This window comes from Micromys minutus (genome assembly GCF_963924665.1).
Source record: "Micromys minutus genome assembly, chromosome: 26".
NCBI lineage: Eukaryota > Metazoa > Chordata > Mammalia > Rodentia > Muridae > Micromys > Micromys minutus.
In genome coordinates, this window is record NC_137961.1 from 33,142,323 (window position 1) to 33,286,501 (window position 144,179).

The window sequence follows — 144,179 nt, forward strand, 5'->3', positions numbered from 1 at the left end:
GGTGGGGGGAGGGGGGCAGGCGGTGTAGAAACTGAAGTGGCTACTTCCTCTAGCCAGGTACAGCTTCCAGAAAGGAGAAGGGGCAACATTAATCCTCTCACAGAACCTTCAATCCAAGATTTCTGTTGCCCACAGAGGTGCAGAGATGACGACAGAGCGGAAACTGAGAAAACAGTCAACCTGTGACTGCCCCATGTGAGAAAACCAACCCCTGGACCTATTTTTGATACTCTACTAAAATTCCAGATAGGACCCAGCGTAACTGTCTTCTGAGAGACTTCATCCAGCAGTGGATGGAGGCAGATGCAGGGACCCACAGCCAAACAGCAGGGGGCGCTGAAGGAGTCTTGTAAAAAAGTGAGGATAGCACTGAGCAAGCTGGAAAGATCAAAGGCCCCCAAAGAAGACCTCCTGGGCTCCTGGGAGCTCTCAGAGACTGGGACACAACCTAAGGAACATGCAGGAACTGCACCGAGGTCCACTGCACATGTGTTACAAATATGGAGCTTAGACTTCCTGTGGGACCGCTAACAAGTTGAGTAGATGTCTCAGGGTGAGGTGGTTCCCAAGGAGGGGATTTGCATTTCTCTGAGAAGTAGGAGAGGGAGCAATGTGGGGGGAGGGATTTGTAAGAGTAGGATGGGGAGGAGGGAAGGGAGAGGGCTGTAGCTAGGATATAAAGTAAATAAAAAATTAGTCTAAAAAAATCATTAGGATAGGCACCGGACTAAGTCAGTGACAAGGCCCGACTCAGCAAGGTGTTGCTGTGATGTGAATTTAGTGTTTGTACTGGGTCTGACATCAGAATCTTAAAACAAACAAAAGCACACACAACAACAAAAACACCTTTCTTGTTCGGAGGGTTTTCTCAGCATCCTAGTCCCATCACGACACTTTCTCTGCATCCTCCCTGCGAAGACCAGGATTATCCTGCTAATTATTGGCACCTGTGGAAGTCTGATGTCGAAGAGACGTGGAGGAAAGGCTTTCTTTCAGACTTATTCCTGTAATGATGCGGATGAACTGCAGAGACAGACACACACTACAGAGCGAACACTGGCAGCTTTCCAAAAGGTAGCATCCCACACCCACAGCAGTGAACTGTAGCCCATACAAATTGCTGTGACAAATAGTCCCCACTGGCCCATCCAGGACTGTAATTAGGATTGTCGGGCCTTGCTGGCTAAATATTTGCTATTCCCACTCCACTATCCAGCCCTTTCCTCTCTCTCCTTGGGCTCCTCTTTTTCCTCTCTGCCCCACCACTGTAATATGAGAATAGGACCAACTGTCTGTCAGTCACAAAGAGCCTGTGCTAGAGATGACAATTGAGAGTTCTACTTCTCTCAGCATACAGTTCACGTCCCTTCTCTTCATGATATTTTTACTGGAGGGATCAGGTGGGGAGTGGAAGGATGTAGGGAGAGAGTACTTGGAGAGATGACTGGGCTAGGGGACTTTGGGGACTTATGATTTTTAGTGCAGTAAAAACTCCTTGAAGCTATAAGAGTGACCCTAGTAAAGTCTCCTAATACCGAGGCATACAGAGGCTCCAAGCAATGGAGCTGAGACATAAACCCAACTGCAAAACCTTCAGTCTTCCCTGCCTGCAAGACGTGCTTAGGTAATGATTGTGCAGAGCTTTTGGGAGTGACTGATCAATGACTGGTCGAACTTGAGGTCCATGCCATCCCATAACAGGGAGCCCACCCCTGACACTGCCTGGATAGGCAAGAACCAGAGTCGGAACAGCCCAGAGACCCAGGATAGAACCAAACACGACTGGCAAAAAATAATTCAATAAAAATTAAAATGTCAATAAAATTGTTTCTAATGCTATTCTTTTATGCTCTTAGTCTCGTTCAATTTTCAGCAGAGAGGATTTATCCAGCAACTGATGGGGACAGATGCATAAACCCACACAGGCAAACATGACATGGAGCCAGAGAAGCCCCTCAGAAGAGGGGCATAAAGGATTAGAGAGGGGTCAAGGATGATGAGAGCACAGCCCACAGAAATCAACTAAGCAGGGCTCATAGGGACTCAAGCTGAAGAAACAAATAGAGACCCTGCATGGGTCTGAGTTAGGTCCTTTGCACATAGGCTACAACTGCACAGTTTGCTGTTCTTGTGGGACTTCAAACAATGTCAATAGAGGGTGTCTCTGATGCCTTTGCCTATACTTTTCCTCCCTTGACGTTATCTTGCCCAGTCTTGATACAAGGGTTTGTGCCTAGCTTTATGGCTTGGTTGATTTCCCTAGGAGGTCTGCTTTGTAGTTGTTTGTTTGTTCATTTTTTTAGAAGAGAAATGGGGAAGGAGTGGATCTTGGGGAGAGGGCAGCATGGATGGGGACAACTGGGAGGAATGGACAGGAGGGAAAATGCAATTGGGATGTAATGTATTAGACAAGAATATTTTTAAAAGTCTATGATTTTTTTATTATGTGCCTAGAAATTCAGAGTACAACTCAGTTCTGTGCAACATGCATTTAATCATTTAATTAATTATACATCTTTTTTTTAACCTGTCTGCAGATATTTCAGTTATCACTTGGTACATACATTATGCTTGAAATCCTTGAAGCCAGGGTTACTTACTAGGTTTGTGTTGTAAATCTCACCACCCTCTTCTCTGTCTTTGGGTACATAACCAACTATCACACTGTGAATTATTGTCATCCTTGCTAACAAACCTAGCCAGTTTGGTCTGTTATCTGTGAATAATCCTAGCTGACAAATGGATCAGTTGTAGTTTTCAAAAGGTTTATACTACCATTTTTTGTTTAAAATGATTTTGGTTCAAATTCCAACAGGAAGAGTTGAGGGAAACGATGTTCAGATTTAGTTAATCCTGAATCTCTGGAAGCCCCAAGACTACAGCAGTGAGTGTGTAATTTGATTCTCTGTTCTATCTCTAAGACGGAGGAGTCAATATTTCTTATATCACGGTGATGGAGCACCTGCTGAAAAGGGCAGGGGTAATGCTAACGAGGACTAAGGAGATGCTGAGAAGCACATAGCAAAATGCCAAATGTTCATCAAAAGGGTACATCTTAGCAAAAGGGAAGACAACAACTAGTCATTTCTCATAATTTATATACTAGCACATCAGTGAGAGAAAGGAAATGAAAATCCCAAAGCAGAGCTTATTAATGAACACATTTTGTTGAAGAGGTGAAAAAAAAAAAAAAGAAAGAAAAGCGTCTAGAGCATAAATGATGTGTAAGCCTTATATTCTCAAGAAAACATTTTAGTTCCTCAAAATTAGATGTTGGCTATAGGGCTTAATTTATCAAAAAGAACTTTGGCTTTTGACCGCTGGGACTTTGTCCTCTTGAAAAATAAGACCTAATGTATCTTCCATAATCTTACATACTCCCTATACCCAGTTACCTAGATCATACTCTATTCACTTTCTGCAGCATGTTTAAATGGAGGCCAGTTAGTTTCCCTCTTTCTGTGATTGGTGATTAGATGACAAATGTTGTGCTATTAGACTGACGATACCTCCTCGCCTCAAGGCTGAGTTGTAAACAGCAGAGCAAGGCCATTTTATGTACCACTCATTTTAGACAGATAACTAACATGCAAAATGGCAACATCAAAATATCAGAAGCTTCAAAAATCAAGATTTCTGATAACACACACACACTAAAAAAAGAAGCTAACATCGAAACACTTACCTAAGCCATGCACCAATAATCAGGGGGAACATCACTTCAAACGGCTCATTTTCCCATGACCACAACTTACTTCATTGACTGTGACCCTCATACTAAGCTTAGTTTCGCTGGCAGTTAGTGCTGGACATTGAGACATGTTCCCCTGTATGTAATGAGCTTCACAATTACTCTCCATGCCCAAAGGCATTTTGGGTAGCAGCTCCTATGAACAATTATAGCTCAGTTTGTATTGAAAGACTGTTTTTGTCATTGGTCTATAAATATCAAGTGGAAAAGGCCAAAGAAGTCTAGTCTGTTCTCCATTTTATGCCACCATTTTCTCCTTATTTGAACACAGTACGTGCTAAAATGCATGCTAGATAAACAAATGATTTTTAGTACAACAGATAATGTGCTCATATTGATTTATTTGTGATCCTATTCCTGACCACGGTTACTAATAATATAAAATACTATCAATATAGTCTCTTTATCAGGCAATATACTAGAATTGCATTTTTTCCTGTTCCCTCATAACTATGCTGAAGTATTAATTTCCGTAAATGGGAATTTGACCTTATTTGGAGATAAAGTCTTTATAGGAAATCATTAAAGTGAGTGACTAGGCATGGGTCTAGAATGACTAACACCCTTATAAACAAAAGAATGGATTTAGAAACACACACATGAGCAGAGCACTAGGAGAACAAAGATGGGGAGATCAGAGTGATACTTCTATATGCCAAGAATATCTAAGATATCCATCAGATGTCAGGGCAGGGACAAGGAACAGTGTCTTCCTCACAGTCCTCAAGAAGATTCTTCCCACAGATCTGCTTCTATGCCTGATAGTGCAGACTCACAAATCAGTGAGTAAGCCTCCTATTAAGAAGACCTTGTCATTGTGACTTATTCCACTCTACTCCGAGGTCTGGTACACCTCAGCACTAAGAAATCCCTGAGTTGTGAACAAAGAAGTTTGTGTTCAATGTTCATGTGAACCACAAAACAAGCCTGGTTCTGAGCAGTATATCTACCGATTAAAACACACCATGCATACTACAGGGCTAAGGAGACTAGGCAATTTCAATTAAATCTTTCAAAAATTGTATTCAGAAGCTTTTCTTAAATAATTATTAATTTTTCTGGCCCTTAATGTCTAGATTAATTTTGGTCATTTATACCTCCTTGGGTTCTTTGGCAATAATTTAGAACTATTAGTATGTGGCCTTTGTCAATAAATAAAATGTTTGATGGCAAATAGGTTAAAAAATAAATATTTCTAACCATTAATTAAATAATATTTTTGAATACTAAGCTAATTTCCTTCCCACTATCAATTTTATCAATTTGAAGACTGATTAAAATTTATTTTTCAGCTGATTATTACTCCTGAAATTACTTAACTATGCTTCAATAGGTCTCTAAAATCTCAACAACTACCATCAAACATCCTTCAGTTACAGATATCCGACAAGGCTGAAGACGTGATTAATGTTTACGTGTAAAGGCAGCATCGAGATTATAAGTATCATTTTAGCATCAGGGTGTGAACAAATGCTGAACCATAATTACCAGGATCATTTTCATTAATCACAGGTATTACTTTACCACTCACCCCAAGTATAACAACTCAAGGCTGAAAAGTGCTTTTTGCGACTTCAACTAATTACTGTACAAAGGTCAAGCATGGCTCAGTGGTTTCTCACAGACAATGAAAATGATAAAGTTCTTTGTGTTTTGTCTTCACTCAAGGAAAACAAATATCAGCTGAATTTTCAAGTTACTAAGTGATGATTAGAAACAGTTCTGTTTTATGGGTTTTTTTCTTTTTCTTTTTTTTGCTTCTATAATTTGGCAGACTAAAAATCTGCATTGGCACCCACAGTATAAATGGACACTGTAGTCAATTTCAAACCACCAGTTTTTCCAATCAGGTTAAATGGTTCTATGTGAAACCTAAGTGTTAGTTTCCTTGAATTTGACAAGTCTAGTATAACAAAAAGAAACTAAAAATCGGTGTAAAATTCTGTGCCTCTTAGTTAAGTGAATGACATGAAAATTATAACTAAGCCCTGGATATCATGATTCTATTATTATATCGTCAAAATCTCAGGCATAGCCTTGCAGTCCTGCAAGCAGGTTAAAAGATTCAGTGAGCTAAAGACAAAGTGATCATCATCTTGAGGTGAGTGCTGGATGCTTCCCTGGGAAATGAGCAACGTAGAGCCTCAGTAGCAATGATTAACAGGCTTGTGAGAGAGGATCTTGGAAGACAAAGATGATCCCACTAGCTGCTGTCCTCTTCATCTTGAGAAGGCCATACTGCATTCACATTAAGGCAGACACATGGACAAAGTGATGACCTAGGTCACCAAAAATGTGCCGACATCTTCAAGCAAGCATGGGTGCTGCCCCTAACATAAGAACCCTTTGAAGATCATGTTTTAAAATGCGGCTTCAACGTTCTGAAAGTCGTGATAATGGAATGGTTGCTATGGTCTATGCTATCCAAGGCTGTCAAGGGTCATCGGAGTATCCGCACTAGCAAATGAGCTCTCGTATCACACTCGCTTTGAAAGGAACTTCCATCTATGTGGGGGAAATAACACACAGCAGCATTTTCAGAATGAGCAAAGGTGGAAAAATAAAAAAAAGTTCAGATAAAATGCTTAAACCATTGTGGGAATAGGCCCCCTTTAATACGCTTTTCAATTCTGAACACATTGCCAGTGCTCAAAACACATTCCAGAAGCAATAACATGATAATGGAGTTGGGAATCCTGTAAAGGTTATAGAATTCAATTTATAAATCAAAACACCTAAAAATCAAAGTTGGACCAACTGGTTATAGGTACTGGGTTTTTCACTGCATTGAATAAGACGAGGACCCCATGGTAATGAAGATAAACAGTGGCCAATGTGCCCTGGGCATACTTTTAAACTACTTAGAATCTCTTACTTATTTTCTCTATTTTTCCCAAAGTTCTTATTAAACTTTGAACTCAGAGGCTGGAAAATCTATACGTTTGATAAAAGTTGATAACTTTAATGTGATCATTGAGAAAGGTGATGCTCTGGAGAAGTTCAAAGACAATCACCAAATTCCATGTTCCCTTGTAATTGTCAGTAATGGAATTAACCAAAATAAATAGTAAATCAGTGGACTATCTCATAGTCCACATATGTTGATTTAGTTTAAATCTTTTAAATATTATTTTTGTACAAAACTAGTATTGCCTTTAACAATGCTGTTTCTAGGAGTTGCTGGGAACCAACTCTGGATACTGGAGATGCTTGACAAAGGAAATGGTCTATGAAGAAGATTTTAAATAACACATTTCATTTCTTCCTATGAGAAAAATGGTATCATATATCTACAAAGAATGGAGAAAATATATAATAAATAATGAAACAGAAAATACAAAAAAAAAACAAAGCAAAAAAGCAAGATGATGTCATAAAAGTAACATCTCCATATTTTAGTAAAATTACTCTCAAGCATTTTTAAATATACACAAGAATATGTAAGAAGCTTATCTTAAAGTCTGTGTGTTTTTTTAATCAATATGTCAAAAAAAAGCTTTATTGTCAATTGAGTCAGATATACAATATCTCTTTCAGAAAAATACTGGATTGTTAAAATTAACACAATATTTGTGCATATTTGTGGGGTATATTGTGCTAGTTTGATACTTCTTATATAAAGTTTAATTATGAAATCTGTATAATTACCATATAAAGAATTTGAAATATAAAATATTCAATATAAATTTAAATCAGACATTAAAAATACCATACCTTGTAAAAGACACTGAACTTTAGTTGGACAGGACAAAAATTGTTTTATTGGTAAATGAATCATCTTTTCCCAATTTCAATTAATGGTTATAAAGACAAGAAATAAGGTCAAAAAGAAAAAAAAAAGGACAAGATTTCAGAAAAAAGTCAGATCTTCAACCTTACCTAAGGTGTTCTAGTCGCCCAGGAGATTGTGTGAGTGCATGTGTGTGTGTGTGTGTGTGTGGTGTATGAGTGTGTGTGTGTACATGTGTTTGCATGTTTGTGTGCGTGTGTGTGTGTGTGTGTGTGTGTGTGTGTGTGTGTGTGTGTATCCCAAATAAAGATTTGCCAATAGTGGGTTCTGAGTGCTTGGTCATGACAGAAAATTTTCCCTAGATATTTCTAAATGTATGAAATTGAAAAATTTTGAAAAATTTTCAAATTTTTATGTGATTATTGTATAATACACATAATTTTGCTGTTTCGTTTCCTTTCTGTTTCCTTGACAAATGCCATGACTGAAAGCAGGTCAAAGGAAGTTTGTATGACTCATCCAGCTTTTCATCTATTTCTGAGGTAAGTCAGGGCAGGAAATTGAAAACAAAGCCAACGAAAATACTGCTTGCTCGCACACACACCGGCTTATATTTAGCTAGCCCTTCTAACCACCTGCCCAGGGAACGCTTCTGCCCACGACAGACTGAGCCCTACCATACCAAGCAACAATCAAGACAGTTCCCTAAAGACATGCCCATACATCTCTGCTGTAGGAAACTCCGTAGCTGAAATTCCTTTCTCGTGTGACTCTAGGCTGTGCTAAGTTAACAACTAAAGCTAACTAGAACACTGGTGTGACTCATAATTGGAATAAACAAAATGCTAAATTACAATACACAACTATCTGCCAATTCTCGTTGTCTTTCTGTGTTCCTTGCTTGTTGGTAATTGCATTGTCTCCTAGGATGAAAGGTGTAACTGGTCATACACCTGTTGAGAAACAGTGAATGTATCTGGAATGTGAGCGCTGGCTTTCCAGCATCCTCCACACTATGATCTTGCTTTCGATGACTCATTAACTTTACTGGCAGGATGACCATGTTTATTGTCATCCCACTGTCCACACTAGGAAACAAAGATGAGAAACAGACACAAGAAAAACATAGCCATTCAAGTTACAATTTCCAAAATGTGAGAATGATTTATTTTCCTCACTAAACTTGAAAACTAGAGTAGTTTTATTTGGTAATAAGACATAATTGACAAGTTATGATTAAAAATCAGTTTAGTTTAGAAACATTGAGCAAACAAACTTCCCTGTATTTAATATCTTTTTTTTTTTCTGTTCGACAGTTTTGCATACTTATCTGAAAAGAGAACTTTAACATTCTAAATTACCTTAACTCCTGACTTTTCTCTCATCCTATTGGCTCACCTCATTCTTAATGAATATACAGTATCTTACCGAATATACAGTATCTTACCGTTAAAGAAATAACCTCTAGAATGTGTTTCTTACAAATCAGGCTAAAAACTCCCAGGTGTTACAATAAGTCAAGTTTTAAAATACATCTAATACCCAACAGTGCTCAGAAGATAAATTTCATGCATATAGGATGCTAATAAGATACAGCGCCAAGTCCATGGGAAGTGGTGAATCAAGACATTATGAAAGTGAAATGCAAGGGAGTAGACTGTACTGGAGACCCAGATTATATCTGGCACGGTGATCTGTACATTTGAATCATTTAAATATTTATTGTCCTAAATGTATGTTCGAGCAAAGGAGAATGAGAACTGAGTTCCCCTTTCTAGATAAGAAAAGTACACATGAAAGTCATTCTGAAACTGCTCCTCCTACCAAAGCAACGTGATTACATTCAGAGGGCACCATCCAAAAATCACAACATGACAACCAGAAAAGCCTTGCTCTCCTGCGAGCCAGGCTCAGATGTTTTAGAAAGACATAGTAGAATGCTGTTCCAGACCTTCATCGGAGAAACATTCTTCTGATGGCAATGAACACAGAGACCAACTGACTAGCCTAACTATGGGAAACTGTAAATTGAGGTCACAAACCTGCTAGTGCCGGGAGGCAACTTTATTTTCTGAATGATATGCAATAATGTATTTACAAGCCTGACCCTAAAACTAAACTGCTAGTTCTGTAGAAAGCTCTTTCTACCGAGCTAGGCTACCTTACTCTTGAGTTCCTCCAAACCCGAGTGCTCCTAGAATTGTTTCCCCTGTCTCCTGATAGCTGCCTCTCTGCTGTTACTGCAAAAAGAGATCCTCTCAGGGGACAACTATATCAGGCTCCTGTAAGCATTCACTTCTGGGCATCAGCAATATTGTTTGGGTTTGGTGGCTGAATATGGGCTGGATCCCCAAGTGGGGCAGTCTCTGGATTGCCTTCCCTTCAGTTTCTAGTTCAAGATTGTCTCTATAGTTTCTCCTGAGAATATTTTTGTTCCCCCTTCTAAGAAAGACTGGAGCATCTGCACTGTGTTTGTCCTTCTTCTTGAGCTTCATGTGGTCTGTGAACTGGATCTTGGGTAATCATACTTTTGGGCTAATATTTACTTATCAGTGGCTGTATACCATGCATGTTTTTTTTCTAATTGGGTAACTTCACTCAGTATGATATTTTCTATGTCCATCCATTTGTCTAAGAATTTTATGAAGTCATTGTTTTTAATAGCTGAGTAAATGAGTAAATTTACTCCATCGTGTAAATGTACCACATTTTCTGTATCCATTCCTCTGTTGAAGGACATCTGGGTTCTTTTCAGCTTCTAGCTATTATAAACAAGGCTGCTATGAACATGATGGAACATGTGTCCTTATTATATGTTGGAATGTCTTTTGGGTATATACCCAGAGTAATATAGCTGGGTCCTCAAGTAGCACTATGTTCAGTTTTCTGAAAAACTGTCAGACTGATTTCTAGAGTGTTTGTACCAACTTGTAATCCCACCAACAATGGAGGAGTGTTCCTTTTTCTCCACATCCTCACCAGCATCTGCTGCCACCTGAGTTTTTTATCTTAGCCATTCTCACTGGTGTGAGGTGGAATCTCAGGGTTGTTTGATATGCATTTCCCTGATTACTAGGGATGTTGAGCATTTCTTTAAGTGCTTCTCAACCATTCAGTATTCCTCAGTTGAGAATTCTTTGTTTAGCTCTGTAGTTTATTTTTAATAGAGTTATTTGATTTTCTGGAGTATAACTTTTTGAATTCTTTGTATATATTGGATATTAGCCCACTACTTTATGGAAGATTAGTAAGGATCTTTTCCTAATATGTTGAATAAGCACATTTTAAATAAGTATCTAGTATATAAGATAACTCCAGTGTCTTAGTTTGGGTTTTACTGCTATGAAGAGGCACCATGACCAAGACAACCCTTGTAAAGAGAACATTTATTTGGGACTGGCTTACATGTTCAGAGGATCAGTTCATTATCATCAAGGTGGAAGTATGGCAGCATCCAGACATGGTGCAGGCAGAGCTGAGAGACCTATATCTTTATTTGAAGGCTGCAAGTGGAAGATTGTCTTCCAGGCAGCCAAGATGAGGATCTTAAAGCCCACACCCACTCCAACAAGGCCACCTGTCCAAATAGTTCCACTCCCAGGGCCAAGCATATTCAAACCATAACATCCAGTATCTCAATAACATAAGCCCAGTGACATAAATGCTTTCATACACTTCTGCAACTACAGCAATACTAACAAGGATTCAGGGTCCAGAGATTTTTAAATAGAAGTTGTTGCTGAAGTTTGAAAGACAGTAAAATTTAAACCAAGAAATGTATAGCAGAGAGAGGGGACTTGTGTGGCATCTGAAAGGTAGACATACCTGCTATTGATGACTTGTTATATGTGGAAAAATTGGGGACGAAAACGAATTTAGAATCTGCTGTAAATTTCTACCTTGAAAAGTTTACTAAAAATTCCATCACTGTCAATAGAAGAGAGGAAAGTGAGTCATAAAACAGCAAACCAGGTTTATGAAGATAGAAATTCTCTATTACTCCAGTCAGAAAGCAAAGAACAACAAACGCTAGAGAGAATGCGAGGAAAAGGGAATCCTGTGCTGAGGGATAGGAATGTATTCTCTTATTGTGAAACTCAGCTTGGAGGTGCCTTACAACACTAATAAGAGATCTGCCACATGACCCAGCTATGCCACTTCTGTGTATATATGTAAATTACTCTAAGTCAACACTCTACAGAGATATCTGATTATCTGTGTTTATTGCTGCTCTATCCAGTAGCCAAGTTCAAGAAATCAGCCTGGGTGTCCCACAGCACATGAACCTGAGGAAAGTCATTTACTAAAAAAATGGAATCAACTAAAAACTATATCCAAGGAAATGAACCAGACTCAGAAAGACAAATATGATGTGTTTGACCTGTTGATGAACTCTAAATGATACACACAGACACACAGACATGCAGACATACACACAGAGACACAAATAGATACACACACACACACACACACACACACACACACACACACACACTATACATGAAAGCAAAAGAGAGACCTAGGGAAGAAAGGGGAAGGGGAAAAAACAAGTCAAGACTATACTATATAAAAGAAGAAATTTCTCTTGAAGAACAACATAATGAGTATACTCCAATAAAAATTTGTCATGAATACATATGGGCTCAGATTAAAAGTGACCAGCAAATAAATGATGCACAAAACAACCAATATATTATGTAGATGTGACAAGCTATGGCCAGCGTGCCAGTACCTAAAGTTGGCTCCTCTTTCATCTTCAAGTAAAACAGAATGCAGAACCATTCATTTAAGTGAATTGTGGGGCCAGCCTAGCAATGTGACAGCAATCAACGCCTACAAAAGAAAAGAAACAAAATAACAGTACATAGCTCTTTCTGAAAGAAAAAAAGCTCAAACACAAACTATTAAATGCAAATTTCTTTGCCTTTTCTCTTTTGTCCTAACATTTACTCACAAAGTACTTTGTAGGGAGTTAACAAAAATAAAAATAAGTGGTAGGTTTTCTTTTCTTATATCTTTCACATTAATAATTTACTCTAAATGGCCTAAGACCCCCAAATCATCATAATTTAAAACACTTCATTATAACCTGCCAACAAACTTAAGAGTAAGAATCTAAAATGTAAAAATGAAAATGGGAACAACTTAACCCTGGGCAGGAATAAAATGGATGGATGCTAAATTCTATTTAATTCTTTCGTAAAATTAAAGGATGACTATGACCGAGAACAGGAGGAGGGTGGGAGCAAGCATAAGAAAAGCAATATTATGTGGGGAAACCCCCAGAAATCTTCTCCTGCCTAACAGTGCAGGGCCACCATTTGTTTCCTATCCCCAGGATTCATTACCGAATGAAATGGAGATGCCCTAAGGACATGATGAGATTCTGCAATAGAAATTAAACAGAGAAAATGACAGTATGGATTACACATTTGCCTTCTTGATACTTGGGAGCTCCCAGACAGAGCAGACGAGCTTCCCTGTGTGCATGAAAACTGCCTTGAGAAAGCCATATTAAGAATGATTTTGGATTATGCTTTTTAATTCTTATCTGCTACCAGAAATAATGAAATCTTAAGTATGTCTAGTGGATTTTCACAAAACTATGACTCAGTTGGTTAGATAGGAAAAAAAAATGAATTCAAACTAGTTGATTTTTTTTTCCTGTGTATTACAGCTTAGAAGAATGTGGGTTCTCTAAACAGTAGCTGGTCTGCAGCTGGTCTCATTCGTGTCTAAGTCAGCCTCAAGAGAGAGAAATTGAGGTCAAATAAGTACAAATACCTAAGGGCTGTCCACCCAAGACATAGCCCATAGTCTGCTAAGACCATTGGCTGGTAAGTCACAATGCTCCTGTTCTTTATAGATGACACAGAAAAAAAAAAAATCACAAACAAGATGGATTAAAACAATGGTAACATATTCTCATAGTTCAAAATGTATTAGGGTGTTATTGGAGGTCCTTCACTTAGAGGCTCTAGGGAGGACTCACAATTTCAGCTTCTCTCCGAGTTAGAAGTTTCTTGGCTCATAGACATAGCCCCAAATCTTTACATCACCTTCTCCATGTCTCCATGGTTAGTTTTATATCTCTTCAAGGGAACTATTCATTAGATTTAGGAATTCTTTAAAACCATATGATTTTATTTTAATTCCTATCATAATCAATCCTCGAGCAACCCTATGTGTGATGTTCTAATAAATACGCATGTCTTCATTAGAGTTTATATTGCTATGATAAACACCATGACCAAAAGCAGCTTGGAGAGTGCTTTAGTGATGGTTTCATTGCGGGGAAGAGACACCATGACCAAGGAATTCTTATAAGGACAACATTTAATTTAACTCGGACTGGATTACAGATTCACAGTCCATTATCATCAATGTGGAGGCAGGCAGCATCCAGGCAGGCATGGTCCAGGAGGAGTTGAGAGTTCTGTCTTTTGTTCCGAAGGTGAACAGGAGAAGACTGAATCTCTCAGGTAGCTAGGAGGAGGATCTCTAATGCTACCCCCATAGTGACACACCTCCTCCCACAAGGCCATGCCTACTTGAAAAGGTCACACCTCCTAATAGTGCTACCCCTAGACCCAGCACATTCAAACCACCACAGAGATGGAAAAGTTTATCTGGCTCCCAATTTCAGACAAAAGCCTTTCACTGAATGAAGTCAGAACAGGAACTCAAGGAGAAAACTGGAGGCAGGAAGAGATGCAGAAGCCATGAGGGTGTACTGCTCTCTTTGCACCTCATGGCTTTCTCAGAACACATTTTGATAGCACTTATGGGTAGGCCCGCCATCAATGCATTTGTTTTTCTCATATCAATCACTAATTAGGAAAGTGACCTTCGAATTTGCCTACAGGCAGTTCTTACAGAGGCTTCTTTCATAATTGAGGCTCCTTTCTCTCAGATGACTCTAGCTTGTGTCTTGTGTCCAGTTACTATAAAAACGACCCAGAACAACTCAGGTTGGAGGAGCACAATTCAGTCTTGTATAGAGGCTCACTGTGTTAGTTTGGTTTGATTTTGCTGTGAAGACACACCATGACCTATACAACTCTTGTAAAAAACAACATTTAATTGTCAATGGCTTACAGTTTCAAAGTTTCGGTCCATTGCCATCATGGCAGGAAGCATGGCATCATGCAGATAGACTTGGTGCTAGAGGACCCAAGAGTTGTACATCTTGATCTAAATGTAGCCAGGAGGAGATTATCTTTCATACTGGGCAGAGCCTGAGCGTAGGAGGCTTCAAAGCCTGCCAACACAGTGACACAATTCCTCTATTACTGACATATATCCCCCAATAAGGCCACACCTCCTAACAGTGTCACTTTCTATAACCAAGCATACAAACACATCAATCTATAAGGGACAAACCTATTCAAACCACCACACTTGCCATAAGAAAAAAAAAAAAAAAAAAAAAAAGCAAAAGCAAAATCTGAAGAGCCAGCCAATAATGACTTTATGATAGTTAAAATTTTAGTTTTAGCCAATTACCATTACCAAGACAGGAAAACCCTTGTTCTTGTTCCACTCCATCCCCTCTAAAAACAGAAGTAGAAATAAAAGAAACAGAAGTAGGGCTGAGGGTGTGGTTTAACTGGTAGAATGCTTGCCAAAAAGCCTGAAGACATAGTACAATTAACAAACACAGTCAGTGCTACAAAGGTCTGTAAACCCACTTACTGCTGGGGAGGTAAAGAAGAGTGCCCTAGCCTAGCCTGATCAGCAAGCTCCAAGTTAGGTGAAAGGTGCTATCTCACAATATAAGGCAGAAAGTGATTCAGGAAGCACTGTGATATGGAACTCTGACACATGTACCCATACACATGTACACACATATGCAAACACACATACACAGAGAGAGAGAGAGAGAGAGAGAGAGAGAGAGAGAGAGAGAGAGAGAGAGAGATTCACACATGTATAAAAAGGAAAAAGTAGAACATGTCTTTATCAATTAGATCATGTGACCTGGAAGTGATATAATGTAGAAACATGAGAGGCTAGAATAAATTCTGTCATGGCAAGTTCAGGTGGAATAAACACATTTTACTTAAGAAGAAGAGACATTTCCTCAATTAGCTTGGTGAAATTTGTAACTAGTTCTCAAGATGTAGCTCAGGTTAGTTTACAATTCATGCTTCTCCTGTGTCTATCACAGGAATACTAGGGTTATAGGAATAAGTCACCATACCCAAAAACATTGCTCAGTTTCTACATACTGATAATAAATTGGTTACTTTGAAAGTATAGCTAAACATTTTATTTATCAAATGTCCATATGCCATTTCCTAGTAATTTTTCTACCTTTCTACATTTTTGTATATCCAAACCACTTTGTTTAGTATATTTGGGGGGGCTATAAATTTTAGTAGGGACAAATTGAAATACATAAACAAAAATGAGAAAGAAAACTTCCCAGGTCAAAGGAAAATTTTTCAAACTTTTCATCGTGTTAAAATGCCAATTTTCTGCATTTATCTTAAGACTTCTACCCTCTTGAAAATGTAATGAGTCATAGCCTTAGTGTCCTCACAGAGATTCATTCAATCATTCAATTAGCGTTTGTTGAATACTTGTATTTTATGACACTAAGTTTTCAGAACTTGAATATAGCAATGAGCAATGAAAATCAGTCACCCAAACTAAATATATATATATATATATATATATATTCACTGTGCAAAGAAAATAAGCATGTAAATTATGAGTCAATTATTTAAAGAGTGAAAAAATGCTATATAAGAATGTATTAGAAAGAGATGGAAAATATTTGGGGTTCTTATTGTGATCTGGAGAAACACAGCATTCATACTGAAAGTGGAAGTTTAGGTTCCTCAAATGGGAGACCACTGGAAAGCTTTGAATCCAATTGCCACAGAGAAAGTTAAAGATTGACCATCTGCCACTAGTTCAAGGAGAGCAGTGTAAACAAATGAGAAAGATGAACCAGCTTAATGGACAAATGCTGGCATCATAGACTCCAAAAATGAGCAAGTACAGTGGCCCCAGGCTCCCCAGGATAGACAGAGTGAAAACACCAGACATGCCACCACATCTGGATGGGAGGGTCCAGAAATGTTAGCTAATTCTTAGCTAAGATGTAGACATCTAAGTCTGAGAAGGAATAGGTCAAGCTAGATATGAGTACAGAAGAGAGCATTTCAAGGTGGGGAGAAGTTCTGCCATACTGAAAGACACCTATCATCCTGAGTGAGAGGTGACTTCAGATATCATCGCATCCTGGAAAAAGAAAAAAAAAAAAGAAAAATGGAAAGCAGCCAGTTGCTTTTTAAAGGAAAAATAAAATATAGAAATAAGACAAACTCTTGCTCCCTTCTCTTTCAAAAAAGTAGTTATATGATCATTTCTAAGACCAAAAGGTCAGGAAATGTGTTTTGTTCTTGATGAGTAACCTTTTACTGAGTTCATTGAATATTGTACAAATCAGAAAGTTTTGACACATTTGTTTGTGAAAATCTGTAGGACAGACCTAGTTACAACTGGAGGCTGAAATATAGGTCAGAGATTCTGAAGCACTGGCAAGCCAAAGACAAATGTCCAGGGGATGAAGATGGTGAGAACAGTGGATGGAAGAGAAAGTAGTGACCACTGAGCAACCACATGGTGCATCCTGGAATCACTACAGGAGAGTCAGTGCTGAGTCAGAAGCAGGGCTTTCCCAGCTCAACATCAAGTGCATCTCCTTGCTTCCTGTAGCCTCAAACATCAACTACCCCGTCCTCTCTGCAGATATAATTAGTCCCTGGCCATAAGTGGCTCATTTTTATTGGTTTAATATTAGAATGTTGAATAAGTGAAAACTTGTCTCTAGCTATTTTTTATGGAAAGTCATGAGCGAGAAAGTAATTGAACGTATCAATACAGTATAGTAGATCCAACTGTACCCATATTTTCCCATGAAAACTTTTTGATTGATATAATTCTCATTCTTTTTAACTTTATGCTTATAAGTTATTATGGTTAGTTTCCTGTATTGCTTCAATTAAATAAAATACTCTCTGACCATTTATTGCATTAAATTTTGATGGATGTGTTGGGTTCGCTGACATATGATCCTCCCTCCATGGTGCTCTTAAACCTCAGAAGAAGAATCCATGATTTCAAAATCTTACATCCTTCCTGACTGCAGAGCCAGTTCTATATGGATAATACTGCCAAATTTGGTTATCAATTTGAAATAAATTCTCTCCCTTCTATAACACAGTACTATTTACTTTGATATATTGAAACAACTGCTTTCTAGGAGCAAACAACCCTTTGGGCTGTTTTTACAAGTTAGATCATTTGCTGGCTTCGGTGTTGTCATAAAAGCACTTTTTCTACCTACCCAGGGTAGAGCCAGAGTTCCTACTGATGGAGTTAATCTCCTCAATAATTATTTGATTTTTGTTTTTTAAACAGTACTTTACTGTAACACCAAGTTGTTAGTGATATTTTCCTCTCCAAGATGCATTTCTTTTCATTTCTTTATAACAAAGAAATTGCTCCTTTTTTATTATAGACTTGCACAAGAATAATAAGCAATAATCATCCAAAAGTCACTGAAAGGGTGTCTTGGAATTTGCCATGCCAACGCACGCCTATTACTGTTTAATTTAGCCTCAGGCAGTTTCTTAAGCCATAGACAGATTCTTCACCAAAACGTCACATGAATGGACTTTAGCCCAGTTACAGATAAGAATCTTTGTCCCCTCTCCTCCAACCTGAAACTTCATGATCTGTACCTCCACTGTCCACATTACTGTCTTTTAAGATCCTACCAGAACGACATACCAAGCTCTGTTTAGAGTATTCAGGGACTTTTCTGTTTCAGACTCCAGAATATTCCACATTCCTCCAAAGAACAACATGGTTTGCTTTTTTCACTAAAATAGCCCATGTTTCTGGTACCTATTTCTGTAATAGTTACTTTCCTGTCATTATGATAAAATATTATGACCCACAGTAACATAAGGAAGAGTATATTTCACCTTAGAAATCCAAAAACAGAATCTATTATGTCAGGGAATGCATTGCATGGCATCAAGAATAGGAAGCTGGCTAATGATATTTTCTGTCCACACAAGGAGAGCAGTAAGAGTGGGCAAGAAATGGGTCATGGCCAGGAACTCTCAAAGACCTCCATTAGTGAAATACTTCCTTCAGCAAGGCTCTGTCTCCTTAAAGCTCTAGTGTTCAAACATATGAACCCTTGAGGAATATTGTTTATGCAACCCACCACAGAAAGCAACAATAAAAAGGCTGGCATGTAGAGGAATTTTAAATCAGCAACATGGCCACTTTGGCAAGGAATCACATCCAAAGGACTTCCAGATCTATGTGATCTGGCTGGAATATAGGCACACCCTTAGTACATGCCTATGATCCCAAACAATAAAAGTATGGTTAGTTGATAGAAGGAAGCAGCCATATTTGAAGGTGATATGTGATTGAGGGTCAGACAAAGTGACAAACCAGAGGAAGATTTGACAGAATGGGTGAAAGATAGGATATGCCCAACTATCACAAGAGAAACATCTACTTAAGAGAGCAGTGCAGATAAAGGAGTTAAGAGGTACTTTATACTAGAATAGTTTTTCAAGCAATTTGCAGAGAGAACAAGCTAAATACAGATAAAGACAGAAGGAACCAAAGGATAAGAAGAAGTCAGACAATTAGAGTTAGTTTGAGGCCAAGCAGAGCAATTTTGTCAGAAATTGAGAGAACCCAGTTTGAATCAATTAGTTTGGAAAGTAGTTTGAGCCAGAAGAACAAGCAGGCAGAATTCAGGAAGAGCTAAAAAGGATGATCTTATTGAGTAGTGAATCTTTGAGACACATTACATCAGGTGAATAAAAGTTACTTTTGTACAGGTAGTATCTTCTCTACATGATAGAATGTATTTATATTCTAATTCCGTGTGTGTGTGTGTGTGTGTGTGTGTGTTCAAGCACACATATAGAGGTTAAAGGATAGCCTTGAATTTTATTCTTCAGACACTGCTCACCCACTTTTTATTTTTATATAAAACTCACCATGTTGATAATCTTCCCATAAGGTTGCCACCCTTTTCAGCTCCTTATGTCCTTTCTTTAGCAACTTCATTGGGATCCCTGAGTTCAAATCAATGGTTAACTACAAGCACACTCAGCTGTATCTATATGACTCTAGCATAGTCCCTGAGTGGGCTTCTCTACCTGGTTCCTGACAGTACTTTTTAGGATCAGCTATAGTGCTTGAATTTGGTGACTGCATATGTGGTAGATCTCCAGGTGAGGCAGCTTCTGAGTAGTCTTTTCTTCGATCTCTGTTCCTCTATTTGACCTTGCATTTCCTCCCATGAATGTTTTGTTCTCTTTCCTAAGAAGGACTGAGGCATCCCCATTTTGGCCTTCCTTCCTTTTGAGCTTTATTATGTCTCTGAATTGTTTCTTGGATATTGGGTATTCTGAGCATTCTGGGGCTAGTATCTGCTATCAATGAGTACCTACCATGTGTGTTCTTTTGTAACTGGGTTACCTCATTCAGGATGATAGTCTCTAGTTTCATCCATTTGCCTAAGAATTTCATGAAGTCATTGTTTCTAATAGCTGAGTAGTTCTCCATTGTGTAGATGTAGCATACCTTTTATATCCATTCAGCTTTTGATGGATATTTGGATTCTTTCCAGCTTCTGGCTATTATAAATAAGGCTGCTATAAAAATGGTGGAGCATGTATTCTTGTCATATGTTAGAGCATCTTTAGGGTATATGACTAGGAGTAGAATAGATGGGTCTTCAGGTAGTACTATGTCCAATTTTCTGAGGAACTACCAGACTGATTTTCAGAGTGGTTGTATCAGTTTACAACCTCATCAACAGTAGAGAAGTGTTCCTTTTTCTCCACATCCTTACCAACGTCTGCTGTCACTTAAGGTCTTTTTTTTTCAATCTTAGCCATTCTAACTGGTATGAGGTGGAATTTCAGGGTTATTTTGATTTGCATTTCTCTGATGACTAAGGATGTTAAGCATTTCTTTAGGTGATTCTCAGCAATTCGATATTTCCAGCTGAGAATTTTTTGTTTAACTCTGTACCTCATTTTTAATAGGATTATTTGATTCCCTATAGTCTAGACTCCTGAGTGCTTTGTATATACTGGATACAAGCCCTCTATTAGATGTAGAATTGGGAAAGATCCTTTCCCAACCTGTTGGGTGTCCTAGCCTTACAGAAGCATTGCAAATTTTTGAAGTCCCACGTGTTGATCATTAATCTTAGAGCATAAGCCGTTGGTGTTCTGTTCAGGAATTTTTTCCCTGTGACTATGTATTCTAAGCTCTTTCCCACTTTCTCTTCTAATAGTTTCAGTGTATCTAGTTTTATGTGAAGATCAAGATCTTGGAATTGAGCTTTGTACAAGAAAATAGAAAAGGATCAATTTGCATTCTTCTGCATGCTGACTGCTAGTTGAACCAAGACCATTTGTTGAAGAGGCTGTCCTCTTCCCAAATAAAGTTTTTAGCCCATTTGTCAAAGATCAAGTGGCCATAGATGTGTGGGTTCATTTCTGGGTCCTCAATTCTGTTCCACTGAGATACCTGATAAATCTCTGTACCAATATCATGCAGTTTTTATCACAATTGCTTTGTAATATAGCTTGAGATCAGGGATGATGATTCCCTCAGAAGTGTTTTTATTCTTGAAAATAGATTTCACTATTCCAGGTTTTTTGTTATTCCAGATAAATTCGCAAATTGCTTTTTCCCTATGAAGAATTGACTTGGTATTTTGGTGGGAATTACATTGAATCTGTAGATTGCTTTTGGCAAGAAGGTCATTTTTACAGTGTTGATCCTTCTAATCCATGTGCATGGGAGATTTTTGCATCTTCTGAGATTTTTTTCAATTTTCTTCTTTCGAGTCTTGAAGTTCTTGCCATACAGATTCTTCACTTGCTTGGTTATAATCATCCCAAGGTATTTTGTAACTTTTCTGAAGGGTGTAAATTCCCTAATTTCTTTCTCAGCTTGTTTATTCATTGAGTAGAGGAAGGCAGTTGATTTATTTTAGTTAATTTTATAGCCAGCCACTTTGCTGAAGTTGTTTATTAGTTGTAAAAGTTCTTTGTTGGAATTTTTGGGGTAACTTAAGTATACTATCATATCTTCTGCAAATAATGATGTTTTAACGTCTTCCTTTCCAAAGTGAATCCTTTTAATTTTGTTGTTGTTGTTGTTGTTATCTAATGTCTCTGGCCAGGACTTCCAGCCCTATATTGAATAGGTAGGGAGACAGGTGGCAGCCTTGTCTAGGCCCCGATTTTAATGGGATTGCTTTCAAGTTTCTCTCCATTTAGTTTGTTGTTGGCTGATGGTTTGTTGTATATTGCTCTTACTATGTTAAGTTACGGGCATTGCATTCCTGATTTTTCCAAGATTTTTATCATGAAGGGGTGTTGAATTTTGTCGAATGCTTTCTCAGCATCTAGTGAGAGGATCATGTGGGTTTTTTCTTTAAGTTTGTTTATATGGTGGATTACGTTGATTGATTTCTGCATGTTGATCCATATCTGCATCCCTGACATAAAGCCTAGTTGGTCACGTTGGATGATTGTTTTGATGTGTTCTTGGATTCAGTTTGCATGAATTTTATTGAGTATTTTTGCATCGATGTTCATGAGAGAAATTGGTCTGAAGTTCTCTTTCTTTGCAGTGTCTTTGTATAGTTTAGGTATGAGCATAATTGTGGCTTCAAAGAACAAGTTGGGTAGTGTCCCTTTTGTCTCTATTTTGTGGAATAGTTTGAAGAGTATAGGTATTCGGTCTTCTATAAAAGTCTGGTAGAGGTCTCCACTAAACCCATCTGGTCTTGGGCTATCTTTTTGATTGGAAAACTATTGATGACTGCTTCTATTTCTTTGGGTGTTATGGGACTGTTTAGATGCTTTATATGATCCTCATTTAACTTTGGTGTCTGTCTGGAAATTTATCCATTTTTCTCAAGATTTTCTAGTTTTGTTGAGTATACACTTTTGTAGTATAATCTGATGATTTTTTTTAATTTCCTCAGTTTCTGTTGTTATGTCTCCCCTTTCATTTCTGATTTTGTTAATTTGGATATTCTCTCTGTGCCCTCTAGTCAGTCTGCCTAAGGATTTATCGAGCATGTTGGTTTTCTCAAAATAAATAAATAAATAAATAAATAAATAACAACCAAACAAACAAACAGCTCTTTCTTTTGTTGATTCTTTGTATTGTTCTTTTTGTCTCTATTTGGTTGATTTCTGCTCTGAGTTTGATTATTTCTTGCTGTCTACTCCTCTTAGGTGTATCTGCTTCTTTTTGTTCTAGGGCTTTAAGCTGTGCTATTAAGCTGCTGCTGTATGCTCTCTCCAGTTTCTTTTTGGAGGTACCCAGAGTTATGAGTTTTTTTCTCAGTACTGCTTTCAATGCATGCCATAAGTTTGTGTATATAGTTGTCTCATTTTCATTAAATTCTAATAAATTCTTGATTTCTGTCTTTATGTCTTTCTTGCCCATGTTATCATTGAGCAGAGAATTATTGTTCAGCTTCCATGTATATGTGGGCTTTGTGCTGTTTTTGTTGTTATTAAAGACAAGTCTTAGTCCATGGTGATCTGATAGAATGCATGGGAGTATTTAGATTTTCTTGTACTTGTTTAGGCCAATTTTGTGACCGATTATATGGTCAGTTTTAGAGAAGGTACCATAATGTGCTGAGAAGAAAGTGTATTCTTTTGTTTTTGGAAGAAATTTCTTGTAGATGTCTGTTAATTTCAGTTGGTTCATGACCTCTGCTAATTTCTCTGTGTCTCTGGTCAGTTTCTGTCTTCATAATCTGTCTATTGATGATAGTGGAGTGCTGAAGTCTCCCACTATTAATGTGTGTGGTATAATATATGTTTTGAACTTTAGTAGGATTTGTTTTATAAATGTGGGTGACCTTGTATTTGAAGCATAGATGTTCATGATTGAGAGTTCATCTTGATAGATTTTTCCTGTGATGAGTAAAAAGGTGTTCTTCCTTATCTTTTTGGATAATTTTTGGTTAAAAAATCTATTTTATTTGATATTAGAATAGCTACTTCAGCTTTTTTCCTGTGCCCATTTGCTTGGAAGGGTTTTTCTCTGCCTTTTACTCTGAGTCAGTGTCTGTCTTTGTCTCTGAGATGAGTTTCCTTTATGCAGCAAAATACTGGATCCTGTTTACATATCCAGTCTGATGGTCTATGTCTTTTTATTGGGGAATTGAGTTCATTGGTGTTAAGAGAAATTATAGAACAGTGATTGTTTTTTCCTGTTATTCTTGTTGTTAGAGGTAGACTTATGTTTGTGTGCTTTTCTTCTTTTTGTTTCTTTGCATGATTTTTTTTTTTTTTTTTTTTTTTTTTTTTTTTTTTTTTTTTTTGCTTTTCCTTGGGTGTAGTTTTCTTGCTTGTGTTGGATTTTTTTATCTATCATTGTTTGTAGGTCTAGATTTGTGGACAGCTATTGTGTAAATTTGCTTTTGTCCTGAAATATATTGTTTTCTCCATCTATGGTGATTGAGAGTTTTGCTGGATATAGTAGCCTGGGTTCACACTTATGTTCTCTTAGGGTCTGTATGACGTCTGTCCAGGATCTTCTAGCTTTCATAGTCTCTGTTGAGAAGTCTTGTGTAATTCTGATTGGTCTGTCTTTATATGTTACTTGTCTTTTTCCCTTACAGATTTTAGAATTCTTTCTTTATTTCGAATACTCGGTGTTTTGACTATTATATATCAGGAGGAGTTTCTTTTCTGGTCCAATTTATTTGGAGTTCTGTGGACTTCTTTTATGCTCATGGTCATCTTGTTCTTAAGAACGGGAAAGTTTTCTTCTATGATTTTGTTGAAGATATTTACTGTGCCTTTAATTAATATTCTTCAGCCTCTTCTACACCTAATATCCTTAGATTTGGTATTCTCATTGTGTCCTGGATCTCCTGACATTTTGGATAAGGAGCTTTTTGGTTTTTGCAACTTATCTAACTATTTTGTTTATGTTTCCTACATTGTCTTCAGCCCCTGAGATCCTCTTTTCCATCTCTTGTACTCCGTTGGTGATACTTGAATCTGTAACTTTTTGTGTTTTCTTTATTGTTTCTATTTCCACTTTTAATTCCTTTATCTGTTTGGTTGTGTTTTCCTGTAGTTCTTTGAGTGATTTTTTCCTGGTTCTCCTGTAATTGTTTAAGGGAGTTATTTATTTGCTTCTCCAAGATCTCCATCATCATCATGAAGTATGATTTCAAGTCTGAGTCTTGTTTTTCTGGTGTGTTTGGCAATCCACTACTTGCTGTGGTGGGATAGCTGGGTTCTGATGTTGCCAAGTTGTCTTGGTTTCCATTGCTTAGGTTCTTTTGCTTTCCTCTTGCCATCTTGTTGTCTGTGATTATAGATGCTCTTGTCTCTGACTGGAGCCTGTCTCTTGTGTGGATCTGAGGCCCATAGGCTCAGGAAGGAAATTGCTTCTGGATGTTTGTCTCTTTGTGGGCAGGAAGTGAGTTCTGATTGCAGTGACTCCATTCTGTCTCTGTGGGCTCAGGTGGTAGAGCTCTTGCAAGACTTCTCTGGGGATTCAGCCGTGTGCAGGTGGGTAATGAGTCTTGATGGCGATTTCCCTGCTTTTTCGCTGGGCCTGAAAGAACCGGACCCCATAGTGCACCACCCTAGCTGGCCTCCAGGGGCTCCAGGCTAACCTTCTGGGACAGCCTTGAAGGGTGTGTGGCAAGCTCCCTGTTAGCTCAGGTGAAAGAACACTTGCAAAGCTATTCTAAAATCTCAACTGTCTGTGGGCAGATCCCAAGTCGTGATGGCAGTCACCTGGCTCTCTCGCTGGGCCAGAGAGGATCAAATCCCATAGTTCACCTCCTTATCTGCTCAGGAGATCACCAGGTGTTCCCTCCCCAGACAGCCCGGTGAGGGTATGTGGCAGGCTTGGGGCTTACTGTGGGCTCAGGTAGAAGAGCGCTTGCAAGGCTTCTCTGGGGGCTCAGCAGTGTGCAGGCAGGTCCTGGGTCTTGACAATGGTCACCCAGCCCTCTTGGGCCAGAAAGGATGTCTTTGTTTTGAATAGCTGAATAGTATTACATTTTCTTTCCCCATTCTTCAGTTGAGGAACATTGAGGTTGTTTACATTTCCAATAGCTTTACTATATGAATACAGCTGTGCTTTGAACATAGTCATGCACGTGTCTTTGTGAGGTGGTAGAGCATCTTTTGGTATATGCCCAGGAGTGTTATAGCTGGTCTTAAGATAGAATTATTCTTAGTTTTTTGAGAAGCTGCCAAATTTATTTCCAAAGTGGTTGTATACATATGTGCTCCCACCATCAATGAAGAAGTATAACCCTTAAAGAAATGTGATAGTAAAATTTTAACCATTAATGTGACACAGCCAAGAATCACCTGGGAAAGGACAGTCAGTGTGGGATTGTCTAGATCAGGTTGGCAGTGGCATATCTGTGAAAGACTGTTTTCATTATGTTAATTGATATAGGGAGGCCCATCCTCAAAATGGGAGGTTTCATCCTCTGAGTCTGGCTACTGAAATTTTTAAGCACAGTGAAAGTAAGCTAAAATAAGATTTTTAAATGCACATGCAGTTATTTCTGTCTGCTCTTGACTATGGGCATATGACTTGCTATTTCCAACTGCAGCCATGGTTTCCCTGCTATGATGGTCTGATACTGGGAACTAAAATAAATCCTTTCTTTTTCCTACAATCGTTTGATTTTGAATTGATATTACACAGCAACAAAAACAAAACTAGGACATATTTTCAGCATTTCCAGATATTGAATCCTTTCCAGGCCCTGAAGTTTATTGAATTGAAACTCACAAATAATTCAGTAAATCCAAATAATCTCCAGAATTGGGACTGAGAACTCATTCACAAAGGTTGGCTCATGTTGTTTTTGAGATCATACCTCTGGATTCTATTTTTCTAAATATTCTGTTGTCACTGATGATAACCCCATGTAAAATGGGGAATATGTATCTCCAACCATCTCAGAAGATGGCTAACACTAACAGGCATTATCTGAATATCTTCTTTCATTTCCCATATTGAGAATAAGCACACCTTACTCTATTTTCTCTTGTCAGTCCATAGCCATTTGTAATTTTCTCTTTCTTTTTTAATGTTGGCCTAGAAGTTTCTGCATCTGTTTCTCTATTTGTTTGAGTATACAAACCACATGCTATTTTAAAATTGCCATCCCCAGATTTATCACTGCACAGTGGAAAGTAAATCCTTTCAATTATAAGTAATAAATCATCAGTTTCTCTGGACCTTGGCTCTGTTGGAACAGCCTTCCTGTTGGAAATACTATACTCAAAACAAATGTGCTTCCAACATCATCCAAAGGCCATTAAAAGCAGTAGTTGGTCATGAGCTAGCAATTTATTCCAACCCAACAGGCTAGAAAAACACAACACATTAAAAAAAATTGACCGTGAAATGAAATATTCCATTTAATTCCATTGTATCTTGCTCTTTCTTTTCATCTCTGAGTGTATTGCTCACTGACACTGTGAACTTTTTTCAGCTCTCTCCTTACAAATGTGTAACATATCCATCACGCTGGAACACTTGAGTTACAGGCAGTTTACTCACATTAGATCCCATTAGCAATTACACCAGTGTTCAAAATACATTACCTCGTTTGTCTCATGGCCCATATAGGATTTTTAACATAATGAATTAGATCAATTAGTCTCACATGACAGAAGGAAATCTCAAATAGTACCATCCTTATTTTAAGGCAAGCTCAACAGATGAAAACACTATGAAATTAATTTCCTTTGTAGGATAACAAAAAAAAAAGAGTTAAATAACAAAATTTTGCTTTAAATATCTGTGATGTGGGTTGAAAGTCAGAGAAAAAAAAGTCAATAGAGGGTAGGATAATGGTTCGCTCTGTTTTGGTTTTTGAAAGACATAACTTCATTATTTGCATAGCTAAAAGCCATGTTTAAATGTCCAAACCAACTTGTTTATAGACTTTTCAATTGAAGCCATTATTGTCCTTTGGGGAAAACCATGCTGATTGTAATCAGCTAAGAAATTTACAACTATTGCACTGATCGATAGCTAGAGATTTTTGTTAGTACAAAGCCAGCTCTCTCTCTCTCTCTCTCTCTCCATGTGTTTATTTTGCCAGGACAGAGCTGTTTCTTAACACCCCTGGTTTCCATTCAAGTGATTCTTTCCAATATCAAATCCAGTGTTCTAAGAAGTATTGGTGTCTGTTCCTTCCAACTTCAGTCATTATAAAGCACCTGAGATTGACAGAAAGAATCCAAACTGTGGGTAATTTTATCTAAAGGCTCCTAGTACTCACTCTGTAGACACATAACCTTTAAAGCATCCTGTGCCCTCATGGTCATCAGGAAGGCAATTGTCCATCATCTTTGCAGATCATAGTTTATTTTGTCATTGTTCCATCAAAGACTATGAGTGCCATAAACTGGCTGTTGGCGGATAACTGTCTCACAGAGCCCAGTTGTCCATTTATGGCTATACTAAATTGTGTCACCTAAGGAGTCAATAGAAGATACAAATCTGTGCTCATTCTTCTCTGAAACTGTTCAAAAACCTTGAGGTGAAATTTGACCCAATTGTCCCTCTTTAATCAGAGTGACTCTCAATGTGTCTGTTTTAATACCATGGTAGTGAAAGATAATTTAACACTGAAGGGGATGGGAAGTGAGGACCAGGTGTCAGCAGAGAATGGGGTTTTTCAAAGAAGATACATGTTATAAAAATGGCTTTTCCTCATTTTCTAAACCAAGCATCTCTTCCTAAGGAGATGTACAGAAAAGGAGGCGTACCACTAAGACAGCTGTTCACATACCGTGATTAGACAGACCAACTTCCTCTTTCACCATCTCATTCTTCTTTTACAAAAATAGCTCACATAACATTATCTGACTTCATTAAAGCACATGGCTTATGTTCAAATGGGATCTTTTAAATTGAAATCTTTGAAACAATTTTTAATACTTACCACTGACCATTTGGAAAATGACTGGCTCCAGTGTGTGCTATTTAGATGAACTCAAGAGTCTAGAACATTTATATTTTTACTTTATTTTGCTTCCATGGATCCACATATGATATCATTATGCCTAGTGAGCTACTTAGGGACTCATGTCTACTAGGTTAGAATAAATCAGAAATGTAAATTCTTAATTACATCCTTGAAAGAGTTGCAAAATTACATGAGAAACTCAGTTCTAACCCAGTTTCACTATATGTAAAAAGCAGAGTGCCCTCTACCACAGTGACTGGAAACCCATTTTATTTACTGATTTTTAGTAAACCAAACTGTTTAACTTTGGCTCCTTATTTGGAGAGTTCTGGAATTGTAATGAAAGGAGCTCCTTCCCTCAAACCCCTCCCCCAACACACAGACACATAGACTTTTGGCAGCCTACATTGAGAACAAGTTCACCCAAACAAAACAGAATGAATCATTGTTTCAGAAACTCCGACTTATGGTGTGAGGACTGACGGTAGTAGGGAGAGAAAAGACCAAACAGAAACAAAGAAGACAGGAAAGATGGCACTGAGCATCCTTAAGGCTGGAAAGCCTTTGATATTTGGATATGGTTCAGAAAGTCCATATGCTCTCTCGAAGGAATTTTTAACTCTGCCTAATTGATCTCCAAGTAGAACTCAGTCTTTCTTGTGTCTAAAAGCCTCCCTGGCACAAAGGGGCCTATGGCTCCCATCTGCTTTTAATAAATGACTCCCACTATGTGGTCTGAAACCTCAGAATGGAGCTATCTTCAGGCAGTAGGCAAGGGCTTCCTCTTAGGGCAAGATCCAATGACCATTTTAATGAAGGTCTGAACTGTTCTCTCAAACATATCCCAAACTTTACCCCACGACAGTCTTTTTGTTTAACTTACAAAGTCATGTTGTTTGCTCTGCTTGCCTTTATCATGATAAAAACCAAAGCAAGGTGAACAAAAGCTCGCACACATGGCTCCCTTGAATAGTGGCTTAGTGTCTTGGGGACTGGGGAAAGAAAGGACAGAGGGTTTGCTTCAGTGTTTGCTCAGGTATTAAGATGCTAAGATGATGGCAGGGCAAGTTCTGACTCCTGTCCTTCACACAGCCCTGCGCATTTGCAGAAATAGAGCTAGATCTCTGTCTTTTGAGCTTCATTCTCCTCATACCGTGCCCTTCGCAAAGACACCTTCTTCAATCATTTCTAGACTCTAATCCTTCCTTATTCTGTCTAGTCCCAGGTGTATCCCGTACCCAGAGGCTGGATTCCTGACCTAGACAGGAATAAGTGCAAAAGCAATAATGGACATCAATCGCCTATGAATTACATACCAATCTTGTACCTGCGGTTCATGTATAGCATTGCAAAAAAGATGCCCTATCTCTATCACACAGACAGAAATGAAGACTCCGGATGTAAATGACTTCCTCAAGCCCACTTAAAGGTGATCCTGATGCATTTCTTATTTGGGACCTCACTTCAGGATGCAAACAAGCACTTCTTGACTATTCTCTCCCTGAAGAGTGCCTGCTCATTTCTAGTTTGTAGGAGAGCCTACCTCTTGAGTCTTCGGTATCCTCCACTTCCACCTAGGACAAGGAGATAAGACATTTCTACATTTCAAAACAGAAATAAAGTTATATGCACTCAAGCAGCTTTAGTGAAAACCATCTGGAATAAAGCAATACTGGGAAATTCATGCTCTCTAGGATGAGTGCTTCCCTGGGGAAGCACCACTCTGAGGAAGGGAAAACATGCCCTTTTGGAGAACACTTAGTCACGTTTGTTGTATTTCTCTATTGTGCATTATAATAGCAAGGTCTAATTCCAAATGCCCCCTCCTCCCTCTAATATGCCTTAGCCTGGCGTACATGAGTGTAGCAAAAGGCAGGCTTTGTTTTTACATAAATCAAATGCCTGCATTCTTTACATGACTCTATGATTTGTCTTCTGTGGTGGGCACAGAAGAAAATTCTTCAGGAGATGGCTTCTGTGGCCAGTGAAAGCAGAGAAACATGACAGTGTGGTGGTTTTATGGCAAGACTAAGAAACAGTGTTCTTCCCTGCTTCTGCTTTTGTTTTTCTGGCATGTGCATGGCATTAACATGCCACAAATACTTAACTCTCAATAGAACAAGAGGTTATGTGGAAGGTACTAAATCTAACGTCAAGCCAGAACCCAATTCAGATTACTACAGCCAAACCCGAGAGTCCTTCTAGTCCGCTGTCTGTGGCTATAATAAACACCACGAGCAAGAATAAGTCAGGGAGGTAAGGGCTCATCTAACCCTATAGAATAATAGTTCTTCACAATAGGAAGTCAAGGCAGGAACTCAAATCAGGAAGATGGAGACAGGAAGCAGGGACCATGATGGAATGTTCCTTACTGGCTTACCCTATTTGCCTGCCAGGAGTTGACAGTCCCCACAGTTGGGTGGGCCCTCTCAGATAAATTGTACTCAAGATAATTGGTTATCTATAACACCCCTACAGATTTACTCATACGTCAACCTGATCGAAAATTCTTATTGAGGTGTCCTCTTCCAAGATGACTGAGACTTGTATCAAATTTGAAGAGAACTTATCTAAAACAGCATCCAAATCCTAGTTGTAAAGATTTTACTTTATAAGCCATTGAGAGTGGCAGCCTTGCTTGTTACACAGCATCACACTTTTCCAGCAAAAGTGGAGAAATGCAATAAGCTTCTGGATTATATGCAATGAGCTAGCATTCTAAGAACGAATCTTGTTGCCCTATGGCTGACCTACAGTTTATTTGTCTGAGAAAGAAGAGCTTTCTATTGTTGTGCCTATGAACACTTCATTCTCTTTACAAATTCCAGAAAAAAAAATTTACTGCCATTGATGATTACAAAAGTGTAAGTCATACACACACACATACACACACACACACACACACACACACACACACACACACACACACTCCCCCCAAAATTAGGGAGAAGGAACAACACCCATCGCAAAGCATCCATCTTAGTCTAAGGCAGCCATGCTGCAGGCAGGGAAGAATATGGCACAGGGAAGCTACTCAGTATCTCAGTTTGGTTTAAAGGCAAGTCTCCAAAGACAATGTTTGACTTCCTGTCCCACAGAAACATTTCCCCATACAGAAGAATTAGCTCTCCAGTTGAATGTCTGCAAATTGCTCTGATGCACATGATAATAAACATGCTCTTATCTCTGGAGAAGACACATAGCTCCTAAGTTAGTACTGAGGGTGACTGCCTTTCTAAATATTTACATGTCAAAAGAGACAAAGACCAGAGCCCAAAGGCATCTGCCATTGGGAGACATTCCGGACTTTTTGGCTCCTAGCTATGTTTTATTTACATATACCAAAGTGTTTGAGTTAGGCCTCAAGTCTATTACATTTCCAAGGAGATTCTCTAGAAGAGGAGACACTAATGCAGACAAAGATTGTTTGGCCTCATATCTCGGCTGTAGAGTTTGGCTACTCATGTCGAACACTGGACTTCCCTTTCCTCAGTGCACCCTAGGGATAAGGACTAAGGCTGTGGGCACTTTTTATAAAGTAGCTCATAAGGAACCTGCCTCTTAGCAGTATTTTTAGTGTGCAATCATATGTGTGCAATGTTTCATAAGTTGAACATTAACAACACAACTACTACTATCCAGACCAAAGAACATTTAAAACATTCTTTTGTTTTCACAACATCTACAAATTTGTCCCCATTTACTGGCAAGTACTAAGTAGCCACTGCTTATCTGCAAAGACAAGTTAGGCAACTGGGGTAGAATAGGAACTGTCAGCTCTCACCATCTGCCAGCCCATGATGGGATACAAATGATGGTGTCCCTGTTGAGTGGCTTGGCTGCAGCCTTTGCCACAATTACCCAGCTAAGCCACTCTCTTATTTCTGACTTTCAGAGATTATAAGATAATATGTAGTTGCTGCTTTGACCTAGTGAATTTGAGAATATGTATATATGCTAATTTTGTGTCAACTTAACATAAACAAGAGTCATTTTAGAAGAGAAGAACTTCAACTAGTATAGTACCCCCAGCGGACCAGCCTGTGGGCAAGTCCCTGGTATATTTTTTTTGACTGATGAATCATGTGAGAGGACCCAGACAATGTGGGTAGTGCTATCACTGGGATAGTAGTCCTGGGTACTACAAGGGATACTGGGCAAGCCATGGAGAGCCAGCCTGTAAGCAAAACTTTATGTTCCTCTCCTATTCCTGTCTCCAGGTTCCTGATCAGTTCCTGCCCTAACTTTCCCAGGTGACAAACTCAAGCTATAAAGTAAACTGAATTCAAGTCAGTTTGGGTCATGCTGTTTTATCACAATAATGAAAACATTAACTAAGCAGAGTTTGGAATGAGGAATAGGAATATTATCATGTCAGACCTGATATGTGTCTTTAGAAGGAATACAGAAGAGCTTTGGAATTTGACAGGAATAGCCCTTGTGTGCTCAGAGATAATTCTAAGAGCCATAAGATGATGGAGATTTGACTTATAGCATTTCAGAAGGAAGCAGAGACCCTATCAGAACTATTCATTTGCCACTTTGAACTAAGAATCTGTGGTTCTTCTGGAGCTGAAGAGCTGGTTGTGATTAACAAGAGACCATATCCAACAGCGTAAATGTTTGCTTTGCTGAGACAGTAGGTGCTAGTCGTCTGGCGCTGAGAAATTAAGCAGTGTTTAAGAAAAGACCAGCATCACTGAGGTGAAATCTTCGTGGAGTGTTTCCTCTGGATCAGCACACAGAACCTATGGTCCAGAAGAGGCCAAGGCTGCACCTCATGCAGGCAACTGAACTTGGTAGTGTCAAGGTCATCTGGTTGGTAGTGGTTTTGAAGGCATAAAGAGGTCATGGGAACAACTGAGGTTTAACATGGTGATAGCCAAAATAGGCCACTGGTGACGGTGTAGCTTTGGTTGTTCTAGGAACTCCAGGACTGATGGGGTCATGGAAAGAATTTGAGGCTCGGCTCCATGTGACAGAGTCAGAGTCCAGGAAGATGACATAAGACAAGCTGCTGGTGAAGGTGTAGCCCAGATATAGCAGGATACCCCAATGTTGCAGAGATATCAGTGGGGTGACCAACAAGGACAGCAATATCCTCAAAATGAGCAGACCTGAGCCTAGGAGACAAGCTACGTGTGTTGTGTGGCAGAGCCAGAGAAGTGTGACTGTCAAAGCTCTTTGGAGCCTAAAATATTGTGGATGAATTGCAGACACTGAACACTGAGTTCTTCACACAGAGTTTGGGTTTCCTCGGATTATGACTGAGTCCTAATTCTCTCCTGCTGAAATAAAGTATTTAACTTTTTAAAAAATCTTACAGGATCCCACAGTTGAAAGATTTTGCCATTTTAAAAAGACTTTGGAGTTTTACAGAGTCTATATTTTAGTGAGAATTTGGATACATTAAAGTACAAAGACTGTGGAACTTTTAAAAAATGGACTGTTTTATTATTTCAGTATTTATATCACTATGTCAGGGGACAAATGAAAAGCCAAGGTTTTTCTGAATAATGGTGTGTTTGTGTATCAAGGTGAGCAGAAGTTAATTGTGCAAACTGGTTTTATGTCTACTTGACACAAGTTAGAGTCAACCGGGAAAGAGAAACTTTCTCAACTGAGAAAATTCTCTAAACATATTGGTTGGTGGGTAAGCTTATAGTGTATTTCCTTGATTGATTATTAATGTGGGTGGGCTCAACTCATTGGTGAATGTCATCTCTGGTCTGATGGTCTTAAATGTAAAAGAAAGCAAGTCATGAGGAACAAGGCAGTAGGCAGCATTCCTCCATTGATAATGCATTTGTCCCAGCCACCAGATTCCTAACTTGAGATTTTGCTCAGACTTCCCTGGATAATAGACTCAAGCTGTAAAGTTAAATACACTCTTTCTTTCCCAAGTTGTTTTTGGTTATCATATTTTATCAAAACAAAGGAAATCCTAGCTAAGACAGAATAATTGGGACAAAAGAAATAGCTCAGTCACAAATGGCTTACACATGCCTTCTTCTTCTTCTTCTTCTTCTTCTTCTTCTTCTTCTTCTTCTTCTTCTTCTTCTTCTTCTCCTTCTTCTTCTTCTTCTTCTTCTTCTTCTTCTTCTTCTTCTTCTTCTTCTTCTTCTTCTTCTTCTTCTTCTTCTTCTTCTTCTTTAACAGAAATACATGTACATATTTTAAAGGCGTTTTTGCATAAAACTATATGAATATATTTTGTTAGTACTTGATGTTTTAAAGGTTTGATAGTATGCATTGAAATCTTACTAGTTACAATAAGCATAAAAAGCATGTAAAACAAAATGTAACATGGAAATAGTCAAAGTTTTCTTGGTGTGTATAGATTAAACATAATGACTTTTAAATACCAAAATTTGTCACAAGGCTATTTTATTAGCTCTTGACTTAGGAATGATTTAAGGTCTAGGTCTACCTCAATGTGGGAGGGTGCTATACACTTACTGTTTTTTTTTTTTTTTCTAAGAAGGGCTGAGGCTTCAACTTTTTGGCCTTTCTTACTTTTTTCTTTCTTTTTTTTTTTTTTTTTTTTTTTTTTTGAGCTGTATATGGCCTGTGAGTTGTTTCTTGGGTATTCAGAGCTCTCTGGGGTTAGTATCCAGTTATCAGTGACTGCATATTATATCTGTTCTTCAGTGACTGGGATACCTCACTCAGGATGATACTCTCTAGATACATCCATTTTGCTAGGTACTTCATAAAGTCATTGTTTCTAATAGCTGAGTAGTACTCTATTGTGTAAATATACCACACTTTCTGTATCCATTCATCTACTGAAGGTTATATGGGTTCTTTCCAGCTTCTGGGTATTATAAATAGGGCTGCTATGAACATGGTTTTAACACCCTGGATTTAGTTCTCAGGAATAGATGATACTTGTGAGTGAAATGGATTTGTGGGTTAAGTGAAGCAATCAACACTCAGTTGTTATCAGTCTCATTACTGTCTTGTCTGGGCTAATTATTCTTTCATTAGGTGGTCTGCCTGTGTCATATAACACTAAAAGTGCTTCTTACTAACCTTTCCTGGGGATATGTGACACGTACCTATTAATCTTAGACAAGGTATCAGTGATATACCAAAGCGACAGTTCCACCCAGATGTCACTTTGTAAAGCAGCACACTTAATAGGGCATGGTCACAAGAGCATAAGTGACCAGTTAATCACAGGAGTACTAATGAACAACATTCCCAACAAAAGCTGTTAACTGTCTTTGCTCCTCTTTGGGAAGGGCTTCCTTTCTCAGGTAGATGAACACAACCGTACCTTGTAATTTCAAGACAGCAATGCCCAATGAACAGCTTCTCAGCAATGCCTAAAAATTAGGATCTAATGTTATCAGAGACAATGTTTGCAGTGCCAATTTGGAATATTAATAACTACCATAAAAGACAATACTATGTTTAGACAGATAGCTCAGCCCATAAAGGCTCTTTCCCCTAAGTATGAGAATTTAAATTCCATCCTTAGAACCTTTGTAAAACTATTTGGATTGGTGATGTCTACTTACAATCCTAATGCTAGGAAAGTAGTGATAGGCAGAGATGATACTTAGGTCTCACTAGCCAGCCAGATCAGCAGTGTCAACAATTACCGACCAATAAGAAACTCTATCTTTAAAAAAATAAAAAATGAGGAATGATACTAAGGATTCTCTTCTGACCTCTAGATGCACTTACACATACACCCACAGACTCATGTATAAACAAACACACATATAGTCATGTACATTCATGTATACAATATTACATATCCAAGAATATTGCTGAGAACCAACATATTCTCAGCAAAATAAACTCATGAAATATCTAGAGCTGTATAGATCACAGTGCAGTTACAAAATGATAAAACAGAACAGAAAATGCTGTTAGCATCCAGAGACTAAAGATCACCTGGCAACGTAGAATTAACAGCTTTGGCTCTAGCAAGATTAAAATCCATGAGAGGTTAGATTGCTGTGTGTTCCGGCACCCAGAGTTCTGCACCTTTCACGAGCATTGGCAAAATATAGACATTGCATATACAGCAGTGGGCCAATAGATTACTTGCACATGGGAACTAAAGGAAGGTCTAGTGTATTCAATTCAGCTCCAAGGAAAACAAGCTCAGGTGCAGCCTCCAAGAGGAAAAAACAAAGAGGAACAAAGATGACCACAAAAAAACATCTGAGTAAAGATAAAAGGGATCAAGCTAAAATACAAAACTGTAATGTGCATCAGAAGAGGAAATGGAATTAGAGTCATTTAAGTTGCTTTGTTTACAATTAAAATTAGCATACAATTCAATTTAGTACGCAATTAAATTTAAACATTGGGAAGTCAAGAATGCATTTTTAATTACTAGAATAATCACTTAACAGAAAGGAGACAGAGTACATAAATTTCAAACAGTTATGGGAAGACATGGAAAGACTAGAAAATTAGTTTTCAAATGCAAGTAAACAAGTAAAGCTTTCAACAAAGAGATGAATGGAAGGCATGAAATAAAAGTAGAAGATGTACACTAATAAATAGTATAATTATATAAAATATAAACATTACATAAATTTATAAACATAAGATATAAATAAACTAAATGCTTCAGAATGTGACAAAATACATCGTTCCTTATCTCTATGCCATTCATGAGAAATCTTAATAAAAAAAATAGAAGCATAAAAACCTCCAAGGTTTGAAAATTAAAAACAGTATCAGTGGCAGGAGGCAATTCGAAAGAGCCAGCTATAACTTTGTTAACAATGGAAGGCAGTAGAGAGTATGACAAATTATCTCGCTGTTTATTAATTTAATTATATTTTACTCATGGTGGAACCGATTTGTGTGATAATGGTTTTCCTAGGAAAGTACAACACTGTTTCCTGTGTGCAGCTCTCCCTTGAAGCAGGAGCAAAGAGGATGTGGTGTGAACATAAGCACAGAACTACAAGCCAAGAGAAAAGGGACATCTACACCCCTTCCCTTTCTTACTGCCTGTGGTGGTTTGAGTAAGACTGGCTCCTATATTTCAGTGCTTAGTTGCTGGGGAGTGGCACCATTTGGAAGGATTGGAAAGATTAGAAAGCATGGCCTTGTTAAAAGAAGTGTGTCACTGGGAATGAGATTGGAGATTTTAAAAGGCCATGCCAAGACTTTCTCTCTCTCTCTCTCTCTCTCTCTCTCTCTCTCTCTCTCTCTCTCTCTCTCTCTCTCTCTCTCTCTCTCTCTCTCTGCCTTTGGATCATAATGAAGTTCTCAGCTACTGTTCCAACACCATGCATTCTGCCATGCTCCTCACCATGATAAAAATGGAAACCTCTGAAAACATAATCAAGGCCCCAGTTAATTACTTTCTTTTATAATACCTGCCTTGGTCACAGTGTCTTTTCATAACAACAGGAGAGTAACTAGAACACTGGTCCTCTTTCCTCTTGATGAGACTCTTATTAACAAGTCTCCCTTTACCTTTAGGTCTCCCCAACATGGGTGAAGGGTTATATACATAAGTAAGGGCAACTAGTCAGTGTCATACTACTGATGAAAATTATACTCCCTCAAGCAACAAACATTAAGGCCAATAGTCTCTCAGGGACGGGTGAGACTTCAGAGGCCCTTCCCCAAGCCATGTTGAAGTATTCATAGGTCCAATCTTGTGGTGGTGTGCAGAAGAGCAACAGCTGAGAGACCTCCCAAATGCAGGGGATGTGTAATGTTCAGGGAACATCACTTTGGTGCATATGCCCATCTTCTGACTGGTACATTCCTTCCACCTCCTTTCCCATGATGATCCCTGCACCTTGAATTTGTCTCATTTCAGTTCAAACACCCCACTGTCACTATTTGCAGCATTTTGTCTAAGTATGGGTCCCTACGTGAATAACACCTGTAGTTTCTTTCACAGAGGCTGGACACAGCACTAATGTATGGGTAAAAACACAGGTCTTTAGGAGACAGTTTGATAACCTGTAAATCTGACTTTCTATAAAAAATGAAATTAGGGCAGTTTCCTATTCATATGGGAAAAATACTAAATTAGATCATGATTTCAGACCACACACAAAAATAAACCCCAAGTGGAATAAAGACCTAAAATATAATAATAGAATATCTGTATGACTTTAGGATAGAAAAAAATGAATCATAAACTCTCCAATCATTATGGACAAGATTGACCACAACATTCTATGAATTTCTATTCATCAAACACACACAGAAAAATGAGAAGGTGTTGGGGAGAGCACAGTATACAGAATGGAAGGAAACTCAATCTACCATTCAGGCAGGGTTTACATTTCAAATGCACACACTGTTTAAAATAACAATACATTTGAAAAGCCATGTTAATATAGGAATGTCAGATGCCAACAAATATATAGATATGTATATATGTGTGTGTTTCATATATATGTATTTATGTATATATACATATATTTGTTTCATTGATATGCATGTATATGTATATGTATATGTATGTATGTATGTATGTATATATAATAGAAACACACACACACAAGAAACTGCTCAGTGATGGTGGTTAGCTGGGAATACCAAATACAGCAAGTCCAAAGAGATAGTAGTGTATACTCAGAGATAACAAGCCTTCTACCCTGGAGTAAGCATTTCGGACATTTGTCTGGAATCCTTAATCCTAACATTAATCAAAATGAAAACACCAAAGTGTGCAGCATCGGGAAAATGAATAAGTAATTGCTGCACCCGGGAAACAGCAGGATAAACGGCCATAAAGAGCAAACGATATGGAACATAGATGTGGATCATAAATAAAGTTTCAGGCACAGGGATGAAACAATGTAGCTTTAATTCTATGTAATAAGACTTCAAAATATTTAAAATAGATTTTGTTGTTCATATATGCAGTCTTTGTGATATTACTGTTTTTGCTTTTTAAAGTTAAGATTTATAAAGGTTCACAAATACAATGTTTGTAAATGTAAACTTCACGATCTTTATAAGTAGAAACATCATCATTGTATAACCTACAATTAGATGTGTCACCAGAACATTGCACACTCATCCCAGGCTATTAAAAAGAAAGATGATTTGCTTAAAGAAGCATGTAAATAATTATCTCAGAACTCAGGAGACACATATTTGCAGGAAAGAAAGAGGGTAGTAATGACCAAGGCATGTACTAGGATCTTGTCATAACTTGGCAGTGTCATACTTCTTGAAACTAAGTCATGAAAACATGCATATTCTTTCCATTACTTTTTAAACTATATGCTTCTGATATATATACACATATATGTGATCTCTAAGACATTACTTTACATTTTTCTGAAAATGTCTGTGTAGTATTTACTCCTTTCCACCAGTGGGTCAGTCCTAAAAGTCGTAGTCTTTACAATCTCTGTGCAACTGGCTGTATGTGTGATGTAGAACACGCCAGCAGACTTCTTACTGAGATGGGAAAGGAGATTAAAGTAATGATTGTATCAACAGACTCATCCAGGCACTAAAAATGTATTTGTAAAACTCCATATACTCTTTGGATAAGTAATCACGACCTGCAGCATTTTCGTTTCCTCTGAGGTAGTTCGGTGATGTGGAACAGAATCATTAGCCAGCTCTTCAACCTGTAACTTCTCTTACTTGTGAAGAGAGGCAGAAAATGAAGTATTTGGAATAGAGAGGGAAAAAGAAATCTTGTCAGTTCAGTGCTGAGAGAATAGCTCAAGTGGCTATTCCTGAGATTTAAATGTATCTTACTGAGTCCTAAGGGATATGTCAGCTTTCTGTCTCCCAAGTTCGTGGCTGTTCCTGAGAGACCTTTAATAAGTGCAGTCGGTGGGCTAATGACAGGACATACAGATGTAACAAGGTTCGGTCATCATTTCAAGAACAGTTGCTATCAGGGAGCCTCTCTGCAACCTGTTCAGAACCATCCCCTGATCATTCTTGCCCTTCTCTTCTACTTCCATATTCTGCCAGTCATGAGTTATTGACCTTCATTCATCTGGGCTATGAGCAGTCACATGGTGAACTAAATGAGAGAGGTGCCAAATGTCCCCAAAGACAATTTATCCTGACAGAAAATAGAATAAACAGAGCCACATTTAACCTGCTGTAATGCACAAGCAGAAAACGGAACACCACCTGGGAAAGAAGGGTCAGGGTCAAACTCTAGTCTAAAGGAAGAGCAAGTCCGTGGTTCTGGGTGCATCAGCGTGCTGCCTTGAGTCTGCAAGCTGTAACACAGAGCTGATCAGAATGCAGCCACTCACTGGACTGAAAAGATGGAGAGTAGGATTTGGAAAAGCCAAAGCGCCTTTCATGTGTGTTGCACAGAGTATGACGGAAGAAGATGTGCAAGGAAGAGCCCTGCCGATCCACTCAGCTCTAGGCTGAGCACTGCTCGGCAGGGACATTGGAAAAATCTTGAGAACAAGGAAAACACTGAGCAGAGTTTCACAGACACTACAGTGTTAGGAGTAGTTTCACCTGCTACAGTCATAGTCATAAGACATGAAGTCCTGGAATCCTCAGCATCATCACAGTGATCCCCAAACTAGCAGTAGTGTAGAAGACTGCTCTGCATTGCCTCACTGACTCTTCCAAAGTACCCACTCGGTCCAATCTTAAACTCTGGGAAAACCCATTTGTAGATAATTATTTTCCAAATTCAGTGACCAGTAGTGGGAACCTTATGGTACATATCATTAGATCAAAATTAACCATGTTTGACATCCAAATTATGATAGTGCTGAAAATTTCAAGGCATATAGAGGAATAACAGACATGCGACCCAATCCTGATTATTAAAAGCCACCAATGGAAAGTGACACAGAACTTACAGGACTGGAAAAGTTAATCAACATATGCATGAAGACAGTTTACTAGTTGGTTCTGTATGTTAGAGAAGATGGGTAAAAATAGGCAAAACGAAATAAAAATGTTTAGAACACACACAGAAATAAGAAAATAATTTAAAAATTAAAATAAAACATATAATATTAATCTCTTAGTTTAGGTTTAATGCTGTGAACAGACACAATGACAAAGGCAACTCTTATAAAAGACAACATATAATTGGGGCTGTCTTAGAGGTTCAGAGGTTTCATCCATATCAAGCCAGGAAGTATGACAGCATCCAAAAAGCCATGCTACAGGGGAGCTAAAATTTTCACATCTCGGTTTGAAGGGTACAGAAGATTAACTTTTCCACACTGGGAGAACTCAAGCAGTTCCTCAAAGCCCACTTCCACAGTGACTCACTTCCCCCAACAAGGCCATATCCCCTAATTGTGTCACTTCCCATGGGGGCAAGCGTATTCAAACCACCACAATTGATAAGCAGTAATCTAAAACTTCTAAGATATATAAAAAAAATCAATATTTAACATGAATGAACAGGAAAGAATCAGCAGACTGAATGGAAATAGAAAAGATTGCAGAGGAGCTGGGGTGACGGCTCAGCTGGGTAAAGATGTCTGCTATTCAAGCGTGAGGACACAAGTTCTGATCCAAACATTTGTGGACAAACCATACCAGCAGTGTGTAACTGCAGCCTTCACTGGGGAGAAGGGAAGCTGGGTAGAGATAGGAGGATTGCTGGACTTCATTATTCAGGCAGCCTATTCAAATTTATATGCTCTAGTGTGAGTGAAAGGCCCTGCCTCAAAATAAGGAAGGGAGTAATCAAGAATGACAACTATGGAGTAGGTAGGGGAAGACTGAAGAAGCTGAAGTTTGCAACCCCATGAGACGAACAACAATACAACCAACCAGACTCCCCAGAGCTCCCCAGGACTAAACCACCAACCAAAGAACACACATGGGGAACCCATGGCTCCAACTGCATATGTAGCAGAGGATGGCCTTGTCTGGTGTAATGGGAGGGGAGGCCCTTGGTCCTATGACGGCTCAATGCCCAAGCATGAGGAATGCTAGGACAGAGAGGAAACCAGGAAAAAGGATAACATTTGAAATGTAAATAAATAAAAAGACCAATGAAAATTAGAAATTAAAAAAAATGATACCTAGTATTAACCTCTGGCCTCCACACATTTTTGTATACATACACACCCTAAATATGTACACACTCACACACACACACACACACACACACACACACACACACAAACACACACATCCTAAACAAAAAGAAAGAAAAGATCAATGAACAAAGAAGCCCAAAAATAAAGACATTTCAAAATAAGTTTAAAAGACAAGTATCTCATTTCTGATTCTGAGCCAAAGCATCAATATGTAGCCCAGCCTGGCCTTAAACTCATTGTATTTCCCCTCTCTGAGAACAGAAAACACCAAATTCACAGGTATGAACCACTATGTTTAGCCCCAAGAAAAATATTTTTGAAAGGAAGAGAGCATCCTGGATCTATAAAACAATATTAAGCAATCAAATCTGTACAATAATAGTTGCAGAAGGGAACAGAAAAGAATATTTGAAGGAAGAATAACTGACAGTTTCTCAAATCTGGTAAAAACTCATCAACCTTTTCCCTATAAATGTCAGCACAGTATAAAGGGAGAAAATCTAAGGGTTTCAGTTGGAAAGCAGAGAGAGAAACGTAGGTATGTGCATAATGTATGCAGTAAAAGGAATAAGCATGTATGAAATACACGCTGCACAAAGAGAAGAAAAGAAGCAAATGGAAAAGCTATATGATGATGCTCCCACTTTAAAGAAAAATAATGAAGATGACTGTGGCCAATGTTCCCCGCTTTAGGAAAAAAGAAACGATCCCAGGTGAGTGAAGTGTTTGTCCTAAGTTGCATTCATCAAGTCTGATGCTGAGACAGGGACTGATAGGAAAACTGTAATGGGGGTGAGTTGAAGAGAAATAAAAAGGGCAGAGGAGTGAGGCCGGGAAGAGAGAGAAATGGATGCTGGATGGTGGTAATATACATCTGCAGATGCCTGGACAAACACAGGTCACTGTGCCTGCACTGACCCCTCAGGGCTAAGGGAGGTGGCTCGTCTGCAGACAGACAAGCTGCACAAGAAGAAATCTAAGTGGGTTTGAATGGCACAGAGATGCTATCTGCTGCAGGTTTCTCTACACTAAACCGAAAGGAGCGGTCTGATAGAAAAGCGGCCAGTTCACAAAACCAAGCCAAAATAATCAATGAGCCTAACAAAATATATTGATTCTCACAAGTAATCAAGAAATACAATTAAAACAACGGGAAAATTGCATGTCAAGCGTACCCAACTGGCAAGAGTTTATAAGACTGATGGTCCTCTGGGGAAGAGGTCCTTTGTGAGTGCTTGTAGGAACATAAGCTCTGGAAAACTCAGAAGGAGATAAGGTACAGAGACACCTTGAATGATACATTATGCTAATTCCACTGTGGAGACAGTAACCTTAAAAAAATTGCACACACATTTAAGGATGCCTGCAGAGGCATGCTGGGAGAAGTATTATTTGTAACAGGAAATAAATTACAAAGAAGTTACATTTCTCATTGTGGAGATCTGCTTTTTTAAAAAAAATAGATATGCATATACACTTTATTAAATTGTCACTGAAGGGGTGGTGTTTACTTTTATTTACTAAGACAGTGTTAACCTACCCTATTTATGAAAACACATATATACAAATTCACCTGAGTCGTTTTATTAAATCATGAGAATACTTCAAATTCACTGTACATAGTGGCCATTGTATTCATAATTACAGTAATAACATTATTGTATCGAGGAATTCATAACACTCTTGAATCGTTTACAAAGCGAGACCATTTATTTGCAATTGCAACATTCCTTGTGTGCCATTTAAAATCAAGAGGCTTCTGCGATTCTCACACCTTTCTTCTGACTTCGAATGATTCTTTGGGCCAAGGCCTCTCTGGTGCTCAGGCAGCACAAGCTAAGAAGACGGAAGCTCCCGGCTCCTCAGTTGCTGTTCTCATCGGGGCCTCCTTCCAATCATAAACTGGAACACTGTGAACCCAGTCCATGTGCTCTTTCCCTAAATATTCATCCTCCAGCTTCTTGAATCACAGATCGTGAATTCTAGCTCCCACTGTACCTGAAACCCTGCTTATCAGGATCCATTTTGAAGTGTAATCAAGGACATTCTGATCAACGCAAAGCAGTCTGATTTCTTTGGCCTAGGAGCTCCATATACACCAACAGAGTCTAAAATCATGTGTGCTCTCACAGTAATGATAACCTTACTAAGTCATTTAGGAAGAATCATTATCTAAAACTGGATGTTTTTATTTAAATTGTTATCAAGCAAAATCTACTCAGCTTCACAAAATTGGCTTAAGACATTCATCTCCCTCGAGAACTTTGCTTAGTCTATTGGTTATTTTATCACTGTATCCTATAAGCCAACATAGTCACTATTTAGTAATGTGTGGCAATAAATTTGAATCAAAGGCCTTGTGTACAGTGTGCCATAGGGTATCAAATATGGAGAAGGAAAGAAAATGAGAATAGAGCATTATGACAAAGGACACTGACAAAAGCAGGGCAGGACAGCAAGGAACAGAAGACAGAAGATCCAGCATGCCACTGGAGGACCAGGATGCCAATCCTGAGGTCTTCAGAGCCTTACAAATCTGTGCACAGGGTTTCATGGGCTGTCTCAAGTCAGTGGTTCGGCCATGGGGACCAGGCTACTTGGAATTATTCAGTATTTACTACTGAGGTTCATTCTGATTAAAGCAAATTTTCATCCAGTTTTCTTTTGTTGCTGTTGCAACTTCTAGTAAATTTATAAACTAATAGTTTATAAATGGTTTATTACCTGTATACTTACAGAATTGATATATTTAAATATTGGCTGGCACTTCCTGGCATAAGGAACAACTCGGCTGCTGTTGTGGAGGGTAATATACTCAGTGTTCAATCTATACTTGTGTGGAAAAACGTCGATATAGTATAATATGTAGCCAATGCATGGGGTTTACTGTAACTATACTATAATTAAATTGATATTAAATTAATACAAAATAAAAATATATAACAAGCAGGAATCTTAGTCTGTCCATAATAAAACTAACAGTGAAAGTCAGCAACTTTATAAAAAATCTTTTATCAAATACAGGGAAAATGACTGAGAGGTATGGAGTATTGCTTGAAGCAATAAAGGATCATATGATAATTAGGAATCAGAAGACAAATAGTCATGAAGACATTGTGCAGAAAACTGCATGGTACTGGTACAGAGATGGGTACGTGGATCAATGGAATAGAAGATTTAGAAATGAGCCCTCACATATATGGTCACTTGACAAAGGAGCTGTAAACATTCAATGAAAAAAGGACAGCCTCTTCAACAAATGGTGTTGGTCCAACTAGCACTCAACATGCAGAAGAATGAAAATAGATCATTTCTTATCTCCTAGTACAAAGCTCAAGTGCAAGTAGATCAAAAATCTCCAAATTAAACCAGGTACAATAAAACTATTAGAAGAGAAAGTGGGGAAAACCTTAGAACACATAGGCACAGGAGAAAATTTCCTGAACAGAACACCAATGGCTCATGCTCTAAGGTCAAATATCGACAAATTGGACTTAATTAGATTGCAAAGTTTCTGTAAGGCTAAGGACACTGTCAAGAAAACAAAAGGACAGCCAACAGATTGGGAAAAGATCTTTACCAATCCCACATCTGATAGAGGCCTAATATCCAAGGTATACAAAGAACTCAAGAAGTTAGACACCAGAGAATCAAACAACCCTATTTAAAAAATGGAGTACAGACCTAAACAAAAAGTTTTCAATTGAGGAATATCGAATGGCTGAGAAGCATCTAAGGAAGTGCTGGACATCATTAGCCATCAGGGAAATGCAAATCAAAACAACCCTGAGATTCCACCTCACACCAACCCAAATGGCTAAGATCAAAAATTCAGATGACAGCAGATGCTGGTGAGGATGGGGAAAAAGAGGAACACTCCTCCACTGTTGGTGGGGTTGTAAACTTGTACAACCACTCTGGAAATCAGTCTGGCAATTCCTCAAAAAATTGGACATAGTACTACCTAAAGACCCAAGTTATTCCACTCTGGGCATATACCCCAGAGAAGATCCAACCTACAACAAAGACACATGCACCACAATGTTCATAGCAGCCATATTTATAATAGCCAGAAGCTGCAAAATACCAGATGTCTTTCAGTAGTTGAATGGATACAAAAATTGTGGCACTTTTACACAATGGAGTACTACTCCGCTATCAGAAACAATGACTTTATAAAATTCTTAAGAAAATGGTTGCATCTAGAGAATATCATCCTGAGTGAAGTAACCCAGTTACAAAAGAACAGACATAGCATGCAGTCACTGATAATTGAATACTAAACCCTGATATCTCTGAAAACCCCAGAAACAGCTCAGAGACTATATGAAGTTCAAGAAAAAAAAAGAAAATAAAAAACCATTATGCTTAATCTTTACACAACAAGAAAACTTTGACTATTTCCAGGTTACATCTTATTTTACATGTACTTTATGCTCATTGTAAGTAGTAAGATTTTAAGGCATACTTTCAAACCTTTAAAAAAAAATCAAGTACTGACAAAAATGTATTTGTATACTTTTATGCAAAAATGCTTAAAATATGTACATTTATCTTTGTTTTTTAAAATAAAGTTGTTTAATTTTAAAATAAGAGTCATGAAAACACTGGGGTTCTTCAAGCTTACCTATATAACTGATGTACATGGGTAAGATGCCAACTGAAATGTTGTGCAGCCTGATGTTTATATAAAACAGCAATATTTGAGGAGTAGATACAATATTTTTAAAAAGAAAAAGAAGCATGCAAATCTTCTTTAAGGTATACTTAATGCCCTCTCGAAACATGGCATCCATTCAAAGCCTAAGGAGCAGGAATCAAGCAGAAGAACTCAGTGATGCCCTGCAGATACCACTGTGTTTTTATGGCAGCTTTGAAAGCTCTATACATCCACTGTGTGGACCACACAAAAGTCATTTCTGAGACAGTTAAAGATCTATCTGACAAGAATGGGACTATCTTAGACCATAAACAGTAGCAAAGAATACTAACTAAAAATCTTTTACAAAAATCAGAACTTGCACAGTTTTCAAAGAAAATACAGATACACATCTTTCCTCAATACACAAATCCTCAAGACACAATTAAAACAGCGAACTATTTACAAAATATAAGATGTTTCCACAGTCCAGTCAAAGTTAAATGTCAAGTCAGACCTGGAACAGATGTTTCCAACCCATAGCTATAGTTTAGGGTAATTAGTAACCACCTCTTTAAAGAGATACTTTATAGGACTGAGAAAAGTAGAGCACTGTAGAAAAGTAGATGAACATTCAGAACTGAATAACAATCACGAATGGTCAAGAACCAGGAGAAAAGGCTGGAAGCCTGGCTTACAATACAATGTAAACAAGAAGATGCCATTCACACCCCTCCCCCACCCCACTCCTGCTTTACAACCTCATTGGATCACGGTGCATGATGCAATCAGTAAGGACAGGGACGATAAGGGCATAAATTATCCCAGCTGTGTGGAAATAAGTGTAGTAATAGAAAGTAAGATTGGTGTTCATAGTCTATAAGCTTGAAGTTCCTTGTCTGAGTGTTCATCTGCACACATTTTCACATAATACCTTGGAGGGCAACTCCACATATGTGCAAATATCCCCACACTCATGTGTGTGTGTGTGTGTGTGTGTGTGTGTGTGTGTGTGTGTGTGTAAAACGTATCTTTGAAAACACAGCAGAGAGGTATAAACTTCAAAAACACAATGTTAAGAGAAAAATGCGAAGTGGTTCTAATTTTTACTGTTCTGTTTGCTTTATATAAATTTTTATCCCATGTTTAATGTTCTCCACATTGATATCTGATATCAAGATTGATATCTCCATGAATCGCAATAGGATAAGCCCAAAGTCATCTATGATATCTTATCACATTTAACTGATGATACCACTGAGTGACCAAGTGACATCCCTATCTGAGTCACATGGCTGTGCTTTGGAAAAGGGTTGTTTTCAGTCTACTGTTGGGGATCAGTTTTAACACTTTGTCATAATTCAGCTCCCCAAAACCAAGCTTCCAGACACTGAGGGTCCCTGCCCTCAGCTGGCTTTGACTGGTAATAAGGAATTGTCCTACAGCCAGTGACTGGGTAGAGAGATGCAGCTGGGACTTTTAGATTGCACAGGCAAGGGACTGAGGGAGGGGCAAAAGAGGAAATTCCCTGTGACTCGGAGGCAGAGGGATCAACTTTAAGAACTGCAGGAGAAAAATCATCCAGCAATAGCTCTTGGGTGGGTGCAGCATGAAGTGTTAGCAAAGAGAAAAGACTTAAAGGCCCAGCAACATGTAAAATTCTGGGAAAGGAGCCTAGGGGCCAGGCCTCCGATGATGTCTGGAATAGCAGAGATGAAATATAGATTTTAAAAAGATGTTAACCCAGGAATACCAGAGGGGAGTGTGTGGTACCCATGGGCAGGTTGATTTAGAAGTGTCCTAGCATTCATTGGTTTGTTAACTGAATCATACAGTGTACTACCATTAATATTCATTTTTAAAAACACAAAGAGGTCTGAGATCCCCTGGGAAAGGTTTTCCTAGAACGTGTAAACCCTGAGGTCTGTTACCAGCAACACACACACACACACAGAATCAAATAATACTATGTAGCAATCAATGATAAATGTCATTTAGGGCTGCAGAAATGAAATTCACAATCATATTGACAATAGCCCTTCATAAGTCCTTCAATGGCACGTTCTGAATGCCTAGTGTCATTCATTCCCTTCCTGTGATCCAAGCCTTCCTCAGGTGAAGGAACTCGGGGTTGGAGCTACATGGTACCACTTCAGTTCACTCCCTAAGGCAGTGAGCAGCGATGGTCCGGGAAGCAGTCACTTTCAGGCACAGTGTCACTGTAGCCATAGTAGATCCGCCTTTGATATGTCTGTGACTCTAGCAGGAGTGTTTGAAGAGACTAGGAGTGGAGAGGGGTGGGGGTCAAGAAAGGGAAGTGAACACCACCTCTGCTCACAGTGCGTTTCAGTTCACCGGTCCCAGCTTTAAGTGGGCTTGTGCAGAGAACACCACCAGTTTGGGCTCCGCTACAGGTTCAGCCTACAATGTGGATACTTCAAAGACTTCAAAGGTAGGGGACACAGTACTGTATCAGGAGGGAAACCAAAATGTGGGATTTAGCAAAGCTTTTGGAGGGTGATTCGAAGGCTTGAAGTGATTTTCACTTAAATACACTGCAAGCGAGTGAATAAAAAAAAAAAAAAAAAAAGAATCAAAAACATAATAGGCCAGAGAAAGAAGAAAAAGATCTCTCATTTTTTTTTCTTCCTTTGTTAATGCTATAGAAATATCAGTTCGGAGGGCTTGGTGGGATTTTATAAAGCTAATGCCTGGATTCCTGCAGCAAAATGAAGGAGGCCACTCTTTCATGCTTTTCTGCTTGCTCCCATTTAAAATAATTTATAGGGAAAATGAAAATTTAGTAGGAGCCCCCAAGTAGCATGCTAGGGGCTTTAATCTCTGCTTTATCACATTCCTCTAAGAATTCTATACAGTGGCCCAAGTGGCTCCTCCTCACAAATGAGTAAACTGAGAACCAGGGTACTTAAACCACATGTTCCACAAACACACACAACTGAACTCTGTCCAGCTTTCTGGAAGCTCCTCTTTTTTTCCCCAGTGCCCTGAGGATGTATAAAAAGTGAATGAAAAGGCCCTAATCTAAATCAGCCTAAACACCATAATTATGTCTAATTAAAAATACTCATATTTTAATTTATTTACAAGCTAAAAAATGCTTTTTAAACCTCCTCAAAACTCACTGGGGGAAGATTTTGTTTGGTCCTATGCTCAGTAGTTTCATAAGGTTTTAACTAGTGCCCATCAGCAGTAATGGTGTGGGTTGCAATTTGCACTCTGGGGCCGAATTCACTCTCTAAAGGTTTTCTGGCTTCCAGTGTTTGGGTTCTAAACAATTAGAAAAACTAGATATGGTTATAGCAAGAGCCTTTCTAATTGAAAAAATATACGGCTTTTTAAACCAATGTCTCTACCAACTGCTTGGCAAAATGAATATTGTTTAATTTTCATTTTGAATTAAAGACTTGGAAACCTGAGTAATATAGAGCCCAGTGATGAACTGAGCTTTGCCTGGCTCCTCTGAGAGCCATAGCGATGTATTAAAACAAGAATTATTTTGTGCTGTACTTCACCATTGGATCCTCAGCAGACTGCAAAACCACTATCCAGATAATGAAATTATAAAAGAATTTTAATTTCATGTTAGAGCTTGTATTACAAATTATTAAGGAAAGAAGCAGGAGAGAAAATAATTTTCAGGCATATTCCTCTTGTGTATCCAACCTGGAAGGGATTTCTGCTTAGAAGGTTTGTGCAAAGTTTTATCAGAGGTTGCAGAAATACTCATAACACAAAGTCTGCTTAAGGCAATATGAATGTAGTTAAATGTCAGCAATGGGGCCGAGGCTGGGGCCGAGTAAGGATGCCTTGCCTAGTGTGTGAAGCCTTCTCGTGGAGAAAAACATAAGGGACATGCAAAATCTGAGCCAACAGCTCAGAATAGGTCATTTTCAAAGTTATGCAGCCCGAATACACATTTTGGTAACATCATAGCTTATTTTTTAAATTTTTTATAAATTGAACAACTTTATCTTAAAAAAACAAAGATAAATGTACAGATTTTAAGTATTTTTGCATAAGAGTATACAAATAAGTTTTGTCAGTACTTGATTTTTTTAAAGGTTTGATAGTATGCATTAAAATCTTACTAATTACAATGAGCATAAAGTACATGTAAAACAAGATGTAACCTAGAAATAGTCAAAGTTTTCTTGGTGTATAAAGATTAAGCATAATGGTTTTTCATTTTCTTTTTTTGTTTTTTTTGTTTTTGTTTTTTTTGGCCTTTGTTTTTTTTCTTGAACTTCATATAGTCTGTGAGTTGTTTCTGGGGTGTTCAGAGCTTTCTGGGGTTAGTATCCAATTATCAGTGACTGCATATTATGTCTGTTCTTTTGTGACTGGTTACCTCACTTAGGATGATATTCCCTAGATGCATCCATTTTCTTAAGAATTTTATAAAGTCATTGTTTCTGATAGCTCCTTTGTGTAAATGTGCCACAATTTTTGTATCCATTCATCTACTGAAGGACATCTGGGTTCTTTCCAGCATCTGGCTATTATAAATAGAGCTGCTAAGAAAATTGTGGTGCGTGTGTCTTTTTAGCCTTACAGAAACTTTGCAATCTCATTAAGTCCTATTTGTCGATATTTGACCTTAGAGCACAAGCCATTGGTGTTCTGTTCAGAAAATTTTCTCCTGTACCTATATGTTCTAAGGTTTTCCCTACTTTCTCTTCTAATAGTTTCACTGTACCTGGTTTAATGTGGAGATCTTTGATCCACTTGCACTTGAGCTTTGTACAAGGAGATAAGAAAGGGTCTATTTTCATTCTTCTGCATGCTGAGTGCCAGTTGTACCACCACCATTTGTTAAATAGGCTGTCCCTTTTTCATTGAATGTTTACAGCTCCTTTGTCAAAAATCAAGTGACAATATATGTGAGGGCTCATTTCTGGATCTTCTATTCTATTCCATTGATCCATGTGCCTATCTCTGTACCAGTACCATGCAGTTTTCAGCACAATTGCCTTGTAATATAGCTTGAGGTCAGGGATAGTGATTCCCGCAGATATATTCTTGTTGTTGAGGATGGATTTCGCTATTCTAGGTTTTTTGTTATTCCAGATGAAGAGACCAGTCCAAGGAGTTCCTCTTTTAGAACAAGAACATCAATCTGGACCATGCCATTGACATCATGTAAACATTCCTATAATGGCTGATTGAGAAAAACCCTAAGTGCATGTGCCCAGACCTAACCTGTCCCTCAGAGAACTATACCTGAGCCTCACTGAGCCTACATCAGATGCCCTTGCACAGACTGATGCTTGAACTATGTGAAATAACTTCTATACATTCATCCTCGTTTCAAGGGAGCAAAGGCAGGCTGTCAAAAGCCCATGGTGACAGGAATCAAGTCAACAGCAAAATAATGTTTGGAGTTACCTCCAGGTAGGAGCCACACTCTTCATCCCATCACTCTGGCTTAGAACAGTGAGAGTCCACAGCTGACATGTCAGCAGAATGAGACATGAAAACTTCTCCTGGAAGTGGCCAAGTCTGTGCTGGCTGAGAGGTTGAAGCAAGGTCCAAAGGTACAAGCTGGTTCCTGCTTGTTTTGTGCTTCCATTATGACAAAACTTGGGCCAAGTCATAGTGGGGCCAAATCAGTCCTCATGACATACACTAAATTACAACAGTGGGAGCAAAAATAGTCATGGCTGTAAGAGTAAGTTATTGTAACATAACTCACAATCCAGAAGGAGTGGTTCAGTAAGAACATCACACGTATACTATGTGAGGGCACACATATGAACACATATATACCTATTATGTTCAGCAAACTTTGAAAACTCTGAAAGGTATTTAGCTGCTGTCTTGGAGAAGCTCCATGACTAAAAGCAACTTGGGGAGGAGAAAGGCTTTTGGCTTATACATCCATATCACTGTTCATCACTGAAGGAAGTCAAGACAGGAACTCAAACAAAGCAGGAACCTGAAGGCAGGGGCTGATACAGAGGTCATGGAGGGATGCTGATTACTATCTTGCTTTTCCTTGTTTTCTCAACCTGTTTTCTTATAGAACCCAGGACCACAAACTCAGGGTTGGCACCAACCACCATCAAGTAATGTTATGCAGGTTTTCCAATAGCCAGATCTTTCTTTTCATTATTTTTTTTATTCACTTTACATCCCAATCCCAGTTCCCCTCCCACCTTTCTTCTGAGTCCCACCCTTACAAATCCTTCCCTCTATTACCTCCTCTCCTCAGAGAAGAGAAAGCCTCCCATCCTTTTCTGAGACATTCAGTCACAGCAAGGCTAAGAGCATCCTCTGCCACTGGGGCCCAACCAGGCAGTCTACTTAGGAAAATGCAAGCAACAGAGTTTTGTACAGCCCGCTCAATAACCAAACTTATGGAGGAAGCATTTTCTTAACCGAGGTCCCCTCCTCTGAGATGAAGCTAGCTTGTTGACATAAAAACCAACCAAAACAGATGCCAAAGCAACAAGAGAAAGAAACCACCATAGTCATAAGTAAAGTCATGCTTTCCTTTTCCTTTTTCACTCATTAACCCAAAGAAATATTCTAGCAAAATATGTATAGCATTTTTTTGTCCAGAAGGAAAACAAATATATAATTAAGGCTTCTCATTTTAAAACCAACTTACAACACTGAACGTTCCATAATCTTGAGAAAGAAATAGGAGAAAGACTAAAGTAAAAACAATGCTTCTGGTCCCATGACATCAGCAGACCCACTTAAAGCTCATGTTTGAATAGCAACAGTGTAATCAGTCTTTAAAGTCAATTTTACATGGCTCCTGCTGCATTTGTAGCAGAGGATGGCATAGTCTGGCATTAGAAGGAGGAGAAGCCCTTGGTTCTGTGAAGGCTCGTTTCCCCAGTATCGGGGAATGCCAGGGTGTTGAGGTGGGAGTGTGTGGGTGGGAGGGGGAGCTTCCTCACAGAAGCCTAGAAGAGGTGAAATAGAGGGGGGGGGCTGGAAAAGTAAATAACATTTGAAATGCAAATGCATAAATTATCCAATAAGAAAAAAAAAGAAAGAATGTAAAGACATAAATTACCCAATTTAAAAAATCTTTTAAAAAGAAGAAAAAAAATAATGTCGATTTTGTCCTTAATTCAATTTTAAGTGCTAGCCACCTGCAATGAGCTCTCATGAAAGTTTACATCCGTGCAACTTTGGGGCTGCAGATAGCAGTGTGCTCTTCAGTTTTCTTCTGAGGCTCTGGAGCCCACAGAGGTTGATCTTTGTGAATAGTCACATGGTGTCCGAAGTGTGAAGCATGATTTCCATAGGACACACAGAGAATGATCAGAGTCATGGGAGACAGAGCAAAAAATCAGCATCAGCCCTTGCAGTTAGGGTATGTGGAACCTGTGGTTTTTCAGTCATTATTTCAATTAATATGACATATATTCACATCATACCATATACAATTCCATGAAACTAGTTCACTAGATGAAAATAAACACATATATGATAAGGTAATATCAAAACCTTTTTATTCTGTTTTTACTGATTTTGTTTTTCTATTTCCAGTTAGTACCCTGTGTTTGGGTGCTAACTGCAAACGTTGCTTACAAGAACTTCACATATTACTGGGCTCTGATTTTGGCTGTAAAAGCTTAAATGCTCAAAGAGTTTCCAAAACCAAGTAGAGAACAGAAGGTGTATGACAGAATATGGATTTCTTGCCTCAGTGGGTCTCAGGAATGCAGAAAGCAATTGTTTTGCTTTGTCTCAAGGAAAGTGAGTTTAGAAATCTCAGACCCTGCCAAGATTGTAACATTAGTGTAGACAACATTGGGCTTGACAAAAGGGTTCCATACTGCTGCAGACGAAAAAGGGCTTTCTTGTCAACCTCCTCTCAAAGAAAGACCCTATGACCCAAACTGAATTCCTTGCCATAGTGTGTAAGGAGTAAGCTAACACTCTGTGTAAGGGAAGAAAAGACAATATGCAATGCGTCTTGCACAACTGAGTGTGTATGTGTGTATATTACTGATACTTATATCTATATGCACATATGTGTGTGAAGGGAGAAAGGGAGGGAACAAGGAAGAGAAGAAAGGAGAGAAGGGACAGGTTATTTTCTCTTTGATGATTCTAGCAGATGATGGAATTCTTTCTGGAGGAAGTTAGGAGATATGGTATTGGCATATCTATTTTCCACGATATTCAAATAAAGTAAAATTAAACTGATCTAACTTCCAATAAATTCTTCCCCTTCACATTACTGAATTTAAAAATATCATATCTCAGAGGGCTCAGTGAGTCGATTGCTTATTGACTTTCTAGTGGGTCCATATAGTGTAATGAGTCTTTATATCTCTATTCTTAAATTGCTTATTGGATTCCTAAGATTAAACAAAGCAGATGAGAAAAATTACAGTGTTGGAAATTAGGAAAGCTGGTCAAATGAGTACATTATTATCCTATCAAAACTACATTTAAACTTTCCAGAATAAATATTAAAACACTAGAAAGGCTGCTTTTAAAAGCTTCTTGTAACAAGCGGTTCTTTATAAATTGATTATCTTTTTACAACTTTACTTACTATAATATGAATTTCTGTCTCCATATAAAAGTCTAATGGTTTTCTCTAGATTAGATAATAAAGTCCGTTCCCAATTTGAAAGAATTTGTGCCATGGTATGAGACTTATAATGAGATTTTTTTTACCCCAAAGGACTTAGAAATAACACGAAAAATTCAGAACCTTGGACATAACATAATCAGAATATTATTTTAAGAAAACCCGGTGACTCGATGCTGTGTTTAAAATGTTTCGAAGAGGAAACGGTGACGTCAGTGCTTCTCACTCCTTTCGCCTGTAGCTTACGGGCCCTGACATGGCGTGGGCCCTGTTCCCATTCAGCCTACTGAAAGGCCTCTCCCCCACTTGCAGTTTTTCTCCAGACTTTTCTGACTTTGCTGACAGTGCCTAGTTTCTGAAACCTGTCTGTCTCCTCATCTAGCAAACGCCTTTCTCTTCCATCTCCTTCTCTCTCTTGAACAGAGAGCTCTGCACACATGCATGGCACTCATCACCCACTCAAGACTGCTCCGTGACGATTTCTCTAAGTGATTCAACCATTCTGTCCCACAGAGCCCTAGACTGAACCTTAATGCACAATCATACCTGTAGAAGGAGTAACGGATGGGGGCTGGCCCCGTGACAGCTGGTTCCAGCTTCCTGCTCCAGCAGCATTGGGTCCTTCTCTTCTACCATGTACATGACAATAGGGACACAATTTCCATAGTGAGGTGAAGAGTCCTGATCCACCCTGATGAGTGACAGGCGACCCTTAAGTGTTAAGGATTCATTCCTACTTCACACATAAAGATAGAATATTGAATCACATATTAGCTTTGGGAAACTCCAGTGGGGGCTGGGGGAGGATGAGGATCGCCCAGCCAGCTTACATTTTTAAGTACCGATAAATCAAAGTAACCTCTTGACAACTTCAGAACACAATAGCACTGAAGGACAGCCTCACAGGGGACACACAGGGCGGCAGAGAGGGTGGGATTGGAAGCTGTGTGCTACTGAGACACAGTGCCGTTTTCTGTAACCAAATCACCAGAACAAATGGGCCAGAATGTGAATGAACAGAATAAATCAGAACGTAATCAGTTTCCACTCCACACTTTATTGCTTCTGATGAAATCCTCTTACCATGTCCTAGTGAATTTGCTAGTGAATCTCCTGTTCCTGGAAGGAAAAGTAAGCCCACAATGGCCTAAATAATATCCAAAGTGCTTTTTAAATGTGGCGTCTATTTGGTTAGTGTGCTATATTCCTTTTTAAGGACAGCGCTAGAGCTATTATGTATTTCTTTTCATAGCTTTCTTTAGTTATTTGGCACAGCTTAGTTCAAACTGCGCCGCGAAAGCTCTGGTACGCTAACGTTTAGGTCACATTTCTCTGAAATAGCTCTGCTGTAGTCACACAATTAAACGAAAGCAGACGTGCTGTGAGTGCAGCGTACAGTTCCGCTACTCGGGCCAAGCCCCTCATTGTGTGTCGATTCTTGCTCTCACCCAAGAGCAGACGCATTCGCCCCGAGCAGGCAGTCTTTTGTGCAGCTCCCTGACCCCGTGCGCCCATTCTTCCGTTTGCATAAAATTAACTCCAAAGTCTGGTCGCCGTTATCTGGGCGGTTCTCATTTCTTTGTTCTTGAGTCATGTTTCTGTTAGTGTTTAGTGATTTGGAGGAAAACATTTAAAACCAGTTTATAAACTCTCAGTCTTGGGGGAACAACTCTGCTTCAGGTCCCATGGATCAAAACATAGAAGTTTTCCAGGAAGCAGATGTTCCTGGACTACGTGAAAGGCCCTCTTCTATTAGCCTTGAATTGGGGGATTACAAGAGTTGGGTTAATTTTTCTTCTGCCTTATCTGGCTGGAGTGGAATATTTCAAACTTATAACCAGCTTTCTTTCCATAAGCCTCAAGTGAATTATAATTCAATGTATTTAAGCATGTAAAAGTCAAAGAAAAGCGGGAAGACGATCGGCTGTGTTACCTCGCCAGAAGTGGGGATTTACTCATTCTGGTCGAGATCCAAGGTTAGTTCGTATAACATGGTGACCCAGCCTGTCATGAGAACCAGAGCAACTGTATGTTTCATAAACCTGTGCCTGAAGGAGTGTGCTCCAGGCATGACGCTGTTTTCCCAGACAAGTCGATATGGCAGCCCTGCTGAGACAGCACACGGTCACACTTGCCAGCGGAGTTCCACTTCTAATTCTCATCTATGATACCTCAAGAAGCCTGACACCCAGGGGAAGCCACGCTCTTGAAATGCTGTGTAACCACAAGAGAAGATGGGCGATGCTGTTCAGAGTGAATGACGTCAGCTGTGATGACGTCGTGTCTGGAGAAGGCGCACAAGGGTTGGCAGGGTCCACGCTGAGCATCGGGTTGTGTCAACAGGTAGTTCTTCTAAAACAGCGGAAGTGACCTGGGAAGCCTCCCAGCACAAAATCATTCAGAAAATGGGCAGATATACTGAATCCAGAAATGTACTTTTAAAAAAATTTTTGGCCTTTATAAGAAAGCTTTATCGTTAATTATTTACCTTGATAGTCTCAGAAAGAAGAACAGAGCAGCTCAGTCCAACATGATTTGCAGTTGGCAAAATCTAGTGAAACAAGTGTTCTGATTGCTAAGGATTCAATTTGGGTGCTTTAAATACTTAGCCATCTAACACTTGGAACAATGCACCATCCCTCCTTTTCACTTTATACTACACCTGCTGCCCTTCATTACGGAAATATCTTCCAGAGGACAGGTTCCCCAGAGCGGATAGCCATGAAGACAGTGTACAAAAAGAGAACTGAAAATAAAACTCTTTATGATAATTTACTAATCTAAGGAAAAGGAACCTTCCAATATATTAAGAAATAAATCAGTTCCAAGCGCACCAGTAGATCTGTGTGGAGGCTCTGAGAACAGCCTTATTACTTACAAGATACACAAGCAGGCAGGGCGCGCGCACCTAGCACCCAGCCCAGAAAGGCCCTCAGAAGCCCAAAGTGTTCTCACTGCTGTGGGCCACATACAAAGATCCATCTTCATCTTTTTCCTTCTGGTAAAGCTATCCCGTGGTTCGGCTGGGTTGTGGGACTGTCTTGTCCACAGACAGGAAGATGGTCTTCTGTGAAGGAAGCCGGATCCTCTTCCGGATGACCCACATGAACTGAGCCACAGTGATGTCTGATAGAACCAAGCACTTCCTTTTGTCATCATCAACAATCTGAGAGCCTGAGACTTTTTCCACTGTCCCAGGAACCTAGTTGCTGTGGTCGCTTCAATAAAGTCTGCGGGTCCGTTGCCTCCCGTCGCCATGAAGTGGATGTTTAAGGAGGACCACTCGCCGAAACAGACGCATGGAATCCTCGAAGATCATAGCGAAAACATACTTTTGAAGACTTGGAACTATTCTCGGGCTTTTTATCTGTATCAAGGAGCTGTAGTCCTGGGGAGGTTTCTTCTGGATTCGGCTCACATGAATTGGTATGTCTCTGGCATATTTCAACGTAGAGGCTAACATCTCAGACTCTGGGGAGAAGAGTTTCTAGAATCTGAGAAGTGATTGACAGAGAGACAAACAGGACATCGGTTGGCATCAGAAGCCCAGGCCTGTCAGCTGTGTGAGGAGGAGCAATGAAGCCAGGGACGAAGGATGTCTTTGTGAGGTTTAAATATTATAAATTCAATGAGTTTTACAGAGGAACATATGAAGAACTTGATTTCCTCTCGGGGTGCTATTTCTGTGCTCAGTTATGTTTGTTTGGAAGACGCAATGCCATTAGCCACACGCCGTGTGAAGATCTGAAGAAATGAGATGTCTAGATCTAGACATGAAGCGTAGATACCTCAGGAAATCGCAACACAACATCACCACCTAGTGTCCAAAACCTAAAAGTTAAATCTGATGTCTCTGACCTATAAAGAACAGCTGGGTTATGGGTCATGAAGTACCTGCGTGTTCTCAGTCTTAATCTTCAATCAACGCTCTCCCTACAAGTTCATACAGTTAAGAGGTATCAGGTGTGCAAACCAGCTAAAGGCACTGAAATAGAGATGCATTTAACTAGGAATTCTAATGGTTTCTGGACCAGAACATAGAAAGAACATTAAGGGAAGAGCCGGTTATTTCCCAAAAGGTTTGTTTCTAGAAGTCTTCAAAAATACAGTGTACTAATATCTAAGGAAATATGTTACTTACCCATTTTTAATATTGTACATACAAATCACAAAAAATCGCACATATGATTTATCACGTTCATGTGTTTACTTTATCTAAGTCTTTAAAAGATGCAAAGTCATAGGAACCCACACAGTGACTGTGGTAAGACTTTCAACACTGACTCTCTTCGCATGCACATTACACAGTGAGTTCCTCTGAACTCTCTCATCATCTCTCCATGTTGCTTCTCTCCCTGGGCTAAACCCATGCCCAGCAAGCCTGTGTTTTTAACATAGACTTAAGAGCATTGCAGGCAAGATGGGAGAAACCACAGGAAGATATCCGGCATGGTATTCTTTTCCATCCCACCCAGGCATTTGTCCCATTCACAGACTGAATGAAATGTCTCTTACATTTGCGTTACAGACATGATTTCTTGGGTAGCCTTTGACTTCCTTCCTTCTGAGTTACTGGCACCCGGTGTTCAATGCCTGGGGAAACAGCTAATAGTTCTAATGATGGTTAGGCCAATGGTCTAACTTGTGCTGACTGGCCAGTGCCTTTCCCTCTGGTTCTGATATTTAGCTGACCTCTTGTGACAAACTTCTCCTCAACAGGGCCCTGGCTTAGCTGGAGTCCTGTCCGGATCTCCACTGCCCTTCTTGCCCCAACCTTACTGTTGCCTGAAGGGTACAAGGTTTTAATCAAAGGCTTAATTCTAGGATTCTCAAAAGGGGGCAGGATCCTATCAGAATCACCTAGGGAGGTTTTCCTAATTATAGCAACAACCCCCACACACATACACAACCCATGATTGATTCCCTCCCAGGAAGACTGTTTCCCTGCCCTCAGGTGTGTGGGAGAGGGAAACAGAAGAAGAAACCCTTTGGCTTTGAGCACTGAGAGCAGAAATGTTAATCTTCTCTTGATTCAGATGGAAAATACCTCAAAAGAGGGAAATGAAACCTTGTCTCCTAAGGATGAAGCTATAATAAAACCTTAATTAATTTGGACCCCATTAATTCAAACTGTGTGATAATTAGAAAAATGGTTAGGTTAAAGTTTACCTTTCCTCTAGCTAAGGGAAAAGTGGCTGAAGATTACTTTCCTGTACCTGGGAAAAGTGAATTTGCTAGGCAAATTAGTACTTTCAAAGAGAAAAACATCTACAGGGCGAAGCAAGCAAGTAGTTTTGAGACCACTAAGTGGCATCTACAGTTAAAAGAGCTATTATAATGGTAAATATCCTCGTTTGGGCATCAGAACAGTGTTTCTGGACCTTGATAGACTGCTTTCAAGTAATGGAGTTATCAGTTGGAGGTAATTTTGTCTTTAAACTTCCCTTCGGTTAGTTCACATTTCTATAGCTTTCTGAGTTCAGCCTCTATACATGTGCTCCCCGGGGGGTCCTTCTTTCAACCCAGGAACCCTTCTTTTGCAGCACAGAAAACAGCTAGAAACAAGGTAGGACATGATACAATATACACTTGTGTTACTCACTGCCACCAATCGAACTCATTTTCTCAAGGTTGTTAGTTTTGTTACATTTTGAAGATGTTAATGGGGAGGCTGAGGTGCTAGGAAGCCCTGTGGCCCCTACCATTTGCAGAGATGAAAAACTAACTGATTTCAATAAGATTCAGCGGTTAGCTTTATTATAGAGCTAAGAGCCTTTCCTAAGCAAACTTAGAGTATGCATTTCCAGGAAAGTAGAGCATAATTCCTAAGGTCCCTTGAAAAGGTAATCATCTTTTCACTGCCTGCCCTAGACACACAGTTCCTACTGCTACGTGGTCTCTTCTGGAGTCAGTTGTGAACAGTTAATGACTAGCCTCTGAATTCTAATAGTTAACTAAAGATTTTCAGTTACTATTTCTACTGCCTAATTATTTCAACACATCAAACAGAAATAAGAAGAAAAAGTTATACCCCATATTATTATATTTATCCTTTTCCATTTGGGTTTTTTTTTTTTAAACAATTGCTAGCTGAACCCTGAGGCTCTGTGAACAGAAGTTCTCTGAGTTTGATTTAAAATATTTTAATTAAGTAAAAGCCTCTGCCTCGGGGCTTCCTAAAGCAATTTTCAAAACCTCACAAACAAACAAACATAATACTAAAGTCCTGACCATTGACAAACCACAACCATTTCCAGGTGGTCACTTTTAACTTCATTTTACTATGGAGAAAAGTACTGTGTTTTAAATGACAACAGTAAATCACAAACATAGGCAATGTGGTAGTAAAGTTATATGCCCTAGGCATGGTGAGAAAGACAGTTTAGCACAAAGTCACTTCAGCTCCTGGGGAGCTCATGAAATGCAGCTCTCCCTGGACCTGTACCAAATTTAAACCTAGGGTTCTGTGGATGTTACTCCAGCCCCAGTGTTACGGTTTCATTTTAGCAGCATGCATATGTATTGCCATGTGGTCTTTCCAGGATGCCCAGTGTGAATGTTGAAGGCAATGTTACTGTAATGTGTCTCAAAGCATGGGTCTCAGCATCACAGGGTGGGGGGTGGGGAGTGGGAGACTAAGAGATCTAAATTCTCAGGTCTCTGCCCAGATCTGCTATAGGAAATTCTGAGTGCAGCATCCGGTGGCCTACCAAGACATCCTCAGACAGCTCTGATAGAGCTGATGAGAAAGAACCATTGAGGTAGAGCAGAAACTTGGAAGTCGGGTCTGGAAAGTACTGCGATTTCCTAATTGTTAGTTTCCTTGTCTGCAAAGATGAGTTTGAAAAGCAGTATTACCTCAAAGAGTTGCTTTCAGAAAAGGAAATGTGTATTTTATGTAAAGCTCTTCCTGCGGTATCTGGCAGCATTCAAGGTGGAAAAGGCACAATTAACCGTTCACTCAACCCACAACTCTGGGGAGCCTGGAAGCCTGGTTAGGAAAGGAAAGTGGTCTCTTGCTCCCTGGCAGGATGGCTCCTAGCTGACCAGCCAGAGACTTTTGACATATAATTGAGCCCTTTGAAGATAGGCACTTGAAATTGCCCAATGTATCTAACTGGTCATTGTTACTCTGATTGGTATGGTTTGACTTCGGTGTATGGGGCAGGACCTTCTCTGCAGTTAGCAAAAATCAAGAACATCGCTTGGTACAAGTAAAAGATAGCACTCCTTTACCTAAGAAAGTTCTTGTGCTAACTAAGCTAAGGGAACACTTGGCCTACGGGGTGCACAGGAGTGTAATCAGGACAGGGAGCTATAGATAGTGGCAGAGGGTGTCCCAGAAAATGGGGAGCAGGGACAGCAAAGGGATGAGCTTACTGTCTGGCACTATGGCTTCTGAAGTTGACCTGCCTCTTATTCATTTTGGGGAGCAGAATCTGATTAGTATCATTGCTAAGCAAAAATGATGGCCCATACTTAGTGGGAAGAAAGCAAATCTCCAAGCTTAAGATGATGGAGCGACCTCTAGATCTTCTGAGTCCTCACTGCGTTGGCGCCATGTTACCCAGAGAACCACTGCAGCCACGCCATTGGGGCCACGATTGTGTTGAAATTATTACTAAATTGCTTCGTGTTGTTCTGACCTTTTCAATCCTGCCCCTGTGCCTTACCTTCGAAACATCCTTTGATCCTGACAGCCACTAAAATGAATTCCTCTGGCACCAGTTGAAAACTTTTATTTGTATTCCACCTGGAATGCTCACATTGACATGACCCACCGTCTCATTTCTCTTCTACCCTTCTGGAATTGGCCCCGTGGCTTGCTTCCTGCTTCCCAGTCTGAATTCTTAATTGGTCTTATCTCCCCCTGATCACCTCTGGTCCTGGCAGTAACCAGTCCCTGGAGAGGAGAGCCCGCTGATGAGCGCAAAGCCCTTTCCTCCCATTAGCCAGAATAGCCCTGGGACTGCAGGTCTGCGCACAGGGAATCAATCGGACCCATACAGTTCCTGCTCGGCAGCTCTTCAACCCCCTACCTGCTTTTCCAATATCATCTTATCAGTTCCCTTCTGATCCAATCCATTACATGAAACTGAAGTATACTTCATCTATTAGCTGCTCCTTTAAAATTCTGTTAAGACTCGGGGAACAGAAAAACGCAGAAAGATAAATGCTCAAAAATGGAAATCTTGGTCATTTTGAGAAAGGGGTGTCGAAGTCTGGATGCTTGAGGAGTTTCATTATATACTTCAAAGTGAAATTAGCACCATTTCTGGGTTTTATTCATCTTTTTGAAATACATTCCCATGCTTATACCGTTGCTTCCCTTCCTCTTAGGAAACTCCTTTTTAAGACTGATTGATCCTCTTATCTCTCCCTGAGACTTCTTGGCCTTTGAAGAGCATTTCCTGTGTCATTAAAATTTTCATTTCCAGTTCTTGATATAGACAACAAACACCACTTCTCTAGTTTTATGGGGCAGTTGGGTCCTCGTCATTAGCAAACACTCTGACTTTCTGAGCTGTCAATGTGTTCAAGAGTATATCAAAGGGGCTAATTACCCTGCGAATCTTCCTTGGCGTGTTTGGCCTCAGTCAAACAGCTCCTTTACGAGCTGGGTGGGCTGTGTTGCTCTTGGGTCACAGTAGTCTCTATTACGTGTGATGATTAGATTAGAAAGGGTCCCTAGGCCCTGTGTGTCCTTATCAGACATATTCTCAGACTTGATCAGCTCGAACGTGAGAGAATGGCAGAGTTAAACTGCATGGCTTCCTTTCCGTTTCAATTATCTCGTCATTGCTGTGAATAAAAGGAGAAAAGAATAAATTATATTCTTCAGAGGAATGGCTTTTCTCTACCATAATAGTTCGGTTTTCGAATAGATTCAGCCACCACACTCACACTACTAGTCATCCACACTCACACTACTAGTTATCCACACTCACATTACTAGTTATCCATGCTCACACTGTTAGTAATCCACGCTCACACCACTAGTTATCCGTGCTCACAACACTTGGTATCCATGCTCACACTCTCTCCAAAGCCACCAAATGAGGATGCTGGGAACACAGGGGGGAAACCTACAAACCACCTCATTCCACATCCCCTTAGTGGCCTCGAAAGAAGAGAAGGGGCAGCTTTCAGTTGGGAAGAGAGTCGGGGACACGAGGCTGCCATGGTGGGCATGTTCAAGTGTTGACATAGTGTCAGCATCTTAGGGGAAGCGACCGGGCAATGCAAATGAGCTCTGAGGAGTCCATTTCTCCAGACTGCTTCAATTGGCGCCCACAGTTGGCCACCTACGCGTCATGGACATACAGTAATTTTCTTCAACATCTGAAACAGTGAAGAGGATTTTTAAGTTACTTTGAAAATTCCGTACCACGTGGGACTTCCTTGGGAGCACCAGCTCCAGGCTCAGGCTCAATTGCCTTTTGCTCATGGGCCAAAGAAAACCATGACTCTCACTGGCCGTTAGGCTAACGCAATGACAGCGTTCCTGCAGATCTATACCTCACTGACTGTGACTTAAACCCTACCTCTTGTCCCTACCTTTTTTATTTTTATATTTTTGCTGTTAGAAAACAAATGCAAAAAAAGTCAAGCCATCTACAATTGCTGTCGTATTAAACGCTTCTTCTCCTAATTCCTTTACCACACAAACAGCATTGTTTTGAAAGAAAGACTGATTTCTTTCACATGTATTCACTTGACTTCATAGACTAAGTTCCTGCTACTTTTGAGAAATTGTTTAGAAACAATCGTTTTTCATGGACTCTAAGAGAAAATGTATTATTATTACCATTATTATATAATAACTATATAATATAAGTATATTATCCTATAGTTTGCACAGGACATTTTACTCAGACACTTCCTTCCTGCCCTCACAGGATGCCTTATCTCTTGCTCCTTCATCACTAAGCAACGCTTTAATATAAACACTGTAAAGAAGCCTTTGTCCTATTTTACCTGTTAGCATCCCAACATTCTGATTGCAAAGAACAGTACAGTTGATCCTATTTTATATTCGGCCACCGGATAAGTGTCTGGAAAGACTGTGTCCACTCATTGTATTTCTTTAGTGTCTTGTACAAAATATCCATTAAAACGTATTCATGGGTTAATCAATAGGTGGATTAATCATTTATGCCCTATGCTCTATGGGAATTAATTTGACCTTTGACCTTTTCAAATATACTTCCTGTACCATCAACATTTCATTCACACTCAACTGCCTATTTGTTAAATAAAGGAACTCACGACAATGCTATTAAAATAATGGATGCTGATTTTAAATTGCAACTTATCCATTTACTAACTGTTGATATTAGAAGAAAATATGATGCTTGTACAATAAAGTTGTTCTCAGAACTGAAAACGAGGCGTTTTAATTGCCTACTGCGCAATGATCATTCTTCACGTTCAGGTTACTTTTTTTGCACTAAGAACAACAAGTGGAGAAAACTATCCACCCGTGCCTGCCAACCTCACCAACTCCTAAAAAGTAAGCCCACCATGCTTAGCCATGACCTTTTATGTCTGAGACCCTCTCATCCTTCCTAGAGAGCCAACCAAGGCTTAGCATCTGAATCAAAGGTTGGCTGGCAGCCCCTGGACTTGTCTGTCAATACAACAAGCAAGGCCGGAGTAAAGAGTGGCATCCAATCTGTTCTAAGAATCTGTCTTTTCTGTGAAGCTTCCCAGTGACAATGAGCGGCAGATCAGAGCAGGTGTTTGGGGGTTCTGCAGAAAGTAAGGTGCTATGCATAAGAAATATCACAAGAAATGGAGGTACGGACAGGTGGGAAGCAGAGACGGGGGGGGGGGAGGAAGGGAGGGGGGAAGAGAGGGAGAGAGAGAGCGAGAGCTATGCAATGGATATGCCCACTCCATTGAACTGCCTTAGTGAGTGGTATTTGCTTCTCATGGGTCAGATCACCTGGCTGTCTGACTGTGAGCAGTCAATTGTCTGTGTCTTTTTATTTCCCTTTTTATTAACCTTTGTAATAAACTCCTCCATGGGATTGACCTCTGGTTCCCTGTGACCACCCAGAGCATCCCCAAGCAGTGATGAAAATGAAGGCTACAAAGCTAAAGAGATTTGCTGACCTAGAGCAGGGTCTGTGACCTTCCTGTCAGCTCTTTAGTCTTTACCCTTAGCTGCCACCTCCTCCCCACCTAAGGAATTCGGTGTTAGAACAGACCTTGCAGGCCACACTCTCACTACCTCAACATAAGGACAGGCATCCAACCTGTGGTCTTCATCTTCCAGACTCTACTTCACCTTTCTTCTTTGGGAATGTTTATCTCTCTTCTGGGGAAGGGTCATGGTGAGCCCAACTTCCCACAAACCCTTCCCCAAGAGGCTGAGCTTCTGTACAAGTCCTTCCTTCTAGCTGTTGCCTTTTTCTTCTTCACTCTCAACCATTGAATGAGCCCTCTGAAGCTCTGCTAATAACTTATCTCTTAAGAGGCTTCACTTTTGAAAAGGTGAGAAGGCCAGAGGAACAGGTAACATTCCGGGACTTTCTCAACCCCGCCCTTCTTACTCACTCTTTTCTGGTTGCTCCTCGGGAACAGTCTGCAATTGTTTTCCCCCCTTTCTTCCTCATGCTATCCTCAGAGTGGCTCATGGCTCCTTGCATGCAGCGTCCCACTGCTAAGTTCTTTACTCTGTTCTGCTGCTGTGTTTTCTTGTAGGATTTGCTTCCTTGTTGTCAACACAGGATGTGCTGCACAAAGGTCTCTTAGTTCTCTTTCTACTTCTCCTGTGAAATAGATACTTCAGAGACCAGAATCTTGTTAACCCCCTGTAGTAACGCAGTGCCAAGCTTCTAACAGATAGCCAATATTTAATACCTACTAATAAGACAAGAGCCTGTTCTTCCCAGTGACTGTCTGGCTCAGCTGCTGTTTGTTTTTCCCACTAAACGGTTTTTATATTATTTTTGGTGCGCTCTCTCTCTCTCTCTCTCTCTCTCTCTCTCTCTCTCTCCCTCCCTCCTTCCCCCTTCCTCCCTCCCTCTCTCTCTCTTTCTCTCCATCCCCCTCTCTCTCTCTCCCCCATGTCTAGAAGACTAAATTAACAACTCTAAGCATTCCTGTATCCATCAGATGTATTCTCTTATATAAATAGACTCGGATGTCTTCATTATACTGTTTTTTTTTTTAAAAAAATCAGCTCTAGTTATACATCTCATGATCAGTGCTTTCATTCTCATTGTAGAGTCTTGGTTACTCATCAGCTTTGAATCTCACTATCCCACCAATCTCCATGTTAAAACTGCTTTCCTTACACTGGGTATCCTAGCTGTGCACTCTAGGGCAAACAGAAACAACTTAATATCCCTTCATTAACAAAAATTAATCATGGAGATGGGTCAGAAGCTAAGCGTGTGCTATTCTTGCAGAGGACTGGAGTTGTGTTCCCAGGATCCAGCAGCTAACAACCATGTGTAACCACATCTCCAGGGAACTTAAAGCCCTCCTCTGTCTCTGAGGAGGTAGCCATCATACATACATGTTCTTACATGGACACACCCAAACACACACACACACACACACACAACAAAAATTTAAAACCAAGTATATCCCTTTCAAAATGTAAATTACATTAAAATGATCAATGTTAGGTTGACATGAGTTATCAGTATCTACAACTCATGAGCAGTTCTTTGCAGTCTAATCAAGGAGCATATTATTCGAAAATTATTTCCTGAGTCTAAATACATATTGTGTTATGAGCAGCAGCTTACTGAGGTTCTTGATATAGCTTCTGCCCTGCTGCAACATTTAATATTTTCCCAACATCTTATATCACTTTCCCATCTCTATAACAGAATACCCCCCACAGGAAGGGTGGGGGGAGTTCAGACAATAAGAAATCACGAGAGAGATGTAGGACAGGACCAATACCTCTCAGCCATTTATATCCAAATCTCTCAACTCGTTCCTTTGTCTTAATGGTCCAACTGTGCAGTTCATTGTAATACACATACATGTAATAAATGATTCTCTGAGCCTTATAAGACACAGTAACTTGGTTAAGTTATCATGTTTAATTACCTGGCAGATGTATTTAGTAAAAATCAAAAGCCGCAGTTCTTAGGAGATTGAAAAGGGTGATGTGCTTATATAACAGCATCAACCATTTTAGCTTCAAGGAGAGATGCAAAGGCCTGAACTCCGGGTCAGAAATGAAGTCATAACTGAGGGAGTCCCAACGACAATAGCAAAAGTACCACAGCCCCACACAGAGCAGTGAGAAAGTCTCCAAAGTGAAAAGGATTTGTATTCTAAAACCAGATTTACCTGATCCTCGTGTAATTTGCATCTGGAAAATCCTCGAATATGTAATAAAGTAATCTGTACAGTGTTAAGGAAAAAGCCAGCTTATAAACAGAAAGCATCACTTAAGAGCATGAAGGGAAACAAAAGATCTCATGTTCCTAAGGCCATTATGGGATGACTCAAGCACAGGGAGAGCTATGAATGGTCATTAGAACTGAATCTCCTTTGTCCTAGTAGAACTTGAGCAGCACGAGGCTGTCACAGTCCAGTCTTACTAAACGGTGCCCTGCTATCCTGCTTCTTGTTAGGTACATTCTTGTTTTCACTGCCTCCAGCCCTTCTACTGCCTCCAACAAAATCAGATGAGTAGAAATCCCTCTGTTTGATATCTCTTGAGCTGGCAGTAGGGGTTCATGCCTGTTACCCCAGCACTTTGCCAGATGAGACAGGAGGACAGGAGGATTGTGAACGCACAAGTAGCCTGGAATATATCGCAAGGCGTATCCTGTCTCACAAAAAAGGAAGAGCATTAAAACCAATTGTATAGAAGCATTAGATAATTTATGAACTATAAACAAGAAAAGTTCAAAACCAGGAAAGTACAATAAATACAACAAAATGTTTTCCAAATGTGTGTGTGTGTGTGTGTGTGTGTGTGTGTGTGTGTGTGTGTGTTACATGATGTTTCTACTGCCATCACATAGTTTGGCCTCTGCAACCTCTAAATTAGACAAGTGTCAATTCTTACTTAGCCTCCTGTCTGTCTCTCGCTGATAATATCAGTATCTTTCAATCCATCTCTCTTGGTATAGGCAATCTTTATAGAATACAAGTAGAGAATACAAATTGTCATCCATGAAGACAGGATATATTTCATATAAAAACTTTAGGAAGCTGTTGAATATAATTTTCCATAATTCAATTTTCAGAAAAATAATTATCTAGGCAAGTAAATTCTTAAAATGAGTTCGGCTGTGGCGTATAGCAAACGTAAGCAGACCAAGATGTTGTAGCTAATATATTTTTAGCCAGTATAAACTGCTATCGGTGTCTTGCACTTGTATTTCTCTGCCCCAATATTTACATTTTTTCACATTACTCTCCCACCATTAATATTTACAATAGTGAAGAATACTCAAACCAAAATAATTTCTTCTTCCAACAGAGCTAAAACCAGTAGTTTGAAAATGAGAATAAAATGTTGATTTTTACTTTAATTTTGCATTTTAATGTTAAACTGTAAAAGGAGCTTGAGTGGCCATCTCTGTTCCTACACACTAGAAGCCAGTCTAAGAAAGAGGACTCCAGCACGAGAGGGTATACCTTTGGGCACCACTTTGACTAGATAAAGACAAATTATTGTTTCAATCATCAGATTAGCAGGATCTTGGTGAACCTGAGAGTCATGGTTTCTAAACATGGCAGAGGCACTGACAGTCAGGAAATGTCCTCTGTTTCAGTGGTAGTTAAGTTTTGAATACTTGCTGATGATTACAATAATCTCTGCTTCACAGAACAATGAAATAAGAAAGAAAATCTGGAAAATGAATTGTTAGTCTTACTCTTTGGGAAAGCTGTCCCTGAGCCTGGGAATTCAGTCTGAGTCTAGTTAGTTGTCTCTCACACACCCTCACCCGCTCTCACCTCTACTTTCTCAAAAGCTGAGTCTCCTTTTCCAGACCTGACACATGGGCAGTGAACTCAGCGCCCCCCTCGAAGCCACCACTAACTTTACAATGTACCGTCATACTCAAATGGAAAAAAAAATTCTCACCCCCATTACTGAAAAGCTAGACGTATCTAATCTGTGTTGGTTTTTAAACAAAAAAACATGAGTTGCTCAAACAAACAAGCAAAGAAAATCTCTCTGTAGCGATCTCAAAGAATGAAACCAGTGCCCAATATACACCAGAGATGGTCAGGAAGGCCAAACCTCTCTTCATCTTAGGTTTGCACTCTTTGGAACTTGCCTCTAGTCCTTTTCAGGGACTTCCTGTGTCTCTTTCTCCTTCTCCTGCAGTAATTCTACATATTCCCGTTTGTAACTGAAGAGGTTTCAGGTGCCTGACAGCAAGGGAAACTCTTCCTTCTCCTGCTCATCTCACTTCCTCCACTTTGCCCCTCTTCCCCTCCCCACCCCTTCTCTTTCATGGAAATCATTCATTTAATTTAGAGGAAACAGTCTGAAAGCCTTGGAAAGAAAAGCTAAATCAATTCAAATCATAATTAATGGAGGTCTCAACATCTCAACTTTTAGCTTCAATTTGTGCCCTAGGTAACCTCAGTTTTAAAAGAAACTTTTGTCTACTCTACTGTGTGTTCATTTCAGGTCCTTAGTTTTAGCTACTTATACAGTGAGAGGGACTACAAAATGACCTGATGCAGGAAGAGAAGACCAAAAAAAAAAAAAAAAGAGTATCAGGATTACATTTTAAAAGCATAATCTTAGACATATTTACAGGTAGTTGTAGCCAGAGTGATCTTCTAAAACCCTGATCCAGTCCACGGCTTCCTTGCTTCTAAGACTCTGTAGTCCTCTACACTCTTTAACATGTAATACAGCTTAAAGATACTTCATGGCTGCAGACCCACCCAATGTGTCCCTGTGTAGTTCTGTGTGTACACTTAACGGCACTACTCCAAATACCCCATCTCTGAAGGAAGGTGATCATATGCATCTGGGGTCTGAGGTACTGAGCAAACCTGTGCTTACAAAAATAAATTTATATAACATTTGCGTGCTTAGGTGGATAAGCTTATACATCTTATCCAGGTATCTGGAATTGACAGTTCCTGGTGAGTTTCAAAGACTATCAAACTTAATTCTTTATTCTTATTGTTTATAAGAGCACCTAGAATCCATTAAGTATTTAGTAAGTACCACGAAGTACATGAATGAAGTTCTATCTGTTCCGTGCCTTTATGACAACACAAGAGGTAGGGCTATGGACGATCTGCTTGCTACATTTCAGCACACTCCTCAACCTTAACTAATAATCCTTTGTTTGGAAGTTTCCCAAACTAATAACCCAGGACTACTGTATTTTGTAAGCATCTGTAGGATATACATATGTATATGTGTGTGTGTGTGTGTGTGTGTGTGTGTGTACTGTGTGTTATGGCTTGTTATCTGCTTTAATGTCTTTCAGACAAGATGGGAAATCCCTGATGTATCATCAGTGTCTGGCTCCCATTACCAGTTCCAGTATGAGACCTGAAAGATCTGAAAGACCACATTAAGTGAAGAAATGGTTGAATGAGTGAGTCTTGAAATAAAGACAGGCTGCCACCATTGAAAATCTCTTCTGATGTGCACTAAACACACATCTCAGTAAGGATACAAACATCAGGGGTGTACCTCTGCTGAACCCTCATCAGTTATCTCTACAAAAGAACTAAGCATGATGAAGTTATGGACAGACTTCTTAAGCAAAAAGTCACTCTATAAAGTTTGTTTGCACTAAGGCCTATTCAGCACTAGGATTTATCACTCCTCATGACCCACACTTAGTAGGCCTGCACCAGGAGAATACTCCCTTCCCCTTCCCCTGCAGTTGCATACTCTACTAAGAACCCCCTGCCCAGGGCCAGAGCTTCTGTCCTGCCCTCAGCTGCCACAAAGGGGTTCCCGATGCTGTTTCCAGCACAACTAAACATTGAAGCATTTTTCGAAATTAAGTACCAATGAATTAGTCTGCCATCACCAATATTTTCTGCTTTGGGAACACGAAAATGTTTAGACAGTGGCCGCTGTGGTGTGGGTTGAAGTACAGAGGACAACAGCCAGCTCTAGTACAGAGCGTAGGACTTGGCATAGGAAGCTCTTCCAGCATTCCTGTGTCCTCTTTAACCTGTGACACTTTGGGGAGTCTGGAAGTTGTTTCTTTGCCAAAGAACAGAGGGCTGAGAGAGTGGGGGGAGTATGTCTGCTCACCTTAGAGCAAACACAAAGGCGCCATTCCTTCATCCAGTAAAACACTAAGATTAGCTCTTTTATCACCAATTTTCCACTCTCCTCGCCTACTTTGTAAACACGGCATGGATGACTTTGCTTCTTATCAGCCACAAATGGAATCTGCCTTTGTTGAAGTCCTGTCCATCAGCAGGCTTTCTATGTGTAAATTCAGTGTTATGTTCAACTGAGAAAAGACAGGCTTCCCATTGTCCCTCTGTGTCGAACACACACACACATACACACACACACACACACACACACACACACACACATAGACACACACACAGACACACACACACACTGAAAAACCAAAAAGACTCTTACTTACACTGCAACCTGGACTTCATTTACTTGCCCTGACAGAATGAGGTTAGAAACCAATGGAGGTCAAGGTGATTAGCATTTGGATAAAAGTGCATTTTGGCTGTTAGGATCCCATTAGAACACCCCTCTGTACTTCCCTGTTTGTGTCTACCATGTCATGTAAACACTAACATTAGCTGTATCCACAGTGGCCTCCCCTTAAGTCAACAACTTTATCTTTGATTAAAAGCCAAGAACATGAAATGCAGCAGTCTGAGCTGTCAGTGAGCATCTTCTCTTCACTGGTGCAGCTTGATTGCGACATTCCCAAAGGGACCTTGACTTGATTTCCCTTTAGAACACTTTTGCAGTTCCTTTTCAAGACATATGGCTGACAGCTCCCTTGCACATTAGGACCAGCACGTTAGATTTAACAAAGAAAGCCATTGATGGTCAGGGAAGGAGGAGACAAGAGCACAAGGAAGTACAGAAGACAAGCTTCTGTTTAAAGAACCATCACCACCCCCTGGGAAAACTCCTTCCTCAGACTTGGGCACTAAGCTTCTTCCTTTTCTCTTAGGTTGACCCCTCATTCTTAATTCTAAGAGCATGTTCTAGAGGAAATGTTCTGTGGTCCACTCTTGTTGCTGATCCAGGTACATAATATATTGGAAATTTATAAGAAGCTTTTGGCATGCCCCTGAAGGCCACACATTCTAGAGAAGAGGAATGCATGACAGGAGGTAGAGCAAAGAAAGAGAATGAGGTACTGATGTCATTATAACTTCAAATAAAGTTCAAAATTATTGTTAAACATTCTTAGTAAAATGTATAAGTCTATCCTTATCTTTCTACGTAGGGAAACACCTCTCTTCCCATGTCTCCATTTTATTTTCTGTCCCCACAAATGTTACTATCTTTAAATCTCAAATCCCTCAACCCTCCATTCCCAGTCAACATAAGAGTGTATTCCAGTATATGAGTATTCATAGTATTGCCAAGATTTATGTGCTGGTATCTGTTCTGCTTTTTTTTTTCCTGATTTATCTGAACTAATCTTACATTATAATTGCTTCTTGATTTCCACCTGACTCTGAACTTCCTCAGAAGATTTCTGTCACCATTTTTTTAACCACCAATATTTAGCCTGAGGCAGAATCATGGAATGAACAAATCTTTAGAAAAAAAGTGGAGAACACCTTGGAAAGGATGCTACTTACTCTCAAGGACACTGTGGTTATTTATATTAAGCTTTGTGGAGCTATGCATTAGCAATGTTTTATGTTAGTCTCGGTAAGTCACTTGAGAATTTTCTATGGAGTGGACTTAACCCTTGGGTTAATTTTAAGATCCAATGTGATGTATTACATTGTTCTTACAACCTTGCTATGGCTGTATTATTTAGTTGCAATGAGAGAAAACTTGAATGAAGTTAATATTTAAAAACAGGCTGTCGGTACAACACTTAGGTGGGACTGGAGAAAAGTCTCTATCTCAGCACAAAATCACTTTAGACATCAGTGCCATGTGTGTGAGATTCCTTAAAAAGACACTGGAAGAAAAGATAGGCATCTTATTGTTTTCTAAAACCAATAAAAACTTGTTGGATACTAACTGGCCAAAATTTTTAAATGGATTTCTAGATATCAAGACAACTTGCAGACATGGTGCTGAGAGAAATAGACATCTCTAGTGGGAAACATATGAAGAAAAAGATCTCTAAATTCTGCCGTGAGGAGTCAGAAGGTAGACCAGTACTTCCTGACCACTGCTGGAATGGTGAGGTGTTCAACCTGTAAGAAAGACTTCAAGCCAGTGCTCAGATTTTATGTAAAATCATCCCCAAACAGATCATGGAGGTAAATGCCACATGAAAGACTATGAGAGCTCAAAAAAGAATGCTTAAGAAAGACTTCATGAACATGACCTGAAAAATGGGTATATGTGATATCAAGAATGTAATCCATGAAAGATAAAATTAATTTTGAACTGTGAAAGCTGCACCTATTTAGGAAAATACCATGGTGAAACTTCTTATTTTATATGCTAATGTAAGACTTAAACATTATAAAGCTAAAACTGATAACTTGATTGTTGGCTTTTTCATGGATAAATGTATGAATGTCAACACAATTGACCACTGAACTTACTTAGTATTAGGACATTCATTGGTATAAAGAGTGAAAAGTCACTTTTCCTTCTTCAGAAACACAATAAGTAAAAAATTATTTCAATTCAATACATCTTCATACAATATAAGCTTCCTAAATCAGAATTAGAAAAACAATTTGATTAGTCTTCAGAAATAGATATGCTTATCTAAGATCATTTTCTCTAAATATCTATATATTTTCTCTAAAATACCCTTCCTTCTCTTATGATTCTGCTGTTCAATGTTGGCTTGAAGATCTCAGTCAGAATCATAAATAATAATAATAATAATAATAATAATAATAATAATAATAATAAGAAGAAGAAGAAGAAGAAGAAGAATTGTGAAATGTAAACACGTTAGCTCTAGTAACAAATAAGAAAATTATTTTTATCCGTTTTTGAAACACTTGGAATTCTCATTGGATGAGCCTAGTGCCTAAATCAGCACTGTTTTTTTTATTTTTTCACTGTCAGTGTCCGACCTGCCCAATCAATCAATCATCAATGAATGTTAGACACTCTGCTTGCAACACTGTAGAAACTCCATGTTTGTTTCTGACCATTAGTCAGAGAAGATTGCTTTAACACAATTAGTGAAGGGAGTGTTCCCATCTCAAGCTCTCGGGCTCCCTGCCTTTGAGCTATGCCCAGGCTCAGCCTTCAGACCTCTTCATGGAAGAACAGTGTACTCCACCCCTAGAAGAATTCTCCTGTAAAAACCACATTAGCACAAGTGTTCTTCATGGAAGTGGTAAAATACTTTTTTTTCTTTTTTCTTTTTTTTTATTGAACAACTTTAATGTAAAAAACAAAGATAAATGTACAGATTTTGAACAGTTTTGCATAAAAGTATACAAAAACATTTTTGTCATTACTTGGTTTGTTTAAAGGTATGATAGTGTGCATTATGATCTTACTAGTTACAATGAGCATATAGTACATGTAAAACAAGATGTAATCTGCAATTAGTCAAAGTTTTCTTGGTGTGTAAAGATTAAGTATAATGGTTTTTCATTTTCTTTTTTTTTTTTTTTTTTTTTTTTGGCCTTTGTTTTTCCTTGAACTGCATATATTCTGTGAGTTGTGTCTGGGGTATTCTGAGCTTTCTGGGGTTAGTATCCAATTATTAGTGACTGCATATTATGACTGTTCTTTGGTGACTGTGTTATCACACTCAGGATGATATTCTCTAGATGCATACATTTTCTTAAGAATTTCATAAAGTCATTGTTTCTGATAGCTGAGTAGTACTCCATTGTGTAAATATAACGCAATTTTTGTATCCATTTATCTACTGAAAGACATCTGGGTTCTTTCTAACTTCTGGCTATTATAAATAGAGCTGCTATGAACATTGTGGTGCATGTATCTTTGTTGTATGTTGGAGCTTTTCTGGGGTATATGCCCAGAAGTGGAATAACTGGGTCTTTAGGTAGTACTATGTCCAATTTTCTGAAAAATCGCCAGACTGATTTCCAGAGTGGTTGTACCAGTTACAGCCCCACCAACAGTGAAGAAGTGTTCCTCTTTCTCCAAATCCTCGCCAGCATCTGCTGTCATCTGAATTTTTGATCTTAGCCATTTGGGTTGGTGTGAGGTAGAATCTCAGGGTTGTATTGATTTGCATTTCCCTAATGGCTAATGATGTTGAGCACTTCCTTAGATGCTTCTCAGCCATTCGATATTTCTCAATTGAAAACTTTTTGTTTAGCTCTGTACCCCATTTTTAATAGGGTTTCTTGATTCTCTGGTGTCTAGCTTCTTGAGTTCTTTGTATACCTTGGATATTAGGCCTCTCTCTGATGTAGGGTTGGTAAAGATCTTTTCCCATTCTGTAAGCTGCCACTTTGTTTTCTTGACAGTGTCCTTAGCCTTATAGAAACTTTGCAATCTCATTAAGTCCCATTTGTCAAATCTTTGACCTTAGAGCACGGGTCATTGGTGTTTTGTTCAGGAAATTTTCTCCTGTGCCTATGTGTTTTAAGGTTTTTTCTACTATCTCATCTAATAGTTTCAGTGTACCTGGTTTAATGTGGAGTTAGGTAGTCTTCTATCTGATTCTATTTTGTGGAATAGTTTGGAGAGTATTGGTATTAGGTAATCAATAAATGTCTGATAACATTCTGCTCTGAACCCATCTGGACCTAGATTTTTTTTGGTTGGGAGGCTTTTGATGACTGCTTCTATTTCTTTAGGTGTTATGGGATTATTTAGATGGTTTAACTGGTCCTTGTTTAACTTTAGGATCTGGTATCTGTCTAGGAATTCATCCATTTCCTCCAGATTTTCCAGCTTTGTTGAGTATAGGCTTTTGTACTAGGATCTGATGATTTCTTGAATTCCCTCAGTTTCAGTTATTAGGTCTCCATTTTCCTTTCTGATTTTGTTAATTTGGATACTCTCTCTTTGCCCTCTCGTTAGACAGGCTAAGGGTTTATCAATCTTGTTAATTTTTTCAAAGAACCAGCTCTTGGTTTTGTGATTCTTTGAATGGTTCTTTTTTTTCTATTTGGTCAATTTCTGCTCTGAGTTTGATTATTTCTTGTCATCTACTCCTCTTGGGTGTATCTGCTTCCTTCTGTTCTAGAGCTTTCAACTGTGCTCTCAAGTTGCTAGTGTATGCTCTCTCCAGTTTCTTTTTGATAGCACTCAGAGGTATGACTTTTCCTCTCAGTAATGCTTTCATTGCTTCCCATTGGTTTGGGTATGTTGTGTTTTCATTTTTATTCAATTCTAGAAAATCCTTAATTTCTTTCTTTATTTCTTCTTTGACCATACTTTCGCTTAATAGAGCATTGTTTAGTTACCATGTGTATAAGGGCTTTTTTTTTGTCTTTGTTGTTATTAAAGACCAGCCTTAAACCATGGTGATCTGATAGGATGCATGGGAGTATTTCAATCTTCTTATATCTATTGAGGCTTGTTTTGTGACTGATTATATGGTCAATTTTGGAGAAGGTGCCCTGAGGTGCTGAGAAGAAGGTGTATTCTTTTGTTTTAGGATGATGTGTTCTGTAGATATCTATTAATTCCAATTGGTTTATAACCTCTGCTAGTTTTACTGTGTTCTTGTTCAGTTTCTGTTTCCACCATATGTCCATTGACAAGAGTGGGGTGCTGAGGTCTCCTACTATTATTGTGTGGGGTGCAATGTATTTTTTGACCTTTAGTAGCGTTTCTTTTATGAATATGGTTGCTCATGTATTGGGAACATATATGTTAAGGATGAGAGTTCATCCTGACAAATTTTCCCTGTAATGAGTAAAAAATGTACTTTCTTATCTTTTTTGATAACTTTTGGTTGAAACTCTACTTTATTTGATATTAGAAGAGCCACTCCAGCTTGCTTTTTGGGGCCGTTTGCTTGGAAGGTTTTTTTCCAACCTTTTACTCTGAGATAGTATCTGCCTTTGTCTCTGAGATGAGTTTCCTGTATGCAGCAAAATGCTGGGTTTTGTTTATGTATCTAGTCTGAAAGCCTATATCTTCTTATTGGGGAATTGAGTTCATTTATGTTAACAGATATTAAGGAATAGTGGTTTCTGTTTCCTGCTATTTTTGCTTTTGGAGGTAGAATTGTGTTTGTATGTCTTTCTTTTTTTGCTTTTCTTGTTTAGGTATTTTCTTGTTTTTACTAGGATATAGTTTCCCTCATTGCATTGGGTTTTCCACCTATAATTCGTTTTAGGGCTGAGTTTGTGGTCAGATATTGAGTAAATTTAGTTTTGTCTTGTAATATCTTGGTCTCTCCTTCTTTGGTGATTGAGAGTTTTGCTGGGTATAGCAGCTTGGCCTGACACTTGTGCTCTCTTAGGGTCTGCATGATGTCTGTCCAGCATCTTCTAGCTTTCATAGTCTCTGTTGAGAATTCAGGTGTGATTCTGATTGGTCTGCCTTTATATGTTACATGACCTTTTCCCCTTACTTCTTTTAGTATTCTTTCTTTGCTTTGGGCACTTAGGGTTTTGACTATTATGTGTCTGGAGAAATTTCTTTTCTGGTCCACTCTATTTGGAGTTTAGTAGGCTTCTTTTATGCTCATGGTCATCTCATTCTTGAGGGTAGGGAAGATTTTCTCTACGATTTTGTTGAAGATATTTACTGTGCCTCTTAGTTGATATTCTTCGCCCTCTTATATTTCTATTATCCTTAGGTTTCATCTTCTCATTGTGTCCTGGATCTCCTGGACATTTTGGGTTAGGAGCTTTTTGGTTTTTGTATCTTCTCTGACTGTTTTGTCTATGTTTTTAATGTTGTCTTCGGCCCCCGAGATTCTCTCTTTCATCTCTTGTAGTCTGTTGCAAGCATCTGTGACTCCTGATTTCTTTTTTAGGTTTTCTACCTATAGGGTTGTCTCTTTTAGTGTTTTCTTTATTGTTTCCATTTTCATTTTAAACTTCTTCTTCCATTCCTTCATCTCTTTGGTTCTGTTTTCCTCTAGTTCTTTGAGTTTTTGAGCCTTTTTTTTTTTTTTTTTTTTTTGTTTCCTCTTTAAAAGCTTCTATTTCTTTATGCTTTTCCTCCTGTTCTTATTTAAGGATCTCTATCATCATCTTGAGGTATGATTTCGGGGCTGAGTTTTCTTTTTATGGAGTGTTTGGCATTCCCCTCTTTGCTGTGATGGAAGAACTGGGTCTGGTTTCCCAGGTTGTCTTGGTTTCCCTGGGGTAAGTTCTTTTGCTTTCCTCTTGCTATCTTGTTGTCAGTGATTGCTTTTTGTCTCTCCAGTGTACCTGTCCTTTGTCCCTGGATCTCCGCTGTTCCTGGTGGCAGATGACTTGAGTGCCTGTTCTGCATACAAAGACCACCGGATGGAAACAGAGACCCTAAGGCAGGGTTCCTGCTACCCTGAACCAATCGGGGGGGGGGGGGGGGGGGGGGCATGCTTTCAGCATGCTCGGCACAGACTTCTCTGTTTCTTGGCTACCTGAAGCACTGTCTCCCCAGGCCTGTGTCTCTGGATCTCCCAGAAGTGGTAAAATACTGATTCCAATTCAACAATAACAGAGACATTTTAAAAGTTTGCTTTTTATCTTATATTGCTTTTTTATATGTTTTATATTTTTCCAGAAGTTTCCCCATATACTATCTTAAATCTTACAAAGATAAAAGAAAATGAACTACATAATGTAACTTATCTCTGCCATCTTCTTCCCTGGCTTATACCTTGTCTTCTTTCAAGGTTGTAATGTATCTTACCAGAGGCTGTGTCACACTGAAAGGGGTGTTTCTCTGAAGTCTGTGTCCCCCTGAAGGATGTGTCCCACTGGAGACTGTGTCTCACTGCAGAACGTGTCTCTCTGGAGGCTGTGTCCCCCTCAGAGGACTGACTTGCCCCTGCTTTTCTATATTGCGCCTTCATTTCCCATCTCCTTTAAACCATCTTCTTTCCATTTTCCCAGTTTATTACATTATAGTGTAGAAATAACTTTACTTCTAACACAGGGAATGCAGCCCACTAATTTTCAATATTTCTATTAAATAGCAGACATATGTAAAACTAAGAGTATTTCTTGAAGCATACGCTACTCCCTACAAATGATGAAAACACATTGTTATCATCAATATTCAGTTCAAATTTCTGTCTTATTTGTTTATACCGTGACCTTTTAAAGAGGAGCACCTGATGATTGGCGCTGGAAGCCAAGACTTGCTCGGGGATAGCTTTCACTTGCAGCTTTAACTTAATTGTTTTTTTTTTTTTTTTTTTTTTTGACAGTTCTCCCCACATACTGGCATTTTATTGTCCATATTTTCATAGACCTATCGATTGTCATGTGTCCTGACCTTAGTAATGTGTCCCAAGTTGATTCAGCAAAGCCTGCTGCCTTTGCTGGAAATGGAGATTCATCTCTACAATTCTGGTTTCATCCCCTAGGACACCATCATCCTCTGTGCCTACGTTCACACGGCCGCATAGTTTTTGCTTTTCTTCAAGTTTTCTAGTTTTGACAGATCTTCTTAACTTCCCTGTGAATGAAGCAATACATTCTGATGACATTTGCTCTAACGTAGTCCACATGGGTAAGTCCGAGTCTCTAGAGGACTCTTTCTCTGCCAGGCCAGGAGCAGTTGTAAAGCTAAGACTACTTTAAGATTGTCATGTCACTGATATCTTTAATTTTTGTTGATATTCCTTGAGCAGTTAGAAGGTTGCTTTTTTGTCTTTTGAGAATGTAGTGTCTAATTAATATCTCTTAATTAGACTTCTTCTGCTTATTTTGACATCAAGGTCTCTTGTGCTGCTTCCGTCAAACTGACTGCTGTGGAATGAAATGAGTAACGACTTCTGTACCTTATTTACATCACTCTTCCAGCCTCTTCTTCTCTGTGTTTTCCTAGTGTTGGTGCCACGTTATTTGAGATTTGGTTTGTAAAATACATTTCTCCTCGTGTAATAATTTTGCCCTAAATCTAATGCTATCTACTATTGACTTAAAAAAGACTTTAATAGACAAATAAGTTCTTGATGTTGGCTTTTTGTTTTAGAATTTTATCTGAAAGATATGATGGTGGTGGTGGTGATGGTGGTGCTTGTGTGTGTGTATGCTTGTGTATGTGTGTGTGTGTGTGTGTGTGTGTGTGCATGCATGATGTATATCTGAATCTGGTGACTGTATATTCTGATGTAATGAAAAAAAAATCACTTTTAGTACTGATTTCCTTCTAACCATCTGTCTGCTTATGGGTTCCCAGAGGTTATAATAAAAAATAACATATTTTTCCATCTATCACTCAGCTTTTCCAAATGTGGATAGAGAGCAGCCACTATGTTTTGAAGCTGTGTCACTGAGATACTGCCTTCAAATGATATTTTATCTTCCCTGTTAAACCTAATTGAGACAAGCCAAACTTAATCTCTGCTAAATTTATGATCATCAATGAAATAGTCCAATAACCCCCGTCTTAATTATGTTATAAATTATGGTGGGAAAGCTGAGAGTACTTCTCTGATCCACAGGAAATAAGACCACATTGAATCCAAGAGGTCCAGCCTTGCAATGTGCCCATGACATGATTAGCAAGCTAATTCTGGGTTGCTGATTAATTGAAATAAATATCTTTAGAGGTCTTTGTTTTTTCCATTTCTAGACCTAAGTTCTGTTTAGTCATGTTTCATTTGCCCTGGATGGGAATCTTCCACTTCAGAGCGTCACTTTGCCTTCTGATTCCTCCAGTTTATTTTTATGCCTAGAATTTTTTTATGATGTTCTGATCAATCATTTTCACTATTTTAGGTCCCTTACATTCCTTGCCTCACACTGTACTAAGCACTTTACAATGCTGCCTGGAGAACAGCATATGACAAACTGTGGCTTCTGGGATACTTCCTAGACCATTTACTACCAAATTTGTTTAGGTCTTTTTTTCCCCTTCAGTTCCGTAGTGCATGGCTATTGTTTTCTTTTGCCCAATAAGTCAGATGGAGCTCATGAAATTTATAGAGCAAGAAGTACATTTAAAGTTACTGACCCATGTAGAGCTATATTATTTTCTCTCCATTCCTTTGCTGAGATATCTGTGACCAAGATGCTAGGATAGATGCTAGTAATGGAAATTGCAACCTGGTCACTCAGAGTTGGAAATATTGAAAAGGATACTGACATCTTGACAGACCATTAAGTTGATTAGAATTATAGGTTTATACACCCATAAACCTTCCTCCTGAGTGAAGCAAGTTACAGTAAGAACCAAAATAAGCCGGACATGTACCAAGGCAATATTTTAACATAAAAGTATGAATACTTTTAAATTGGAGGTGTTTTTTAGATAACATTCTTCCAGTATTTAAATAAATCTGTACAGTAGAGACTCAAAAAATCCTATGTGATCATAAAATACTCAGAAATATTGGACACATATGCACGCTTGGGTGTCTTTGTGATTAATAATAAAGAAATATTTGTGATTATATGTGAAGAAAAACCATAACAAAATATGTAAAAGATAATTAATGATGAATTTATAAAAAATTCATTATTAAGACCTTACTGCTGAAGATACCTCACAACCTGACACATAGGTTATGGGAGGATCCAATTGGCTATAACCTAACAGCCTCCTCCCTGAGGACTAGATCTCACAGTCCCAGAAGGCGCTATGCAAACTGCCAAGAGAAAGGAAACAGATCGTCTTTTCAAGTTGTAAAGTCTATGCACCACAATGACCAGCAGAGCAAGACATCTCCAATGATGTAGCAGTGGCACATTATCTGTGAGTCACCAACAGCTATTGAGTTGAACTTAAGGCTTGGGCAATAGGAAGAAGCTCATGCCTGGTATTAATAAAATTAGTCTTAAGACATTATGATTTCTCACTGTATTCTAAACATGTATCCTTGTACTCACCAGAAAAGATGGCTCTTACCTAATTTAAAAATAGCCTCATTTTGCAACATATGGGGACTCTTACGAAAATATATAATAGGTCAAGATTCAGAAAACAACTGCTGTTAAGGTATGTGACCTTAATTGATGGAACTCCTATACCTACAAGGCAAGGAACCCTGAAAAAATGGGGGTAGAGATATTGTTTTTCTTTTAAAAAAAAAAAAAAAAAAAAAAAAGGAAAGAAAGAAAAGAAACAGAGAGTCGGGATGCCTGCTTCCAATAGTGTTTTCTAGACATGACAAGCAACCTACACCCATAAAATCTTAACAATATGGTAGCCTGATTGATCCTGTCCAATGGTAACACCAGTTGGCCTTCCAGTGTGCATGGGAGAAATCTCCTAAGGACCTACCCCTAGAGTAATAGGCATGATAGCTACTGAGAAAGCAAAACTGAATTTTCCCCAAGGACAAGCTCTCATGATAGGTTACACAACTCCAAGTAGTCAGTCCTAAACATGTGCATATGAGCATCACTAAATAGACATGTGAATTACGTAACAGTCATATGTATATACATATATATGAGAAGGAGATGTCATAAATTTGAAAGAAAGCAAAAAGTGGGAAGAGATGGAAGGATGAGAGAAAAAGGTAGAAATGGTGAGAATATGATAGTCATGTAGAAAATTCTTTTAAAAATTAAATAAATTTTAAAATGTTTGTCATTATAAGACATATGTAAGTATTTTTCCATCCTGCTTTCTCTTATATGCTACATGCCAATTTAAATTTCTTAGCACACAAGAAACATAAAGTGGATACCCATTATAAGATTAAGAAAATGAGTCATCACCTCAAGAGCTGAATAAAATAATTATTCCCTGACCTACTTTATACTTTGCCCGTAGATAAACTTAGTACTTCTAGAAGATGGGACCACACACATTCTCAGAAGCTAGTCAGGTTTCTTGGTTTCAGACAGAATTTTAGTACATATCAGGCTATAAACATGAAGGCAAAACAATTACACTCTAGAATAGGTTAAATTTTGTAAGGACCTCTCTGATTCTTTGTCATTCTTTCAAAGAAGAGGAATGTCGCCGTAATGTTGGATCCTGGGCACTATAATTGCCATGTTTCCATTCAAGGCTGAAGACACCTAGTTAATTACAGAAGTTGCACAGTAAAGCCCATGTCTACAGTGTAAATCTAGAAACATACAACGGTGAGTATTCACAGCCATACAGGAAGAACCTGCCTTTCCCACTTCTGCTTTGAGCTTACCGACGTGGTTCTTGGGACTTTGCAGACGGTTGCTATGAGTTACCACCTCTGCCTCCAATGTTCCTCTCAGAACCAGTTTGAAACTAATATTTTTAAAAGGTAGAGACCAGAGAAATGTCCACTCACTTTGAGGCATAGGCAGCGTTGTGAAATTAAGGGCTTCCTCCTCAGACAACTGGGACCTGGCCTGTCTTTGTCTTACTACTTTTTTGTTTATAATCTTCACAACTAAATGTTTTAACGTGACATGCCAGATATCAGACAGTACATTTATACTATGTGATCTAACCAGAGAATTGTCTACATTTTCAGATTTAACTACAGACAATCACCAGTGCTGTTAGTGTATCCTAGCTGTGACAATGAGCTTGAAAACTGAGTGTTTGGTAGTAAAGAAAAGAATGGTTCTCTTTGATTCTGAATGAAGAAAAGGGAGGGGAGGGAGGGGAAGCAGGAGAGGAGAGTGCCCAGGCATACTCTTGTTCTCTGGAATCAAAACTCACCCTGACCCCTTTTATGTCTAGAATGAACCGTCTCGAGAAATGTCTATGATGGGTTTGGAGATGAGGTCAAGCACAAGGCCACATGCACTGTTTTCAATTTCTGGCTGTGAATTGTGCGATATATTCTCCTACACCTGTCCTGCAGAGGTCAGAGGTGACAGAAGCTATATTTTGATACAGTACTTTGGGATATAAAACAAGTATGGAGAATACAAGCAAAAATACTTAGCTCGATCAGTTGATTTTTTTCCCCTTGACCCCTCCATTAAGAAGCAGCAGACTATGTCCTAAATAAGGTTTATGTTCTTCAAAATGTGGTTTTCTTAAAATACCAAATAATAACTACATGAACTTTTCTTTATCCTGGAACTCTGAGATATACAAATATATTCTCCTCACAAGCTTCCTTTTCATCATGGGGATGCTGCAGAGAGAGGGCAGACTGCAGGAAATGCTTGGTGACTGGGCTTAGAAGAGTAGTGGAGTTTCTTAGCGCTGATCTCACTTTGTCCTCAGATGTCAAAAAGCACATGACTTCTACATGAACCAAGAACAGCAACAGCCCAGCATTTCTACCTTTGAACAAGTCTCTTTGATCCCTATGTCTGAGTTAGACGCGGCTCTGAAATAGCGGGGTTTTGTAAAGTATGTCTACATTTTATCACGCTTTGAAGTCTTCACAGGAACAAATCATCGCAAAGGCATTTGGTTCCAGGAGGTACTTTGAGATGTCTGACAAAAATTCATTCTAAAATATGTATAGAAATTGATCTTACCCATTGAAATATAGAATTGTAACTGAGAAGGGACAGACCTGTGGAAAGATCAATATACACAAGTCCTAATAATCTCTAACACTGAAAGAGTGCAAGGTTCATAATTTGAAGAAAAAAACACAGTGAACATGTAGCTTGATTCATGATCGGAACAAAATTATTTTCCTTTCCTTTGGTAGTATCTTTCTGACCTCTTCTGGCGTTTTGACTTTCTCTGATTTCATGCCTTGTCCTATATAAAAATGCTGATGTGAACCACAGATTCTTTTAGGCACCTACATCCTGACCAGCGGTTCCACATTTAAAGACTGCATCCTGACCACCACATCTATGCAGTATGGTGGCCAATGGGCAGCAACAATGGCAGCAAGAGTGAAGTGACAGTGGCCAAGAAGCTTCCCCAAGGTGGCAGAACAGTGGAGTTAGGCCCTGTGAGCTGCTCAAGTCTGCATTGTCTGCTCCAATGTCCTTCATACTTCATTTGCAAAGTACAACTTCAAAGATAAAATGATGAAGCATTTCAAGACAGTCAAGCCAGCAATAAAAAATAAGCAAAGAACCTCCTTCTAAGCTGCTGTTCTGAGCAGACCTCTGAAGCGAGCTTTCCCTACATCGCCAATAATCAATTAGAAAATAAAAGCATAGTGTTCACAGCAAATATGATCTAGTTTGAGTCTTTCACAACTTGGTGTTGTACTACATATATAAAATTAAAGGTGTAAAAAGATTTGATAAAGTTATGAGATGCTTTTGAAAGGCATAAATAAGAAACTGTCCTAGGGTTTCTATTGCTGTGAAGAGATACCATAACCACTTCAACTCCTACAAAGGAATCTGGCTTACAGTTTGAGAGATTTAGTCTATTATCATGGCTAGAAACATGGTGCCATGCAGGTAGACATTGTGTGTGTGAAGAAGATGAGTGTTCTACATCTTAGTTTACAGACAGCAAAAGTGACTGTGAGGCACACTGGGCATAATTTGCACACATGCGACCTTAAAATCCTCACCTACAATGTTGTGCTTCCTCCAACAAAGCCACATCATTTCCAACAAGGACGCACCTCCTAACAGTGCCACTCTCTATGGTCCAGGCATTCAAGCACAAGAATCTATGGGGGACATTTGTATTCAAACCACCACATTCCATTTCCTGGTTCCCATAGGTCTGTAGCTGCAACATAATGCAGAAATGCATTCAGTCCAACTTCAAAAGTCCCCATAGTCTAAAACTGTCTCAATCCTATTTAAAAATTCCAAAACTCAAAATCTCTTCTAAAACCCATACAATCTTTTAACTGTAATCATAATGAAAAAGCAGGTCACATGCTTCCAGCGTGCAATGGCACAGGATATATATATATTAGCATTCCAACAGAGAGTATTGTGCAGGCATACTGGACCATAGCAAGGTGGAAACCCAGATAGGTGATCTCGAAACTCTGTGTCTCCCTGTCTGATGGTCAAAGTTTTTCCAATCCCCAACTCCCTTCAGCTTTGTTGGCTGTAGCACACTTCCGTTGCTTGGACTGATTCCGTGCCTTGTTAGCAGCTCACCTCAGCAGAAATTCCATGACTCTGACATCGCCATCAGCTTAGGGTCTCCAAGGCAACCCAGGCTTCACTTTCACTGCTTCACACAGTGGCATCTCTGGACCTCCAAGAAGGGACACCCCTGCTAAAGACTTGACCTCAGGGGCTTTCCTTGGTCATGAAGGGAGATTTCATAATCCCTTTCTTCTATCCTTGACTCTAAAGAATGATGTGGCCAAAGCTGCCAAGTTCTGTTGCTTGCTGGAGCTGGAACAGCTCCCCTCAGTGAATTGTGTCATCACCAGCTTTCTGCTCTTTGATAGTTTCCTTTACTACCTGAGCTTGGATGTCTTGGACTTTCTCTGTTGAACAGCCTGTCCTCAAACTCAGATATCTGCCACCCTCTGCCTCCTGAGTGCTGTGATAAAGTTCTACCTCTTGATCAGAAGATAGAAGAAATATCTATTAGACACACTTGGTGTAACTTGCACATAGGAGACATAGATCAAAGCCTGGCCTGATAGGGATACACTTTCTCCAACAAGACCATACCTCAGAATAGTGCCATTCCTTCTAGGCTGAGCCTTTAAACACATGATTCTATAGGTGCATACCTATTCAAATCCACCACAGAAACTGAATAGATGAAGACATATGTTGTGTTAATGTATGATACAAGTCTCCACAAATACATGACTTTTCACCCCAAAATGCTATATATAGATTAAAAACACATCCAGGCTTTGAAATGAAATTTGTGAAACTCACTGTTAAAATCCGTATAGAACAGGAAAATCTGAAAATAATAGCAAAGTTGATTCAAAGAGAGAATATTTCCCCAAATCAAAATGTGACACTTAATCCAATGTGACTTGCTGGGGTAAAGCACGGAAAGGCATTCTACTTCTAGAACAAGTCTGGACCAGTGCCCAAGCTACTGCACTCATCACTCCCCGTCAGGATGCTGCATTCCCAGGGCATACTACAGTTAGCCTTGAGATCTATAAGCCACAGAGGGGTAAAACAGAACCTGTCCAAAGTTACCCCCTCCCCTCAAGGGTCAGAGGTAGGGTGGAAGATGGGGTTCAAAGACTATGAGAGCCAGAGGTGATGGGTGCCTCCAAGGAAAGAATCTTCCAGATGCACACATGAACTCAAAGTGACAGTGACAGCATGCACAGACCTGCACCAGCTCAAGCCAGACACAACTCACAACTCTGAAGCTGAGAAGGGAGCATGAAGTCCCATGCATACCCATGAAGCTCTTCCTAACTGATAACTGTTGAGAGAGGGAAATGTTCTCTTCAGTGGGGTAACACCTCATGCGAATAACACCCACACTTCGGGAAAGGTCCAACGTGCTCAGCTGTTGTTTTCATTTGTTTGCTTTATTTTGTTTTTTATGTTTTGGTTTGGTTTTATTATTATTATTATTATTATTTAATTTGACTTTGACGTTTTCATAAGGAAAAGAACACGAAGTCAGTCAAATGGGTTGGGAGGTAAGAAAAAATACAGAAGGGATTATGAAAAATGTAATTAAAATACTTTAACATTCTCAAAAATACATAAAACTATAAAAAAGAAAAAATAATTACAATTTCAAAATGTAGAACCAGAAGATTAAGAGAAGACACAAACTGGATAGATATTTTCTGGGCATTAAACTCCTACAAGTAGACTAGAGGTGAGTAAAACAAATGACAGGAAATTGTAAAGGCCAGGAACAATAATGCGCACAAAAGAAAATGGTTTTTCCAAAGAACAACTTGATCTTGCTCCCTGTCGAGAAATCTAAATTAAAACAGTGATGTGATGCCAATTTCATAACTAATGCTGAAAAAGACAAAGAGGGGGAAGGGTTCTCAATGGTCCCTCAGAGTGGTAATTCTGTACTCACAGCTATGAGAGTATTGCTTGCACAGACTTCAGATGTAAACTCAATGATGTCTATAAAATAAAAGGAATCCACAGATATTGAGATTTAATTTATAGATACCCTTACTGATAAAAGTTTTTATTTGTGAGCTGGAAACCTTATTGCAGCTTTAATTATAGCAGCAAAGAAAAGTCCTACTATCATCTCCTGCCTCCTGTGTGTATGTGTTTGAGGAGATGGAGAAAAGAAACTGAGAGATGTATAGAGAGATTTGGGTTCATTAGTTTAGTATAGCCCCAGCTTCTCTCAAACTCTTTATATAACTAAAGCTGGCCTTTAACTCCTAATTCACCTTTCAAGTATAGAGATCACAGGGGTGTGTGTACAGCCTAATCTATTGTAGTGCTATGAGGAGACCATGACCAAAACCACTCTTACAAAAGAAAGTATTTAACAATAACTGGGGCCTGCTTCTATTCAAAGGTTTAGTTCATTATCATCATGGTACATACCACAGTGGTGTGCAGGCAGTCATGGTACTAAAAAACTAGCTAAGAGTTCTACATACAGAACCACAGGCAACAGGAAGGGAAGGACACTAGACCTGGCTTGGGCTTTTGAAACCTCAAAACTCCCACTAACAAACTTCCTCTAATAAGGCCACACTTCTCAATCCTTTTCAAATAGTGTCACGCTGATGGCCAAGCATTCAAATACTGGAGCCTGTAAAGGTCATTCTTCTTCAAACTGCCATAGTGTGGGATGCTCTGTTTCTTTCCTCCTGTCTTCCTGGTGGTGTCCTCTCTACCCTGTTAGCTTCTGACTTAGAAGTCATGCTTTGTACTTCATTATATTAACACATTTAATTTCTAAACATAGAACATGTCTTAAAATTAATTTCCCACTCTCCTGAATAGGTCAAACATCTTACAGCTCTGACCCCTGACTCACAGGTCTGTTTTCTGTGTTGCTGATTTGAGTTCTCCTGGTTCCAGCCCAGCCCAGCCTGCAATTATTTTTCCCCTTGTCTTATAAAGCAGAGTATAGCTTCTCTTATCATCACATTTTGAATGTCACCCACCTGTTTCTTGCCTCTATAATTCTCTCCTGGCTTGGAGCTCATTTCTGACCTACAGTGTAAACTGACTGCCAGTCTAGTGACCTTGTCTTAATAGGGAATCTGACTTTGGTCTTTGTTTTTGATTTTTGCTCTGGTTATGTTCTCTGAGTGTTGATTACTTATCTGTGATATAGCTTAGCAAATATTTATTTTGTTTATTTTCAAGGCTTAGTATACTTCATTAATTTTATTGAGGAGATATGCATCCATCTAAACCAAGAAAATCTTTATTTTGTTCTTACTATGGAGTTGCAACCCCCTTCATCTCCTTCAGTCCTTGTCCTAACTCCTCCATCGGGGACCCCATTCTCAGTCCAGTGGTTGATTGAGAGCATCTGTACTTCTCAGGCTCTGGCAGAGCCTGAAAGGAGACAGCTATGTCAGGGACCTGTCAGCATGCCCTCCTTGGCAACCATAATATTGTCTGGGTTTGGTGACATATACTGGAAGGTTTGGTGACATATACTGGATATGTCCCCACAGTCTCTGGATGGCCCTTCCCTCGGGCTCTAGTATAAACTTTGTCTCTGTATTTCCTACTGTGGATATTTTGTTCCACCTTTTAAAAAGGACTAGAGCATCCCCTCTTTGGTCTTTACACTTCTTGAACTTTATGTGATCTGTGGATTGTATCTTGAATAATCTAAGCTTTTGGACTAATATCTACTTATCAGTGAGTTCAAAGTGTGGGTGTTCTTTTGTGACTGGGTTACCTCACTCAGGATGATAATTTTAAATTCCATTCATTTGCCTAAGAATTTTATAAAGTCATTGTTTTTAATAGCTGAGTAGTACTCTATTGTGTAAATGTACCAAAATTTCTGTATCCATTTTTCTGTTGAAGGTCATCTGGATTCTTTCCAGCTTCTGGCTATTAAAACAAGTCTGCTATAAACATAGTGGAAAATGTGTCCCTGTGATATGTTGAAGCATGTTTTAGGTATATGCCCAGGAGTGGAATAGCTGGGTCCTCAGGTAGTACTATGTCTAATTTTCTGAAGAACCATCAAACTTATTTCCAGGGTGGTTGTACTGACTCACAATCCCACCAACAATGAAGAAGTATTCCTTCTCCTCATCCTTGCCAGCACCTGCTGCCACCTCAGTTTTTGATCTTAACCATTCAGATTAGTGTGAGGTGGAATCTCAGGGTTGTTTTTATTTGCATTCCATGATGACTAAAGATGTTGAACATTTATTAAGGGGCTTCTCAGCCATTTGATATTCTTAAGTTGAGAATTCTCTGTTTAGCTCTGTCTCCCATTCTAATAGGGTTATTTGATTCTCTTGGGTCTAACTTCCTGAGTTTTTTGAACATATTCGATATTAGCCCTCTATTGGATTTAGAATTGGAAAAGATCATTTGCCAATTGATTACTTGCCATTTGTCCTATTGAAAATGTTATTTGCCCTACAGAAGCCTTGCAATTTTATGAGGTCCCATTTGTCAAATCTTGATATTAGAGCATAAACCATTGATGTTCTGTTCAGAAAAATCTCCCCTGTGCCTGTGGGTTCTAGGCTCTTCCCCACTTTCTTTTCTACTAGTTTCAGTGTATCAGGTTTTATGTGGAGGTCCTTGATCCACTTGGACTTCAGCTTTGTACAAGGTGATAAAAATGCATCAATTTGCATTCTTCTACATGCTAACCTCCAGTTAAACCAGCACCATTTGTTGAAAATGTTTTTTTCCATTGGATGATTTTAGGTCTTTTTCAAAGATGAAGTGGCCATAGGTATGTGGGTTCATTTCTGGGTCTTCGATTCTATTATATTGAACAACGTGCCTGTCTCTGTAGCAATACCATGCAATTTTTATCACTATTATTACATAATACAGCTTGAGGTTGAGGATTGTGATTCCCTCAGAATTTCTTTTATTGTTGAGAATTTTGCTTGCCTGGTTTTTTGTTTTTTTTGTTATTTCAAATGAATTTGCAAATTGTTCTTTCCAACACTATGAAAAATTAAGTTGGAATTTTAATGGGGATTGCACTAAATCTATAGACTGCTTTTGGAAAGATGGTCAATTTTTTCTATATTAACACTGCCAATCCATGAACATGAGAGATCTTTCCATCTTCTGAGATTATCTTTGATTTCTTTCTTTATAGACTTGAAGTTCCTGTCATACAGATCATTCACTTGCTTGGTTAGAGTCACAACACGGTATTTTATAGTCTTTGTGACAACTGTGAAGGGTGTAGTTTTTCTAATTTTTTCTCAGCCTGTTTATCATTTGAGTAAAAGAAGACCACTGACTTATTTGAGTTAATTTTGTATCCACTTTGCTAAAATTGTTTTATCAAGTTTAGAAATTCTCTGGTGAAATTTTTGGGGTCACCTAAGTATCCTGTCATATTATCTGCAGATAGAGATATTTAGACTTCTTCCTTTCCTATTTGTATCCCTTTGAACTCCTTTTGTTGTCTATTTGCTCTGACTAGGAGTTTGAGTACTACTATATTGAATAGGGAGGGAGAGAGTGGACATCCTTGTCTAGTCCCTGATGTTAGTGGGATTGATTCAAGTTTCTCTCCATTTAATTTGATGTTGGCTACTGGTTTGCTGTATATTGTTTCTACTATGTTTAGGCATGGGCTTTGAATTAATGATCTTTCCAAGGCTTTTACCATGAAGATGTGTTGAATTTTGTCAAATGCATTCTCAGCATTTAATGAGATGATCATGTGGTATTTTTCTTTGATTTTGTTTATGTATTGGATTATGTTGATGGATTTCTGTTTATTGAACCACCCTTGCATCCCTTGGATGGAGCCTACTGGATCTTGATATATGACAATTTTGCTGTGTTCTTGGTTTCTGTTTGAGATAATTTTATTGAGTATTTTTGCAGCAATGTTCTTAAGGAAGATTGGTGTGAAGTTCTCTTTCTTTGTAGGGTCTTTGTGTGGTTTAGGTATAAGCAAAATTGTGGCTTCATAGAATGAAATGGATATTGTTTCTTTTGTTTCTATTTTGTGAAATATATTGCAGAGTATTAGTATTAGGTCTTCTATGAAGGTCAGATAGAATTCTGCACTAAATCCATCTGGTCCTGGACTTTTTTAAGTTGGAAGACTTTTGATGACTGCTTCTATTTATTTAGGGATTATGTAACAGTTTAGATGGTTTATCTGATCCTAATTTAACTTTGGTAGCTGGGTAGCTGGTATCTGTCTAGAAAATTGTCTATTTCATCCAGATTTTCAGTTTTGATGAATATAGGCTTTTGTAGTAGGATCTGATGATTTTTATTTGAAATTCCTACGTTTCTACTGTTATGTCTCCCATTTCATTTCTGATTTTGTTAATTTAGATGCTCTCTGGTTAGTCTGGCTAGTGGTTTATCTATAGTTGATTTTCTCAAAGAACCTTGTCTTTGAGATGTCTCATAAATTGCTGTCAAATTCATTTGATTCATAACTTCTGTGAGTTTCATTGTGTCTCTGTTCAGGTTCTGTTTTCATGACCAGTTAGTTCATTGAAGAGAGTGAAGTGTTGAAGTCTCCCACTATTATTGTGTGTGGTGCAATATATGCTTTTAGCTTTAGTAAAGTTTCTTTTATGAATGTGAGTGCCCTTGCATTTGGAGCATAGTTGTTCAGAATTGAGAGTTCATTGTGGTAGATTTTTCCTTTTGGAGTATGAAGTGTTCTTCCTAACCTTTTTTGATAACTTTTGGTTGAAAGTCAATTTTATTTGATATTAGAATGACTACTCCAGTTTGTTTCTTGGGAACATTTACCTGGAAAATTGTTTTACAGCCTCTTACTCTGAGGTACTGTTTGACTTTCTCACTGAGGTGTGTTTCCTGTATATAGCAAAATGCTGGGTCCTGTTTATGTATCCAATCTGTTAATGTATTTTTATTGGAGAATTGATTTCATTGATGTCAAGAGATAATAAGGAATAGTGATTGTTGTTTTCCATTATTTTTGTTGCTCATGTGGAATTATGTTTGTATGGATATCTTCTTTTGTATTAGTTGCAAGGAGATTATTTTCTTGCACGTTCTTTGGTGTAGTTTATCTTCTTGTATTGGATATTTCCATCTATTATCTTTTGTAGGGATGAATTCCTGGAAAGATATTGTCTGTGGAAAGAATTTATTTTGTCATGAAATATTTTGGTTTCTCCATTTATGGTAATTGAGAGTTTTTCTGGGTATAGTAACCTGGGCTGGCACTTGTGCTCTCTTAGAATCTGAATGACAGCTGTGCAGGATCTTCTAGCTTTCATAGTCTCTGCTGAAAAGTCTGGTGTAATTCTAATAGGTTTATATGTTACTTGACATTTTTCCCTTACTGCTTTTAATATTCTTTCTTTGTTTTGAGCATTTGGTGTTTTGACTATGTGATGGAAGGAGTTTCTTTTCTAGTCTAGTCTATTTGGAGTTCTGTAGGCTTCTTGTATGTTCATGTTCATCTCGTTTTTTAGGTTACGGGAGTTTTTTTCTATAATTTTATTGAAGATATTTATTGGTCCTTTAAGTTGAAATTTTCGCTCTCTCCTATGCCTAGTATCCTTAGTTTTGGTCTTCTCATTGTGTCCTGAATTTCCTGGGTGTCTTAGGTTAGGAGCTTTTGGCATTTTGGACTTTCTTTGACTGTGGTGTCAATGTTTTCTATGGTAACTTCTGCCCCTGAGATTCTCTCTTGTATTCTGTTGGTGATGCTTGTGTCTATGACTCCTGATCTCTTTCCTAGTTCTTCTGTCTCTAGGGATGTCTCCCTTTGTGATTTTCTAAATCATTGTATCATTTCTATTTCCATTTTTAGAACCTAGATAGTTTTGCTCAGTTTCTTCTCCTGTTTGATAGTGTTCTCCTGTATTTCTTTAAAAGAGTTATTCATGTCCTTCCTCAAATCCTCTATCATCATCATGAGATATGATTTTTAAACCTGAACCTTGCTTTTCAGGTGTGGTGGGATATCAAGGACTAGATGTAGTGGAAGAACTGGGTTCTGATGATGTCAAGTAGTCTTGGTTTCTGTTGCTTATATTCTTGTGCTTGCCTCTTGCTATCTTGTTGTCTCTAGCACTACCTGCCCTAGCTGTCTCTGACTGAAGCCTGTCTGTCTTGAGATCCTGATTGTGTCAGAACCCCTCAGAGTCTAGCTGGCTCTGTGATTCTGTGATTCTGGCATCCTGTGATCCTGGGATTCTAAGAGCTCCTGAAAGTCAAGCTGCCTCTGAGATTCTGGAGTCTCAGTGTTAACAAGTTCCTGATGTCCTAGAGTATGTCAGAGCTCCAGTGCTCTTGGGTGTGTCAGATCTCTTGGGAGTCTGGCTTCCTCTGTGATCCTAGGCCTGTTAGCACACTGTATTTCTGTGATCCTGTAAAAAAGCAAGGTTTTGGGGGCCTCTGAAACTTTTCCAAAACACCTCATTCTTAGAATGTGAGACTCTAAAGACACAGAAATGGTTGAAGTCAGACTCAGATTTTCCAGTCATCCCAAGGCTATGAGATCCCACCTGTGCCTGACAAATAAAAACAATGGCCCAGAGTAATTCTCAGAAAAAAAAAAAACACAGAATATACTGACCAATAGCCACTTGGCCCTCTAAGAAGCCCTAGATAGGGTCCTGACACATGTCATAGTTAACTCAAGCTCTAATCACCCAATTCTGAGATGCAAAACAAGGACAAAACCCCTCAATGTTTTGAAATATATAAACAAGATTCTGAAAATGTAAAAACAAAGTTTTAGTGGACAGGTCAAGCGATGCTGACCAAGCTGAGTTAAGACAAAACAAAAATGATTGCTTTAGCAACAACTCCCCTAACCCTTGCTGTACTGATTACCAAGGAGAGTGCAAATTGTCAACAACCTTACTGCCAAAGCTTTTCCCCCCTTTTCTCTCCCCTTCCTTTCCTTTTTCTGAAAATTATACTGCTGACCAATGGTAAAATAGTAGTTCACCCCCCTCACAAAACAGTATAAAAGATGTATGCTTTTTGAGTTCGGGGTTGACTCTCCCTGTGAGGATGAGCAACTCCATGTACATGGAATAAAGCCCTCTTGTTATTGCAGTGGCCTATTGTCTAATTGTGTTCTGTGGGTCACACTCCTGAGCTAAGACTCCTCGGGGGTCTTACAACAATCCCATGTTCCCATGATCCTGTGTTCTTGTGATCCTGTGTTCCTTTGATCCTGTGTTCTTGTGGTCCTGTAATCTTATGGTATTGAGCATGCTAGAACACCTGGGTGACAGTTTTCTCTGGATAGTGTAGACTTGGGTGCAGTACCAGCACCCAATGTTTCCTCAGGGCTCAGGTTCAGATCAGAAGGGCCACATATTTCCTTTTTTATCCCTCTCTCCTATCCTCTTCCCTATTTAATCCTCTTACTCCAATCTCTCCTCTTTATCTCAAAAACAATATATTCTACTTCCCCTTATTTATGAAATTCTGTCCTTCCCCCAGTCTCTTACTAGGTGCCTATCCTCTGTACTAATACAAACTATAGCATACTTTTAATCAAAGGATTATATATATATGTGACAAATATATTACATATAGGGACAAAATCTAAATTGAGTCACCTAGGAGAGACAGTGTTTATATGTAAAACATCTAGTGCTAGAAATGGATTGCATCTGGCTGAGTTGTTGGTCAAGGAGGCCCCATAGAAACCCTAATAGTTCTGCCTATTGCCCAAGCTATCTATGCATTCAACAAATAGATAGCAAAACCCTATTGCTGAAAAAGAACTTACATATTTCTTGGCCTAGGGGAAAACCAAATGCAAAGCAATAAAATAATTCTTAATGATATTCTCCTGTACCCAAACCAATTCCCCCAGCAAACATCATCAGAGATACTTCATTTTTCATAGATGGTAACTGACACAGACCCACATTTAGGGAACATGCAGAGAGTGAGAGAGATTGGAACATTCAGTACTAAATGGGATGTCTTTATCAACCTCTGAAGTGTAAACTCAAGGGTACTTTGGAAAGTCAGTTGGATGGTGCTATGCTGAGCAAGCAAATGAGGAAAAGTTTCATTAAAGTGGAGAGAGGTGTGAAAGGCTAAGTCAAACTCATGAAGGAACATTTCACTGAAGTTGACACAAGAGACAGGATGTTCTGCTAAAGCAAGCATGTGAAAGGACATGTGATGAAGGATTCTTTGCTAATGATGCACATGTATTTGTCTGCCTTACACTCCAAAGTTGAGCTGCATAAAACATCAAAACAGTTCTGGTGGTGTGCTGTAGTTTCTTGCCACATCCAAGGACTCGGCTGGTTGGGTACACATTCTAGGGCAGGACCTGTTCCAAGAAAAGGAATGTGGAAAGCATGTGGTGTTTGGAGTGTATACATAGGACTCCGTGTAGTGATGAAGACAAGTCTTGGCTTGCTGGTTTAGCTAGCTGTACAATACTGGTGTGTCTTGTGTCTTCGCTGATCTTCGCTTCCTTGAGAGGCACAGACAAGAACTTTCCCTGGTGTCTCAATGGGTCCATTCTGCTAACTGGAGCCAAGGCTGAGGCCTGGCTCTCTCTGCTAGGTCATATCACCCCTGTTGCTAACCCAGCTCTACCAAACTGGATTGCTGGTGTATCCATGAAATGACTGTGAATGGACCAAGTTGCTGCTGCTGAGCTGTGAACTGAACTACCGATTTCCATACAACATGGATGAGAGTTGCTCCAAAAATCCTTTCTAAACAAGTCCTCTTCTCCTCTCCCCCATACACTTTCTTTCCCACTACCTCTGGTGGGTAGTGGGCTACAAGAAAGTTTTGAGAACCATCACTAAATATAGGATTTGAAAAAAATTAAAGTTACAATCCCGCCCCCCCCCACAACACATTCAGGGTACAGAAACCTGTGTGGAAGATAACTATGAGACAGAAAGATACTAAAAGCCAGTGAGGATGAATGATTCCAATGAAACTTTGTATTTCAGATACAACAGGAGTTATACACATATACAGACTCACAAACACTGTGGCAGAGTAGACAGGGCCTGCATAGATTCAAGCCAAATAGGGCAAAGAGCTGAGAGAATAAAGTAGACATTACCTCCCATCCCTAATCAAAAAACTTTCTGCAATTAATACCTACATGTAATAGAAAAACTTAGTATTTTCCAATGGAGTCTCATTGAATATGTATTAATCACACTTCAGGGTAGACCCCATGTTAGGAGTTAATGTCCAACATAAAATGAACTGAAGAATTGAATTTTATTTTTGTAGGTTTCTTTGTCTCTGACTATACCTTTGTTTGAGAAATTTTTTTCTTTTACTTTCAAAATTTCGGTTCCAATTTTGAGTGTGTGTGTGTGTGTGTGTGTGTGTGTGTGTGTGTGTGTGTGTGTTCAAGGAAAGAAAAAGACAGGGTATGGGAACATCTTGAAGGAGTTGGGAAAGAAAAATAGTGTGATCATATGCTTTATGGAAAACAAAATTTTTTAATAAAAAAACAAAAGAAAACATTGTCCCATGAGTGGCACACACACTCTGTGGCACATGCTCATGTGCACACACACACACACACACACACACACACACACACATACACAGTCACACACACACACACACACACACACACACACACACACACACACACACACACTGTAGTAGACTTTAAGACCAGAAGCTCTTCTAATACTTGTGAAGCCATTATGCAATTGTCTCCTGTCTTATTCATTAAAATCCTTCCCAACATTAAGCTTCCTTTAAAAAGATGTATTGTTCACTACTCATTTCTGTGTATGTGTCCTTGGAGGTCAGTGGATAGTATCAGGTTCCCTTAGAACTTGCATCATCTTGGACTTACAAGTCAATGTGTGTGGCTGGACCTAGTTGCTGGAAACTGAACTTGGGTTCTCTGGAAGAACAACAGCTTGAGGATTGGCCCATGTTGGAGACAGGTTTTTACTGTGTATCTCAGGCTGGACTGCAACTTAAGAAGCACCTCAGCTGACTCTGAACTTTTTGTCCTTTTGCCTCAACCTGTCCAGTATTTGGATTACAGATATAAGCAACCATGTAGCTTTTTCCCAAAACCTATGATGCTTTTGTTTAAGATATCATTCCTCTAGAAAATCCAGAAATGAACTCTCACATATGGTCACTTGATATTTGAAAAAGGAGCTGAAAACATTCAGTGGAAAAAGGACAGCCTCTTCAACAAATGGTGTTGGTTCAACTGGCAGTCAGCATGCAGAAGAATGAAAATAGGCCCTTTCTTATCTCCTTGTACAAAGCTAAAGTGCAAATGGATCAAAGATCTACACATTAAACCAGGTACACTGAAACTATTAGAAGAGAAAGTAGGGAAAACCATAGAACACATAGGCACAGGGGAAAATTTCCTGAACTGAACACCAATGGCTTGTGCTCTAAGACCAAGGATCGAGAAATGGGACTTAATGAGATTGTAAAGTTTCTGTAAGGCTAAGGACACTGTCAATAAAACAGAACAGCAGCCAACAGATTGGGAAAAGATCTTTACCAATCCCACACTGACAGAGGTCTAATATCCAATACATACAAAGAACTCAAGAAGTTAGACGCCAGAGAATCAAACAATCCTATTAAAAAATGGGGCACAGAGCTAAACAAAGAATTCTCAATTGAGGAATATTGAATGGCTGAGAAGCATCTAAGGAAGTGCTCAACATCCCTAGTCATCAGGGAAATGCAAATCAAAATAACCCTGAAATTCTACCTCAAACCAGAATGGCTCTAATCAGAATGGCTAAGATCAAAAACTCAGATGACAGCAGATGTTGGCAAGTATACGGAGAAAGAGGAACACTTCTCCACTGTTGTGGGGTTGTAAACTGATACAACCAATCTGAAAATAAGTCTGGAGGTTCCTCAAAATTTGGACATAGTTCTACCTGAAGACCCAGTTATCCCACTTCTGTGCATATACCCCAAAGATGCTCCAACATACAATAAGGACACATGCTCCACAATGTTCATAGCAGCCTTATTTATAATAACCAAAAACTGGAAAGAACCCAGATGCCCTTCAGTAGATGAATGGATACAAAAATTGTGGTATATTTACACAATGGAGTACTAATCAGCTATTAGAAACAATGACTTTATGAAATTCCTAGGAAAATGGATGAATCTAGAGAATATCATCCTGAGTGAGATAACCCAATCACAAAAGAACAGACATAATATGCAGTCACTGATAATTGAATACTAGCCCCAGAAAGCTCTGATACCCAAGAAACGTATGAACCCACAAATCATATGAAGCTCAAAAAAAGAAAGGCCAAAATTTAGAAGCCTCAGTCCTTTGTAGAAAAACAACAACAAGAAGAAGTGTATAGCACCCTCTCAGAGTGGGGTACACCTAGACCTTAAATCATTAATAACTCAATAGCTAAGAAGATAGCCTTGTGGCAATTTTTGGTATTTAAATTCGTTATGTTCAATCTATACACACCAAGAAAACTTTTGACTATTTCCATGTTATGTTTTGTTTTCCATGTACTTTACGCTTATGGTAACTAGTAAGATTTCAATGTATACTATCAAACCTTTAAAAAAAATCAAGTACTGACAAAAATATATTCATATAGTTTTATGCCAAAATGCTTTTTAAAAATCTGTACTTGTATCTCTCTTTTTTAAAAATAAAGCTGTAAGAAAAAAAAGGATCCCATTTCTCCCAGCCCAAGGGAATCCTTTGGTTAACTGACACCTCTAGGGTTTGTTTGCTTTATATGTATTAGCTGGAATGTAATCACATCCAAGTTAAACAATCCTGAGACGATTGTGGTATGTCAGAATACTTGTTCTCCTAGGTTCACAGATGGAGCAACCCTGGCTCTGAAGAGACACTGATATTGCTATATAAAAACTCTTTTATTTATTTTTGCCTTTCCATGTGGGTACAATATCTAAGGAGGAACAATTGCATTAAGGTCAGCTTTGGACATAGGAATTATGTGACACAGGTTTCCATTAGCTAGAATGATAGTTCTTTTCTAAAAGCAAATAATTCACTTTTAAAATAAAATTTTATTATAGAATATAGAATTTGAAAGTGATTTTTAAAAGTCAGTTATATGTTTAATATTTATTAGAGAAATCACCATGTTAAAAATACATTTATAAAGTATCTAAAATGCTATAAGGATTTAAGTAATTGCATAAGTGGTAAATCATGGGGTCTAACCATTAACCTACATCAGGGGTATCCAATGCTACTTAGGAAATAAAGAATAGTAGTTATATATAAGAGTCCTGAGGCAGAATTGGGAATACCTGTCCCTTGTGTACACTGTCTTGAATAAAGATTGCTCCAATAGACTCCTAGATTTGAATGCTTGGTCATTAAGGACTGGCAGTGCTGCTTGACAGAGACTAGGAAGTATGGCGTTTTTGGAAGAAGTGTGTCATGAGGGTGGGCTTTAGGGTTTCAAATGTTCAAGCCTGGCCCAGTGTATCTTTCTTTTCCTGATGCCTGTCAATCCAGATGTAGGACTCTTAGCTACTTCTCCAGCATCATGTCTGCCTGCCTGCTGCCACGCCTCCTGACATGAGGATAATGGACTAACCCATGAAACTGTAAGCCAGCCCCAATTTAACGTTTCCTTTGTACGATTTGCTGTGGTCATAGCACCTCCTTACAGTAATAGAGCATTGACTGAAATATACACTACGTAAAAGTGGATCATCCTGGCCTAGAAAAGGAAAAAAAGGAAGAAAAAGAAAGGGAGGAGTCACCAAAGGGGAAGAGTTATTAGAACCATACTCTCTTGAGAGTCGTAACAGCCATGGGTCAGGAGTGGACTTCGTGGAACACTGATGCCGTGAGGCTCAGGAACTTTATGGAGGGGCCCTAGGGGTGACTTGAAAAACCCCTAGTGGGAGGGGTTCAGAATATGGGAGGGAAATTCTTTCTGTTTGAACTACGCCTTTATTCTCTAGACTCAAAAACAGAGAGGGGAAGATTCAGATTCAGTGGAGAAAGTATAGAGCTGGAGGAATGCAGTGCCCTGGTTAGCTCTCATGATGGGGAATGGCCAAGGCTGCCCAGAGCCTGGGGCTTCTCACTTTAACCTTGTTTATACGCAGATCATTTAGAGGTTCCTGACTTCTCTCCCAGTAAACACTAAAGAACCAAAGCTAACTGCTGCTGAGATCACTGCTGTGGCTGAGTTGCTGTTCTTCTTTTACAAAGAGAGAAAAGGCTCACTGAAGCATTTACTTCTTCATATCTGTTTTTTTTTTTAATTTTTATTTTGCCTCAGATATCCACAGAATTCTTAACATTGCTATGTTACAGAAACATGCAGCAAATCGAAAGTCAATTGTAAAGAACTGTATGTTTACCCTTTGTTGTGCAAAATAAATAATATGCAATCCCATTATTATTAAAACTATTTCCTGAAGTCAGTTCAGCTATCAAGTGGTAGTTTCACTGTAGAGTTCTTGTCTTTAGATAACCATATATGAATGGAGAAAAGCTGGTTGTCAGTGTGATGTGTCTTAAGAGACAACAGCACTCCCATAGATAGCCAAGGTTGGAGGCTCTATTTTTCCCCTTGGCCAGTTCCATAAGAAAAGCAGGGCAGGTCTAGCAGATGTCATTCCAAGGGCATAGGGGAGTGCAGGAAGAGGTGTTCTCTAAGCCTCACCATGGGGCTTCAATTATGGCTGGTTCATTTAATCCTTAGAACACCTTTCCAGAAATCAGGACTGAGAAGACCATGGTGACACCCAAAGTCATTCAAAAAATATAAACAGAGAACAGCACAAACAAATGTGTGATTGTCACCAAGTCTCTGTGCTGCTCCCATCCTGTTGCTATCCCAAACACCATCATCACACACAAACACACAGAGACACACACACAGAGACACTTATTTCATGTTCTAATGATAGCCACTTATCACAATTTTGGTGTGTTAGACAAGAGAACAAGAAGCAACTTATCCCGAGAGGACTATGGAGAGAATAAGTCCCTCTAAGTGAAGAAGGAACAGCTGCCTCAGCCACTAGAGACAGAGCAGGGATCCTGCCACTTATATTTTGCTCCCCCTTTTCTACTTGGCTATACAGGATTTTTTCTGCATTTTTATATTTTTACCCCTCTTGCCTTTGTAGCTCCCCAAATACTTCTAAATTTTCTTCTGGGACCTGTAGTATTGAGGTGTTGAGGCCCCCAAATAGTTAAGAACTCAAATGCACATTTCTTTCTGAAAGTTCACCAATAAACTCTCAAAATGAATAAAAGCCTTTTACCTCTTCCTACACATACTCTTTCTTTTCAAATCATGCAGAAAAAAAAGGAAGATATGAGAGAGAGAGAGAGAGAGAGAGAGAGAGAGAGAGAGAGAGAGAGAGAGAGAAAGAGAGAGAGAGAGAGAGAGAGAGAGAGAGAGAGAGAGAAAGAGAGAGAGAGAGAGAGAGAGAGAGAGAGAGAGAGAGAGAGAGAGAAGAAGAAAAGCAAAATCAATTCTATTTCATGTTTGGTTTTCAGCAAAGTGTGAGAATTATCTGAACCATTTTCTTGTTCTATATAGGGAAATATGTTTTCCATGGCATGGTTAGCTGGAACCACATAGGTAAAATAAAAGTCTTCAAACTACTTCCCTTCAGATACAGAAATGATGAGCAATTTGACATCCTGTATCCCCTGACTGCAAAGTAGAAACCTCTCTGTCAGAAGCTATTCTTGCAACGTTATACCCCTAATGTTATGAGAAGTTGTTTGAGGCAAAAGGCAGCTGTAATAATGGGATTGTGTTTCGAAAAAGAGCTGGCTGTAAGGCCATGCTGTAAATGAAAAGGGTCATAAAAGAAACGTTCCTACTCTTAAGAAACAGTGAGACGGCTGGAATAACTCATTGCAGGCTGTTTTTATAGCCCTCTAATTCTGTTTTTAAAATCAGACACAACTCTAAAAGAATAGCTCACTCTGAGTTGGGAAGAAAGCCAAGCCTGTGCAATTTATCCAAAATCTCAAATATTACTAAATACAAACCGTTCACTCAATCAATCAAAGAAGCAAGGCTTGAACGCCAATTCTAGATATTTAATTATGTGCTGAGGCACACCTCTCTCCTCCCCTAAAGAATTTTATAGCCAGGCTAAGGCAACAAACATAATGAGGTACATATCCTAAAAGGTAAACAAGGAACCTGGTAATGGAGGAAGCAGGTAACAGCCACAGCCAGGGAGGATTACATTAGAAAGGAAATAGCATTGCTGGACATTGGAAGATAGGCTCAAAGTATTCTTGGTAGAAAACACAAATTGAGGATGAAAAGTGGCACAATATGAGGGTAAATACAGAAGGAAAACCCTGTCAGGGAGGTGGGAGAAAATCTGAGGGCAGCCAAGAGGGTGAATGTGATCTGGAGAGCCGGCACCACAGAGCCAGACTCAGCCAGACCCCTGGTCAGAAAATAGATGGATCTTTAGCAGCTGACTGGCTGCTGTAGTCAACTGCTTCCCAAGAGGGAAAACTAATGAAAGCCTCACATATCTGGTATGTACCCAGAGGGTAACAGTGAAGACATTCTTCCTCAGCTTAGTACTAGAACATTCCATAGTCCATGCTAACTTCAGCAACCTATGGCAAAGAAACTGGATTCTCCACTTTGTTTCGTATACCTCAAGGCCATTCAGAGACTGCCTCACATGGGAATCCACCCCATATGCAGTCACCAAACCCAGTCACTATTGCCGATGCCAAGAAGTGCTTGCTGACAGGAGCCTGATGTGGATGTGAAGGCTCCTTTCCCCAGTGTAGGGGAATGTCAGGGTGGTGAGGTGGGAGTGAGTGCGTGGGAGGGGGAACATCCTCATAGAAGCAAGGGGAAGGAGAATGGCAGAGGGGGAACTGGGAAAGGGAATAACATTTGAAATGTAAATAGATAAAATATCCAACAAATATTCAAAAAAGAAGTCAAGTTAGAAACATTTTCTAAAAAGACCACTCTGTATATAAGTCCCTGACAACTCTTACAATAAGTCTTACAGTTTCCTCAGATCAGCAAACTCTCACACAGCTGATTGCATCAACCTTGTCCTACAGTTAGAAGTTTACCTGACTTTCTACAATAGCTTGTCTTCTCAACAAGAAGGGATATTTCTTAACCCGGATATATTTAGACAGTAGGCTAATTGTTTTTAACCAACACCAAAGCAACAGCCAGACTTCCTTCTAGAGTATATCTGAATTAGTGCTTCTGGGAGCATCCTGACCCTACCAACTCAGAAGAGTCTGGCAAGCCCAACTATGACACACCCATGTTAGTTGGAGAGATGGTGAATGTGTGATGGATGCTGGAACATCAATGGTCCATACATCTTCCGATGATTCGTCATACACATGCCTCCAAATAGGTGTGTATTTTATGCTTCTAAGCTGAAAATCTGACTAATCCATTCAGTGATGGCTCTAACACTTTCTTCTCAACTCATTTTGTACAAGTTGTAACATAGAAAGCATTGACAAGTATATTCAATTGTACGCATGGTAACACGTGGTAAGGTTAAATACAGGGAAGATGGCTCCGTGAGTAAGAACACTTGCTGCACACCAATATGAAAATTAGCCGTAAGTACCCATGAGTAGCTTTATCCTCAGCATTTAAACTGAAACAAAGACATAATGATTTGGGAGGCTCTCTGACCAGCGAGCCTAGCCAGAAGTTAGTTCCAGATTTGGTGATAGACCCTGGCTGTCTTAAGGGAAGATGGCAGAAAATGGTAAAGAGAGGCACTCAGCATTTTTTAATGCCATGACCTACTACATAATTACTCATGTGTATATACACACACAGCACACATAGACACATGAGCAGTCTTTTCAAAAGTAAGTATTAAGGCAGCGGCCAAAAGGTTTGCTTAGTAGTATCTATGTGAAACAATAAAAATGAAAGGCAAAGAGAATTCAAGTTGAAATGTCTTTAATTCTGTAAATATTTGCTGTGTGCATTGGGAAGAGTTAGTTGATGTTACATGTGTTTGGTTGGCTGGTTGTTTTACCTTTATAGCACATTATCTAAATATCTATGTAAATAGGCACTTTCTTTATGGCAAAACATATGCCTTTGCTCTGGGTGTTTGGAAATGTGACTGGGCATGGGATGTTCTACATAACTAACAGAATTTCCTTCTTTGAAATATAAATGTATCCTCACACAGAGAGGGTCTCTAGCAGTCATCTTAGCCATATATAATCCCCAGCTGGTACCTCTTCTCCAAAAAGGTAATGGAAAAAAATAATAAAACCAGGAAGCTTTCAAATTTCCACCTGCATTAGCATGGCAGGGCATAACAGTTTGGAAACCATTTCTGCTTAATGAACACCCACATTTGCATTTGAAGAGGACCTTGGGGGGCCATAAAGTCAGCACAGCATAGATAATTCTGAAGCCAACCCTTCTCTCTCACTAAAAGGTCCTTTAACTATAAAAACCAATTTTAATAAAAGGCATCTGTACTCAAGATCTTCCATTATACAATACACTTCATCATAACATAAAATGTTTGGCCCGGAAACTAACTTTATGGAACTCAGAGTAGATTAATGTCATTATTAGTCATGACTCCATATAGAAAATCATGTGTTCATACCTCATCAAACAAGGGTCAATACGAAAGCATGAATTTAATTTATAGGCTATTTTTTTTTTTTTTTTGTTTTTGCCCATTTTACCCAGTGTCTACATTAGAAACTAAACTGAAAATGAAGGCCGCCTCGATCTCTTCATCTTCCCAGACACTGACTGCAGGGGTGTTAAACAAAAAGCCACAGAAGGAACATTTGGTATTGAACATAACATGTTTAAGTTATAACAATCAGAGCAGAATGCCAGGGTAATTCGGATCACAATGTGAAGCAAACAAACAAAAAAAAAAAAAAAAAAAAAAAATGAGGATCAGCCATCCCGATATGTAAAATCTTGGAAAGTAGGAATAAAGGCCTTTGATCAGGTGACCTTGGGATGGGAAAATATTCCAATTATTCAAGTGGACATTACATAATAGTAAAGAAATCATCTGAAGAGGGAGGATGAAAAGAGTCAGAGATGATATGATAACAAAAAGGAGTTCAGACAGTCATGGTGTCGCATGTAATTCTACCACTCGAGAGGTTGATACAGGAAGATTACTACTAGTTCATGGCCACACTGTGTTATATAGTTCTAGATCAGTCTGGGCTACATAATTAGACCTAATCTGAAAATAATAAAAATAAAGGAGTTAAGTATTGTGATATAAAAGGAGCAGGCTTTGAAGAAGGCAGGCAGAAACAACCAGTCAGGCATCCTTTAGGAGATGAAAAAGGCAAGAAACAAATCTGACTCAGAGCCTATAGAAAGAGTCCTGACAACATGTTGATTGCATCCTCTGCCTGACTCTTGTCTACAGGATTAGGGTTTGAATTGTGAGAACACTCTGAATGATTTTTAACAGCACCCATAGGAAGCCAATTAACTACTTAGCCTCAAACAGTAAATGTTTCTTAGGAGTTATGTGTCCCATCATAGAAGAAACTGAGAGTGGGGAACAAGGAGGGAGAGATTTCTGCTGACCTAATTCCTTTTCAGTTTGTCTTACTCATTGACTTACTTAATGCATATTTAGTTAGTGCGTATATGTCTGCACTGCTGTTCTGGGCACAGGAAAATCCCCACCACCCAGAAGCTTACAAGCTACCCCAGAGACACAGAGCAAATATTAAAAGTCTAAAACTAATATTGGGTGGAACTGGATCCTAGTGATAGAGCCTTTTCCAACCTGCTTCAGAATCACAAAACATAAGACTTGAGGCTGCAAACCTAGAGGCCATGAAATGCTAGCTGTGGTTAAATGTATTTTAAAAAGTCATGACAGTTATAAAACAGTGGTTGGCAATCTATGGGTTGAGACCCCTTTGGTTAGAATGACCCTTTAACGTGGATGATCAAAGACCATCAGGAAACACAGATATTTACAGTATGATTCATAGTGGGGGAAAATTATAGTTATGAAGTAGGAATATTTTGTTGTAGGGGAACCGTATTAAAGGGTCACAGCATTAGGAAAGTTGAGAACCACTGCTCTAGGAAGAAGATGGATGGAAGCAGTCAGCTTTAGATAGGGGCTAAGAGAAGAGCTTACTGAGGAAGTACTATTATTTTAATGTGTAGGAAGATTTCTGGAAATAATTGATTTAAATTTCTGAGACAGATGGGTGCTCTCTTCGTGTTCTGGGAATGAAGATATAGTTAGTTAACTCTATAAAAGAAATGTTGCGACTCCAGTGGTTTGGTTAAGGAAGGAGGGAGAGAGGGGCACATGGGTGACTGAGTGAACACACCCAGCAATGACAAGACTGTTTTGTGCATACTCTGGCTTTGTTAGTACCCTTCTGAAGCAATGCTTTGACAAGGATCCCTGAACCCAATCTTGATGAGAGGAGTGAGCTCATGGTATTTGGATTGACTGAAGACTACCCAGGCGGTAAAGCATGTCTCTGGGAAGAGAGGAACTCGAAGTCTGACATGAGCACTTGAGCTAAAGATAACATGATCCCTACGTCAGTTTCTATACAAACAAAATTTGGGTGAAAAGTCAAGAAAAATCCGTCATTGTAGAATTAGAAATGACGTAAAGTAATAATAATGAGGTTCTTTGGCCTGGAGACAGCTTGGCACTCAAGTGTGTTTAACTTGGAATGAGACTCATGGGTATCCACTGTTCTTCTCTCCTCCCTAGCTGAGAGTGGTCATCAGAGATCTGATGGGACTGAATGAGTCTTCAGGAGCCTGTGCTCTGATTTCTGCTTCTCAGTTATTTCTTAATACCCCTGCTCCAGACTCCAGTCAAGCTTAACTGAATATTTGGATTCCTGACTTCTGTCCCTGATATGGGACAGCTGTCACAGATGACCCTGTTACAGTGCTGGGTATATAGAGCCTTGCTGTTTCTCACATCTGTCAAACACCCTCTCCTTGACTTCTCGTGTAAACTCTCTAAATCTTCTGCTCATTGCTTTCCCCAACACTTTGTCCCTTGGATCCAGCTTTCCTAGTTCTTCGTCTGTGCCTATATTCTACTGACCTGAATTTACTATTATCTAGAGGTAAGTTACTCAGTTTCACATAAAACACAGAACAAAACCCCAGTGGTGCTAGACAAACATGGATGAGCCCCACTGAGTAACAAGGGTGTCCCTCAGACCACTCACTATTCAGTCCCCTTAAGGCTTGGACAGCTTGACTGTGTGTGCCATATAGTTACTGTGACTGCCAGGCAAGGATCACAGTGCAAAACACTGCTTTATAGGATAGGGAACAGAGAATATCAAGAAAAGAAGGAACAGACACTAAGAAAAACACAGCAGAATAAGCATGTCAATGGAAGCCAAAGGTGAAGGAGGTTTTGAGGCAGTGTCAGCCACAGCAGAGTGACTAAGAAAAACGAGACCAAGGAAAGGCCACTGGGTCTACAGTTATATAAGTTAATTGTTCATGTCAAGCAAACAGTAGACTCTAAAAAAGGAAGTGTAAGGCTAAACAGGACTAGGAAAAGAAAAAAAAGGTCAACTTGAATCCCGAAGATGGAAAAAAAAAAAAAAAAAAAAAAAAAGAGTCAAATGAAATGTAAGCAATATTTTGCTAGTAAGTCGAAAACTTAAAGCCTTCTTCAATTAATAGCAACATAACCAAGCAAAATCATTTACATAACTGAGGGAACTTAATAAGCCAACCATAACTGTCAACATTTGCTAAGTATCTCAAAACAAAAGGGAATGAGAGGCAGGAGCTTAAGATAAATGAAAACTAATCCAATTCACAAGCAAATGAAAATGCCATGGGCCCATAGAACGTTTATGTGTGGGATTTTGTTTCAAGATCCCAAATTTAACAAGCTAAAATTAAGTGGCATAGCAGTCAACAGTTTGAGATGAAGAAATTCCTTTTAGTGGGATATTTTTGGTGTGTGTGTGTGTGTGTGTGTGTGTGTGTGTGTGTGTGTGTGTGTGTGTTTCCGAAAAGAACAAAATAAGAACAAGGCTCTCTAAATTTACTTCATCTCCAGAGAAGCAAGTAGCTCTTATGCTATAAAGATAAGCTTTGTCATGGGGTGGTAAGGGACTCCTGCCACACTTCCCAGCCTTCCCCTTTCCTTGTAGTTCAGCTGGGCTTTCTTGCTTGCATGTGGATGTTTATTGCTGAAACTCTGCAAGCAGTTAGGTAGCCATGAGTCTGTTCTGTTAACTTCCTGTGTTTTCAACCCCCACCTCAGTACACAAGGCCTTTGAAAATAAGACATATTTATTTGTATTTATTAATATTAGCACCCAGTTACTTGTCACTAAAAGGTGGCTGAGGGATAAAGCAGAATTAAATGAGGGTGTTGCATTCACACTAAACTCAGATCAAATCTTGGCTCCAATATTTACTGCCTGGCCTTAATCAGCTGCTTACTAATTGTGGTTTGAATGAGAGTGTCCCTAGTAGGTTCATGTGTTTGAATGCATAGCCTCCAGTTAGTGGAACTGTTTGGGAAAGGTTAGAAGGTATGGCCTTTCTGGAGTAGATGTGGCCCTAAAGGTAAATAAGTGGTTATGGGTGAGACTTAAGGCTTTTAAAGTGCAAACCAGGCCCGGCACATCCCCCTTCTGTCTCCAGATCAAGATAAAAAGCTCCCAGCTTCGGAACTAATGCCACACCTCTCTGCTTCCTACCATGGTGATCATGGACTAACCTTCTAAAACAAGTCTCCAATCCAATGCTTTCTTTTAAGAGTTACCTTGGTCCTGGTGTCTCTTCAGAGCAATAGAATTGTGACTTAGATGCTCTCCATCTCATTACCATCATCCAGTCCTTTCCTATTCTCATTCTCAGCCCCCTTCTCTCCTCTTAATCACCTTTTAGCCTGAGCCAGCCTCTTCCTTCCTTGGCTTTTCTCTGCAGTCCATATCAGGTGATGTGGAACTCTCCATTCAGCTATTCACCATCTGGCGCTTTCTGATGTTTCAACCTAAAGATCTCATGTTTTACTTCCTCGGAGAGCAATATATCTACAGAGACAAAAACATCCTGAAGGAACAAATAACTTATGTGTGTGGTCGTTGCCATGGAACCAAAATTGCCGGAAAGAAGGTTGGTAATGTGGGAAACAACTTCGGCTACCCAAGGAGTGGCCAGAGGGGTCATGGAAACTCTTTCTTTTATTATTCAGAAAGCATTTCTGGACAACTCCATGCTCACAAATCACTGCAGCAAGTATACAGACAACATAAAACCTGACTGGTTCCTTATGCTTAAGATGCTCCCATCTGGCTTTGGGTCCTTCCCCTTAATCCAGACTTACCAGGAACAAAGCAAAAACTGAAGACAGAAATACCAAAAGAGCATGGGGGAAGATGGTAACTTGTTTTCTTAGTTTCTCGCATGTTAAATTGATTCCAAAACTCTCACCAGTGAAATCCTAAGAAAATCTGACAGAAAGGATGGCTGGAGAAAGACCAGTGCAAGGTATAGCCAACCTGCTTGGAGGAGGCTCGGCAACCGGATACTCTTTGCTTAAGTTCTTCTGTTTGCAGGAAATCTGACAGACTATTCAAAAACTACCTTTAACCAGTAATAAGCAGTTTAAACTATAGACCTCAGTGAAAAAGAATATGCTTTGGATCTAGTTCCCCAAAGCTGAGCCCTTTTGAATCAGATCAGTAATTTAATTAAAAACCCCATTGGCCATGAAATAACAAATTTTGGATCATACCAAACCACAAACATGATTGATGGTTGGATAATAATCCATGATGGCTGTTGGAAAATAGATAGACTTTTCCTAGAAAGAACATCTTATTCTAAAGTGTACTCTTAGATTATCCGGAAAAGACTCTCAAGGCAGTCTAAAAACAGTTATAATTAAGTATATTGAACAAATAAAAATAAGATAGAAATAATTATAGAAATCAAAACAAATCAAAGTTAAAAAGAGTCTATAATTTAACTCCTGTTCATTACAGAGGGGAAAAAAGCAGGGCCTCAACTGTAACACATGTAATTATTGGTAAAGTCTTAACTTACCCATGATCTCTCAGCCTGTCATAGGCTGTGGCTGTTTCTTGTTTCTCCACTTGAGTGGCTCAGCCAGTATCTGGTGATCAGGGACCAGGCTGCATGCTAGCTTAGTCAGCAGTGTCCAACTCAGCTATGTAGTCATAATTCATTAGTCTACCCAAGGTCTATCTGTCAGTTTAACCAGACACTCTAGTTTCCACCCAGATGTGCCAACCAAACCAGAGCAGAAATGCAATAGCAATGTGTCCATTGACTCTTGGAAAGTACCTAATGCAGAACATTCAAGATCAGATTGCGTAAAATAGGAAGAAAACAGAAATCTTCCAACCCTTCTCCCCACTCTGAATTTCACTACCTCTTGAGGCCAGAGACTGGTCATTGGTGGCCATAAAAAATGTTCAACATCGTTTTTTCTGATTTCTCAATTGTAGTTTTATTCAGGAATATGGAAGGTAAAATCACTTTATTTATATTTTCTTCTATCTCTCTTCTCATTATTATTAATGGGCATGCCACTTTAATTCCTCTCCTTCCGAACATCATGGCTTCCAACAGTAACCCTCCGTGCCTGTATCTTACATTCCATCCTGGTACATGAATCATCCCTACTTTCACTATCCCTCCCCTCCAGACAGTTGTCACCTCAGCCACCACATGCTGTGTTTATAATAATCACACTCTTCCTAGGAGCCGTAACTAATGTTCAGAGTGTTCTCTGTAGATGCATTGTAAAGTGGGTATGCATTGCACACAGCACTGAGGATATTATGAATAAGATCATATCAGGTTGCCGCAACCAAACCGAAGGATGACCTAGAGATGAGGTCAGTGCAAGAAGGAAAATGTAAGGAAAACCAGCTGGCCTGGCCTCATCTACCAGTTGTAATAGCTGGATAATCTATAAGAATACAAGCTTCCTGATGAGAGTCAACATTCAGTCTTATTCCACTTGTCTATCCTCTATCCTGAATGTGTGGGGATTGAATGACTTTCAGGAGTTGGTTTGATTTCTGTATGGGAACCCTAAGATCAATTTTAGGTCCTTGTGAGTAGCAGAAAATATTTTCACTCACAGAGCCATTTCACTGGCTCAATTATTTTACCTATTTAAAAAAATGGTTTTGTTAGGACTGCAGATAGTTCTATGGGCAACAGCAACACATGCTATGCAAACATGAGGACCTGAGTTTGAACACCTGCCTAGCATACTCCCATAAAAAGCTCAATGTGGCCACATGGTTTTATACCCAGAAGTATAAGGAATGAAGACAGCGGAATCATTAGGGCTTGATACATGCCAGGTTCAGTGAGTAATACCCAGAAACCAAGGCAAGAGTGATAAAGCAGAATACCTGATATCTTCCTCTGGCCTCTAATGTGCACTCATGGGTGTATCCTCTCATGTGCACGTGGATATATGTCCATGCATGTGCACACACACATATATACACACGCATACATGCACACACACAAATGTACACATTTTATTCTGCAAAGACAAACTATTTGTGTGTTTGGCAAATGTGGAAAACTTACTGCAGCCACTTAGCTCTAGATATTTAAAACAATATCTTGGATTTTGTCTTAATAAATGAATGTTTTTAATAAAAAGAATCCAATTAAGGGAAAAAGCTCATTAAAAATGAGGTCATTATAGCTGCAAGTCTAAATTCTGCTGCTTTCCTGTAATAAAATTCATGAGCCTCAGTTTCCCCATCTACAAATGGCAGAAATCACCTATCATAAAGGCACATTGGGAACATGAAATCAGAAAATATTATGTGAAAATATATCATCAAGTATAAAATGCCACAAACACAGCAAGGTTGTCCTCACTGAGATGTGTGGGCGCTGCTTGTGATGAAATGGAAATGCAGTACATTTGCCTAACACCAAATAAACAACAGTTTGAGACAATCAAATCAAAATAGTGTGTGCACAAATTTGTGGGACACCCCTGAAAGGACAAAAAAGCTGCACAACCAGTCAAGAAGCTGCTGCTAGGGATGCTTATTCAATAGAGCAATAACTCTATGTAAGTCACTGAGGCAGCAAGGAGCTCTGCCCCTCCCTGTGCCTTGTCAAGGAGAGTAGTTGCAAAGCCACTAAATGTAGTGTTTCAATTAGTCAAATGACACAGATTTTGACATTTTGTGTTTTAGACCCATATCTGAGTCGAAGGAGTTGACTGGGCTCAAGTCACTTCAAAGGGAGGTTTTTTCATGTGTAGAAGGTTATATTGTTTAAACAACCTTTAATGTTACTTTTGGCTGACCTCCCAAAGTTTGTAAGAACCTATATCAGTTTAACACATACAACACACAATCTTATGACACTCAATACAAAGGACAATAGAAAACAGGCAAAGTAATATACCCCAGAAATGGAGGAGGGGCAGGAAGGAATTATATGTAGCTCAGGTTCCTGTGTATCCCACTAAGAACCCTATGCTCAAAGCAAAGGAAATACCAAGACGCAATTCCTCTAACCCAGCCAGAAAAAAAAAAGTTTCTGACTTAAATGCTATGTCACTGTTAAGACCAGCTCCTTTACTGTTTGCCTTTTCTTAAGGTTAATACACACAACCCTGGGGAAAGAAATCATTAAGCTGGTAGTGGGATCTGCTGAGACCAAAATATGCCTGAGAAACATCTGCATACCAATAAGCCGGTCGCCATCCAACCCAGGACGGTGGGACTCATTAGAAGAGCAAACCTGCTGAACCCGGGCCATCTCCACTCATATTAAGAGGATGTCTCTTTTACCCTTTATGGCAACTGGATTTTTCCTCAGCTGTTGATGAGAAGAATCTCTGTCTTTATTGAGTGGATATTTCCCTCAAGTGTTGCTCTCCTTAATGGCAATTTTACCCTATTATGTGTATTTCCCAGGGAGCCCAAGAATGTTAATGAATGTCAAGCCCACGTCTCTCTCAGTGGCTGGATTTCCAAATGTGGCTGGAGCAGAGGCCTGCTGCAAGCACACATGCTAATCAGGCTCCATCTGCACAGGAGGCTGCTCCCAGAAACAGACAATTATTTTGCTCCGTGCAGGGCTGCTTGGGGAGGGGGAGTAACTGCAGAGAAGTGAATTCCCAGGGCTTAGGATGATTAGGGGCCCCCCAAAGAACACTTAAGTCTTTGAAACAAATACCAAAAAAAAAAAAGTTTCTGAAAAGCATGAAAAGAAAATCTTGATCTTTGCGTCCCTTCACCTCTTATTTCTAAGCCTTTGCCATCAGAGGGAATGACTCTCTCTCTCTCTCTCTCTCTGACTGATTCAGGGAGAAGGGCTGAAGCCTGGGGAGGGCCCCCATGGTGTGCTCAGTAGTAGGTGTGTAGGCTTTCCTTTCAACTAGATGGAGAAGCCTGGAACAGAAGGCCACAGACAACTCGGCGCAGCAGACACTGGAGACTGGGGAATATTAATATCTCACCCAAGGAGTAATCACGTCTTTGTTGTAGTGTGCCGGAGTGGAGGAGTCACAAATGAATTACTGATCATCATAGGAATGTTGAATTTACAAACCACCGCAGGTACTCTCTGGTGGCTTCAGTTACACAGGTGGACAAATTTATGGGTCTTCAGGCACTGAGAAATTCTAACCCAAACATCTTTGGCAGAAGTTGAGCAGAACGGCAGATGATTATGTGTCTCATGTTTCGGCTCAGCCTTGAAATACTTGGAGAGGAGAGGGACATGCCACTAGCTAGAAGGGAACATGTAGGTGATCGGAAACTGCCTATGTCACCATGTATGACTCTGATGGAATAAAACAACTTCCACATCATTCCCAACCCCCAGAAATTTCCAACATCTTTCATATGTCTGAAGAAAGTGCAAGACAAGGCAAGAATCGTAGGGTGTTTGTTGGGACTCATCATTTGGAGAAGCCTGAGTTTGTTCTCAAATGAGAGAATTCCTGAAAGACAGGGATCTGGTCTATCTGTGGTTAGTGTAGTATCTGGAACAGTTAACTCAAGGTGGGGCAGATAATGAGTGACTAGGGCCTGAAGTTTCCAAGGCACCCTAGGAATAGAGCCCAGACCAGAGCCTCACCATCACCACCCCAGCATGGCTCACAAGCTACTGTTCTACTGACAGGGACTAGAATCCCAGTCCACTCTAGTCACAAATCCATTCTTGAGGTTTCCCAAAGCCAACAGACGCTCTGTCTGGTTGCAGAAGAGGTGGGAGAGGGTCTCGCACAAATATGGCTACTTGACTCGTCCAGAGGCCCAACTGGGAAACCTATGCTGTCTCAAAGGCTTCTGGCCACTCGGTAGACAGATGAAACCTGCAGAGGAGGGTTAACAGTGCCTCGGGATGATAGACAAAGTTTGTGACTGGAAAACAGAACCTTCCCAAATCCTGTCCCCGATTCTCCAACTTAGACATGGGAGAAAAAAAAAAAAAAAAAAAAAAAAAGAACTACCCAGAGACACTCCAATATACAACAAAGACACATGCACCACAATGTTCATAGCAGCTCTATTTATAATAGCCAGAAGCTGGAAAGAACCCAGATGTCCTTCAGTAGATGAATGGATACAAAAAATGTGGTACATTTACACAATGGAGTACTACTCCGCCACCAGAAACAATGACTTAACAAAATTCTTAAGAAAATGGCTGCATCTAGAGAATATCATCCTGAATGAGATAACCCAGTCACAAAAGAACAGACATAACATGCAGCCACTGATAATGGGATACTGACCACAGAAAGCTCTGAACACCCCAGAAACAACTCACAGACTGTGTGAAGTTCAAGAAAAAAAAAGAAAAGAAAAAACCATTATGCTCAATCCTTACACACTGAGAAAACTTTGACTAATTCCATGTTACATCCTGTTTTCATGTACTTTTTGCTCATTGTAACTAGTAGGACCTTAATGCACACTATCAAACCTTTGGGGGAAAAAAAAAAGCCAAGCACTGACAAAAATGTATTCGTATACTTTTATGCAAAAATGCTTAAAATTTGTTCATTTATCTTTGTTTTTAAAATAAAGTTGTTCAAAAAAAAAAGAACTTAGGTGGGGATTTGTCCTCAAAGACACTGACACAAAAATCAATCTGTGTTTCCACATGGAAATACATGTATTGTTCAAATGCACAGCCTGGAGATGAGCCAAAACAGTGTCAGATATGTGGGAAGGGATATGACGGCTCAAACAGGCCCCATGCATCTTGCACAGGAGTGCACTTGTATTTGAAGTTCATTCTTGAAAGAAAATGTACAGTGCTCCTGCGTGTGTTGCCTCTTTTAACACCCACCAGCACTCTCAAAGATGTGTCTTGGGGTTGAGATAGCAAGCCTTTTGTCTTCACTCTGAGGAGGAAGTGATCTGTCTGGGACAACCCTATTTAGAGACTACATCAGAACCGGCAGCACCAAGGCCTGACTCAGCCTCCATCTACCAATACAGGAGCAACCCAGCAAGACCTCCAGGACCCCCGTGGACAACAGGAGCTAATGAACTCATTAGATGCTGAACTCCTTGTGGTTCTAATTCTTTTCTTTTACTCAAAAACTAAAGCACTATATCTACTTTTATTATCTTTCTGTATGTGTTTTCTATATGTACAGACTTTTGCCTGCATTTATGTTTCTGTGTACCATGTGTGTTCTGTGTGCCCATGGACGCCAGAAGAGAACAGTAGAGCTGCAGGCAGTGGTCTGAACCACCATGTGGGTGCTTATACCCTAACCCAGGTCCTCTGGAACTGTATCCAGTGCTCTTAACTGCTAAGCCATCTCTCCAGACCCAAACCCAAGTACCATCTTAAAAAAAAAAAAAGAAAAGAAAGGAAACCATATTATATCTGACTGTTACCAACGCAATTTTAAATAAGCCTTTCCTGCACATGGATTTGAAAAATCTCAGCTGATTCATGAGTGCTCTATGGGACAAAAGAAAGATGCTGTGGGGAATCCCAACAATGGCAGCACTGCTAGGTGCAGTCTTTACCAGCTCTTGTCCGGTTTGTTGACTTTGCTTCATCCTTTTCTGCCAGTACTGCGTCCTTTGTCACACACACACAACCTTCTCCCTTCCCTTCTCTAATAGTAAAGTATTCTGTGTGCTCTTGTTGCTTGGTAAAGGATCTCAACCACTCTGCATTCTCTTCAACACCTCTCTTGTTAAGGGCCATTAGGTATTGTGGATGGGATTCCAGAAGAGAGAAAGGCGTTCCTGTACTTCTTCGTCTAGGGTTAGGATGGTTCTATGAAACTTGCCCACTTCTGTGTTAGTGGCCTCACTGATATGCCCATTGTTCTGGTCTTGTTTTCATGGCCATTTCTAGGAAAGACTGTTTCTCAGCAGACTTCCAAACATTCTGGCTCTTATTCCCTACTATGTCTCTTCTTCCTTCGTGTTACCTGAACCTTTAATGTGGGAGCTGTGAGACAGATTTATCCACTGGGGCTTGGCTCCCCATGGTCTGTTAATGTTTGCATTACAGGACCCCTTTTGTCTTTGTCCAATAGTCAGTTTTGAAAATGATATGTCCACCCCATATAGCCAGACTCAGTGTGTTGAGGTTTTGTATACTTGTATGTACACATACATATGTAGGAATAATATTGCAAAAGGCTATCAACTTGAGAATAAGAAGCATGGGGAAAGTTGGACAGGAGGTATCTGGGAGAGACTGGAGGAAGCAGGGAGGCAGGGAAGTTATTTAAATCTATTTCTATTAAAAACATTTTTTAAAAAGTTTAAAAAAGAAAAATTAGGCTCAGAGTCTCTATTAGGCCTTTGTGTTTTCAAAGTTTTGGTTGTCCCAACACTGGGACTCTTGCATTCCTTAGTCTAAAGAGCAAAGACAAGCATAAGGAATGTTTGTTCTCTCTTCTTGGATGGTAGTGAGCTGAACTTTTTGTGTTAACTACATGCTGAAGTTCTAACTCCAGTATATTCCAATGTGGCTGTAATTAAAGATAACCCCCTAAACAGCCTAGTAAGTAGGTCACATGAGCCCCAATCCAACACATTTGGGGTTTATGTATAAAAAGCAAATGTGGACACAGGCAACTGGCAAGAAAGGACCTGATAAAGACACACCAGAAGGCAGCTATCTACAAGCCAAGGACAGTAGTCAGAAGAAGGAAACAAGCCTGCCAATCTTGGTCTCAGGCTTGTAGCCTGTGAAATTATGAGCAAAGGGCTTCAGTGATGAAGCTACTCCATCTGTGGTACTCGACCGTGGCCATTCTAATGAACTGTTATAATCCTCAAAGAAAAAATCCAAGTCTTTCTTCACGCAAGCTGTAAAGAAGACTCTTAGAAACTGGCTTAGCTTTTCTATGTCCCTACTCTTTCATCTGCAAAATAGGATAATAATAATTAATACTCTGCCCAAAGTGTTCTTATGAGAATTAGTCGAGATAATGACTATAAAGGACTACCCACTTAACACACACTCAAGGACCGTCTGCTACAATTACAGCACAGAAGAAAAACCGGGCCTTCACCTCTCGGTGACTCCTCAAGGCACCTACACTGAGCAAAGCCCCAATAAATAACTGACTAAACATCCCTAGGATTAACAGTTTTAACAAAGGAGAGATGAAGACAGAATAGTCATGAGGAAAACGTAAGCTCGGCTGGGTCTCTGCAAAACAGATGCTTGGACTCACTGATCACTGAGCTTTTAAAATGAGTGCAAACAAATCCAACCATTACACTAGGAACTTGAATGCCATTATTTAGCTTCCAATAACTATGTAAATATAACATAAAATGAAGCACACTTGCACTAAAAAATGTAATTATCTATATAGGTTATATATAGATATAGTATATATAAATACACAATATTATATATAATATAAATAATTGTCTGTCTATCAAATGGTTCCATAAAAAAACAAGGGACTGCATTTTATATAGCACTAATACATGTAATTTTCTGCCTCAGGAAAGTAAAATGCCTGTTTGTTTATTTGTTTAATTGTACATTTTCTATGAACATGTGCATGTGTATGAGCACACACTAGATAAGCAAATGTGAGTGTTGCCTTCTTTCTCCATAGTCTTGCTGTTGGAGGTAATGGTTGTGAGTAAAGTTAATTCTTAGAAAGAGCAGTCTTCCCTTATACATATTAATAAGTGCTTTCTTTGAGAAGCGATGACAACCCTTGATACCTTTTGACGAAAATGAAAGGGAGGAAAAAAAGCGCGGTGCTGCTATTAAGAACACCCTGAGGTGACAGAGAGCCACATCTCTGATACATCAGCTCCTGGTCTCAATGCACACACTTATTAAGTCACCTGTGCACCAAGAATTAGAATGAGCTCCTCCTTCAGACACACATTCTTAACAGCAGTCCCGGCAGACATCCTGGAACCAAAAGCAGCCCTTCCGTGTGGGCTGGGGTGTAATTTCCTCACGGTCTCACAGTACAGTTTGTACTGACAGCATCTCTCCGCAGATTAGAGACAAGCAGCATGGAACCGATCGTTAAAATGCTCAGCAAGGCCAAAAGGGTGGAAAAATAACTCAGCTCCAAGCGAAATGCTCTCCTTTGCTAAGGGAAGGGCATAGGGTTGTGCCTTACAAATCATTGCCTCAAAGACACCAAACTATGTGAACCAGATACGCAGGCACAAATGAGTACCAACTCCAGATACCCACATTGATACGCCTGCTGTGAGAGCCTCACGGAGCTTTGCAAACACCGTCTCATTAATCCCCTCCTACTCCATGACAGGAAGTCAGTGATGATATCATTTGGCCACTGAACTTAGCAAGAAGGAAGACCATAAAGAAATCCAGCTATGTACTGAAAAAGGTTGCAAGAATGTAATGCCTCAACACAGACCAAAACCATCCACCACAGCAGGCTCATAATTTAGAGGAAACACTAGGAGAGAGTGGATACAAATTAGCCTAGCTGTGCATTTCCTTCAGTTTGCTATTCCTGACTGTATTTGTTGAGATCCTTAGAACTGAAAGAAAGCAGCCCCCTCAGGGACTGGAGCTGACTGCAGGAACTCCAGAATGAAGGAGGCAGCCTGGGGAACTGCTTTGTCAGCTGCTGGAGCTCTGGGAGTCCCCTGGCTTCTGAGTATTGGAACTAGAGAGAGGGACTCAGCACCATTCACAGCCATCACCTGGCTCAAGGGGCCTTTTAAAAAACTCATTGTGCACCTAATAACACCTGGGCTTTCTACGACAGAACAAATCAATAACAGCAAAGTCCCCTGGTCAGCTCCTGCTTCAAGACAAGCCATCAGAATCTGTGGCTTTCGCCAGCGATTGTCCTTGGCTCAGAACCATCCGCACATCAACTATCAGCTGCTGTTCAGAGGAAAAAAGTGACTGCTACAGGGCCCTGACTTATCCCATCACAATCCCACAATCCCCAGACCCATGTCATCAAAAAATCCTCAGGAGGTATGTGTGTGTGTGTGTGTGTGTGTGTGTGTGTGTGTGTGTGTGTGTGTGTGTGTGTGTGATTTATTGCTGTTCGGTGTGGGAGGTTTTTGTAATATTGTTTGACCTTTGTGGTCCTGGATGGATTGGAGACATTTGGTAACTTACAAAAATTGTTTAAAGCCATGAATTCTCCAAAACAACCCAAGAAATCTGAAATCCTCAGGCTGGGTTGCAGGGAATCTATTGAGGGAATCAGACCACTTCATCTCACCCAGTTTCCCCTCCTTCCTCTGCCTAAATCAGGGATCCCAAAATAAACCACTGGGAAATTAGGGTTTAACTTAATAACTAGATAGCTTAAGTTAAAAAGAAAAACCCCAAATCCTCTTTTCAGAGATGCTTACATTCTTCTCATTAGGTAAACATGCCCAGGATGTACATACATGTTAAATACATACATCCGAATCCATTGAGATGAGTCACTGGCTCACTCATGATATGTAATAAGAGTTAAAATTACAAAGTTAGGTATGAGCTGAAAGCAAGAGCTAGTTTGCATATCTGTCCCTCCACTGTAACCCACTATCAAGGTTCACATGTACCCCAAAAAAATAACCAAAGAATAAGAAAAGACCCACCCACCATTGAGGTCAAAGTCAATGTCACTACAGAAGCCACTCTGTTTTCCTGATGTCATTTTCCTTCACAGTTTCTGGGGCCAATATGAAATATGTCTAAGTTATAGGCTTGAAGCTCTTGACGTCTTTAGGCACCTCTTGTTATTTTCCACATAGACTGACCATTTTCCAGATTCATTATAAGTTACTAAAAGGACATTGATCTTGACAATGAGAGAGAAATCTTTGGAAATGGTGAAGGCTGCCACACAGAACAGTCAAAAGAGCTAAAGCAGAAGTCGATCAGAACGTCAGCACTCCCCGTTCAGACTGTAGCGAATCTTCCAGACCCATGCTCTGAGAAGCCTGTGCAGACTGGAACCTCAAACCTTTGGCTTAGCCTTCATCTGAAAATCTCAACTGAAGTTCGGATCTTAAGTCACAGGACACAGCGCAGCATTCACAGATGTCCTAAGTGTCACTCTTTCACACAGCCGTGGAAGCACCATGACACAGGCCTTGCCCTGCCAGAGGATCCATCTGTCATGGAGACCTACTTCCTTCCCACTTCCTCCCACTGCAATGCTCACATTTTATTTCACTGCTGAACCGGGCCCTGTATGCCATTTAATTAAAGCCCGAGGCACCAAATAATCTATTTTAAAACTAATTCTATAACTAATTTACTTTAAGTAGGTATTGAAGAATTCAATCTTTACTTGTAGTAACTGTGACTTTTTAAGATAATGAACTGTAACAGAAACTGTATGGTACCCACAACGTATTACTTGACCCAAGTAAGCAGGGGACAGATTTACCTGCATCCTAACAAGCACACTGTTGGTCATTTTCTACCAAGGCAAGAAAGAAGTGAAAAAAGTCTGAGCCTGCAGATATATTTCCAAGTTTTCTAGATCTGACCAAATCTAAGAATTATTATAAGACTGTGAGCAATTATTATCATTTATCATGTTCATTTTATAATAAGGGAGATGGTGTAGGATGATTAATTAGATGGATTTTATGCACTACTAGGGAATAGAAAAGAGAAAGAGTTTCAAACTATGCTACAACTTCTGAGCAAAAGCATCCTTGGAGTATCCTTAAGTGAAGCAACTGTCCCTGGATCCAGTGCATTGCAATATTACCTTTGTCTGAAAATTAACGCTCTGTGTCATGGGCCAGGCCAGTAGCACAATGCTCAGTACTGAAAACACAAGTCTTACTTCCATTCTTATGACCCTTACTCAACCCATCACCTTTCACGCACTCCTCCCAGACTGGGGACTGTTTACCCCTTTAAGTTAATGGCTGACTAAGAACTTCAGCTGACTCCAGATGTCTACCGTCTTGAGAAAGTACATTATTGAAACCCATAAAATTCAAAGTGCAGTGCCTAATGAATGTAATTTGTTTTGCCTCAAATAAAGCTAGAAAGTCCTAAGTCCGATTATCATTCATTCCCAACCTCCCCGCGTTGTATTGGGAATAGTGCGCAGTGGAAGAGTGCTTTCCTAGCATGTGTGAGGCCCTAAGTTCAATTCATAGCACCAAACACAAAGAAGGTAAAGAATGAGCTACCTGTATGTACTGAATGAGTCATAAATATCTAGAGATTTCCTCAATTTAAAAATGACATCTGATGAGTTACGATTTTTAAAGCTATCGGCGCTTTTAAGTATAATTCATATCTTTTGTAGCCATTATATTTTTCCCTGCTCCCTACCATCAAACTTCTCTCTCCTGCAATTTTAAAACCACCGGGAAGAGAAAAATCTCAATCAAAATCTGAAGAGGAGCAGGAACTCAAGGCCCAGGCCCATACCACCTCTCCAACAGCACCCTACAAAGAGTCAAGTACACACCAAAAAAGGCTGGCAGTCTGGTTCACTTGGAGGCCGCTCTCCCCCACTCTCACACCATCAGACAGGATACTGGAGATTAAAAACACAGCCTTCACTCCAGTTTCTTTCTGGTGCTATGCTAAACAGGGTGATCAAAGGACAACTTGGGAGGGAAGAGCTTATTTTGAATCACAGTTTACAGTGAAGAGACACAGCGACCATTGTGACTCTTATTTTTAAAAAAGAGGACAGTTAATTTGGGGACTTGCTTACAGTTTCAGAGATTAGTCTACTTTCACCGTGATGGGAAACATGACTATATGCAGGCAGACATGATGCTGGAGAAGTAGTTGAGAGGTCTAGGCAGAGGGAGAAATTCTGGGATGGGTTTTTGAAACCTCTAACCCAACTGAGACACACTTCCTCTAACAAGGCCACCACGCCTACTCACCTCATAACCCTTTCAAACAGTTCCACTCCCTGGTGAGTAGGCATTCAAATATAAATACGGAAGCCTAAGGGGCCAGTCTTATTCAAACCACCACATTATCAAAGATAAAGGCGGAGACCTTGTGACAGAAACTAAAACAGATACCAAAAGATGCTTACTGGCTTGCTTCTAGGTTTGTGGTCAGCTACCTTACTTATACAACTCTGGACCACGTGGCCAGGGGTTGCATTGGCACGGTGGGCTAGGCTCTCCTCTATCACTCAACAGTTAAGAGTGTGGCCTACAAACATACTACAGTCCAATCCAACAGTGGCAGATCCTCAACTGAAGCTTACCTTTTCCCGAGTAAAGTCAGTGTCCACCTGACAACTGAAGATAACACCTACCAAGAGCTCAGACAACAGACCACGAGAGTACCTCTAGGAATAAAACCAGGACAGAGGAAGGCATACTATATGCCGCTGGCTCTGGTTCCTTTAAAAGAAAACGTGAAAAGACTAATTCTTTCTCCCAGATATGCAAATGAAGATCTAAGTGGGAAGAGCTGGAGCTGATAAGAAATAGAAGAGCCTCTCCCAACCAGTTGGGGAAAATAATAAGTTCCATAAAATAACTCCGAAATGCAGGAAGAGACTGGACCTGCAAGGGAGCAAGGGCTACTCTGAGGATGGAGAAGGGTGTTTACATTCTGAAGGAGAATGAAATATTTACATTTTTTCTAGCTAAATGAAACCACTACAAGGTTATTCACGGGATCTGAAAAAAAAAATCAATATTATAGTATTGCAACATTCTGCATTCCCTGCAGGGTCAGCAAAACTGCTGTTGAGGCTGTAGGTACTTTCCAGGCTTGGAATGAAACCGAGGAGAAACTCAGTCTTCGTGAGTGAGAGCTGTTTCAACAGTAGCCTTAATACCCTGCCTGTCCTTACTTAGCTCAAATGCAGCAATCAAGGCAGTAAATGGATTTCTCAGTCCACATCACTGGGGGCACTGCACCTCCATTCCCAAACATAGCAAGGTGCGATCTGGCTTCTGGGACATCCTTCCAGAGCATGAATGTCCTTCTCTCTTTTTTCATTTGTAGATTTAAAGAAAGCAACTTTGATGCCATTGTTTTGTGTAGAAACTTTTTGTGGCCATATTTGTATTGTATGATTAGAGACCAGTGCTTTGATTGTGAAGCTTCGAGAGTACAGTTTAAAATCAGCTACTTAACCTTCCTGAGGGAAAATATAAATTCTGGCCTCTGTATTTAAGTCAAAGAGAGTTGCTTTCTGTTCCCTCTACAGAAAATATGTAACTCAATATTATCACATAGAAACCTCCCGCTTACGCAGCCCACATCTTCAGGCTGACTAGTGGATGCCAGAATTTCCCAGACACATAAATCTGTGGGACTCAAATGTCTGACTTATTTGAAATGGGGTCTGTTTAGTCTGGCAATTAAAATTGCCCTTGACATTGTAAGGCAGACTTTCTATATCATGACGTAGTTGAAGACTGTGAACCCGTGTTTCCCCTGGTCTTGTTTAACAGTGAAAGCAGAAATATGTCATAACATGCTCATAATAAAATACGATTTTTTTTTTGTTAAAAAATCACTTCATGAAATACAGACATAGGAGCATCTCATCCAAAACAAAGCAGAAAGCCTGGTCATCCTTGTTTCTGCCTATTGTGCTGATTTAACTGCTCTGAGACACGCTTAAATCAGAATTATAGTCACAATTTCAAATTTCAGAATAATAGTTATGGAATAAAAGTTGATTATTTTTTCTTCCACCAAGTTGCCTTTTTGGATGACAGTTCGATTCTATGCCCCAGTCTTAGGGGAGGAATATGGTTAAAGCCAGAATTATTTGTCATTTGGTTTCCAAGAGTCTCAAGCCAGTTGAGAGATTATGCGGGGTCCATGAGACAGGTGAGCAGGCCACCTGACTTAGAGAGAAAAAAAGGTTTGATATCAAAACCAGACTGTTTTTGCTCTAAGGAATCATATGGGCAAAAGTGGGACAAAGCAGTAAAAGGCCTCCAGAGGATGCCGTGTGTGAGTGTCACAGGCCATACAAGTGCATGATAGTCATCTACAAACCATGCACTCCTCTCCAGAGAGAACATCACCCTGTCCTAGGTTAGGAAGCAAGCTTGTCATTTGAATGTCCTCAACTGAGACATTGGGTATACAGACCCCATCAACCGGTACTGTAATTTGAGGCTATGTCAAATTCAGTGTGTATCGGATTTCCTAAAATATATTATAGGTTTTTCTTGCACACAGGAACATGCATGGTGGAAAGGGGGAGAGAGGAAACTCAGCCTCTGCAGCAGTTTATGTGTGTTCATGAACACATGTATGTATGTGGTTTATGTGTAGGGTATATGTGCACATTTGTGTACGAGTGAACAGAGTATCATCGAATATCATTCTGCTCCATTCCCTTAGAACCTGGTCTTTCACTCAACCTGGGGTTAAGCTGGAGGCAGACAAGCCCCAGCAATCTCCTGTCCTGCCTCTGCCAAACTCAGCACCTTTACCTATGCCTGATTTTTACATAGGTGCTGGGGAATTGAACTCGTATTTGTGCAGGAAGCCCTATCACCCCTTGAGTCATCAGCCCAGCACCATGCACCCCTGTATTTCCTCACTGCAGGTCCTCCCCACTTCTCTCCCTCCTTCTCCCACATCTCTTTAGTGTGTCTGGTATTTCACCAGCATTTTATGTATTCTGTGACACATTTATGTCTATGGCCAAATATGCAAAATGTCATTGACAGACTATCTTAATGAAAGCAAAACCTCTGGCTGAGAGATGCTTGCATAAAAAGTAAAAAGCAGTACCTTTGACTTTATCTCCAAAGTCCTGGTCTTCCGAGACCATAGACACTACCCATGAGCACAGGTACTTAATTACTGAGACAGATGACATCCCCACAACCAAACATACTGTGCAATCCATTTGTCTTCTGGCGAGCTGTCTCTGCATTGAATTATTTAGTTTTCATCATTTTTTATTTTGTAAAGGTTAGATGTTAGATGCTGATAGTAATATTAGAGGGGATGAAGAAATCAATCTTTTAGTCGTTCCGAAGCTGAATGAGAAACACAGTTTGTCAAAGGTGGCCTAGTGAAGTGTCACATTTCCTCCAACCCTCAGAGGGTTCAATTCAAAAATTATAAGTTTATCTTAGTATTTACCCAGAGAGGCTGACTCAGAATTTTCTAGAATATTGGTACATAGAAAGCAGAAATGCCAGAATATACCGTTTGTACATTCGTGGGCCATTCATCCACTTCTTCATTTACTTGTTCCCTCAGCAAACATCCATTCAACATCTGTGTGGGCCTGGAAGGCCTGCAGAGAGGAACATGGCTCCAGTTGTGGCTTCAAGATCAAATAGGTACTTGCCAGGTGCCACAAGGATGCAGGGAAGGATTCCAGGCAGAGAGAAAAACATCTGCAAAGGGATAAGACGCAGCAGGGAGTGTTGAGAAAAATCCAAGTATATAGAATTGATGGGCCATGGAGTGCCGGGTTAGAGACCAGAGGGAAACAGATGTGCCTGGAAATGATAGTAGAGTCAGACACTGAAGAGCAGTGTGTGCCACACAAAGAAATTAGTAAGATCACTGTGGCCTCAGTGGGGCAGCAAGAAGTGTTTAAAGGCTGTTGCTGGCAGCAATAGGCAATGGTTGAAATCTGACTTTATGAAACATTCCAGTAAATGGAATAAGTGCTGACTCATCACTTAGCACCTCAAGATCATCGTAAGTTTAGGCTTGGTGGTGGATTCTCCGTGTGAGCTCTAACCATTATACACAGATTTTAAGTGTGAGGGCCATGTGCTGCAGGGGCTTCCTCTTAACAACGTACCGATAACCTGGGAACTGTAGACAGCAGTCACGTGAGTGAGACATACAGATTTTCTACGTTTAAAGAATAGATTGTATCTTTCAGATCCTAGCCCTGAGATAACTCCAGCAATGCCTTCGCACCTTTCTCAGAGGGCAGGTTTGTGTTCTTGAACCAAGTGACCAATCACAGGGCATGAAAAGTTGCTCACTGCTTGTTGTAGGTTTCTATTTCCTGGGAAGAAGCTGCTTGTCATCCTTCTGAAAACATTACATTGCACTACTGCTCATCTATGGCTGCTGGCAAGCATCAGTGTCCTCGTGCTGATAGGAGAAGCCCTCTCTCTCTCCTTCCTCTGCCTCCCCCACCCCACCATGCATGTGTGTGTGTCTGTGTGTGTGTGCCTGAATGTTCAATACATAATATGACAGGAAAATGCACAATATAAAACCTGATCTATTTGTGTTGTGGTAAAGAAGAGTTATGTGCAGATGCTAAGAAGCCAAGTTGCAAGACCATCATGACCCTCAGTGGTTCAGTAGAAATTGATTCTGCCACCAATGGCAATCCCTGTTGTGACTGTATAGTAGCAAGAGATGTTACATGAACCTTTCCAGAAAATTCTATCTGACCATCAACTAAGAGTTCATTCTCTACATTTCATCTCCCATAACTACAGTACCACCAAAAACTCTAAGCCATTCTGTGTCCTCTTGTGTATGTCTCAATGACACATCCTCTCTTCTCCATACGCAAAATGAAGAAAGAAGTATAGAAGGGTAGCCATTCCTACCAGTGTCCCTCTTCATAGGAAACCTTACTGGAAGCTAAAAATTGCCTCATCCATTGTTAGCCAAGCAGATGGTTTGCCACCAGGAACAGGCACGGGAGACTGTTCAATTAAGCTCCAATTTCTCAGGACGTCCTCGAGACATTTCAGTAGTTCAGAGGTGGCAAAGGAAAAATGGCATTGGGACAGTGACCCAAACAATAGCTATGTTATAAACTGATAGGAACCTACTCTCTGTAAAACAGCTACAGCTTTGGACAGTTTCATCTGCAGAGAGCTGAAGGAGCAGCAGGAAGGCTTAATCAGAGGCACCCACCCTAGAGAGGTGCTCCAGAGAAAGTCTTTCTCCTTCATGTATATATCGGTGGAGTGGAGGAGCAGATTTTTCTGTGGGTGGAAACCATATGCTTTTGTGTAACAGCAGAAATAAATTCCCACTCCTTGGTCACAGCCTGCTCTTCCCAGCGCTTTTTTCAGAAAAGTATGTTTTCAGAAGAAGTTCCAGGGAGATGCTGACTATAGACCTTTCACTTCCAGGATGACATCCAAGAACATGGTTGGAGGAAGGATGGCTGAAGAATATCTTAGCTCTGTTTGATGGATCTGTAGAGTGGTTATTTAAATGGGATGTTGCTCAAGGCTTGTCTGGGATGTCTATAAAACATGACAGAATTCACTATCTTCCCTGAACCCCCCCCCCCCTTTTTGGTCAGTTATGAGAATACAAGCATTTTTTTAAGTAAAATAAATCACACAGAAAAAGCTTTTATGAGACCTGTCTATAAACTGAGAGTAAGAGAGTGAGGTAGGGAAGACTGTCTGACAAGCAGTCATTACTTCGAGAATGTTCATGTCACCAGACACACGCCGATAGCTGCGGAGAACTGCTCTCGATACTTTGCTTTTCCTGGAAGAAGTATGCTAATTATCTCAGTGAAAAAAATTATTTCAAATCTTTGGCTCAAACTGCAATCCTCTCCAATTTCATTTTACATCAGATTAATTTGCCAGAGGACAAGTTCCTTAACTAGCTACCCTCCCAAATGTGAGGATCTTGGTACTGGCAGGCAGTTTTTCCGTCAGACCTAAGTTCTTCGACTTCAAGGAGCGACTCCTTCTGGCTACACAGACAGCAGCGGAGCTCCTCTGCCGGGCATCCTGTCTGGGACCAATAGATGCTCCGGGTTCTTCCAGCAAAGCCTCAGACTGCCAGTACCACGCAGTAGGCTGCTGTCCTCACACAGGCCCCCACAGCTGCATCTGTGTGGCAGTTCTCAGGTGTGGGGCTTCTGAACGTTGATTTGGACCTACACATCACCAAAGATTTTCCACATCTGGTCTCAGTAATTTTTTCCCCTTTTCACTTTAAGACTCACAAAGTATATGTCTGACTAATTTGTAGCAATTTCTACACTCCTTACCGATTTCTGCCACTCTTGTAATTCACACAAAATACCTTTCCTCAAATAAGAAATGAGTGGAACAGGGTTTTACTTCTTGCTTCTTCCCCAAATTCTACTTCTCAAATAAGATGAAGTTTTTAGAGCACCAGTATCCTAGAACAATGAATATCCCACCACTGGAGGATTGTTTTGATGGCCTCAGATGGCCATGCAAAGATATCCTATAGAAACGATTTTTAGGCACAAGAATTTATTTTGGCTCACTGTTCAGAAAAGCCAGCACAGGGAGAACATGGTGACTGCAGCTCCATCCATGAAATTGGAAGCTGGTGGATCATTTCAGCTCCTTGAATCAGAAAATAGAGACAGCCTGGGCCATAAACAAAGAGAACCTGAACCCTCTGGGTTAATCCCTCTCTCAGCAACCTTTACTGTGCCTTTCCTGTCTTACTAACTTCTCTATTGCTGTGAAGAAATACCATGACCAAGACAATTGATCGAAGAAAGAGCTCATTGAGCTTACAGTTTCAGAGGGCAAGTCCGTGAGTATCATGGCGGGGAGTGTGGCAGCAGGCAGGCAGCAGGCAGGTATGGTGCTGAAGTATGGTGAATGCACACAGCAGTGGTAGAGCGTTTGCTCAGCACATATATGAGGCCCGGTGGATCAGATTAAAAAGTACATCATCAGTGTATGTAAGTATCCTCACTGGAACAGGCCACCAACTCTAAAGCATAATAGATCAACAAAATAAGGTGTGACTAGCACCTCCCCCTTGGATCTCACACCATCTTCCTTTGACAGTCCTGAAACAAAACCATTTAATAATGTGTGACTTTAAGTGAATAAATCCTTGGAATGAAAAATATTTTTGCAATGCTCTTAACCATTCAAGGATCCTAGGATTACTTTGAGAGTCAGATGAAAGATCTTTTCTACAAATTAGATCATTCTATAGAATATTGGGACATAGGTCCCCAATCCGAATCCTGCCTGTGTGGTTAAGAATTGCAGCCACAGTGCCTGTGTTTCATCAGATTTTCTCCCAGTATGTAACTGGGCAAAGTCCAGTGACAGAGAAGATGGATGGCAGAGAGACAGGGTGCTGGGCAAATGAGGTTCAGGAACAGCTAGTGCAGTAATAAGACAGGACAGGAAAAAAAATGAATCGGCCTCAGACAACTTTCAGAACCACATCAGCACACACAGGATGTGCTTCTCAAGAAGCTCCATTGTCTGGATATTCCTATCCCATTTTATGCTTAGAGAAGTTTTCTATCTTCCACATTGCCAGTCTTTGCTATATCAGCATGTTTCAGTTCCTGGTTCTTAAGTTCAGTCTCGTATAGTCAGAACATGGCCACATGATCAAGATAGCCATGGCTGGACCAGGTGTCAGGAAGTCATTACTATACGTGGCAACATCAAGGACAAGTCTGCTGAGTGGAGCACAGTGAACACCTCCTTGGCCTTCGTTTTCCTGGGGAGTTGTTGACACTGTCAGGGGGGTAGGTGGTGGCGGTGTGATACTTACTTTATTTGTTAAGAGAAGCTTCTTCCATACAACAAACCACATGCTTTCATGATTTTTGATGACTTACTGAAAGACTCACAGCATCTGGTGTTTTTTTTTTTTTTTCATACATTTTTCAGACTCGCAGAAATTAATTAACCGGAACGACATTTGAATACTCAGAAAGTTTGACATTCTATAAAGACGTGGCCAAATGCTGGCATTAGCCCTGATTCTGAAATGCAGGTCACTTCTGTTCTCAGATTGTCTAAAGGTACCAGAAGTTTCTTTTTCTTTCCTTGAAAGATTTGGACTTTTGAAAAGAATTTTATAAGTTCAAAGAATGGCGCACTGCAACTCGGCTGCCCTGTGATATGTTCCGCCTTCCCTGGCCAGTGGCAGCTAAGGGCCTTTCAAGACAGAATTGATTTGATTTTACATGCAGAACGAATGAACAAAAATACAAAGTGGTTGGAAGCAGAGGCTTCGAGACCTGCACACGGGAGCTGGGTGAAGCATGGAAGGCAGGTGCCACAAAGAGAAATTCTATAGAGGGGACTCTGTCCCCAAATCCTAACCCATGTGGGTTGGGTATATGAGCTGTAGGAATAAATCTAGCAGGGCATGAAATAAAGAAAAAAAAAAAAAAAAAACAAGCAAAATGAGGGGCAGTTTCTGTGAACTGGCGAGCCACATCTGACTTAGATCGCCACCGGGAAACTGAGATCGTCAAAAGGAATAGATAGGTTGGGAGAAAAGCGATCAAGACACAGATGTCACAGAGGTGTCACTTCTATTTAGACAGACTGTAATCTTTTTCCCTCTTTAAAAAAAAAGGAAAGGAAAGGAAAAACACTGATAGAGCGGATAGTCTGATGCCCGCTCTGAAACTATCAATTTAACAGTCGCTGAAGCATGGAGCAACGAGATGTCAGTTTTCCGGCCTCCAGGCTTGCTCACTGTTCCTCCCACGAAAGAACTGGAAATTGTAGAGAGGAAAGAATGGATAGAAGTTTCCAGGATAGATTTTTTAAAAAAGAGGGCATCAGATTGATCTTTGCAATGAAGGAAACCTAGGCAAGGAGATAAATGGTCCACAGTCTTTTGTGCCATAATTAAAGGGGCCGCCAATCAAGAATACGTTTGGAGGAATGGAACTTGTGTTTCTTTCTCTTTGTGCTAAAATTGCTTTGTTTCATGTATAACTACAGTTCCTGGGTTTTATTTCAGATTGACAATGATAAAATGCTCCCTAATCTGTCATTCAGACCAGAAAGCCATAGACAGTTAGGACAAATCAGGCTAAAGAGCTCTGAGAATGCAAGAGTGGGCCTGGCTTTCGGCAAGCAAACAAGCCATGGTCATCGCTTGGCTAGTGGCAAACGGGACCAAAGTTGCCATCTTCCTCCACAGACTCTGCCCAGTGTCACACTTCTTGCATTATAGTGCTCACAGCAGGATGCCCATCTAGTAAAAGCAAGGACATGAATCAAGACTTCAACTAAATCTCCTGTGTACACTGATCACAAAATGGCAGAGGAGGCCACCATGGGGAAAGACCATACCAAGCCAAGGGAACAGCCCGTGCAGAAATGCAGAGAAGACATCACACTGGGTACACATGTGACCGCTAGGCACAGACCCTTTGAGTGGAGCTTAGTGGACAAGAGATTCATTCCAGGCCATTGTTGCACAGACAGCAGAGCCGGAAGGGCACAGATCGTGAAAGGCTTTACAAATCCTTGCCTCAGCTTTGCTGGACACTACAGAAAGTCATCACAAGGTTTACACAGAAGAAAACGGAAATGGCAGGCAGTTTTAAATGGATCATCCTGCCTTGCGCTATTAAAAATAGACTTTAGTGGAGTTGGGTAGAGCAGGTAATCCAATCAGGAAGCTAGTAAGCAGCCGGGGTTAAGAAGGATGATGGCTCAGACTGGAGGTGGTTTTAGTCCCCAGTCTTGGGACCGTACTTGGGAGAATATTGCTGTGTGACAGTGACTGTATTCATTCCCTGCATCTTCACCCTGAAGACCCTCCATCCCTGCTGGGGCTGTCTTCTGTGCTTCTGTGGATATTGTGGGAATGTCTAGAGACGACCTAAAACCCCAGGTATGTGGCTCTCTGGACCTTACCGGGCGACACCACAGGCCCTCACTTTCTGTCTGTCACTGCCTCTTCTTCCCTCTGCCCCTGCATGCTAAGCTGCACAGCTTGTCTGAAGCAACTGTCCCACCTTCTGACTCCATACGTTTTTTATTTTTCCTCTCACTAACCAGGGTTCACGACGCTCCTGTTAGCTTTTTCCTCTTTTCCCCAGGTCTGGGCTTAGCAGCAACTGCATCTTCATCATTGTGCCCTTCTCTCTGTGGACTTTGTTGGAGCTGGCCTTATTTTCTGTGTCTTTGCGCAGCAATCAGTCTTAGTCCAGGGATGCTCGCCTGGACCTACTGGGCCTGCTGCAGTGGAGGGTCAGAGTGCCAGCATTCATTAATTCCTCCCCTTCCTCCCCCACGCTCTCCTTTGTCTGATTTCTTTTTCCTCCCTTGTTTGAAATGGTCTCGAATTTCTCTTTTCCTCTTTCTTTCCCCTTTGAACCTTGGACTGTTTCCACTTACTCATGTCTCTCACCTCAAAAATATATTTGTTAGCCTTCATCCCAACCTTTCTTTGCAAGGACTAAACTTGTCTATTCACCCACGAGCAATTGGCAAGGTGGTTAGATAAGTGAGTGTCTCCATCTACCATGATCTCCTATGAATGCCTCTTATCAACACCAGGAGCCCTTCAAAAAAAAGGGCAGCTTACAGATTTAATGGCAGGAGCCCAGTGAATGGCTAATATCACCGCTTCTCCTGAGGGGATTAAGGACAGCACAATAGCATTCCATCTAGAGCTCTGCAGTATGTAGTATCACCTTTCCAAAATACGCCTTAAATTTCAGGAAAAAAAAATCACAAGGTTTCTGAACACCCAAAATATCTAATAAAGCCCAGTCTCTAAGGCTGAGACCTTTGACTCACCTGAAGACCACCCTCAAGAATTCATCACCAGCACTTTGTGCATATTTTCCACATTTCCCTGAAGGGTGGGGACATTATTTTTACTGTCACAGCTAATTCGAAAGACCATATTTGAAGAAGGTGGTAAAGTATACCATAGGCAGGAAAATATACAGTAATGAAAAGTTACAGGACCAAGAGTGAAAGGGGACTCGGTTGTAGATCTCATAGGGTGAACTGGACAGGGCGTGGGATTTATGGTTGACAGAGCTTTGTCATAGCCAAGCATGGCTTAGTTATGAATGGAGACATTTAGACAGAGGAGAAAAAGCCAGAACAGTGATGGCTGGAGATCGTTAGGGTTTTAATCTTCAGCAAATGATTATGCCCTGTGTTTCATAGGCCCTGAGGACTTCCTCCAGACTTGTTCTCTCTGAACTTCATTCACTATCTTCACAGCTGACTGCCATCTCCAGAGGTAAGAAAAAATTCTTTAGGGCCTCCCTTGCAGTGTGTGCTATTTGGCCTACTAGAGTTTGGCAACAACACTGACCACCAACCCAGAACATCATGATTTCCACCAACAGTACAACGACCTCCTCAAATTCAGCCAGTGCTAACTGGGAACCAATGCAAGCCAAGCACAGTTCCTTCCAGGAGCTGTCCCATGGTGATAGCATTTGATCCTCCCTGTAGCCTATGGGGTGACATCACTGTCTCCCTATTACTGGAAGCAATAACGTTCGTTCAGGAAGCAACAGCAGGGGTAAAGTTAAAAATCAGGTCTGTTGGCATGAAGCCTGTGCCTGACACTTCATACTGCACTGAAGTACAGACAGACAAATGCCAGTTTGCTTCAAGAACTGCCACATACGCTGTACATCACACTTTTCCAACTCAGACTGCATTTTATATCTGGTTTTGTTTTGTGCAGAGACAATGCTGTATTTCTGGATATCCCAAAGTTCTGTTGCTAATGAACATGTCCCAAGTCCAAACAAACGTGATACAGATGTCCAGGGTTAAAGGTGAAGCAACTCAGTACTTCTGAGCTCAGTTGGACTTAGCAAAGCCAATAGTCAGCCAAGTCTCATCTCTGGTGAGACTCTGCTAGAACTTGGGTGTGGAATGTCCTTTAAAGGCCAATACTACAGCTTTAATGCCCAGACAGGGGCACTATAGAGAGGCAGAGCCTTTAAGACATGGAACTTTATAGGAAGTCTGTGTGTGCCTGTGGAGGGGATGTTGGAATGCTAACTGCTTCCTGACCACTACGAGGTGATCCTGTTCTGTTTAGTGTTTACAGGACAGCATGGGCCTAGAGCAGTAGGGACAGGTCATCCTGACCTGGAACCAATAAACTTATGAATCAAACTTCCCCCCTTTAAAGTTGACTGTGTTCAGTATTTTGTTACAGCAGCAGAAAGCTCAATCATGGGGATAATTCTCAAATGCCTTCTCCACGACTTACCCTAGATCAGAAGGAGGCTTAGGATGTGGGTTGTCAACCTTGACTGATGTAATGATGTTTCATTTGCTCACTGGAGCCTAGCTTTGTCTGTATGCTAATCAAGGCCAAAAGTAGAAAAGCCATGAATATTCACATTACTACACTGTAATAATGTCCCCTTTGCCTACCTGCAGTCAGAGGTTTCCTAAAGCATTTGAATGAATGATGTCAGTTTTTGAAGCTGTTGTAAGCACTGTGAGAGAGGCAGAAGGAAAGAAGGTGCGAGGGACCTGACCATACAGGAATCTTAATAGATTCCCATGTGTGGAGCACACATCCACAGTTGAGCATTTCTCATATGCCACTCTAGACATTATATCCTTAGGGAAAACCCAGTTGGGCATTGTCTGCATTTTCTCCTCTGCTCCTTTATCTTCTTCTGCTGTAATGGATAATGCCTTCAACCTCCTACAAGGTTTACTCAGCTTAAAGCTCTAATTATTCATATGCTTGTAGAGCAGCTGTTTTCTTCACTCACTGGCCTTAAATCATACCTTCAAAATATTTATAAAGTTCCAGCATGGAGTGGTTATAGATTCACCTTCTTGAGACACATGCCAGAAATCTCGTATGTTTGTTACTATATACATGAGGAATATGGTGTCCTTTTCTGTAAGGAGAACTTTCCCAAGTTGGTCACAAAAGAACGAACAAAATGAGGAGTGCCAAAGAACAGATACTATTTTTTCACTGCCATAGAAACAGAAGGACAAGCCATGTAAGTTTCAAGTCAGCACATCAGGCCTACCTAGTGTCCTGACCCATCAAACTTGCACATGAAAGATAACTATGCTCTCTTTTTGAGATTGATGATCGAAAATCTGAAGAGATGGAAGAGGGGTTTTTATAAATACTCATTCATCCATTCAACAAACATTCTTTAACAACAAAAAATGTGAAGAAACCATCGGGCTGTTAGGAGTGAGACTGGGATATGGACAGAAGAGGAAACATGAGTCGGTCACTTTCTGCACTCCGGGGCCAGCCAAGAACACACATGTCACGGGATAGCCCTGGCATTTTTATTACAGCAAAGGAATGACAGAGCTAGGGAAAGATGGATATGGCTTTTGGAAAGAAGAGCAAGACCAAGGCAACACTGATCATTGTAGGAAGCCATGCATTGTGGTCTGGGGAAACATGAGGAAGGAGCAGAGCTAATAATGTAACAGCTCCTGGAACTGGGCTCTAATACCTGAGAGGGACTCCTGTCAGAAGACTTTGATGGAGGTTCCCTAGGTCACCACAGTTAATATGGCTGGAAAGGCAGCCTCCTTGCTGCCGGTGCTGGTCTGAGGGACACTGAGAGGGTGACAGAGCTGGAGAAAGTTTCCAGCTAGGAAAGAAGGCTGGTACCTGTCCCGAGTCCCCAATCATTTACACTGTCCTGCTCTGAACATGGAGCAAATGGAAAAGAGTAAGTTCCTTCTTGTCCCCTCCCATTATCACCCCCTGGAGTCCTAAGGATGAAACCTAGATGTTTTCAATGTAATGTTCACTGAGTCAGTTGAGTATTGCCTGCGTGTGTAAGGTTGTGGGTAGCCTCTCGGGGCTGAGTTCCTGAAGAGCAACGAGTCTCCCTCTGCTTGGCTAGCAGCTGGCAACTATTAGACAGTGGTGGAACTTCATAAGCCCCACCCACCCCCTCATCTCTTCCGGGATTTCAGCTGCCTGGACCTTGTGTTTCTGTATGCTGTACCAACACTGTGAGTTGATCTGTACAACTTCGCTGTCATGCCCTACATATTGTTTAGCTAAGCTGACTCAGGGAGCATCACGTTTACAATACACAGAGATAGCATACAGAAAGGTGAGGGGGAAATGCCGTTAACTGGGGAAGAGTTGGAAGGGAAGGATTGGCTCCAAACATGTTATATGCATGTATGCATATTTAAATAGAATATTTTAAATAACTTCATATAATCTGCTATTAACTAAAAAATAGCAAGTTTGGGATAGCAGAATCAGCTGGGGTATGTTTTTCATTTTGAATCCCCCGCTAGTGTTCTTCAGTGTGCAGATAAACAGGCTTGAAGGGTGGCTAGAGAGATCCCTGTCTATTTCCTGGTGTCAGCTGACTTATGTGGTGTAAATACTCACACCATGACCAACTACAAGCTACCCAACTCTTGTCATCGCCTGGGGCCTTATGGAAAATAATGTCAAAAGCTGATTTTCCTAAGGCAGTAGGAGTTGGATACTGCAGTGTCGGTGGGTGGGGAAGAGTGAGAGGTGGGAACTAAAGAGGACCTAGAAATAAGGGTTATAATTTAAGTCACAGGAGGGAGAAACGCAACACTTGTCGGGAGTTCAGAAAGTCCCTGGAAAACAGCCATCTGCAGAGGGAGAAAAGGAGGGAAGAGGCCCCCAGTGACAAGCCATAAGCAGTCATGTACCTGACAGACCAGCACGGTAAACTGCCTGACCTACTTTATGGAGAATAAGCGTTTTGCTCTCCCATAGTTGATCCTAATATTTTCTATATGGTGCCTGGGAAAATAAATTGTATCTGCTCAAACTTCTGAAGCTAAGACGTGAATTTTGTATGAGAAATGAGGTATATGTATAGCTTCCATTTTTCAGTCCAGAGATCAAATGCTTTTCCTGTGACTTTGAGAGATGTCTCCTTTCTTTGTACTGAGTAGGCTAATAGTACAAATAAATTTATTCTGTGCTGTTTCTGATACATGGTGTGACAGCCCTATGCAGTCCATTGCTAATGGCCTTGTTCACAAGCTCGAGTCTGGTAAAATATTAAATTCAGCTATAAAATGACTACATTAAAAATTGAATTAATAATGATTAGAATTAAGTATTAACCATTCGATTTAATTTTAAAATAAATCCATAGACCTTTAATTCTCCTTATGGAGAAAAATAAACAGAGTTAATAAGCTTGACAAATATTTAATAAATATTTAAATTCACATGCATGCCCTATATGGAGAAGATAAAAAGTTAAAATTTGATTATCATGTGTTACAAAACGGTCTGATGTTCTGCTTTTATGGTGTCCTTGAGTTGAACTAGAAAGCCAGTGTGGAATAAGCCGGTGTTTTCAAAGAGAATGCACATAAACCAGAATCAAGACTCGGCTCACATTTTCAAAATACCAAAGAAGGCTAATCATTTACGATGTTTTAGCATGGAAAGCAAAGGATCAGGGTGCTGGTGGTTATTAAATATGTGGCGCATTCCACTTCAGCACACACAGACCAGGAGCAGTCGCAGCTGCAGCCGCAGAGGTGGGAGGGAGAGCCTGGTTCTGCTGCTGACCAGCCAGTGTCAGCCTCCATCTGCAGGATCGCTTCGTGCATATTCTGCCACCTTGTGTGATGTGTCTATACTACAACCCGAAACATCCTCTGTCCTTGTTCCATTAGCCCTGCACATGCTGCTTGTATAAACACACACACACACACACACACACACACACAGAGAGAGAGAGAGAGAGAGAGAGAGAGAGAGAGAGAGAGAGAGAGAGTTTACGAAGCAAAAGAGCGAGAGGAACTGGTCTGACATTGTGGAGATCGTTATTCTGGGAGCAATAGTTAATGGTTCAGGCACAGGAGCATGGATGTGGTGTGTTTGCTCCATGGTGCTCAGAAGATGCTCTCCCCAGGGTGCTTTGGGACAGGGATGAACAGGAGAATGGAGGAGTATCACACTTATCTCCGGTCTCTAAGAACAATTCTATAGCCAACTGTTTTCGTGGCATTATCCCACAAGCTTTCTTCACCGTGTGCCAGCATTGAGGCCAGCTCCCTCCCTCACAGCCTTTCTGACTTTATTCCTCTGCTTAGTAACCACAGCAGGAACTTGGAACGAGACATAGCAAATGACTTCCCTGACCCCTCTGACTCAACACAGGAGAATGCAGCTAGCAGCCAAAAGCTAGTGATGCTAGGAAGTTGGGGACATGAAATGCTGAGCCACAGATCTGGGTAACATTCAATCCCCCAGACCATGCACTCTGAGCAAATTTGACTGACAGCAGGCCAACTGTCTTTAGGCTTGTCGCTATGATCTGTTTGGGCAAAGGAGCTGTACTGAATATACGCCAGTTCCAAAGTCCAAAGCAGATGCAATTCTTAGCATTTCTAGTTCCCAAACACAATCTTAAACAGTACAGGACAGGAGGAGTGTCTGTTTAAATTACTGCACTTGGAAAAAATGATCATGTTTAATAATAACATTTCCCCTGTACGAGCTGCCATTGTGCGTTCAGTTCTTTATCTGAAGTCCCATCACTTACGATGACCAGAAGGAGATGCAGTGTAAACATTTCAGAGAAGGCTGCCTCTGAAGAGATGGCCCCAGAAGGGCTGTTACATTTGTCGGGCCTTGGCTTGGATCTTCATTCTATTCTTCAAACGAATCTTGAAATGGTCTCAACAGCACTGTACAAGAGATAACAAAGCTTGCTGTTATGACTGACATGATGTGCATACAGTCAATAACATAGAAAATGTCCAGCACATGAGAGGCACATGCCAGGTATCATTCCTATCATTATACATGACATCTGGTCACATGCGGTCAGAAAGGAGATTAGATAGCAGAAGTCATGGTGTGATTGGAATGAGAAATCCCCTACCTCTTCCTACCCACTCACCTTACCCCCTTGGCACACATACAATAGGCTTGTGTGTTTGAACACTTGGTCCCAGTTGGTAGCACTGTTTCAGGAGGTTATAGACCCCTAGACATGGAGCTTTGCTGGAGCCCCCTTTTCTGTCTCTGCTTCCTGCACATAGATGAAACGTGGATAGCTGGCTTTCTGCCCCTGCTGATGCCTGCGTGTTGCCATACGTTCCCCACCAGGACAGATTCTACCCCTCTACAACCATCAGTCAAAACAAACCTGTCTTCCTTAATTTGCTTTTCTCATGATATTTAACCATAGCAACAGAAAGGTAACTAACACATGAGAGAATATTAAGTGTAGTGTGTTATCTGAGACAAAAGTACATAATCAAGCTTTATACTTCTGTATGTTTGAGAAAATGGTTATTTTTCCTTTAATTACATGTGCATAAATTCATTAGCAAGAGCTTAAAAGGGATTTTATGGCATATATGGTATCTGAATGAGGATGGCCACTGTAGGCTCATAGATTTAAATGCTTGGTTCTAAGTTCATGGAACTGTTTGGAAAGAATTAGGGGAGTGGCTTTTGGAGGGAAGTGTGTTACTAGGAAGTGGTCTTTGAGATTCCTCCTTCTTACTTTCTAATAGGGATGAAATATCTCTCTCCCTCTCTCTCTCTCTCTTTCTCTCTCTCTCTCTCTCTCTCTCTCTCTCTCTCTCTCTCTCTCTCTCTCTCTCTCTTCCCTCGCTACTGCTCTAGTGCCATGCTTCCTGTCATGATAGTCAGACATTCACCCTCTGAAACACTAAAGTCCAAATAGTCTTCCATAAGTTCCTTTGGTCATTGTGTTTCTTCATGGCAATAGAAAAAGAATTAAACAGAAGCTAGAACCAGGCCAGAGGTTATGGCTATGGTAGACCTGACCATAGTTTGTTTGGTTTGTTTGTTTGTTTGTTTGTTTGTTGTTGTTGTTGTTGTTGTTGTTGTTGTTTTTGAGAAATGTGAAAGATTTTTCAGACTTTGGAATAGAAAAGCAGTTAAATGCTGCAAGCAGGGCTTAATGGGCCATCCTAGTGGGAGTCTGGAAGACAGTAGTATTGAGAGCCATGTGAGCTACAGAGACAGCTGAATTATTTCAGAGGGGAATAATATTAGTAAATGGGCTAGACACAATTCTTGCAGTATTTTGACAACGAATATGGCTGCTTTTTGGCCTTGTCCTAAGAATCTGACTGAGGCTAAAACGAAGAGTTTTGAACAAATTCCTTTGACAAGGAAACTGCAAGACAGCCTGATATTGACTCTGCTGTGTGGTTATTAATGACCACTCTTCTGTAGGTATATAATGAGAAAAACAAGCAAGGCTAAAACAAATCAAGATGTAGAGTTGGGATAGAAAAAGGATACCAGAATACTTAATATTGGAGCCATAGTTTGTGCTGAAAGAGATAAAGAGAAATCAAATTAAGGGAACAGAGTCCACAGGGTAAGATTCAACCCAGATAATCTTGCAACTTGTAACAAGAAAGGGCCTATGGGATTATTGGTTCCTAAAGAGCAACAGTAAATCAAAGCTTATACAAATATAATTCAAGAAGGGGGCAGGTTTCATTTTAAACACCCAATGAAACTTGGCTATATTGGCCACATGAGTCTGGTGTTAGAGTCATGGAGAATACAGAGTAAATGAATTGTGAAGTCTTTCTCTAAAGTTAAGAAAAACCATAGAGGCTTGACATGTGGCAGAGGAGTCCCTCCACGGTGGCTCTGAAAGGTCATTGTGCAAAACTATAAATGTAAAACCTGGATTTTATTGGAGACTGCAGATGTGCCAGATGCTGAAGCTATGGAATACCTGCCAAGAAGAGCTACATACAGAAAATGCAACCATCCTAAGGGAAAGAGGTATGCCGGAGTCAGCAAAACTGGGAGAGAGCTAGCTAAGTCCTTGGACAGAGTTATAGACCTAAAGGATTTGGAGTTTGCCCTGTTGGGTGTTCGTCTTTTCTTTGACCAAGTATTTTATCTCTATGACCTCATTCCTCCCCTTAGGAATGGATATATATACATAATTAAACATATACATATGTTTAATATATTAATATTAACAAATTATATATGTATGTAATACTATGCCATTATGTTGGAAGCATTGAATGCACTTTTTTTTTTTGTTTTATAGGGGTTATAAGAGACTTATATAAGAGGCAGACCCTTAGTCACTTTTCTTCACAGTGGATGAAGCTGTCACCCATCCTAATTAAGTCTTC